The sequence below is a fragment of the Harpia harpyja genome, chromosome 8, assembly GCF_026419915.1.
Source record: "Harpia harpyja isolate bHarHar1 chromosome 8, bHarHar1 primary haplotype, whole genome shotgun sequence".
Classification (NCBI taxonomy): domain Eukaryota; kingdom Metazoa; phylum Chordata; class Aves; order Accipitriformes; family Accipitridae; genus Harpia; species Harpia harpyja.
Window position 1 is genome coordinate 3,596,506 of NC_068947.1, and position 144,179 is coordinate 3,740,684.

Consider the following 144,179-nt stretch of genomic DNA (forward strand, 5'->3'; position numbering starts at 1 on the left):
TTTATCTAAGGCATCAACAAATACCTCCTAAACTCTCCCGCCTTTCATTTATCTCTCCTAGGTCAGCAGTCTTTACGGTGTTGTGTGTCCTCACAATTAATTGCACTGCATTGCTGAAAATTTAAGATGCCTCGAGGAGTGTCACCGGGTGAATGTAATTGGTGTCCTTGTGAGTGCTGGTTGCTAAATTGTCAGCAGAGGGTCAGGAGAGGCTACGGCTCTGGGTGTCCCTACCCTGGCTGAGCTGGTACCCAGCTCTGGGGGAGACCCAACTTCAAATGCACTTTGAGAGCCCTTAGAGAGAGAAGCTGCAGTATGCTGGGTCCTGAAAATTTTTGTGACTTGCAGAGGTGTTAGCAAGACCAAGACATGACCTACTTTCTCTGTCTGGGACAAAAAGCCTTTTGAATGTCCTGTTGGGTTCTATAATCCAGATCACCCCCCGAATGCAACCCTTACACCTGAGTGAATGTAGGGAATTGGAGCTGTCCCATAACTCTGCTTTTTTAGTTACAACACTACGACAGCCTGACCTCTAGTGCAGTCCTGAAAACTAAGGCACAAATTCCTCCTCTGGTCTTCTGCCCCATGGGGTACAGCTTCCTGCGTTTGGCTTTACTGGTTACCAGCATCGCTCTACACCTAACTGCCCGCATCAGAGTTGTCCAAAGGCTGACATTTCTACCTGTCATACGGCTTGTCATACAGCTATTTCTATCTGTCTCCCAAGTCTGGGATGAGAAAGCTTTAACTTTTTTTCTTTCTTTAATGTCTACTTCAAACATTTATAAGAAATCTGATTTTTTGTCCTGTCTTCTCTTTGAACAGCCGACTGTTGGTTGTAGTGTTTCTTTCCTCTTCTTCCTCTGACACCCTAGCCCTTCTAACTCTATTTCTAGCTACACACTGTGTATCCTTCTCTAACAAACTGTAGCTTCTCCTCATGTAAATCCCTCCCAGTAACTCACTCTTTCCTGGAGGCATGTGCTATTTTAAGAACTGTGCAGTGTCACCGTATGGATTCCTCTCATGCTTGCGACATAGCTTTACAGTTTTAACTTTCATGGGGAAAACACAATGTCTGCTTTGCAGATGGGGTGGCGGGTGGCTGTAAAGAATGGGGCTGCCAGTGACTCTGGATTTTATACCATGTGTGCAATATAGGTATCTGAGTGAGTCACCCCAGGGTCTCTTTGTAGACAGTGGAGAAAATACACATTTCGATGGCACAGTCAACCTAGCCTATTTTAGAATTTTATATTTGGCATGAGGAAAACAGTACCTTGTAAGTCTTATTCCTATCTGTTGATAGTGACTGGAACCTCAGGTGACTACCTCAGGTGTATGTATTGGAGGCTGCTTTCAAATATAATGTGCTTTTGCAGGAAGGGAGTCAGCCTAGCTGCCAGGACTAACACCTGAAGAAGCAAATACAGTAGGCAATTTCCACTGAGACCTTGATACAAACACAAGAACCCTTCAGAGAGTTTTATTTCTCTCTTTTTTTTGTTATATACCTTTTTTATGCAATTGCTCGCCATCTGCTGACCTATGCCCGAGCGGTGATTCACCCCTCCTGACCAACTCCCCCCAGTTTATATCCTGAGCATGACGTTCGACGGTATGGAATATCCCTTTGGGTAGTTCGGGCCATGTGTCCTGGCCATGCTCCCTCCCAGATTCTTGTGCACCTGCTTGCTGGCAGAGCATGGGAAACCAAAAAATCCTTAACTTAATGTCATAATTTAATGACAGCAACTAAGGACCACTCAGTGGCTCACTCACCTCCCCCCCACCCAGTGGCATGGAGGAGAGAATCAGAAAGAAAAAGGTAAAACTCGTGAGTTGAGATAAGAACAGTTTAACAGAACAGAAAGGAAGAAACTAATAATGATAATAATAACAATAATAAAATGACAATAATAATAATAAAATGATGGGTATATACAAGTGATGCACAATGCAATTGCTCACCACTCGCCGACCGATGCCCAGTTAGTCCCCGAGTGGCAATTCCCCCCAGTCCAACTCCCCCCAGTTTATATACTGGACATGATGTCACACGGTATGGAATACCCCTTTGGCCAGTTTGGGTCAGCTGCCCTGCCCCTCCCAACTTCTTGTGCCCCTCCAGCCTTCTTGCTGGCTGGGCACGAGAAGCTGGAAAATCCTTGACTTAGTCTAAACACTACTTGGCAACAACTGAAAACATCAGTGTGTTATCAATATTATTCTCACACTAAATCTAAACCACACTGTGCCAGCTACTAAGAAGAAAACTAACTCTATCCCAGCCAAAAGCAGGACAGGAGTATTGCCAGAAATTAATTTTTTTTGTAGCTCTCTAGTATTTTTTGAGTAGACTCAGCATAAAAATCTGTGTTTAAGAAATTCTCTGCAAACATTTGTTCTACCTGTTATGTGATTTCCAAGGGGTTAAATGTGGAAACAAGATCAACAACGGTGGGAACCTGAATAATACGGAAATGGCTGGAAAGGCTTTATTAGACTTAGTTTTTGGAGACCACAGCAGTTCATCGTGGAGTCCTTTAGCCTGCAGAGGAGAGATCTGATCCTGGGTGAGTGGTTATGTACACTACAACTGGGAACTATAAATATACTTTGTTCACAGCTAATCAGTTCAGAGAGATGTGTGTGGTACAAAGGTTTGGTCCAATTAACACACTCTGTTGACTTTCTATATAGAGGATTTAACAAGGACTGTGATTAAGCTCACAAATACATGCCACTCGAACACTTTCTCTGCCTCAGAAGAAAAAGGCACAGGTGAACTTTGTTAATGGAGGAGGACAAATATTTTAAAACAAGATCTACCATGCCTGCTGAGATGTGTACAGGAGAAACAGGAACATTAGAGTTAGTTGCTGTCATATCCAAATCACATTTTAAATTACTCTGAGTACAGATGCATTGTTTGTTTTGCAACACATTTTATATACGCCTGTTGCTGTATAGAAATATAATAAAATTTTGGGTGTTTACTGCTAAGGGACGTATTATGATGTCTATACCAGGAAGAGGATGAAGATGCATATCCATCACTTTCATTTAGAATACTAGTAAATAATCATGTTAATAGTTCTGGAGTAATTTTAACTGTCTGTATCTAAGAATCCTTCAGTTATAAATGGAAGTCTGATATTATATGGAACCCGCTATGTTCCTATGTCATGTGAAACATTTTTCTGAAAATCTGTCATTTCACAGGATACGGAGAAGCACTTGCACTTTAAACCCATGACATCAAGGATGTTATAGGTCTGTTTCTGTCTCAGAGGGATAGAATGCCACAGGAGTTTCATAGCTAAGGCAGTATGTTTTTTCTCCTTCCAGAAACTTTGGAGCAAAATAGTGTTGAGATTGTGGGAGCACTGTTGGGTGAGAGGAGACAAAGCTGTGGACCCGTAAAGATTGGAGAAGCTTGGTGGCCTTTATGAAGTGACTCTATGGAACCTCTCTTCTGGAAGGAGACAAAATGCATAGTCCAAATTTGTAAGCGTGTTTCCATGGGGTGAACAGTACCATGCCAATCTTTATTGCAAACTCAGAACTAACGGGAAATTGAGCCTGGGGCTTCTGGGAAATGACTAAAGGGTATTTGCTTTGGGGAAAGTCAGTTTATGAGACCGATTGCTCCTGAAAGGTCAACATAGTGTTGTCTAACCTTATTTCAATTACACATTCATCCTAAAATTCATGATGTGTAATATTTTAACATGTACCCTACTGATACAGCTGATGATGTAGTTGTAAACTAATCAGTTTTTCATGTTCATCCTTAGTTATGTCAATGAAAGCAGAAGTTCTTGGGTCTCTATTTCTGTCTGCAAAATTATTTGGTCTCTTCTCATTATTCTTTTATTGTTTGGTGGCAAAAGGCTGGGGAGTAAATATTTAGATGATTTTTAGATATGCTTGAGAAATCTTTTCATTTCACATGTGAAAGGCCTTAAGTACAGAGTCATGAAGTTTTCTGATGAGCTCAGGTGAAATTGTGTTTTAAGGACAAAGATAAATTTGTCCTCAAAACTATAGGTTCCTCAGTGGCTCTAGAGACAGGCTTTATTGTTGATCAGACACAAAGTGTACTTTGGTACCTAACAATATTCCTAATATTTTTTAAAGAAATCTATTTGCTAATATAAATGTTCTCACAATGATAATTAATGCCTGGGAAATATGTCAGCAAAACTTAATTTGTTTACTCTGTGTAATTTGTTTGTTAATGAACTGTGTATGAACGGAGCACAATCTCAGCATATATGTTTTCATTATTCAGATTTATTTGTTGAAATGTGTTGTTAAGCTGGCAGAGTTTGCTGCTTTTTTGTGATTAACTTGTTATAGGAGTTCATTACTCACCATTTTTAAAATAAGTTGTTCTGCTTCATCACAAAAAGCACATTTTCTGACTGTTCCTTAAATTTTTGAGTGCCATACTTAAGCTCAGGATCTCCATTGGTGCTCTTCAGCAAAGAAATATGAAATCATTCACAGAATTAACCTGCAACACATTTTTTGAATTTTATTATTATTGGCACGCCTATTTGCTAAAATGCCCTTTAAAAAAATCTTACATGTCATTGCATAGTCACGGTGAGTTTGCTTAAAATTCTGAAAGCAACTTTATGGAGAAATTTTGCAGTGTATTTGTTTCTAGGGTTTGACCCAGCCCAGTTGTACTTGTCCTCACCCCAGCGGTGTGAGCCAAAGATGTGTTATCATCCCCCAGAAGATCTAATGACCTTGGAACACTGAAGTCTCTGGCCTTGAAGATAATAAGGTACCTACATTGATTTAAATGAAAGTTAGAATATTCCTGCACAGATAGCTGGGTATAGCCCTAAAATGCCTTGCATTTAGACAGTGTATTATGCTAATGTATACTTGGCTCAAAGTTGAATGTCAGCAAAACTGCACGTCCAGGGAAATGAACCTAATTCGCAGACCTGAGGGTGAGCACGCACCGTCACGATGCATGGGTAGGAAGGAATAAACCAATCCAGATGCAGCCCGGAGAAGTGGAAACAGGAAATACTGGCAAAATCTGTCTCCACTTACAGTTGGCAAGTGGTATCTACAAGACGAGTGATAGGAACATCTTAAATTGCCTGTCAGTTTCTTTTGACTCAACAAAGTCATTCCTGGTAGCTATTAATGGAAAGCTAAGCAGATTAGTTTAGATCATTGGTACATTTGGATGATTACACAACTTTAAACATCTAAGATGAAAAAGGCTAACATAGATTTTACTCCTCTTCCCAAATTCAACTTTCCTAGGACAGAAAGAAAAACAGACTTATATATACTTTTTCTATTCTAAGTCCAAAACCACTGAGTGCTGCCAGACAAGAAGATTCAAGAAACCTTTGTCTCTTTGTTCTGTCCAGAAAGGCAGGTGACTGCTTTACTTGTGCTGTGTTAATGAAGCGCATTGCTCTGCAAAGCCACACAAAAGGTTAAACTAGAGGGTCAACAAGGTCATAAAGAGTTATTCTGCTATCTGTATTGCCAGCTGAAGAACTCCAGCATCTCTGATTTGGAAGCCAAAAGAGATCTGTGAAGACAATGAGAAAAGATGGAGATCAAGTTTATGTTTACTGTGTTAACAGTGTGAGATTTATGATGTCTTTACTATTATTTATAGTTTAATTTGCATGTGTTGTGAGGAAAAAGCGTGTTAGGTAAATGAACTGTCCTCAGTGAACAGTCTTATCGAGTCAAGTTCTGACACACATGCAACTCAGCACCGACCCATACTTCAGCTCAGATCTCTCAAGCCTTTTTCCTTGATCTTTTGTAATCTTCTAGGATAAGAAACATTCATTAGATAATCATAATTTTCATTCTTTCTCTTGTCAGGGGCTTTGAGCTATCACTAGGGAAATGTATTTACTTTGTTATCTTAGTCACACTAACTTTACAATTCCTCTAGACCTTTGTTCTGTGCACTTTCATGTATTCTTAACTGAGTGGCATAATATATTACTTGCTCAGAATAAGAGTATAAAGTTTAAGACATCCAGGTCAGATTGTATGACCTTTTTTGGTCAGCTTTCAACATCTACTGAGAAGGCAGCAGAGATGCTAAATCTTTTATTATCTAATTTTATTATGTATTGTTAATCTACCTTTCTTTCTGAATTGATGGCTTCATATGTGCCCTTCTGATCTATGCTGTTGAAAGAGGCACTTATGGTATATATGATATCTCATTTTAATTGCATATGTAATGTATCTTATACAGCTTTAAGCTGATCTTTGTCTCCAATAAAAAAGCTACTTTAGCAATATTATTTATAAAATTTTAATTTATTAATTCAGAAGAAGTCTGGAAGGTTACATTGGATGACATAAGTTAATGTTATATAATGTAGTCTGAAGTACTTCTATATAAGAATCTTCTTACTCTATTAATAGGTGTCCTTAAAAATCCATGTGTTTGAAAAACAAGTAAGTCAGAAGGGTGCTCAGAACTTTTTCTAGGGAATTTTAAGATCTTCTCTGGAACTGTTCAAAACAATTTTAGTGTCTGGAAGACAAGCAAGATGTAAATCAAAGTAGTGGGGGAAGGTATTATGCTAACTCGTACTAATAGTCTAGTACCGGTTAATTCCCAAACCATCAAATGATAATCACAGCTAGCACAACGCAGCATTAAAATGAGAGCCGTTAGTGAGATGTGTGATTTTGTGCCTGATTTCATTTGTTTATATATTTTGCTAATGAATAAGAATTAATTTAGTCAGATGGGTAAATATATTGTTAAATTCTGCAATGAATTATATAGAAAGAGCAGTAATGGATAACAAATCACGCCTTGTCATTATGTTGACTTTGAAGAGTGAAAATAATTACCTCCACTGACATTATAGTATGCTATACACACAGGTGTGTGGGAAACGGATTTTAAAAGTGCCTGAAAGCTCAGGTCATTAGTTTGTAAAGAATACCATAAAACCTCACCTGTCCAAGAGGAAAGCCCACTGTAGGCTCCCCAAAATTGAATACTGAAAGACCTACATTTACAAAGTAAGTAAATACTTAAAACATTTACTCTCTATTTCACCTCCGTTAACATACATCTAACGCTTTGCCGCTTTAACGCATGTACCCTCACATCAGCAGCGTGCAGAAAAGACGTGGGTTTGTCTCCAAACCAGCAGAGGAACCTCAGGCTCTGCAGCCCACCAAGGTTGCCCGGCCTCAGCGGTGTGACAAAGCCTCTGCGGCTGAAACGCCGCTGATGGCTGAGTGAGGCAGTTTTGTGCTAGCTCAGATGTCTCCTCGCTCTCATGCCGTGACCTCTGTGTCCGTAGCGTGAAGGCATGCACATTCTTGACAGAGGAGGGAGTGCATATAAGCATTGCAAGGTGCACAAAAACGACCGCATCTCTCTTTCCCTCTGTCGCTTCTATATAACCTTATTTTCAATGTGAGAAACCACACAATTGCTTTTCCTTTCCTTTTCTGTTTCCATTCAGATTTTGTGCATTGCTTTCTATAACAGCACCCCGAGGTTAATTCCCCAATTATAATCGGGAATTAAAGAGACAAATTGTAGAATGAATGTCTCATGGATATCATCCGATCATTCTCCTTGTGTACTGCAATTCCTCACCTCTGTTCCCTAAGTTTTCTTTTCTTGGAGTTGCAAACACTGGGCAGGGGTTAAAAATGTTATTCTACCTGTACAATGACAACGGGGGGTTGAGAATGGAGGATTGCTCCCACTAATAAAATATTAAAAAAAAGGACATTTTACAATGCTGGCAGCCCAAAGACAGAAAAACCCCCCCCGTTGCTACTGCTGCTGATGTAGAGTGTGTAATGGACTGGAAAGGACTCTCACAGGTGTGTTAGAGGACTGGGGCACCCCTGGATTGAGAAGGCAGTTTGGAGGCGAAATGTTGCCCAGGTTCTCCTTTCACATAAACATATCTGACATATCCTATCTGGTAATGTTTTCATGAACTTAAGACTCATTTCCTTTGAGAAACCCACCAAACTGATAGTAAACAGAGTAATGCATACTTTATTTTATTTTATTTTATTTTATTTTACTGGCACCGGTTAGCTCAGTTTTTCCTTAGAAAAGCTCTAGCGTGGTGGATGTTTAGCACTTCTGACCCACAGGTAGGTCTTCAAACAAATGAGGAGCTTGGTGCCATTGCATGAGTATCTAAATTTAGTAGCCTGATGACCTGACTTCCTGTAAATGACTATGTGAAGCAGATATATGCAATTCTGCAGTTTATATTAGTCCGGTTTTGGAAAGTGGATCAAATTTCTACTTCCCTAACATAATAGGTTTTCTTATAAGGTTGTTATTTTCCCTAAGGCTCATAGCTTAGTTTGTTTTCTTTCCAAGTAGATATGGAGAAAAAACAAACAATACAGCTAAAAAAGCTTTGTTTTATTGTCTTTAAGTTTAACATTTCCTTCTCTGGTGAAAAAATTAGGCTGTAGCTATCTATAGAGAGCGCTGTGATGACAAACCTCTGATTTACAGGTCTTGAGGATAATTTGATCAAGGAGTACCTGTGGGAGAAAACGATGCATTAAAGTTCTAAAATCTGCCTTTTCTGCAATTCAAGTTTCATTTGTCTGTTGAGTTTATATGTGCCTTGTGTGTTCCTCATTAGTGAAAAAAGCACAGAAAAGGTTTGCAGTGAAGAAAAAAAATGTGTCACGTTTTGGAGGTATTTGTATTATTATGTTTAAAAAATATTTTTTTTTCTTTTTCTGAGCAGCCCTCGGATGCACTGAAGCAGGTAGGAAAGCAATGATCCTGATCAGATCTGATCTCCTCCTGCCTCGCGGTGCCCTGTGCACACCTCCTACAGCTCTGTTTTAATAAGATTCTCTGTTGAGAATTTGAGAGAGCAGACCTAGTTTCTCTTGTGCATTACAATCAAGGTTAATAAATGTGGGAAACCAGTATCTAAATAAAAGGGGTTTTTTATTTCATTTCATGCACTTCAGCTTTTTTACTCTTTGAATTATTGATTTCCCAGTCTCAGATTCTATGTGTTGGGAAATGACTTACAAATATTCATGATATTCACAGAGGCAATACCGAAAACCTTTGTAACCCATGTGACTCTTTCCTGAAATTATTACCCGTCAATATGAATTAGTCATCAGACATGACAAAACAGAATGCTCTTCTAGGAAGGTCTGAAAAAGCATAAGGCATTGTTTAAAGATGAAAACTAAGAACAGCTGGTTCAAATGAAAGGCAGGAACTTCTCAAATACTCCTTTTATAAGCTGCATACAGGCAAACAGTAAGTGCCTCTCAGCCGTTTTTCTTCTCTGACTTCTCTTCAGCCAGTTTTCCCTGGCTGCTCAGGCTGCTGATAGGTCAAGCTGTAGCAGACAAGTTCCATGAAGCCCAGGAACTGGCTTTATCCCGTTCCTAGGTCACACTGGCTCAGTGACACAGTCAGTTCACAGCCAACAACCTGCCTACATCCTCAGGGTGCCTGATTTCGGCTTTTATACGTTGTATGACTCCCTTAGTCCGCATTAGTGAGGCTGAGGCTGGTATTGGTAAGTTGACCACATCGCACATCACCCAAAGAGATGTCCTCACCTTTTTGTTTGCTATTAATTTCTCATTCTGCTTCTTTAGCTTTTCCATTTTTCAACCCTCCTGTTTCCTCCTGTATGGCCTCAGTTCAGAAACTCTGTTATGCTACGAGATGTCTTGGCTACCAACTTGAGGAAAAACAGATTCTTTTCCCCTTTTTTTTTTTTTTAGGTACAGCTGAATGGTTAGTTTTCAAAGGCAAACTGAAAGTTAAAATCAAGGAAGTGTCATCCTTCACCTGGGTCACAAAGATGTGCAATATGTAACCTTGTTATTGTGGCTTAAGTGCCATTACAATGTTGACTTAACTGCTTTGCTGATGGGGCCCTATGTTTCCTTTCATCGTTTACAGCTTCATTTGCTTTCTGAGCCTTCTATCTTTCGATTACTTTTCCATTGCATCTGCAACTAAAAATTTGTGCAATGCTATTGCTTGCTGGCATTGACTGGTTTCAGTGTGAGTTTTGGTAAGAACCATCTGTAATGAATGGAAAAGGATGAGATTTCTGTCAAGAGAGCGTCAAAACTCTTGAGTTCAATTTATTCATGTTGTTCTGTCTGTATGATCTTTGGTGTATCTCCTCGTAGACGTTGCATAAAAGGGGAAATACGGTAAGCATTGCAGAAATTTGCTGTTATAGGATTGATAAACCATAGAGTTTCTCAGTGGTAATATAGAGCTAATGAGTTAAGAGAAAAAAAAAACAACAGAAGAAAATGTTAGGAAAGGAAGGTAACAGCAGGTAAATCACTGTGTGAACATTCATCTAAAATACAGCAAGCTCCCCAACATTTTACTCCATGCAAGGGAACTTCCCAATTTATGACAGACTACTGTAAGACACCGCTTTCTCAACAGACTGTCATGGTACAAGGCGTAAAACAATCCCCGAACTGTCTCTGTTGTCAGACAGTATTGCTCTAATAGCTGGCATAATATCCTGGGACACTAGCAATCTTAGGGTGTCCTACTGCCCTGATTTAGAAATTCTCCACATGAAAGTGGGGAGGCATTGCTTACTGATAGTCATTTTCTCTGAAGTCATTATAAATTCATGCAAATAAGGTGTTTGTCTACAACATATAAAATGGAGAATAAGACTTGGAGAGTTTCTTACAAGCCCTCCCCCCCAAAAAAGAAAGCAAACCTCCCACAGTTCATCTACTTAGCCCTAAATTAAATCAGAACCACCCAATCTCACTGTCTTGATGCAGAAATCTCCTAACAGTGCCTTTAGCAGGGTGCTATCCTCCCTCAATATGTATGCCATAGGTTGCATCTCTTAATGGGACTCTCCTTGCCTCCTTGCTGCCAGAAGCTGTTTGTGTCTGTAGGTAACTTCCTTTTGTTACTGCTCCAGAGGGACCATACAAATTTGATCTTTTCTCTCAAAATTTCTTTCTTCCTATGCCTTCCTTCTCTCTCTCTCTCTCTCCCCCCTCCTTTTTTTCTTTTTACCTGCTTTCTCTCCCAAAACACCCATACTTGTAATTTACTGAGGACATAGTCTTGAGGTTTCTCAGACTGAAATACCATGTCACCTCCTTTGTCAGTTTAGGTACTATTTCCTGTACTTGATTTACTAATGAACAGCTCCTTCATTTAATGAGGGGTAAGACTGTCTCCGCAACTCCCAACCCTCACCTTACTCAACCCATTTTGGAGGCTCAATATGCACCTTTCAGCATGAAAGGTCTTCATGCACTGAGCTGTGCGTCCTTTGTCGCTTTGCAGATTGCCTGAATAATTGATGCAAACACTTAAAAAGACTGAAAGCCTGACAGCTGCTTGATGCTGGACATGAGGTTATCAAATGTTTTCAGGTAAATACAAGTTTGGGATGACTGACAGGTGTCATCTTTTCTTCCAGGGATACCATAAAATAAATAGCAGAAAGTTCTGTATAATGCAGAAAAAAACCCCCTTTGAATTTATTAAAAATTCTTAGACTATTTGTAGTCTAACTGGATTTGCTGAAGTTTCATCATCCTAAACTCACTCTAATAGGGTGCATAATCAGACCCAACAATTCTTCTTCGTATAGTCACACATTATTCTTAGACAGACACTTAGCTAAATTTTACTTAATGTTTCTAAGTGAGCCAGCATTTACACTGCAGTACAAAAGGAATGGATTTAAAAAAAAAAAAAAAATTGAAAATCAGTTAAATCTTAGAACTGCCTCGAGAATGGAGAAGAGATTTCCACTCGTTTAGTGTTAAAACAGTTGAAAAATGTCTAAACAATTTTGGATAAAGACTCTAAAAGCAGCATTAAATCTGAGCTCCATCTCCTGCAGAAAGTGGGGAGAATGAGATCCTAGTTGATGAAAGGGGGAATTGAGCACGTGTGGGTTTTCCAGGACGTGTTTGTAGACTCACAATCATAGAATCATAGAATTGTTTAGGTTGGTAAAGACCTTTTAGATCATCGAGTCCAACCATTAACCTAACACTGCCAAGTCCACCACTAAACCATGTCCCTAAGTCTCACATCTACACATCTTTTAAATACCTCCAGGGATGGTGAATCAACCACTTCCCTGGACAGCCTGTTCCAGTGCTTGACAACTCTTTTGGTGAAGAAATTGTTCCTAATATCCAACCTAAACCTCCCCTGGAGCAGCTTGGGGCCATTTCCTCTAGTCCTATCACTAGTTACTTTGGAGAAGAGACCGACCCCCACCTGGCTACACCCTCCTTTCAGGTAGTTGTAGAGAGCAATAAGGTCTCCCCTCAGCCTCCTTTTCTCCAGGCTGAACAACCCCAGTTCCCTCAGCCACTCCTCATAGGACTTGTGCTCCAGACCCTTCATCAGCTTCGTTGCCCTTCTCTGGACACGCTCCAGCACCTCAGTGTCTTTCCTGTAGTGAGGGGCCCAAAACCGAACACAGTATTTGGGGTGCAGCCTCACCAGTGCCGAGTACAGGGGGACGGTCACTGCCCTGCTCCTGCTGGCCACGTTATTTCTGGTGCAGGCCAGGATGCTCTTGGTCTTCTTGGCCACCTGGACACACTGCTGGTTCATATTCAGCACTATGACAACTGAGCTCTACGCCTCCACAGCTCTTCTGACGAATGGCGCTCTGATTTCACGTCAGGCCGGGCAGTCGACAGTCTCTGGCTGCAGTGCAGGTGTGTAACCACCCAACGCAGGCGGGAGTAGCAGATGCGCGAGCGCCCGCGTACACGCCCAAAAGCGTAAGTCACTTCTCCCCCAAGGCTGCTCGCCGCCGGTGCCGCCGCACATGGCAGGGGCCGGAGAGCCAGGGGCGATGGCGTGGCGTCACCGTGGGGCTCTGGTGCCTGTGACGGCAGAGAGGACACGTCACAGAGGGGTGACGCCAGGGGTGCCCCTCCGAGGCGCTTCCGTGCTCAGCTGCCGCCGAACCGGGCGAGAGTTCTGTGGAGAAGCGGGTTGGGGGCTCTCTTTTCACCCCCTCTGTAACTCAGGCTCCCCGCCTGCCCTCGCTCCTCCGTCAGGGGGGAAAGCTGGGTGGGAGAGGCCGGCGCTGGCACGTCACCTGCCTGCCGGGGCTCTGCCGGGCACGGCTGGGAGGAGAAAGCCCCTTCCTCCCGTGGGACCTGGTGGCATCAGCCCTGCTCTGGAAAGCTTCCGTGGCGGAGGGCACATCCACCCGCCCTGAGAGGGACGGGCTTCCTCAGGTCTGCCGGTGGAGACCCCTTTCAGTTGGCTCCCTGACCCTTTGACTTCTTCCTCTTCTCCTCTCCTTTTCCTTTGGCTGCTTGGGTTTCTGTTTTCCTCTTCCTCTTCTCCTCGTTTTGCGTTTGCGTGGCAAGGTTTTGGGAGCAGGGGGGTTACAGGGTTCACTTCTGTGAGAAGCTGCTAGAAGCAATACACCCCCTTTCTCCTCTCTCCCCTCTCCTACAGAGGTCCTCAGATTTCTGACCACCAGATCTTCACCCACAGCTGGAGGCTATCGATAGTGAGACTTCTCCCAGCTGCTTATAGAATATTTTGTCTGCCTCTTCATTCTGGTTGGGTGGTCTATAACAGACTCCCACCATGGTATCTGCCTTGTTGGCTTTTCCCCTGATTCTTAGCCATAAACACTCAACCCTATCGTCACCATCATTAAGCTCTACACAATCAAAACACTCCCTGACATCCAGGGCTACCCCACCACCTCTCCTTCCTTGCCTATCCCTTCCGATGAGTTTATAGCCATCCATTGCAGCACTCCAGTGGTGCGAGTCATCCCACCATGTTTCTGTGATGGCAGCTATGTCATAGTTTCCCAGCTGCACAGTGGCTTCCAGCTCCTCCCGTTTGTTGCCCGTGCTGCATGCGTTGGTGTAGATGCACTGCAGTTGGGCTACTGAACATGAAGATCAGTGAAGAAGTAATTTTAAGATAGAGAAAAAGATGAAATGTTTTTTTGAGAAAATCTTAAGTAAAAAACCTTTCCTCTAATTTGATTTATATTTTAAAGACATCTTTTTAGAAACTTCACTCTTTTAAACACAAATTTAAATTAATGTTCTAGCAAAAAAATTAGCAATCAAAGCAAGCACGAAACCTATCAAACCACTTACTAAGTCTGTAATGGACTGAGTAATTCTACCTATAATGTTTTTGAGAAAATCAGCTCAGCTAAATGTAAGCCAGGTCTTATGTAAGAATATATTTAATCATAGACTTTTTAAAATAGTCTTCAAGATGAATCTACAAGGAAAGCAAAACAGGCAAAGGTATTTTTGCTTTATTTGCTGATGAGAGAGTTTTGGATAAAAGAACTGTCTTATGCATATGTAGCTATTAAGAATGCATACTATGTTTGTATGGAAAACATTCAGTTTGGAGATATGGTAATCACACACGGGTGACAAAAGCTGTGGTTACATGAACATATTTACAATCCTAAGATGGGTTCATAGTAATAAGATGCAGAGTTTCACTCAGTTGTCAGGTGTGTGATTGCAGAATTTTTGCATCACAAATTATTCTGTTTTTCACAACGTACTGAAATATGAACAACATTGCTTTGTACTTGTGATGAAGAGTTGACCTACTTTTTAAGCCTACTCTGTGTTATAGTCACATATATTGAAAGAATTCAACTGTAACCTTTTATAATTAAGAACAATGCTTATGCATGAGATTCGGACTGCTTACAGGACATAAAAATCAATTAATTTCTTATTAGTTGCACTGTACTGATTAAACCTATTCAACAGAAAACAAAATAAACAGCCAAACTGAACTCTGTGAAAGAAACCCAACCCGAGCTATTAATTTTACTCCTTTCTGTCTCTGATTTAATTATATTTGATCCTATAATCCATTCTTTAAGTTGGAAATAGAGGAAAAGTTTTATTTAACCTTACCTGATGGTGTAATCAGGATAATGAAATATCTGCAGTAGTGTAAAGCTGGCTAACAACATAACTATGCTGAAGTATATTATACTTTTTAAAATTTATTATTGTATAAATATATACATAAAATAAATCACAAGAATGCTAAATTTGTGATCGGAAAAATTATCAAACTTGTATGGAAGTATAACTAAAAAATGTAATGCTGGGTTTGATCTTCTAAGTTACAAAACCCAATCATATTCATTAGAGATACTTTGCCACATAGTCATATCCCCGAGCGGCGATTCCCCGCCCCCACTTCCCCGTTCCTATACTGGATGGGACGTCCCATGGTATGGAATACCCCGTTGGCCAGTTTGGGTCAGGTGCCCTGGCTGTGTCCTGTGCCAACTTCTTGTGCCCCTCCAGCTTTCTCGCTGGCTGGGCACGAGAAGCTGAAAAATCCTTGACTTTAGTCTAAACACTACTGAGCAACAACTGAAAACATCAGTGTTATCAACATTCTTCGCATACTGAACTCAAAACATAGCACTGTACCAGCTACTAGGAAGACAGTTAACTCTATCCCAGCTGAAACCAGGACAGCAGAGTAGACAGTATATGAACAATAAGGAAATAACTTAGTTTTAATGTAATTATGAAAAAAAATTAAAACTGTATACAGCACACCTTCTGTGAGTTTATGAACATTTAAAAACCTCGTGTGCCTACATTCATTTACCAGACTGCATAATGGTGAAATTCAATTCAGAGTATATTTCCAAATACGGACTCTGAACTGCTTCTACCTTAGCCCTGGCAGCACTGCTCATGTGATTTGATCAAGGCTGAATCAGGGATGGAGGTCTATTGTCTTATTTTCACCGCATGTTGTTCAGACAGCATAGTAAGGGAATGGGTTCATAAAACAGCTTGAGAATGCATTTAATTTTGACTGTAAGAGCTATTCCATTCAAGTCATTGGCTCTGTGGTAGTACTGCTGCAGTTGCCATGTGCCATTACATTTTGCACTTTTTTACATTTATGTGCTAAAATGATCCAGTTCATTATTATATAGGCAGTATTAAACTAAACATTTCCAAATTTGCACTGAAACCAATCTCTTAATTTAAACATTTGTAGGCAGGCAGATATATAGTTCAGTGGTCTACTTTTGGGCTTAAAGACCATAGGGAAGGGCTTTGCTGCAACGGGATCTCAATGTGTCATAGTTCCAGAAGGATTAATAGCACTGGTTCAAATAATTAAAACCTTCTTATAATGCATATTCTCCCTTTCTACCAAGTTGGAAAACTTAATACTTGATGTGCAATTACAACATTGTGATTTCATATGTACTGCGTGTTCTGTTTTATATTAAAGCTTGTTTTGTTGGTGGCTGAGTTTGGAATTTCCTATGGTTATTTTGAAAAGAGCAAGATGTATCTAAGAGCTATTTTATGGAGTTAGGATTTGCATTCCTCTAGTTTGGCATGCAGAATGATGGAACACAAATAGTACAATAAAATGGAAGGTGAGGGTGCTATCCCATCTTGCTAGATGCAGCATGTGTCTTGAATTCCTCATCTTGTTCCAGTCACATAGAAAACACACATTTAAATATGGAATGGAGGTGACAAAAATTATCACTCTACCTGCCCTAAAGGCCAACTATCCAGTTATGGGCTAAGAGTTTTTTATGTCCAGAAATCTTTCATAACTCTATGACACTATCATGTTCTTTGTATCTTCCTCCTTCAATTTTTTTACAGCTTTAGGGTAGCTTTTATTTATATAGACACCTAAGTATATAGGCATAAAGATAAATATTCATATACAGGAGATGATATTCTTATGTCTGTTACTAATAGGCTTCTACTTAAATGTGGTCATAGTCTCACATTTAGTTTATGTTGCAGTTACATTGTGGAACCAGTCACTTCACTAAATGATTAAAATTTTCTGTCATTGCAAAATGACTTTTTCAGACAGTCACTTTGTGGAATGACTCAAATGTGTAGGCATTTAGTGAAATGACTGGAATAACAAGCACTTTGTTACCCGACTGGACTGCTCCACTCAGTCATTGCATGAAATGCCTAAATGTTTTGAGTATTTAATAAAATCATTCACATTAGTGAAATCTAGCATATTACAAAATGTAGCATGTAGGATGTCCTGCTGCAATACTGCTAAAGAAAGTAAAATATTCCATCAAAAAGGGTACTCAGAAGCTTCTTACAATCAGGATATTAGTTAGCAAATACAACTGTTGCACAAGAAACCTTTTATCACTTTGCTTCTCAGTTCTTTTCAGTTCTATTGGCGTTAGGATGCTGCTTCTTTTAGGGAACTTTCTTCAAAATTTTGTTTTCTATGGTCATTTCTTTTAGTCTTTTTATTGAACAGTTAAGGAAAATCTTCAGTCTTTTGGGTGGGAGTCTAATCAATTTGAGAGAACTTCAGGCCTCTGTGACACACATCTAAACTGTGGTTATGTTACTCTGGATACCTCCATCAATATTTTAACTTTAGAAACACTCTAATGTGAAAGTATGTGCACACATGCCTATAGAAGGGGTGTGCAGTATGAACTCTAATCAGGTTTTCTTAGGCTTCAGGTGGTGAAATGGCTCCTTTATCAGTGATGTTTTACAGGTCCAAGAAAGTTAAGAGAGAGTTTACACATTCAGCCATGGCTGGTCACAAAATTCTTGTTATAGTTCTCTGTCATTGGTATTTTGGGAGAATTTGTCTTTTGTAAACTACCAACTGCAGCTGAACTTAAAATGGAAAATGAAATATTTCAGCTATTTGACTTGAAAACACTCCTGAATAATGAAGCAATTGCTATTATCCTAGGTGAATAACGATATATCACATCACACTGCTGATGTGATTTCTGTGTGCTGCGTACTATACAAGAAGAGAAAACATGAAAGTATGCCAAACTTCTCTGAGCAATGTGTGACTCTCCACTTGTAACATACATGTTCTATAGGTATTCTTTTGTTTTATCCACCTTGGGCTAGAAGATGAACAATACCCAGTGTCTTTACAGTAATGTCCTCTGAAAAAGACTTCCTAAAAGTCCTGCTACATTTTCCTGGCTATTTCAATGTATCTGGCAAGCTATTCCACAGATCTTTACATTTAAGACTGTAAGATTGCTTTGCAGCAATATTGGTTCTTACTAGCAAAGTAAATTAACACAAGTGGCTTTTCAAGGTCTTGCAAAGATCCTTTCAGTACACTATTGGAATTGTATGACTACTTATTTTATGTAACTTACTTTGCAAGTTCCTTGATGCCATTAGATTTTTCCTTTCACGATTCACCTACAATGAAAATTAGAATGATTCCAACTAATTACTGATTCTCTTATCAAGAAAGTTTAAAATGGCTTCTTTTGCCAGTTTAACTTGGTACAACCTTTCTCCACCCCTTGCTAACCATTTCAAATTAGATTTGAGATTGTGTCTCCAGCTGTATGCATTGTAGGAGAGAGGTCACCGACACTAGAGGGTGGAAGTTGGGGTTTTGGTTTTCTAGAAGGGAGACTCATGACATCCACTGTTACTTACATAAAAAGAAAGCATGGGTCCATTAGGTCACTGATGGACTTAGTATTTTGGGAAAAGTCAATAAACCGTTCTTAGCACAGTGCCTTTCCTTCTAAAATGAAAAAGCTCATTCATTGAACAGGCTTGTGTTCTCACAGGAACATAAAGGAAAGTCCCCTTAATTGGACACACTGTGCTGCATTTTTGGTATCTTGCCAAACGTTTAAAAAACATCGCAAGTGGTTTTGTTGTTTGTTTTTTTTTTTTTTAAATGTACATTTCTTTATAATAACCCACACCAGTATTTATATATAGTCTATAGTTCTCTCACATTTCTGTTGCTTTGCAAGATCTACCCAATTGCATTGAATGAACTTATGCAAAGAAAAATGAGGGCACGCCTGATATAGAGAATGCTTTGTCTGTTGTGAGAGGCCAAATCCCTTGGTATAAATATCAGTTCTTTGAAAACAGAACCCAACTATTTCCTAATGGTTCTTAGAAACACAGGGGTTTTCCAGCCACTAAATCGAACAAGAAATTTGCTTCTCATTAAGAGTAATGTAGACTAGGCAGAGTGGCTACATGTTGTACCTCAATGCCACTACCTGGAACACTACTACTTTAGAATGAGTAAATAAATAATATATATATTATATATTAGAATATATATATATGTACACTAATGATTGGTCAACTGTTGAAAATCAGCTGCTATAGGGAGCAACAGTGAAAAAGGTTGCTTATTATCATAGTTTGTAAACAAATGGAATGTTCTTGAGTGTATTATATACTGCTAATGTTTAAAACATGCTTCTAGCAGCTACTCTGAAATCAGAATTGTAATACAAAGTGACCATAAAATTCCTCCCCAAACTCTAGCTAATAAGTTATTTTTCTTATTTTATTATGCCTGCACCAATAACATCATAAAATTGCTATTAAAAACATATTTTTGGCTCCAGGGAAGTATGCTTAGAGAACCTGCTTGAGACTGGAAGCAGGAATTTTGAATACCAAATCTTTTTGCAGGGTATATATTTGTTCATATGTTTACTTTTTGCATACTCTAAGCGTAGCACATACAAAGGAGGAAAATGAGGTCCCCTCACCTTGTGGAGAGCTTGAGAAAGGGAAAAGAAGATGGATCTTTCTGGATTTTTAAAAGTTTTTCTTTTATACAGTTTCTCTTAATCTCTTTTTTTTGTAAACAGAACAGCTTCAGTAGACAACATGACTCTGTTTTTTGTTGTTTCAGCTTTAAAAATCATTTTTAGAAATCCATTTTGAAAGAAAAAGGTCTGTTTCCCTTATCTACGAGGGAAGAAATCACAGAAGATCTGCACACAACCTTATTGTACAGCAGCACTGTAACTTTTCTCATTTTGATTGAAATTTCTCAAGGTTCAATGCTAGTCCTGGAACGAATCCCAGTACTGCATACATGTCACTTCATTTTGAAGGGTGGGTATGTCTTGCAGGTGTTATTTGGTTTAATTAAAGGAGTGAAGAAAATCTTGTCTCTCATTTAAAGCAATTGGATGAGTTGATCTCTGGCATCCATTTTTCCCCTGATTATTTTAGCTAGACAATTTACTCTAAATTAGCCAATATTCACAATAAAACAAATCACAACAGAAATGAAATAAATAGTCAAAATTTCAGAGTTTCTGTGGAAAAGTACCATGCAGAGTAAAAGGTTAATATGGATTTGGTTTGGTTTCAATTAATGTTGCAAAGCCTGAAAACAGGTCAGAACCTTGCTGAAAACATACTCTGTCTTTTCTTGTGGGATTCAGGTGAGCAAATAACGACCTTTAGCAAAGATCCTATAAACTGATCTCTAAAAAAACATGCTTACTGTTCCCTTCAAAAAGCCAAAGATGACATACTTGTCAGGGGTTCATCCGTCAGAGAAGGGGAAGAGCATCTTCAGTCATAGCCTTGCCAAGCTGATGAAGAGGGCTTTAAACTTCAGCTGCCAGGGGAGGGGAACCTCAAGCCATCCCACTCCTACCAGTTTGATGCCAGTGCCAGCAATAGATGCCCAGAGGCTGGAAGAGGGATCCCAGGTCAGCAGGAGAGCACCTGAAGAGCAGCACAGAGGAATTCCAGCCACTCCAGCCAGTGTTCATCAGGGCCCCAACTTAAATCCCTTTATGCAAACGCACCTAGCATGGGGAATAAATAAGAGGAGTCAGACACATGCGCAGACCTGCAGGGCTATGATCTTATTGGATAGGAGCAGCCTCACATTCACAAGCCCTGGTCCTCATGGGGGACTTCAGCCACCCCAATATCTGTTGGAGGGACAACACGGCAGGGCATAAGCAATCCAGGAGGTTCCTAGAACGCGGTGATGATAAGTTCCTTCTCTAAGTGATAGAGGAGCTAACAAGGAGACATGTTATGCTGGACCTTGTTCTCACCAACAAGGGGGAGCTGGTGGGGAACGTGCAGCTCAAGGGCAGCCTTGGCTGCAGCGACCATGAAATGGTGGAGTTCAAGATCCTTAGGGCAGTGAGGAAGGCACACAGCAAGCTCGCTACCCTGGACTTCAGGAGAGCAGGTTTCAGCCTCTTGAGGGATCTGCTTGGTAGAGTACCATGGGATACAGCCCTGGAGGGAAGAGGGGCCGAAGAAAGCTAGCTAATATTCAGTGATCACCTCCTCCAAGCTCAGGAGCGATGTATCCCAACAAAGAAGTCAGGCAAAAAAGCCAGGCGGCCTGCGTGGATAACCAAGGAGCTCCTGGACAAACTCAAACACAAAGAGGAACCCTACAGAGGGTGGAAGCAAGGACAGGCAGCCTGGGAGGAATACAGAAAAATTGTCCGAGCAGCCAGGGGACAGGTTAGAAAAGCTAAAGCCCTGATAGAATTAAATATACTACAACATCTATGATCTCTCTTGGTCATATGACATTTCAATCATACTTCTGCAATGTACACTCACAGTTTTACTAATTAGGAATTCACAATATCAGTTTTAAATTCACAAATTCTATGAGTATTCCTTGTAATAAACATGTTCAGTAAATTATTAAAGGAAAATGAACAAAAACCTGGTGTTGATTTTGTTGCATTAATCCACAATAATCCAGCTGCAAAAATAATTTTCTATTTTGCATACGTATTATGTATGCATTCTTTGCATATGTATTATGTAAGCATTACATACACCCACAGAGAGAAAATTATACATAAATATTTTTGCCAAATATTGTTTTCTGAGATGAAACATATTGGTATTTCTAATATTCCCTTAACCCTGAAAATTTACTTTCTGCTCTGAAGGAACAGATAACGGGGGTTTTTAGTTACCCATTTTGCACAAATATTCTCTTCTGCCTGATGATGAAGCCAGAAAACATGACAATTCGAATTCATGGGGGGTCCTACTGAGGTTGCTTCAGCCTGATTGTCCACAAAGCAGAAGCAGCCTCAGTCTTAGTGTTTGTCTTATCTATATTTATTCTGAGCTACCATGATAGCTCTCAGTTAAGAGATTTTAAATTTTTTAGTTTAACCAGTTATTCCGATTACACATTTTTGAGAGTTTAGCAGTGTGATGAAACTTGTAATTTATATCTCAGTAGAACAAGAGGAACTACCATTTTTTGTTACATGCCTGTTGAGTGGAGTTTAGTCTCCTTGTCATTGCATTTTACAGAGTCTTATTCTGTCATCAGTCAAAGCTTGTTCTTTATCTCATTCTATTTTCTTGCCAAATTCAAACAGTTAAAAGAATATAAATGAGTAACTCATGCTCTTTTTCTCTGTAGCAAGCTCTACTAGCTAAATTTATCAGTGATGAAAATGCTATAATTTAAGATACTCCTTCCTGAGAACGAGGCTAGAGCATGTATAAAATAGAAGAAAATATGAATATTAATTAACCACTTCATCAAGAAAAATAATGGGGAAAGCTTTTTACAATTGCTTCAAAACAGGTTGCAAAGTGCAAATAAGAAAATGACTGAAACAGTATAAAACCAGAACTCAAGACATGTAAAAACATGGTAGCAGTGCAAAGTCTTTCTATATAGCTGCAAGGCCAAACATCTCAACCTTTTGTGTAGGTACTTTGTTACTGGTTATGGAAGAGAAGATGAAGTTGCCTTCACCAATAGAGTCCCCTCTCCTTATCTGCAGTAACTTGTACCAGTTTTTAAAGAGAAAGTTAGGGGAGCATTTGAGGGCAAAACATTGAGGCAGGACTAGATCTGAGGCTTTCTACTGGACAGCAACGATGGATCAGGACCAGCTAATCTAAAATTGTTTGGATTATTTCAGACAAAATTACTCACATCCAGGTTCTTGAGAAAACACTTTGCAAATATGGATAGCATAGCTTCTCATCAAAGCTAGGAAATGCATTTCATGTATTGGGTTATTTATTTACCTTTTCTCCTGATTTTTGCCTTTATTCTCAAATATTTTCTTGTCCAGGTGATTAAGGAGGTAACACCAAGAAACTAAAGTGAAAATCAAGTTTTCTGTTGGATATCATCTAGTTTAGATTTTTCTTCTGTTTTCCCTGTCAAATTTCCACGAGTGATTGCAATTTTAATGAAGTGACATCTTCTGAAGTTTTTTTCTGATTTTCACAAGAATTCACTATTAATATCCATTGCTCCAACTGCATGCCCGATAGATAAAAAATAAATAAATTACATTAATGTTCCATCCAGCCTACTCACAAGCCACCAAGTTTCACATAGAATCTGTCTTCTTCACATCCATCATTTGCCTTATGCAACCAAGCAAGACATGAAAAATTTGAGATCCTGACACTCCTGATCTGACTGTACCAAGGTCCCTTAGAGTAAAATATATCTTCCCCTTCAGATGTTCTGTCTAAAGGCTGTTACTTGAAATTCCACAGCTGACAGTGTTCAGTACAGAGAATGAGGCTCTGTACTTGCTAACCAAGTTGAAAGACAGCAAAGATTTTGGAGAGTCACTATAATATTGAGCAGATGAAAATTTCCACTAAAATTCACAGGTAGTAACTTTATGCAACACATGAAATTTCCTTCTAATGTGTTAGCATAGTCCTGTATGTAGTGATGTGTCATAACTCAGAGAGGAGGGAACGATTAATGAGTTACTGCAAAGAGGTTTTTAAGCAATAAGTAAAGTCACAGATGGGAGAAAGAGCTGCTACAGGCAACTAGTCAACTGTTGCACTTGCAAAAGAAATACCAATTCCCTCAAGCACAGAAACTGTTGAGAACTTTTCCTCTGACTGTTTCTGCCACAGGTATTCCTTCCATTTGTAAGACAATTGAAAACAAAGATGTGGAGTTTGATATCATCCCTGTATCTTCTAATCCTACACTACGCCCACGTGGCTCTGGGACTTGTGCACAAATACAGATAAAACTATTGCCTAGTGTCACTGCTGTACCCAGTTCTCTGGTACTGACACACCTCTGATTGCTTTCTAGTCATCTTCATCCTTGTGCAAGTGGAATCCCATGGTTTTTCCCTCCTTATGTCTTGAATGATAATCCATGTACCCTCCCAGAAACTCAGCACATCTCTCCGGATCAGTCCAGTAAACATTTTTCTTTGGGCTCATGGCCAACGTTAAAAGCAGACACCTGAAATCTTCTTCAGACCCCAGCACTAGGAATGCTGTAAGGTATTAGGTCCTCACCCTATACACATGCACAAGCAAACTATACATATCTTTGTCTTACTAAAGTGTGCCACACCTGAAAGCTCAGGAAGGTCTTAAGGTTTCAAATTTCTTGAGGCCTGTGTTTCAATCACAGTGTTCTTTGGCAGATGCTTGATCTTCTTGCTGAAGTTGGGGTTGTTCAGCCTGGAGAAGAGAAGGCTCCAGAGAGACCTTATTGTGGCCTTTCAATACTTAATATTTATTAATACTTATAAGAAAGATGGGGACAGACTTTTTAATAGGGTCTGTTGTGATGGGACAAGGGGTAATGGTTTTAAACTAAAAGAGGGTAGATTCAGGCTAGATATAAAGAAGAAATTTTTTATGATGAAGATGGCGAAACACTGGCCTAGGTTGCCCAGAGAGGTGGTCGATGCCCCATCCCTGGAAACGTTCAAGGCCAGGTTGGACGGGGCTCTGAGCAACCCGATCTAGTGGAAGATGTCTCTGCTCATTGCAGGGGGTTGGACTAGATGACCTTTAAAGGTCCTTTCCAACTCAAACCATTCTGTGATTCTATGATTCTGTCAGCTGACTTAAAAGTGAGGTTCTTTTCATATGTTCATTTTCCAGAATGGAAAAACCAGACTTGTGGCTTAGAAGTACCTGCTTTGCAGCTAAATAACAGCATTATTTTTGTCCCTATTGGAAAGTTACTTATCAAAAGACATTGTGTTGCCTTTCTTCTATTTCCTGAAGCAGCTTTGCTATTGGAATATGTCAACATATACCTATAGCAGGTATTTTAATAATCCAGTCTTGCTATGCAGCAACAATTTTAACAAGGAGGGCATAAGCAGTACTCAAATTATTCCAGTTATTTCAGGTCTGCACACCTGCCTTCTCTCTCACCCCTTCCCAAGCACAATGGTACAGAAAAGGTAGGACTGAATAAAGTGCTAGTGGGAAAAATTCAATTTAATTAACTGTCTCTTAGAACTATGAGACGAGGTGAAGTACAACTCAAATTTTAGATTGTTCTGACCTAAATCTTTTTGTATCGGTAGCTATTAAATAATTTGGAGCAAATAACTCAAACATTTTCTCATTTCTTTGGTTTTTAGCTCATAGTATATGTTATATTTAATTTTGACTCTAGATTTAGAGCCGTAGTAATGACTCTGGAAGATTTCTTCATCCTTGTCACTACTATAAGGCGATTTCATACTTTCCTGACTCTCTAAGAGATATAATACTTGGAAGTGTTAATTGACCAAATCATCAGTAAGAGGGAGAGAAAAAAGGGAACATGAAGTATAATTCTGTTCATGAGTTTGACTTGGAAATGTAGGAATGGTCATTACACAACATATATTGAGAGGGAGCAAAACTTAAGCTCTTTTCCATTTCAATAAACTGCTTTTAAGTCTCAGATGGACTGCTTAGATTAAGCAATAAATATACTGGCGTTCTGTTGAAGATTACACATACACCAGGGAACCTGGTTTGGACCAGACACTGACCTTAATTTGAAGATAAGCCTTTCTTCTCTCAACCAAATGCTTGGTTAGGGAAAGTCAGGCATGGCTGTGAATACTGAATAGAAGGTTTTTTTCAAGTGTCAGGAAACTGCTACAGTTACTTTGCCTGTAAAAATCCCAGACCTCTTCCTGGGTTTGCTAAACATTGGCTTCCATCTTTCTTCCTGATGCTGGCAGAAGCTGAAGATGCCCAAGCCTTATGCAGATATATGTGCTAGTTCACAGAAGCAAGGTCTTACTGATGCATATATTTTACAAAATAAATTAAAATTAAAGAAATAAAGAAAAGAATTTACTGTCTCAGATATGAAACCGGCTGCAAAAATAAAAGGTGAAATTCTTAGCTGGTGTCACCTGATGGTCAGCACAGAAGTGTCCTGGGATACTTTATGGTGCATGTTGTTAAGTTAATGGGAATTATTAGCTCTACTTTATGGGATTGAGATTGGTCCAGCATTCTTTAATTAATTTTTACATTTGTAAAACTCACCAAGAGGCAGGAAAGTCTGCCTGTCCTGTTAGTAGAGGCAGATTGTTAAAATTATCACTGGATTTACTTCAGATCACAATCTTCAGTGTAGTTTTCATTGTTCAAGGGAGTGGAGGAAATACATATCTCAATCCTCACTTATTTTCTTTCCAGGATGCCAGAAGATCCCCTCCCTCTTCACAGACAGATGAAGTGAATCCTTTCCAGTGAAGTCTGTGTGGAGCTCAGGGGGCAAGGGCAGCAAAAGGGACACTTTAAGTAGACAGCTTGGGGCTATTCCTGTTGAATCTGGCAGGTCTCCTTCTCATCACCACTGTAAAAAAGAAAAAAAAGGTTATTCTTCACTCTGTTTAAAAGCAAACATATATCCCAATTCTTGTCCTTTTTACAATAATCTTCACTTTCCTCACTTGAAGATAATAAAAATGAAAAGACCAACAGTGATGTTAACGTCTTCCTAACAACGAGGTTGGAAATGAGAGTTATTCTTCAGTTTACATGTAATATCAGAACTTTAGGTGTATGAAGATGGGAAGAAAGAAAACAAACAGAACAGCCAGCCAATATGAACCCCCAATTCTTCTCTTAAAACATGTGTTTAATACTTTTTTCTTCTGATTCTTGCTGGATTGTCAGGAACCACACAGGGCAGCAAATACGTGGGCATAAGTGGTCTTAGTAACAACAGTGCTTACAGAAAACAAGCCCCTTTTATATGTTTTATAGGTGATCTACAGTGTGTTTCTTTTTAAAAATGTCTAAAAGGACCTAGGCTTTGCAGAAAAAAGAGGAAGTGGAACAATTAATATCACAGAGCTAAGCTTGAATAAAATTTGCATTTTACCTTTGGCTCTTGAGCTGAATCAGTGATTTGCATTCTTCCCTGACCTCTCTCCCCAAAGTGTAAAATAATACTTCAAAACTTAAAAATATGTCTCCCATAACTTTAAATGGCAGTTTATACCACCTTTTCTTGTCATAACAAACCAGGCTTATCTCCAGTGGGGGCTACGTGGTAATTTTGACTAGAACAGTGGAATTATGATGGATTATTTTTAACTTTGGTTCCAGCTATTTGAGTTTCATTCTGACTCACTTGATTGAATTGATGGGAGAATTAAAAGCAAAACTTGGCTGAAGCAACTGTTTTTTAAGGGAAAACTAGCCAAGGAAGCTCATAAAATTCTTTTACAGGCCCTGTTAAAGGTATAAAGGTCTCAGTCCAGGCATGTTCTGACCCAGCACAGGTTCATTATAAGGAAAAAAGGTGAGAGCTGATGTCAGGTATCATATATTAAGACTGACTTGGAAAGTTTCTAAAGTTTTTGACTTAGTTAGAGGTAGAGGAGCAGAGTTGAGCTTAAAATCAGTTATGTACCTCATCCTTTTCTTGCTGGAAAGCCACAAAAATACATTTAATCTAATAAGATCTTTGACACCTTTGTATGTCTAGTGGTAGTGTGGGAGATGCACAAGGTGAAAGACTGTAAAAAAAGAAGAAAAAGATGAAAGAATATACATAAGGAAAAGAAACAGAATCAGAGTAAGCTGGATAATGAACAGAGGAAAGATAACACTGAGACAGGAATACATGCTTAGGTAGTACGGATGCTTTTATCTCCACCCTTTAAACAGTGTGAAACTCTTTTCATACCTAAACGTACTTAATTGGGGGCAGAAAACAATTTCTGGTTCAGAGTTTATGAAAAAATGATCAATTAAAGTGATAAAGTAATCATTCTTCATTCAATCTCTTTTACACGGATAGCTTACCTGAAAACACAACAAGGACCTGTAATTGTACAGATAATGAATGTATCTGATCTTTTTTCCTATCTTGTCTATTTTGTCATTGTCAGCCTGTTGTGCGTCCCACTGCATCATGCACACACCTTTCTTTAAAAATCTCTTTAGAAAATCTAAACCCTTTCACAGGGGAATAGCCCCGTGTTTCCCTCCTGGAGAATCCTGGAATAGTGGTGGTGTTAAAAGTGACTGTATGTCTTTCCTCTTACTGTGAGAGAAACATTATAATAAATGCAATGAATGAGAAACCCAAAATATTAGAAAAAGAATCAGAAGAAGAAGAGAGGCAAACATTGTGTCTGCTGGGGTCAAAACACTTAGCCAGTTCTGCCCTTCAGGGTTGGCTTCAGAAGTAAAATGCATCCATGTGTTGCTAGCCATTTAAAACAGTTCATCTGAAGCTTAAATATAATCAGGCAAATAAAATTGTTTATGGTTAATTATTCTGGTTTTATTGGCTTCTCTGGCTGGAGATTAGCAAGAGAAAAACATTTCTGAGTTGGCTTAATATAATTACTTGATGGAACAGGGTTTCAGGGTGCAAAGATTGGAAGATTAACACAAGTAATTTTACTCTCATAATTAGTTTTGGGTTACAGTCTCTAATACAAAGAAATTGAAGTTGTTTTGCTTCATATTCTAGATCAGTTTAATGTGAATTTGTGTAGCCTTTTTAAAAAGGATGGTTATCAGATTCAAATGTACCTATGATCCTGCATAGCTGTGAATGCTTTTAGCATCTCTAATTTACAGTCTATGTCTTTTGTTATGTCAACATGTCATCCCTCCCTTCCAGATAAGAGTAATATAGGGTTAACTAATGATACACAAAAGGATTTTTGAAATAATAATTCAGTGCATGAAAATTCAGCCCTGCGTAGGTAGATTATATATTAACAGTGCACCAGTGCATAATTCATAATTGTCTTTGACAGCCCAATGAAAGTAAACGTTTTAAATTGGCAGTCAGGAACATGCCTGTGTTTCTGGATAAAATAAAAGAAGAATCGAAATAGACAGCACATTTTAATGTTAGAACCCATCAAAATGGGTAAAATATTTTTTTACAGAATATTTTAAATCTTGAATTACCACAGGCTGTGGCTCAGAGCTTTGATCCACCCAGGAGAAGCAGCTTGTCCTACTAACCCCCGACGAGAAGTGCCCCACTAGCATCACACACCACCCAGCATCACCTGGGCAAGGGTTTTATAAGGCACAATCACAGCAAAAGGGAACAGCTGGGAACTCCACTGCTCTCGTGGTTTTCCACAGATGGTCACTGAGTCAAGTGCTCCCACACCTCCCCCTTCTTTATTTATAATTAACACAGCCTTACTTAATCTATCAATTAATTTTTAAACACATTGCAACATACAAGGCACACAAATTAAAATTATGATCTATTTCTATAACAGCTCAACCCATTCTTCCTGCCTTCCTTATTAAAACGAGATTTACATTGATTAGCAAAATGTCAACCCTTTCTGTACTTGGGACACACCCCCGGACTTTTGGTGTGCCCTTGTTTTTCACCTTTATTTTTATTTGGACATTCACAGCATACATGTCCCTTCTTCATAGTAAATGGAGATTTTAACCCGTTTTCTTTCACAGTTCAGTACATCTCTTTGATAATAGAAAATTGCAGACCCTTCCATCGGGGCTGGCAATTGGCTTCATAGATGACTAGAAAAGCTCAGAGGTTTTGTAAAATGTCAGTGTCCCCTTCCTTAGCAGCCTGTTGTTTAATTTTTCCCCAAATATCACAGGCATCAGGAGGATATAAATCTGGTGCAGCTTCAGAATGAATAGGTCCGGAGTCAAAAGGATCATCATCCTCATGATTACCTTTTTCTGCCCCCCCAACTGCTCCTACCAACAGCGGAGCTGAAGGTTCCAGTATCGGAGTGGAAACTCCGGGGACTGCAGGACCTGGAGCTTCTGCAGCAGCAGATCTCTTGTTCCAGACCAGTCCCAACATGTTTCTTTAAGCATTCAAAAACAATTCTCCAAGCCCCTAATAGGGATTGAGCAATTTTGTCATCTCGAGTTGCTGCTTCCCAGAATTTAACTCCTATCGTGACCCACCGTTCAGGATCAAAGATAGTTACGAAATCAAGATCAGGGCACTTTGCCTTTGTCCATTTTAGATGCTCAGTTATATGAGCTTGATATTTTTGCAGGAGCTGCTGCATCTCACTATATGTGGCTTTTTCTTCCCAGGACATTTCATTCCCCATTTTTCCCAGTTGCTCACCTGTCGTTCAGCGAGAGGCAATTCGACTGCGCAGTCTTCTGCTTCCTTTCAGCAGTTTGAGAAGTTCAGCTGGGCTTGCCACCGATGCAGTCAATCCTACTATGTCTTAAGCCCTAGGATCACATCCCTGTTGGGGCACCATTTGTGGCTCAGAGCTTCAAGCCACCCAGGAGAAGCAGCTTGTCCTACTAACCCCCAACAAGAAATGCCCCACTAGCATCACACACCACCCAGCATCACCTGGGCAAGGGTTTTATAAAGCACAATCACAGCAAAAGGGAACAGCTGGGAACTCCACTGTTCTCATGGTTTTCCACAGGTGGTCACTGAGTCAAGTGCTCCCACACTCCCACAACAGGCAGCTACCCAGTTTCTGAACACTTTTTGGGGAGCTATACAACCATCACCAGCTCTATGGTATACTCTAAGGACTGTCCACAACAACCAGACAAAGAAGTCTGACAGCTCTTTGCATTTTAGGTTTTGTAAATGTGCTCACAGCCTCACGTGCACCAGATTCAGTACTTCTGTTTGCTCTCAGGTAATGGAAGAAATAAAATAAAGCTCTACAGTCAAGCAGGGGAGTGTGGATGAGTGACAGAGTGAGGAAGAGAAGATAATAGATGGCATTTTCTAGAGGACTAGGACAGACCAGTAAGGAAATAATTGCTCTTAGGAGTTCTCTTAGGGCTGAGGGCAGATGAAATGTCATATGTCAACCGTAAACACAAAACTGATAAGATTGGAAAAATTGCAAATATATCATTATGAAAACTACCTTCCACTTATTCTGGTAAAATAAAAAATCAACTTGTGCTGTATAGCCAGTAGGAGAGTATTCAGCATTCTAGGATATGATTCATGCTGAGTTGATGTAGACACCAAGAAAAGGTCAGATGAATCCCGACATATAAATATGTATTTCTTAATTTGTTAAATAACTTCTTTTCTGCCAGACATCCAAAGCTTTCCCCTTGCATTGCCCACTGCTATCTTCTTCATCTATGAAAGTCAATGTAATTTATTAGCTAGAACCATATCTGGGTTCTTGGAGTGAAATGAATAGGACTCAAAAAAAGAATTTAATTTACAGAATTGCAGATTCCCAGAATGGCTGAGGGAAGAGGGCACCTCTGGAGATCATCTAGTCCAACATGTTCAGTGAAAGCAGATTGCCTAGGGCCATGTCCAGTTGGGTTTTGAATGTTTCCAAGGATGGAGACTTTACAACCTCCCTGGGCAACTTGTTCCAGTGTTTGAATATCCTCACACTAAGAAAGTTCTTTCTTATCTTTACATGGAATTTTCTGTGTGTCAGTTTGTGCCTTCAGCCTCTTGTCCTGTCACTGGACACCACTGAGAAGTGTCTGGCTCTGCTGCCTTTACTTCCCCCCCATCAGGGTTTTATACACACGGATAAGATCCCCCTGAGCCTTCTCTTTTCCAGGCTGAGCAGTCCCAGCTCTCTCAGCCTCTCCTCATATGACAGATCCAGTTCCTTAATCATCTTCATGGCCCTGCACGGGATGTCCTCTAGTATGTCCATGTCTCTCATACTCAGGAGTCCAGAGCTGGACCCAGGATTCCAGATGTGTCTTACCAGTGCTGAGCAGAGGAGAAGGACAACCTACCCTGACCTGCTGGCAACACTTTGCCTAATGCAGTCCAGAGTACCATTGGCCGCCTTTGCCACGAGGACACATTGGTGGCTGTTGTCAAACTTGGTGTCCACCAGGATCTCCAAGTCCTTTTCTGTCAAACTTTTTTCAGCTAGTTGGCCCCCAGGCTATACTGGTTCCTGGGTTTATTTTTTCCCAGGGGCAGGACTTGAATTTTCCCTTTGTTGAGCTTCATAAGGTTCCTGTCATCCCATTTCTCCAGCCTGTTGAGGGCCCTCTAATTGGCTGCACACCCATCTGGTGTATCAGCCGCTCCTCCCTCTTTGGTATTGTCTATCCACCTCACTTTCCACTTCTCTAGACTGTACTTCATCAGCTTGTCTGTGGGGATGATATGGGAGACAAACGTCAAAAGCATTACCAAAGTAAAGACAAACAACATCCACTGCTCTCTCTTCATTCACCAGTCATCTATTTGTAGGAGGCTATCAAGTTGGTAAAACATGATTTCCCCTTCATAAATCCATGTTGAGTGGCCTCAATCACCTTATTGTCCTTCATATATTTGGAAAAGCTTTACAGGAGGATTTTCTCCATCACCTTCTTAGGGACTGAGGTGTGGTTGACCAGCCTGTAGTCCCCCAGATACTCCTTCTGTCTTCTTGAAAATAGGAGTGTGCCGCACTTTCTCCGCTGCGACAATCTAGGGCAAACCACGCATCGCCAGGGACTCGCCCTGGAGAGAAAATGGACCAACACAGATGCTGTGGATAAAACGGTTTCTCCGTTTATTAACTGCGCAACACTCGGTTATATATGTTTCTAATATCTACTCACACATAAGCCATTTGTTGATTGGTTAACATGTGCCGTTCACGCGCTTAAACAATAGTCTAATTGGATAAAGTCTTCTGATCACGCGAATAGTTCCTCCACCTGCATGCTGTCTTGCACCCTGTCTTTGGTCACATTGCCCTCCTGTTATCAGTCACGTAGGCCCGACCTTGTCCTACTTTTGTGCTTACTTCAACAAACATAACAAAGAACAGTAGTGTCTTGTGCTAGCAAACAGAGAATAACAGTTGTGCCTTACGCAGTTTCCCTCGTTCTCCCACAAGTTCTCCCACAAATTCTCCCACAGGAGTGTCATTTGCTTTCTTTCAATCCTCACAAACCTTCCCCAAACACCATGACATTTCAAAGATAATTGAGAGTGACCTTGTAGTGACATTGGCCAGCTCCCTCAGTACTTGTGGATGCATCCCATCAGGTCCCACAGACTTGTGTCCGTCTATTCTGTTTAAATGTTCCCTAACCTGATCCTGCTCTACTGAGGGCAAACCTTTACCTTTGGTCTCAGGACCCTGGGACTGCTGAAAGCCAAATGCAAAGAAAATATTCAGTACCTTGGTCTTTTCAGTGTCTTTTATCACCAGGTCTCCTGACCCATTCAGCAGCAGCCCACATTTTCCCTGGTATGACTTTTGCTGCCGATGTGTCTGCTGAAATCCTTCTTGTTGCTCTTCACATCCCTCACCAGAGTCAACTCCACATAGGCTTGGCCTTCCTAACTGTGTTCCTCCTGAACCCTCAGACAGTGCCTCTATGTTCCTCCTCTACCTCTCCCAGCTTTTTCCTCTTGCACACTTCCCCTTTACGTTTGAGCTTTGCCAGGAGTTCCTTGTTCATCCATGCAGGGCTCCTGCCACTCTTGCTTGACTTCTTGCTCACTGGGACGGACCCTTCTTGGAAAGTGACACATTTCAGTGTCAATTTTACAATTCAGCATACTTACATTTTGTTCTACTTTGGTGGCCCAAGCCTACTTTAATTGTGACCTTAATTTTTCTAGTGCATTGTTCCATCCCTAATTAGCTAAATAAAATTGTAATACTTTAGCTTGGTAATTAGCCTTCTTAAATGAATAGTTGCTTGCTCATCTATTTGAATAAAATCAATGAAGGGTATGCAGATTTGGGTTGCTCTAACAAATTATAATATGGTTCAAGAACTATGAGGGCATGGCTAGCCTCAAAGATGTCATTTCTAGACCACTCAGATCATCTTCCAAACAAATATTTAAATCTTTTTTGATTATTACCCTTAGACCAGGCTATGTGGGTTAAGAAGATCTCCCTTGACTTCACTGACGTGCAGCAATAATGGCTTGGGCCAAAAGCTGCCGCAGAGCTGTAGTGAAGGTGATCTCTGAGATGGCAGAGCACCTCGCTCTCTATTCTTTCTGTACCTTAGGCAGAACCACCTCTGCTTCTGTACGGCAATGGGGATCGCACTCGCTACTGGGACTTGCCAGAAGATCTCTGTGGTTGTAAACCATTCTTCTTCACCGTGCCATTGAGACTTTTTGACATGTATGGGTGAGAAAACTATGGAATATACACATTTGTATTGGTGAGACTAAGTTTGTCAGGCACTCTTCTTTTGAACTAATTTTTTTTATCTTCTAGTGTATCACACAGCAATAAACTACTTCTTTGGAAGGTGAGATTAGGAAGTGTAATGAAGAACTCTTGGCCGTCATAGCCGACTGCGTACTTAACACCAAGGCTTGTGTATGTGTACACCTAAATACCCTACTGGAAAGCTTGTCATGGTGGCTGCTGCTCACAAAGCATTACCAGCAGGATTTTCAAAAGGATTTAGCAATCCCAGGACACATGGACTATTAGAATCAACGGACAAACTTGAAATTATACCAGTATACTTTTGGAAATCCTTGCCCATGTGCTATGGTACAGCTGATGAGGGTATGTTATCGACATTTTTTGTCAAGATGTCAGAAAATAAATAAATACCTCAGTCCTGGCTTAATCAAATAATAAATGCTCAGAATATATTCTGGGAGCAGAGAAATGGAGAAAAAAATCAAGGTAACAAATCACCTTCATTCACAAGCATCTCACTACTTTCATTAAGTGGTAAAATACTTAAACTGCCTCAACTCAGGTTAGGACATTAATCTGGCATAAAGCCCAGGTTCTGGACCCTGACGTTTCTCTGCATAGCTTACTGCAGATCTAATCGTGCACAATTTTAATGAATACAGCTTTGGTTGTTGAATAATAGAAAAAATCTCAGTAAAAAACACCAAATATTTTAATCATAAATGAGCTATAATAAGCTGTTTGAGCAGCTGCATTGAATGGCTCTGAGCGCCATTTTCTGAAGCTGAACTGATGGGTGACATTTAGTTTACATAGTGGGTAATATAAAAGGTAAAGTAATTTTGAAATATAATTGCTAATAAAGAGAATAAATAGTCTTATAAATATATTAACAAGCCATTCTAATGATATTTAATATAGACACACTTAAAAGCAGTTAATAATCAGATATTCACATTTAACGATGTTACTGTTTAATGGTGTTTCACTGCTAGATCCCTGAAATTATGTCTCTAAATAATGTTACCAACTGTAATCACTACTGTGCTATCAATTCACATTTGAAATTGTCCAGGATGGGAAGAAAAAGGCACACATAAAATACTTGCATAATCAAAATCTATATTAATATGAAGTTACCACATAAGGAAGATATTTTTTGTATATAGATGATTTGGGTGTTGATGTTCAGCTTAGTAACTTGGTAGTTTTCAGCAGAGGATTTTAAAAATTTTCTTAGAATGATTAATTTTAAAGCTAATCATATAATGTCAGAATTTTCTGAGAGGAATGTCTAAGGAAAAGGATTTATATAATCAGTTAGCTTGCTGAAAACCCCTTCAACCTGTGAAACCGCTCAGTAAGACTGAACCAAAAGCCAATACATATAATTATTCATCATGTGTGTGGAGTCATTTTTATTGAGATAATGACTAAAGATAAATAAGATTTTTTTTTAATTTTTTTTTTTTTTTAAAGCATTATAAAGATTTCATATCACTAGAGAAAATATTCCTGAGTACCTCTGTTCTGTGAGCAAGATTTTCTCTGAATAAGGCTTTGGACAGATGCCCTCTTTTGCATATTACCGTGACAGTGGAAGAGGCACAAGTAGTGCTAGGGGACTCCTTGCCTTGACATCCTGTCAGCTTAGTCATTTTGACAATGGCTTCTGCACCTTTGTCAGTCAAAATGCACCAGATTAGCTCAAAACTGTTTAAACAGCAGATATTTGCTACCTAGCTCACTGTGAAGAGGCCAAGGGCAGTGTCAGATACGTGGCTCTGAAGAGCCGGGCAATGGGAATAGACCAGGAGTAAGTCAGGGAGTCCCTGAGGAGGAATTTTCTTCTTTTCCATCGTCACTACTGAGTCCAGAAATGAACATTTGTCCGCAGTCCGGTTGTGCAATATGGCCTTCGAGAAGGGGAATGGGGCGGATCTGCTCCATATATATATGGGAATATATATATGGTATATATAAGGGAACTCCACCCTGGAAAAACCCCCTAGTAGAGTGACTTGTCCTTCACCACTTCCACCTGATGTGCAGGCTGAGAAAGAAAAAAGGATATTCAAGGAGTGGAAAAGAGATAGTGCAGCAACCTTGTAGCAGTGATGCCAACTAGGCTAAATAGCAGGAAGGTCAAATAGTTTTCACATATGCCTATTTCCATCTACTTCCTTCTGCTCTCTTTCTCTTTCAGGGACTACCGGTGCTGAAGGTCAGAAATTCCTATTACAGGAACCTGTAGTATTTTTGTGCAGGGTGAATTTTCCAATGTCTTGGAAACAGACATCTTTAAGATTCTGGTTTGCCTGCTCTTATTTGTGGTTGCCTTTCCCTTGAGTTCAGAGTCCTTGAGTTGCTTGCTTTTGAGAATTAAGATCCTGCGTGTCACCTTCTGGCTTTTGTACAGAATTCTTTCACCGTGGAATGCTTTTATGCTGCCAGCATGGAATAAATACATGGTGTATCCAGAGCTGCTAAATGCGTTATGTGAGAGAGCTTAGAAACACGAGTTGTATTTAAAAGAAGAAGGTTACCTCACCTGTACCCCTAAGAATGATATAGCCAAGTGAGGAACAAAATGAAGACCATTTATTGCTATTTAATGTCAACAACAAAATTCCTAAGTAACGACAAAATATGCTCTGACAGGTAAAGAACAAACGTGAATCTTCGCCTGCAGTTTATATGCTTTTTCTGACATATGAGCCAAATGCAGCTACAACCTGTCAGTATCATTTAAACCGTTACTGTATTTGCCAACCTGGTATCAGCAGTATGATGGAAGAAGGCAGGCGAACACTAATTCCTGACCAATACCGTGCTACGTTGTTGTAAGTACAGTGTAGATTAAGCAGTTAGTATGAAACAGCCTGTAACTGTGTATATGTATTCAAAGCCCATTGAAATCAGTGGGAAGGAACTCAATAATTTCAAGGTTTCTGGAGGAGGGTTAGCATCTACAGAAGTGCGTAAGTCCCACTTACGTCTACCAAAGGCTGGGGAGTGCTTTAGAAGATTTTTTACAGTTCTTAAAGCTTCCTTTTCTTCCCTTGATTTCAATTTCACTTTGGCTTTAGAAGCTTTAATTTCATTTAAAAATAAGATTTTCTAATATCACTTGCTTTTAACTCTGTGGTTGATGTTTTAGCACTGCTAATTTTCTCTCTCACAGCCTTTTGTCTTTCTTTTCACATAAATGCTTACATTTTAACGGTTTTTCACACAAGGTGATCGCAATAACGTAACAAAGTGGCCTATAAATGTCTCACTTCACATAACGTGACTTTTATAAGGCTGACTTGATATTTTAGAATCCTTGAACCAGAGATGGGTTGGGTTGGGAAGGGACCGCAGGAGGTCCCAGTCCAACTGCCTGCTCAACGCTGAAGTCAGCTCAGGGTTTTCTACAGTCGGGTCTCGGAAACCTCCTAGGACAGAGATCCCACCACATTTGTGGACGCAATTTCTAGTGCTTAATTACTCTCCCAGGAAAAGTTTTCCCTTTATGTCCTTTCCTTATATATCTGTCACATAGCCCTTTGTAGGAAAAGAATGAGAGGTTGCACAAATCAGATGACGAAATTAATGCAACTAGGATATCAGGTGGCTGTCCCACAAATATTTGCAATAGTAGGAAGGGAACTTAAGTAGGTTGAATTAAAAAAGAAAAAAACTGTGGCCATAACTTTGTGTGCCTATGCCTGTCTGCATTAATTCCCCATTTTCTATTGCATCTGGAACATTTGCACTTTATTCCTCTCCTAACACTAATTTTCACATGCTGTGTTTTTACCCACAAAGCTTTTATTGATTCTTTATATTTTATTGTAAGCACCCTCAAGGTTTCTCCCAACTCACATTTAAAATAGAGGAACATATAAAAATCCACTTTTCTATTACTCCCTCAAATCCAGCTGTGCCAGGATATTTTCAGACCACTGAAGACAAATAGTGGGTTAATCAGTTTTTGTGCCATGATTTCTGATTATCACATGAATCTCTTTCTGGGTGTTCTTCTCCTCATCTTTGTGTCCATCTATTCCCTTTTGTCTTAATTTTGAATTAGAAGATTTTTGGGCTGCTGGGGTCTTCTCTTTAAATGTCTAGGCATTATGGAAAATAAGCCTCTGGTCTAAGATTGGCTTCTTTAAAGGTCACATAAATAGCACAGAAACATTCTGGAGAGTTAATTGGATATATTAGTGCACAAATGGACTTTTTAAAGCCAAATGAGAGGTTTCATAAATCTAATCCATGACAATGTCAATGCATAAAGATTTTTTTTTTTTAATATTTTGCAACCGGAAAAATAATGCCTTGGTCTTACACCTAAAAGATTACATTTTCTTACAGTGTGAAACTATAGCTTCCTGATTGTAAGAATTCCTTAAGATTATCTTTGGAGTTATAGGGAAATGTTATTTGGAAGAAGCAGAGGATGGCACTGTTGGACTGCAATTATAAGACAATACAGCCTGCAAATCTTGAATTACAACATTGCACAACCTTACAGAAATTGTATCAGATGTCTTACAAGAAGCACAAGCAGCAAAAAGGTTTACACTGGGTTTTTGATCATCAAAATTTTGCTTGAAGTCTAGCAGTAAGACAGGAAAAATAGTTCTTTTTTTTTAATGGGATGTGGCTGTAAAGTGGAGTAATGGAGAAAAGGTAGGTGAAGAAAACCAAAACCATTTTAAGTCATATATTTTGGGAAATAAATTAGTCATATAACTGTGAAGGGCCTTTCTGGCTCTGAGTCCTTAGCTGTGAAGCATCTGAGGTACTGACTATTTACAAAGACATTGGCTCTTTCATGTAGGCATTACGGCATCCACAGGCTGTTCAGATGGATTCTGCCACAAAAATTGTAATTCAAATAGGAACAGAGGGTAGACTTGCAAACAGGTAAACCACTTCAGAAAAACCAAACCTTCTTCTCAGAGATATGTCTCCATTCTGTATTTGTATAGGATGTTGCTAGCCTGTTCCTCCAGATTTCACAGGAAAACCTTTATCTTAAAAAGCTATTTAATGTAGAGAGAGGGGGAAGAATCACATTCCAGGGATGTTAAAGTAAGTGTTTAAAAATGTGTAATTAAATCATTCAGTTTTGTTATGCAAGATGCCATCGGCTGTGCTCACCTCCAAATTTTACTGGCCACGTGTCATAAATAAAACCAGCTTTCACTTTATTTGTTTCTCTGTCATCCTAGTTAAGCTTATGAAAACAAAACACAATGGCACTGTTTGATTAAAGAAATTAATTTTTACCTCTAAAATGACTGCTGCAGTGGGCTTACCCACTGGTCTAGGGAACTTTGGGAGACCAGTCCTTTTTGTGTGAGTGGTGGGAGCTACACAGCACTGTAGAATCTATCAGATACATACAAGCCATCTTGCAGTTCGACAAGATTTGTTTTCCAGGATTGCTTATGTTGTCAAGTATATTGAGATAAACTTGGAGCAACATGCTAGACTGCCAGTATAATTTGCAAGTTATTATCTGTTAAAAAGTGCAATTGTCAAAAATAAAATTAAAATAGAAGTAGAATTTAGTTGAAACCATGAATTTTGTTCTGAGAAGTTGGCATGATTATTTTACTGCAATTGCCTTGGCACTCAGAACCCAAACCAGTTCAAACTGCCCTTATAATTTTGCATTATAACTACAAACCCCAATGAAATTCCATGTTTATGCGGGAGCTTTGCAAATCCACATATACTTTTCACTAAATCTCTGAAAATACCCATGTTTTCTGTATGTCAGTACTGTGTGATTGTTACTTTATCAAAGCTCCTCTTTTTTTTTTTTTTTTTTTTAATTCAACGGGAAGAAAAGGAAATAGGATTTTTACATTCTGAATGTAATCTTTTTCATAGTAGTCATCTCAGTCATTCCCATTTTTAATAACTCCTGGTGAATGGTGAGTGTCGTGGTTTGCTCTGAATTTTTGTCAGCAGTTGTGGTTTTTGTCTTCCCACAGTGAGAAAGACTGTTGTTATTCAAGCTTTGAGGACTGTGGTTATTTTACAAATGAATATGTTTTTACTTTTTACTGGGAATAACTCCTGTAAGAAGGATTTAATTTTTAGGAATCCTTTTTAAATTCTCCTTGGCAAGTGTGCTTTAATGTTCAAAAATTAATTTACACTGGTCTAAGTGCTCCATAGTGACATGGTTTATTCCTGAAGGTATCTCAGGGATACCTGGCAACTAACTATTTGTACCAGTTTTATATTAGCATTACCCTGGTGACATTTCTGGTTTCTCATGATTTTCACTTTTCTAAGGCACTCATAAGAACTGTCAAATCAAAAACAATCAAACATAAACCCAAACATAAGAACAAACATAAAATTATTGAGAAAAATAAAGTTTGTGAGCAGCTGAGCCACAGCAGTAAGAATGCTCAGGCTTTTCCATGTGCAGTTCCAATTTTTAGACTTTCTAAATCTGTCATCTTTCCAGAAGAATCCTAGCAGATAAAATCAGCATAACAAAAGTAGTTCCTGGGGTTATGGCATCTGGACATTGTTGCCCACAGAAGGTTGTGGCAGCAGATAAGTAGTTTGATAGAGGAGTGGACAAATTCTTGGACTGTTTATCCATGAATGGATACAAAAAGAACTAAGCAGGGATGTACCTTTAGCATCCCTAAGACAAGAGTGGCTACGGAGAAGGGACCCCAGGAACTGGTCAGGCTTTAGGGCTGTCTTCAACCAGAATCTCCTCTGCCACTGTCCTAGGCAGAAACTTAGGCTTAGATGCTTGGTCAGACACAGTAGGGCATTTATTATGTTTTTACAGATTGACAAGCAGGGCAGACTTGGGTTTTCATATCATTAATTATTTCAGTGAATTATTGGATGTGTTTGTTCTAATATTCAGAGTTTGTGTAACCTTATAGTGAAGCTGTAAGAATATTCAAGATCGCTCTCAAATCTTTCCATCAGACATTTTTGTTTGAAAAATGAAGGTTTTCCATTGTTTATTTTAAATTTTTAATTGAAAGCATGAAGCATTTGTCTCAATAAATAGTAGATGCACTAGGACAACTTTGTGCAGTTGTTTATTTGTTTGTAGGTCCTAAAGTTGCTTCTTTGGGTTAAATGGGTGAGCACAAGTTTTTTACTATTTTTAAAGTGTATCAGGAAAAACGCCTCTTCTTCAGACTGTTTGTAGTAGTTTCAGACTCATTCCAGTCATTACTCTTCTAGAATGCTAATTTTAAGATCAGAAGTGTTATGTCAGAAATGTAAAATTAGATGTTCTTGAAATAACATCCTACAGTCAACACACTTTTTGATAATATTAAAAGAAAATTCGGGGAGGCATAATAGGCTAAAAGATTTGGGGTCTTTTAATTTGTGGGATTAATTGAGTTCATTCATATCTTGCATTAGAAACTTTAAAGCATAGAAGGTCAGGAGTTTGGTGCCAGAATGAAATATTCCGGATAAAATCCCAATCTTACTCTGGCCAGTGACAAAGCTTTTGTTAATTTCTGTGGAGTTCTCCCACTAAATGCACTGTCTGTACAGTATACATACTTGCTTTACTATAAATACGTATTATGTATGTATACCACATATGAAGTCATGGCTGACAAATGAAAACTTCAGAAAATTTCAGAAAAAAATCTTAAAAATTAATTTCAGAAGTTTGAAACCTTTCTAACTGAAACTGAACATTTTAAAACCTTTCTCTTGCTTTCTTACCTTTCTGTAAAAGCAGGCAGAAAATATGTGCAATGCTTGTGCGGAAATATGAGTGATGCTGAGCTTCCCACATGCACACAGAGAGCAGTGACAATCCAGTTTTTCTTATGTCTGGAGATAGTCACAAATACCGCTAAAATAAATCAGCTGAGAGGTTTTTTTTCCATTTGCCACCCATTTCTACCCCAACTACCACAAGGTTACCTTTAACCTGTTCCTTGCATCTTTCTATAATAGCTTTTGTACCCTGACTTTCAAAAATATGTACAGGCACTTACAGTAGTACTCTGGGGTAATTGGTCAGTGTAAAAGGCCATCACGGTTTATGGGGCAGCAAATTCATTTTAGAGATAATTAAAGACTATTTTTATCCCATACCATTACTTTTCTTGTTCAAATGCTTCACAGCAATAAAGTGGTCTAGGCACTGGTAATGATTTGTATAGTTGTCACCAAAGCAAAAGGAGAGGTATTTGTCTTAAACTATCTGTCTACTCTTATTTATACAGTAGCACAGTAAGCAATTACTGTATATTAAAGAGTTCATGGGAGAATACTGAGACCAACAATCATGTGCCAGGCAGTTCTGAATGCCTGCAGGGATTAATATTTTTAATCTTATTGAAATTGCCGTATTTTCTCATGTACAGCCTGCACCTCAGATAACTTTAATCCCTGTAAAAGTCTTGTCCCCATGAGGTCATTTCAGCAGCGAGTCATGAGGGGTTTGAAGGCAAACGAGCCGGCTGTGAGGGGCAGAGAAGGGAAGCTATTGGAAACAAGAAGGCTCCAAGGTAATTTTCCTCTTCGGATATATGCACGAGTATAGTCTGTACTGTTATTGAGTCACAGGTTAGGTTTTCTTGATTCCATTCCATATTTTTTCTGTTTTGGTTTTTTGTTCGCTTTGTTTTGTTATGATAGATAACCCAAAGTGATGCACAGGAATTCCTGGTAAAACGTACAAAGATAACCCTCCTAAGACATTCAGAGTAGTGTGGTTGAAGATCTACAGTGTGAAATACTTTTTGAAATGGTACATTAAAGTTTACCAATCCACCTGATAAAGTGAGCAAAATTCTCATAGCTTCTGAAAGAAGCTGAAAAGAGCACACTAATAAATTTGGCATTTTGATTGCTGTTTCTTTTTCCCTAAATTGATCAAAATTTTTACTGTGACTTTGGAATACATTACTTATTAATACAGCTGAATAGGATTTTTCCATCAATAGTACCTCTTCTTTAAAGATAAATTCAGATTCTGTTTTCTTAAAGTAAAATGTTAAACACCTATTTTTCTGAAGCTGTTTGAAAAATACCATTAGAAAACCCAAATGAAATGTTCTGTTTCTGGACAAATTCAATCCAAATCAAAGCAATCTCCATCAAGGGAAATGTTATGGTGGTTGTTGTTCTTGCTTCACATTTGCTTAATCCATTTCTTACAACCCATCATTCATATAATTTCTGGTTTTAATATTTTAAGAACATTTACCTGGCTGTATGTCTAACAGAAGTAAAAGTGATCATCTGTATGTAACATGAACAAAAAAGGAAAAAAGAGGTATTCCCATTTTCCTCCAATCTGATTTTAACTCATTACGTTTTTTGACTGGAGAGGACTTAAAATAAGAATGAGGTTTGTCTTGAATTAGAGACAAAGAGCTGTATATACTTTTTTTTTTTTTTTTTTAGGTCTGGCAGCTCTTTAGGTCTTATCAATTTATATAATGATGAGAAAGAGGCAAAAAAGACTCTCCTGGCTGCTTGGTGTTTCTTCCAACTAAGAATTTCTCAGAAACAAAATTTTAATGAATTATGTTTCCTAGCTCCCTACAAATAGTTATTTTCAGTGACTTTCTTAAAAGAAATTATTCTTCCTAGTGGTCTGCTGGGTCTTTCCTCATCACATTAACAAAGTAATTTACTGGACAAACAATAGGTACTACTTGTTGTTTGCAATGCTGTTCATCAGAATTTTCTGTCCATGCAGACGCTTCACTGCAGCTTTAATAAAATACCTGGTTACAGCAGTATTAAATCTGTATTCTGTTGGCATGACTTTGCATTCTTTGCCAAGGGCACTTCAGCTCATTTGTATGAAGATAAAGTAGGTAGGCAATTCTGCGTTCACCAAGTTGCCTTTGATCTCCTGGCAAGAATGTGGAGTTTATACATACAGAATCTCTGTTTAATGACTGACTGTGCAGGACAGATTTTTGCAGCCTTGGATAACAATATATTTTCTACTATATTGCATTCTGCCTCCGTGCCATTTACTTGAGATACAAAGTATACACCTAATTTTCCCTTTAAAGCTTGCGTTTGCAGACAAGAGAGTCTGTTTCTTTGTGAGCTATCCAACTTGCTCTTATGACTTTAATTTATTAGATGCACATGGTTGAATATCTTTAAACCTTGCTGGCACTGAATAAACTGGTGAATGCTGGAACCATTTTTCTCCTAAAAATGGAAATTGTTCCCCTTTATAGGATGCGTAAAATTTCCAATCAGCTAACTAAATTTGTTTTGCAATCTGAAATATTACTAATTTAACAAAAACATTCCATTAGATTGTTCTTGATAAACTAAACATGTAACAAATTGAGCAGAACAAATTTATTTGGACATCTTTTATGGACCTCACTAATTAAATACTTTGGAACTGTTCTTGGCATGATAACTTTCCTGAATAAACTGTATCATATCAGGTCATTGTCTTTTTCCCTTTTTTTATTATTATTCTTATTCTGCTCAACTGTGATAATTGACATTTATTTCTTACCACGCCCATCTAAGTTTGATCTGAGATTTATTATAGTGAATGTAATAATATGTGTATAGTTCAGGAGTTTCCTAACAGATCACAGCACATTCAGCTGTTTAACGGTTAAAAGCAATTATTAAAGGGATTCAGGTGTTGTATTGTGACATTTTGTGATTGTGTGTGTATTTTAAGAGTTACATCCTTACATATTTTTATATATATATATATGTAAAGTTGTATAGATATAGTTTTATGTAGTGTATGGGGTGTATACCCTGTATACTTGGTAATTACTGACGGAAGGTCTCTCCTCAGCACTATTTGTAGATAAAGCCCTGAAAACCAGCATAGCTATTTCTAATGTCTGTCTCCAGTATTATTGACACCTGAGACAAACTCCTGGTTGAAGATACTGGAGAGAAGACTAAATATTTGGCTGCAAATCCTGAAAACAATGCATATTTGTGGGACAACAGGGAAAGTTTATGGTGATGATGACAGATATCAAATAAAGAATGTTCCATTCAGCTTCAAACTCCAAAGAACCATAGCTGACAGAGGAAGGATGGAAATTGTGAAAACCAATCAGCTCTTGTTTGCTTACTGGAAAGTCAGTCAGTCCTTCAGCTTTCCCATTAGTTTTCAAGTCTTGGTGGGCTGTTGGTGTCATGCAAGGCGTGAAGCTCATCACAGGTGGATTTATGGTGGGCAGGTTCCTGTGGAAAGCTGCTTTTCTGGAAAGGAAACAGAAGAGTTCAGTAAGTTAAAGGGAGGTATATCTGCCGGTCCATTGGCTCTGCTGTCTCCTAAAGTGTGGGACTCCTCTCTTGGACCCAGACAAGGCATGAACCAGAATTGGGGTCGTGCAGGAAAGCTAAGTCCATACGTAGGCTGCAATAAGGTTTTCCTCGTAGGAGGTAGGGCCACATCAGGCGCTGTGCTTTACCGACGTAACCCTCAATGCTGCTGACACTTCAACACACTTCACTACACACTCAAAGGTTTGCTTAACCAAGCAGAAATGAGACAAGCGGACAGGAAGAATGAGTAACTTATATCTCAGACATAATACACTGGTTTGTCACGGGTAACTAGGTGAGAGCTTTGCTTGGGTTGTGGCTTACTTCTAATATGTCCCTGAACTCAGAAATATAACCCATAAACAGTTATGATCAAGGAAATATGGCTCATAAAATCAAGACTTTGAAAGAGTTAAGTGGTGAGGATTGAATGGTGTATAGTGATTTAGAAACTAAACATTTTGTGGAGCCAGAAGCTGGCTGAATGCCTTGAAAGGATCAGTAGCTAGCCAAAAAAACCCCAGGTTACCCAGAAAAAATAAACACATAAATTCCTTGAAATCTTTAAGTGAGATTACTGTGGTTGCATAAATACGTGCAGTTCATTTTGTAACCATTTGCTGAAATAGTATGATAAGAAATGGAGAAATTTGGTGTGACCCAAAACCTGCATTGTTTTGGTAACAGTCGTTTTTGTGAGGAAACCGCTGTGAAATTTCTTGTGTTTTAGGGGATGATTATAGCCTGCAGGGGGATTAGAGAGGAAATGGATGAGATACCTGTGGGTACTTGGAGATGCCTGTGGAACTGAGGCAAAGAAAAGCCAGGAAGCTTTTCTTTTGAAAGCCATGGGCTACATAACTGAAGAAGTGAGTTGAAGGCAATGGAGTGTACTCTGACCTTCCCCGTACATTGAGAGAGAAGATAACGGCAGAGTCTTCCCTGTGCTGGAAATCTGGCGTGTCACTGCAACACATTATTCTCGCAGGAAAAGCAGGCACGATGGCGGTGCTGCCCCAGCAGCGTGGATATATACGCAGTGCTTAAGGCTTGAGCATGGGAAACGTACGGAGATAACAAGTCTTCCCCGAACAAAACAGGAGAACATTGATGGAAAACCCTTTCTCTTCACCAGCTCTTTCTAAAGTTTCTCTCCAGTTTCTGGTATCGTGGCTAGAATCAACTCTGTAAGTGTCAGCGGAATCCAGCTGGATTTCCAGCAGTGTAACTAAGATTAGAATTAAGAAATTTTGTCTGTATCTATAGCTATCTATACCTATAGATCTGAAGCTTGCTGGCATTTCCTAGATAAATCTATCTCTAAATTTATCTGTAATGGGACTATGTACCTAGAATCACGACTTCTTAAGGAATCCAATGAATTGTGGTGAGTCCTAGCTGCAGTTTATTTGGCTCATTCTGTTCACTACCGGCGGCGTTTAGTCAATGGCTAAGAAAGGCTGCTTCCTCAGGTGGTGTAAATCAGCCCAGCACCACTGACGTTAATAGATCTTTGCCAATTTACATCAGATAGGAGCCTCTCTTGCTCTTTCTTCCCCAAATTTATGAGGATTATGGAAATGAGCTGTAGCCCTAGTGGCAAATGAATCATTTATATATGCCAGGTCTCATGCATAGTGTGATTGCTGTGCTCTCCAAATCTTTACAGACATTCTATGATATATGTGACGACTAAGTAGTAGAAGTCAACAGAGAGGGGAGCAGGCATGGCATATGGAATTTTTCTTTGGGTACTTTTCCCTTATCTTTTTTTCAGCTTAGGGATGAGGGTTAGAATTATACTTAATACATTATTTTATTGAGTTATTTGTATTTTAACTCATTTTTACAGCTGGGTTTCTTTCTTTTCTGCTAATATTTGCATTGTCAGACTACTTGTGTCATTTTCAAGGTCTGAACATTCTCTCCTCATAGCTTATTCATATGCTGCCTACTGAGGACTGAGGAACTAAAGGCAGTTGCTGAGCCTACATTTCACACAGAGCTGCTGACCCTGTTCTATGAAAGTTTTATATCACTGAACTGGGGTAAAAATAAAATAAAAACTAATACTAAGAAAACCAGAGCCCTGTAAATCTGGAAAGCAACATTTATTGTGGCTTTAGTAAGCTCCAAAGATGACTTCTCTGAATAAATTCAGTATTTCTTATTTAGATCTCTATGCTTTAGTATCAGAGAAATCAAATTCATGAAACAGAGACAAGGAATGAAAATAACAAATAAATACATATTTAATTTAAAAGGCCATACAGTTACCAATACCTAATTCTCTCCTTTTCCTCTGTGGCTTAAAACCAGAAAATCAGCACCTTGGTAAAAAAACCCAAAAAACATGCAGTCTGTCTCAGATTTTTGTCTTTTCCTCCTTGGTATCTTTGAGTTACTTCCTCTTAGTTTGCTATAGAGATTGAAATTTAGAATAGTTATATTTACTTACCTGTTTGCACATCATCACCAAGGATGTCAACTATGAAAGTAGCACTTGCTATCTATCTACTAACAAAGAATCAAATTTCAAATTGTACTATCCAAGTTTCTATAAGGTTGATGGCACAGATACCTTTCCTGTGACTTCTGATCAGAAGGATCTCACTTTTTAGAAGGATGTGAAGGTCTTGAGGACTTCTTGAAATGGGGGCACAGGTATCCTAAATACCAGTCTGGGGTGGGTGTCACGTCTGGGTAAATATGATGAGCATGAATGCTTCTAAATAGCTAGTTATGGCAAAGCAATGCTATATGAAATGTCAGGGAATGACATGGCAGGAGATGAAAAGATGCAGTAGTGCTGGAGTCAGCGCTGCCGTCCAGGGATGGCAAGACCCTCTTGGTACTCAAGCCCTGGTACAGCTGTACACTTGCCCACAGCTCTCTGTGGGTCAAACAGATGCTAGAAAAGGAGAACTTTAATATTACGGCAAAGAACATATTTGTCTTTTGGCAGCATTTAGCCTCAGCTGAAATCAGGCACCTCGGTGCTTTGCACTTTATCAACACATACAGAAAGAGAGTCGCCTCCTGAAGACCTTGTAAAACAAATAGGCAGTCCAGCAAAGAGTAGGAGGAAGAACTCCTCCTGAGTTGTACATGCCAGATTATATTGCTTGTTAATTACATTGAATTCTATTCTGGGGTTTGGCAATGGAAAACATCTTGCTTTGTTTCACCCAAGGTTCACCCCTCCTTCTGGAAATCAGTTCCTCCCAAAATGGCACTCAGACTTAATATGCTAAGCTGCTGAGCAACAGATGTCAATGGTAACACTGTGGGAGGGGAACAGGACTCTGTTTTGTTGATCATTAATAACAGAGACACAGGTCTGACTTTTTAATGGCCTCAATGTTACTCTCTACTCCTGTCTACATACATGCCTCCTATCTGATCTTCACTGCCATTAGTTCCACTCAGAACTCATGGTCAAGATACTTTATAATTGTATCACTGCAGATATAGGCATTTTTCTATTAAATTTTTAGCTCAATTTCCTATATGATTCCTACATGACCATGTCTGTTTACCCCACTCAACAAGTCCTAAAGCCAGTTGACAATTTCAAGAAAATTAATCAGAAGAAAAGAGGTTTTGAAAGATATTAAAAGACTGTTATTTTCATGAAAATAGGTGATGAAATAGAAATTCAGTACATACCTGTTCTGAATGAAGGGAAGGCTAATCTTATTAGACACAGAGAATTAGCATAAGAAGCTGCTATAATGAATGCCTGAGAAAAGCTCCAGGAATAGATGACTTAGACATCAAATGCAACAAGAAGGGAGGCAGACATTAGAAATGAAGTTTGTTTATTTCGGTGCTCGCAGAACTGCTTGTTCTAACTCTAGAAAAACTGGATAACCGGAATGGTGAAAGCCCATCTAAATGCAGGGCATGTTCACTTGCTAATCTCTGGTTTATTAACCAGGCTATTTGCTGATGTATCATTACTCCTTCTCTGAATGCATTTATGACTCAAGGTGTGCTCTCCAAAACCCAAGACTTTATTGGAAAATTGAACAGGTAGACTGCCGGTGGAAGCAAAGCCCTCCTGAGCTTTCCTGCGTACAGAGCAAACACACTATAATGGCAAGCACGGCTTTATTCTTTGGGCCAATGCTCCTTAATGAGGTGTAGCCAAGAAGGCCGGCACGAGACAGGTAGATGTGCCCATCGGAGTCTCAGGGTTTTACAGGCTTTAGGATCAGAGGAGACCACAAACCCTGTGCATAGTACAGGCCAGTAATGCATTCAATTTTGATATCTATGTATTAAAACCGCAAAGCAGTTGATGTCTTTTTGTAGCAGTAGTAAGCAGAAACAAGGGAGTGCCATATATCAGCCTAATTAAAGAAATTATATTATGGTTTATCCCCAGCCTAGGCTGAGGTAAGTGACATAGAAATCAAAATGTCAGAGGAGTTTTGGCAGATGCTTCAAAGTCCTAAAGAACTGCTTTGTAAAATACTTTAAAAGGAGAATATAGTGGAAGGTACATTATTTTAACAGAACAGGGATGAGTGCTCTTTCCTCTCCTGCTGAGCTTACTGTCCTTACTTACCAGCTATTCCAGAGTATGTCTCTATAGGAGATATAGAGATATATAGATACGTATATATATATGAGCACGCACACACACAGGGACACACATATATATGGATATTATAGAACTGCTGACACCAGTTATAAATGTCGGCTGGAATTTCTAAAGCTGAACTCCAGCACAGTGTTTCTTAATCTACAGGTAAAAATTTTGAATGTTCAAAATAATTCTAAGCCCTGCCTGATGTCACTTCAAACTTTACAAACTGCTCTATAACCTCTGTCATTAAAAAGGTGCGGGGTGGTTGTAAACCATTTTGGCTGTTGTTGCTACTTATTCAGACGGTAACAGATGCTCGGACACTACTGGAGCAGAACCCATGGTACAAGGTGCTGTATAAAGACGGGGCAGAAACGCAGTTTATGCCCTATTGGTGTGAAATCTTCTGGTTTATACACATCCTGTATACTTGATATACATTTTTCTTCCCTCTTTGCACCTTACCTCCAGGTTAAGGTGGGTCTGGCTTGTGTCTTACAGGGAAGCCGAGACTGTCTTCTATCTCCTGAGGCCTGAGACTTAATAAAAACCAGATAGCCTCGTGGATCTAGAAGACACTATCACGCTAACATAAATATATACTTATCAGTTCTGCTAATTAAACTTCTTGGTAACAGTGATGCTCTCAATGCAGATAAAAGTTCTTATCCTATATATACATGTGTTTCTGAAAGGGCATAAATGTTCTAGCGAGGTTTTTCTGAGAAAATAATATGGTTCATGGTTGCCTTCCTCACATAGTACATATTTTCCTTTTTCCCTCTTGTTTTTAATATTGAATTTATCTCCCCCCCTTCCCCCCCCCCCCCTATTATTAGATACTGTTAGAGAATCAGAATTTATTCCACCTGCACATTCATTGTAACAGCTGATTTCTTTCTCTGTTTTATGATGTCCTGGTTTATTTCTCTGGTAATGTTACAATAACACATATGTAATAGGCACATATAATAAATTTGAAATAGGTGAGTACTGCTGGGCACTAACTAGGGCAAATAAAATGATATTTTCATGCAGGTGTCTACAATAATGTGCATGCAATAAGATGGACAAAATTTAGAAGGGCTGCCAGCTGCCTCTGCGGCTAGACATTTTTCTGTAACACCGTATTTCTCAGATTGTCACACCCCTAAGAAAGAATTATTTAGGGGGGTAAAACCTTCCACTCCTATCCTGGTATACTGGTGAATTTATTGGAAAGTTGCAGCGTGTCTACTGGTCAGAGATGCTGGAACACAAAACCATTAAGAATGCTTTTCCCCTTTTACAACAGAACTGCCGTGACTGACCTTTCCCTGACCAGCCCTAGAGCTGTAAAAGATTAAGTTTGAAATGTGAAATTTAGCATGAAAGTACCATGGACCTCACCGAGGGGTAAGTGGATGGTCTAATCGTAATGGAAATTACCTTTGATTTGACTGCGTTAAGGGTTTTTGAAAAATCATCTTTCAAGGCAAAAATTCTTTGCAACGCTGTGGACTATGTACCTACAGATATTTTAGTTTTGCAGAAAATCGATCAGATCCCAGAGCGGAAGCTGGATTTGGGCACGGATCCATCAGGATTGGATTTTCAGTTCAGTTCCTGCGGCCAAGCAGCTCTCATTTTTAAGCAACGCACTTTCTCCTAGTCACCCTTCCCCAATTAGCCCTCTGAAGCCACAGCTTGCTTGAGGGTACCAGAGGCTTCTGCCTGCATCAGCTGCCCCACGCGTGCCTGGCGTTGGGATGCTTTAGAGGGGATGCCGCTCGTACCGTCAGAGCCCAGCACGGCATGGGAGCGTGGGACTACGGAGGAGGAGGAGGAGGAGGAGGGTGTCAGTCTTTGTTTTTGAGGGAGCAGAGGAGATGGCTTTTTTTCCACACTGCTGCTCTGGTCGAGAGAGAAGTCCTCGCAACCACTCGTTGAAATAAAAAGTGCTTCGTTTCATTCCCTTTCTACTAGTCCAACTAATGGGATAGGGAAAGGTGAGAAGAGCTTTGCCTTAATATATAAATAGAAATTTTCCTTTGAGATCTTGGTGCAACCTCATCAGAATTTCCCAGATGTACCCCACACGTAGTTCACTGAAGTAAGACATGTTACTCATTATGACTGATTGGAGAGTTAAGATACTTATCTTGAATCATTTTAGAAACAGAATAATTTGGTGTCAAGATAATGTAATGAAATCATAATGCATTTTTTTTCTGTAAACACCGTGTACCATTTGCCAGAGTCTGAAAGTTATATGCTGAATCTTAAAGACGGCCTCTCCTGAAGGTTCAAAGCAAAATACTCTATTAAGATAGATATGCCTATACACTAGATAAATAGAATAGAATTAGATAAATAAAAGACTTGTGTATCTGTTATACATGTGCCTACCTACAATGGTGTATTAAGAATAGTTTTGCATCAAATATTATGTGAAAGCAGAACTGTTTTGAAATACAAAGTTTTTCAAAGTTTTCCACAGAGAAATGAAGCTTTTTTTTTAAAGGAAGGAGGTAACAAACTGCATTGCTACAGGGAAAACATTTAAAAAAATGTCTTTATGGCACCAAAGGAATATCTACCGCACTGAATTTGTGACTTTGCCCATATTCAGCAGCCCTATAATCACTCCAGTTAAACAGTTCCCTTGACTTGTGCAATCAGTTTTTCCTGGAGGACTGCCTCATGCTTTTGTGGTTTCCTAATTAAATAGAAAAAGCTTTTGCTTACAGTTGTCTAAAGGGTCTATTCCTGCAAACTAACAAGGAAATCATGCCTATGGAGTTTACAGAATTGGGGCCATCGTTTGCTTAGGAAACAAACAAAGTTCAGTTAACAACTCTGGTCATCTACAAAACGATCCTCAGGGGACACACAAAATCTGAAGGTTTCAATAGAAAATCTTTCCTACTTTTCTCTCCTGCTTACATAAAGGGATAAAACAAGGAGCAGCAGGAAAAGATTCACAGGGATTGAACAATGAAAACCAGCCCATACTTGTCATCATGGTACAAGATAGGATGGTCCAGAAATACATATTTATTTATTTATATTTAATATCTTCTTAGTGAAATAATAAGAACATTTTTCACTGTGAATGCAAAAGAAATGAAAAATTATTCCCATACTGGGTTGGAACTTCATCTTTCCTGCACTGTCTCAGGAATTCTTCTAGTGCTCTGTCAGTAGTTTCATAGGTTTTCATTTTCTGATATACAAAGACTGATGGAGTCCCTGAAGGGGGAAAAGGAATAGAGACAGCTAATTCGATCTGTTTCTATAGTGAACTTTGGAAATCTTTGCAACACTTATCTTGTTTGTGCAAAATGTATGAGTCCAGACTGAGCTATTGCAGTTCACAGCCCGAGCTGAAATAGTTACTCCAAAAGAAAATGAGCTTTTCTGGTTAGCTTCCACACCACATCGTCTCCACTGAGAAGAGCCAATTTGAGGGTTTATACACAATTATGTCATCACTGTCTGTGGCAATTTTCTCCACATCAACATACACTGAAACCTTATTTAATGAGGTTTTATAAGGGTGTTGTGATTTCTTCTCCGTAGTTAATCACAGCTAAATTTCATGTCCAATTTCAAGTCAGGTTGTTTTGGTTCATGCCTTAATGTTCCCTGTTTTCTCCAGCTATACCTGGTAGGTATAACCTGCTAGAATTATAATGGACTTCCCGTCTCCCCACAGTAAATGGATATAATAAAGGAAAATCTGCTTGTGCTCCCTGCCCTTCAGTAGATATTCATGCTCCACTGCTAACTACTAAGAGCTGAATGCACTGATTCCATCAGCCTGGTTCACAGCCTGTGAAGAGCAAAACTAGATAATCCTGAAAAAGTGCACGAATGAGTGAAAAGCACATTTCTAAAGGAACAGAAATTAATTTCAGGCAGACTCAGGATATTTGAATGCCTGTCATCTGAACTTTTTATGAGCATTTGGAACTTGCTCATCCAAGTTTGTTTTCTGCACAACCCTTGAGAAGGCTTTGGCCTGCTGTCTATAGGAAATACATGTGTAAGTCTCGTAGGAACCGAAGTACTCATAAGAACTTTGCTTAGATATTAGGACTGAATTATGTTCTTTAGCGGCATAACAAACAATATCTCCTCTAAGTTCTCCTGAGCAGAGCGGAGGGAGCTTGGATCAAGTCAGATTAGATTTCCCTTTTCCCATTAACTTATGCAAAGTCCCCTGTACCTTCACTTCAAATCAGAGCTGCAAATACCTCTGATCAGAAAGTGTCTTTTCATTTTAATAAGGTGTTGCTCACCTACTACAAAAAAAGTAAAAATGACTTTGTAGTTATACTATCCCACTTGTGATCTTGGGGAAAAATGGAAGTTTATTTTCTGACTTTGGTTATGGAACAGTCAATTGGATTCTTTGACTTATGGCAAACATGGTGACCAAGCAGAGCAATGGGATCCTTTGTCAAGTTTTTGGAACAGATACATAACACTGAAAGTGAGCCTGAAGTGTATGTTTATTCTAAGTAATTACTATGATGACATCAGCATTGCTATTACCTTTTTAAACCCAACTTGAAACAACCCTTCCCCCAAACTATTTTTTTTCTAATTATGAACAGAAAAAAGATGCTGCTTTGCAAGTCTCCCATTATCAGAGAGAATCTTACTTGTTATTGTATAACTAATGTGAGTAGAACACATTGTGACTAGTAGACTAGTAGAAAAGGACATTGGGTTAAAAAAACAACAAAAGAAACCTGAGATGACCGCAACTCATCTCCCGATTTGCCACACAATTATTGCTCATTACTCTTTAAAGGATCGAAGTGACCAAGAAAGGGGTTCATGTGGAGTTTGTTGTGATTTCTGTCAAGTAACAGTTCTAAACCACCAGAAAAAAGAGACACCTGGTACACGTTTAAAGTAAGCTGCTCAGGCCATGGAGGCAAATGAGCTGAAATAGGATGGAAATATAATGATGTCTACATTAGCAAGTAGTGCAGATCAACAGGACTGTATCTGCAGAGAAACAGATGGCACTAAGGAGCTGACATTCACACCAGAAGCGTTTGGAAGGATTATTACTTCAGGTGGTCTCTAGACTGATCCCATGGATTCAATGCCTGGGAGCGGTTAGAGAGCATTAGAGGTACCCCGGAGTGTGTCTTCAATTTTAGATCCATCCAAAAGACCGCAGTTTGTATCCCAGAGACTGCTCTGAAATATGAATCAAAGCACATTTGGAGGGTTGGTCAGAAGATTTGCTTCAAAATCTGAGTTAGAACTGAACTAAAATGCTAATGCAGATGCACCAAATATATACGTAGCTCCTCTGAGAAAAAGAACAAAAATTAGTTTGCACTGAGATCTGCGCTGTTTTTGCTAGCAATCAGCAGTCACCTGCCATCGCACAACTCCTGTTGATGCAGAACTTTGTAGTTTTTATCAATGTACAATGCGGTTCTTGCTTAGTAGCTGAGATCTTTGGACCTTGGAGAAACTAACCTTCATACTGCAGGTTTAAAAAGTTGAAAAGATGATTAAGAGAAAAGAAAGGATGGCTGAAAAGGCTCAAATTTTTAAAATTCTAAAGTTCTATATAAATATACACCACTTATTTTATATGTGTCCACTTCTTATTTTATGTACCAGAGACAGAATCTGCACAAGGAATTCAAGTCTGTTAATTTCTTTTTTTTTTTTTTAGATATATAAATACTGTTGAAATTATTTAAACCCTACGATAACGTGTATGCAAGTTCCTAAAATTTTCAATAACAGGCAAATATTTAAAATACAGAATGAATTTGATATTAGGTGCCAGTGTAAAACTTGGGTAACTCCATTATATTCAGACATCTCTAGACCCACAGAAGCTCAGGAAGAATATATTTTAGCCCCATTTAAGTATATGTACATTAATAGGGTTAACTCTGTCTGGATAATTTCCACACATGATAACACTGTGAACTTTTAGAAAACTTTGTGTTTCAAAATGTAAAAAAGTGTTTCTTCTCTCATTTCTAACAGATGGAGGAAATTATTTTAGCTATTTCATACTTGCATTATCTGAGTCCTGGAGAGAAGAAATAATGGGGATGGAAAAAATTCTTCAGCGCATTTCCTCCACAATGATATTGCTTCACAGCGTGCGCAGAACATCATTTAATAGTTCTGCTTTTCTGAATGTCTGCCAATAGTACAGCAGTCCATTATCTGCTATCATTATCTATAAACCATTTATGCCAAAGGACCATGTTTTATCCAGGGAAATAAGAAGTTCAAAACGAATCTAGCAACATGAGACATAACTTCCACCTAGGATCAGGCATGGCTTGGAAGGATCTACTGCACTGTCCAGTGCTCAAGCAGCGAGGAAACACCTTCTTAATTCTAACTGTAGTTCAGCATCTGATCCTTACTACTGCTAGGTTCATGCTGTTAGTGAAAGCAGTAGTAGCATTACTTATAACAGTATGCGTTTAGTATTGTAGTTCAGGTGTCTGCATTGTCTGAGGACACTACTACATGACCAGGAACACTGTCGTTTTAGGGAACAAATAAAAAATGAAAAGTCCTTCTATTTTTTTTCTTCAAGGTACTTGAAATTTTAAAATACTTCTGTGCAAAGTGAACTACTAAAATTAGGGTGTGCCTCAAGTTGAATCCTGTGAATGGAAAACTCTGCATTAGAGGAAATAAATGTTGGAGGATTGTTATACACACGAACATGAAAACTCTTTTCTGTAATTAAATCTAAAATGCTTACCTTAACTCTACCTGAGTATCTTAAGTTATTAGCTGAATATTGTATAGTCAAAGTACACAGTTTAAGAGTCATTTTCCATCCATGTCATAAGCATTATAAGCAGAATTTAGTATCGTGTACCTGTAAAGAAGTTATGAATTTGAGAGTTACTTCTTTGCAAACATGGAGATAAAAAATGTGTAAAAGCAAAATTACAGAAAGCAGAAGATCTAAAGCATTTGTTTTTCCCTGAAAGATTCTAACAGAGATAAACTTCAATCTTTGACAGAACAGAGGTTTCCTAAAACAAAATAGTTGTGTAAATACTAGTATGATATAATGCAATTATTGGCAATATTAAATTGTCCAGAAAAGTACCGACATTATGCAGCCACCACTAGAACAACTGTATTAATAAGATGCCAACATACTCTAGGTATTTCTTGGTTTCTACTCTCCTACAAAACCCAGAAGTTAAAAAATTGAAAAGAAGAAAGACAATGAATTTCCCAATTAGAAGAAACCTACTATGCAAATACTTAGAATTCCCATTAAGAAATGCTTTTTCATATATAGACTGTCCTTGCAGCAGGTTAGTATAAAACCCTGAGAAGACCCTTCTCTCCCATCACCAGCCTTACAGTTTCACACAAGTGGATTCTCTCATTAGACATGCTCCAAGCTTCAGGCCTACCACAGAGCTGGTCCATTAACAAACGGTTTGTTGTTAAATATTTCATTGTTATGAGCTCATACTTAAACCTAAAGAGCAATCTGTGAAAGAATGGAGTGTTAAAGATTTTATTGCCCATAAACCAACATGAAAGTAACTTAGAATGCTGCAGAAGGGTTCTGGAAAAGGATGGCTTTCTTTGCATTTTATTGCTTCTTGGTGAATATTTTCTGTTTACTGTCTCTGTACAGTAATGCGCAGGATGACTGTTAAGTCTACTGTGCAAATAAATTGATTAGAAACTCTGAAGCTTGTTAGCCAACTGTCTCCCTTCCCTTTGGGGTGGTGCCTCTACAAATGTGAGCATAACATCACTGAAAAGATCCGGTTTGTGAACCTCAACTCAACCTTGGATTATTTATTACTCAAGAAATGAAATTTTGCACAGCTAAAATAATCCACAGCAGCCAGTGTGATAATACACTTTTATCCAGGAATCAACACAGCTCTACAGATGGATGTGTTGTCCAGGGAGCAGAAGCTAGAAAAGAGATCATGTAGTTTATTATTTTACATTATTCTCCAGCCTGGAGTGTTGGTTTCAAGCTGGTCTGTCTTAGAGGAAGCAGCTGCACTTCCATCACTTTAACACCTTCCCCTTTTGGCAAAACATGGGACATGGCCTAACTACCTTTAGCATGCTGAACTGAATATATGAATGGCTTCAGTTAATAATTTAGGATGGCTTTATTCTGCCCTATATCTGATTGCTAGTCAGCCTTTGTAAAGCTGAAACCTCTTTTTACATTCATCTGCTTCAACTTTTTACGTTGGACTTGAAAAGCAAATCTGTCGAACTATTAAATAATAGATATTAATAGATATATTATCTGCAATGAGAAGGAAACCTCTCTCGGATAGATACAGTGTTCCAAGTAAAAGAGAACAAGGTTCTATCTTATTTTGGACTGTATACTAGTAATTTTTGAGATTTTGCCTTTGGAGATGGGTATTTTCTGACCTTGCAAATACATGAAGTGGTCGAGATAAGAGTCCTCTTTTTAACTTGAGTGGATACAGTAAAAGTACATCCAAACAATTCTATTGAAAATGGCAGTATAATTTCACAAGAACTGAAGGCCTTGACAGAATCAGAGAGTAGCAACTCAATCAGGGCTTACATACACTTCACAGTCACTGTGTTGTGGTTAAAATCACCAAGTAGTGATGCAGGTAGTGCTTTCTCTCATGAAAATTGAATTTATTGTCAAGGCACTCAATTTTTTATTTTTTTTCCAGGCCATTTACACATTAGATACAGAGCTGCAGTCACAGGAACAGGATATGGTCTGCCCTTCTAGCAATTAGTGCACTCCGTCAGCACTTTCTTATGTTTCTGAGATGTGGGCACAGTAATAATAGTGCCTACCAATTTTCTGAATGTGAGCTCAACTGAGGAAAACACTGAAAGGATATAAACATTACTTGAAGATGAATAATGTTGGCAAGAGGTTCAAAAAGGAGACAGGGACAATGGTAGTACTTCAGATGGAGGTCTATTGATGTCGTCTAAGAACTACAGCAAAATGGAAACTGGTTAAAAAGCCCATAAGTAAAATAGGAAATGAATTGGCCAAAGCTTACATATTATAAATTAAGCCTAACTGTTGAATGAAATAATGTGAAGATGATTAATTCCTTTTTCCCTTTTCTTTTTTGAAAAAGTGAGCTTAGGAGTAGTGTGGAAAAGGGTTATGTTTCATTTGAAATGTGATTCTTTTTGCTTTTCTGTCTCTGTTCTCTATCTCTGTAAGCTTTTTGACAGATAGTGAGACCAACAATTCTGTACGATGTCAATATGATGAGATGAAATGGTCCATCGAGCTCTGTCCAGCTATAAGCACTGCCAAAAAGAGCTATAAAAATGCCAAATCCTTGCCAGAAGCTTACTTAGACTAACATAGGCCTATGCATTAGCATGGACCGGTGCATAGACTTTCTCATCGCTCAGCTGTGTGCTCCATAGACTCCTAAATTGCTTGTTTAGCTGATAGCTGCAGCTGTGGGGAATCTTTTTTGCTGATATATAGGATTTCAGAGGATTGTATTAGCTTGTTGAAATGAAACTGTAGTTAATATGAGTAGCTTTGATATGAAACCAGGACCTGAAAGTAGAAGGACGTCAGTGTCTTGCCAAATATACGTATTCTGATCGGGCTGCTCGTGAGATGACCATACGCATGAAGAAGATAAGGAGGGTTGATGTGTAGATAGGATGGTGCCAACACTGGAAAGGTGGTAGTCCCCTTAAGAAGAGAGAAAGAAAAACTATCCATCAAGATCCTATCTCTCACATTAAAGAACAGTGTGCCTGTCTTATGACTAGTTTGATTTGGGCAAGTCAAGGAGGGACTATTTTAATCACTGATGTGGGCTATGAAAATGCTTATAGCTTGTTACGTTCTGCTGTAGTTGTGTAAAAGTTATGCTCGCTAGCAAAGACTTCTAAAGCCCTTGTGTTTGTCTTCTATGGTCACCTTGATTCCTTAAAACAAAAGTTCTTGTTGTAATGGAAAGGAGGGACTCTGACCGCCCAGTGACATGCAATTTTCAGACTTGGGAAGACAGTCAGGATCCAGAACAAAAGCTGTTGCTACAGACTTGTCAGCTCAAAGTATCATCCCGAGTGAATGTCTTCCTCTTTTCCACCTAAGAACTGTCAGAAAAGACTGCAATTTTTCCAACTTTTATTTTCTGATGTCTTAAAGTTTGTATCAAAATCAGGAACATCCCTGCCACTTTCTTACAGATCAGTACAAATTTCAACAGGTCTAACATTCTTTATGATGAAGCAAGCTCTTGACAGAGTAAGAGACTCAAATTGGATGTAATGAGTCTGAAAAAATTTGTTTACATCTGTCCTGAAAACCTGCTCCATGTTAATTAAATCATCTTTGACTGCTTTTTTCTTCATTTATATATGTCCAATTCTTGGCATGGATTTCCTAATCTTGCAATCAAAGCCATGAAACATAGTTAACTTTGTTGTACGTGGCAAGTTCTTGTTAATGTTTTGGAAACTCTGGGCCCAATAGTTCCATTGAAATTAATGCAATGTGTCCTCTCTTAAAAAAAAAAAAAGTATTATCTGGAAGAAGAGATTCTTTGAATCTTACTGTATGGCTCAAATTCTTTCACATTTGATACCAAAATATACCTTAGAAAGTGCACTTTTCTAATTTATAGAAAAAAAAAATATCTGAAGCTTAGCAACCTTAGTGAAGGAACAAATACATTGATGTATTGACAACGCTGAGTTCTAAACAGATATACCCCAAAACAACCACTGCAAACCTCTGGGAGGTTGCCAATGACAGCCACATACCTGTGATCATGGGCAGGGTGACAGAATGACACTGTCACACCAGTCAGTATGTGTCTGTAGAGTTACCGAAGTACAATGTTAAAGACATTCTGTCCTGTTGGCATTCAGCACCCGGCTATACCATTAGAAAAGTTTATTATTCTGCATATATGTGCAAGCACAGTGGAGTTTTTCTAAGTTACACAGAGATGTCTGACTCCTCTATCATTTGTTCTTATACGTGAATAAGAGCGAGCCATAGGAAGGATCACTCAGGTTTTGGCCACTGACTGTAAGTGCTCACAGCTACATTAACCTGCTATGAATTCCAGCCACTGCTGTTTGCCATTTTTTTGTGCTGTAACAAAGATTGACCAGTGAAAGCACTATGTGAATGCCTCAGTGCAGAATTCCTCCTCAAGGCTGAAGATCTTTGAGAGATCCAGACAGACCAGTGAGACCATGGCAGTCTCCCCAGGGCCTCCTGTGTGTGTCGGTGGCCTCTTCTTGGTGAGTAGCAGAGAAAGGAGGCAGAATACTCCTTCTTTTCTGTCCTGGGAACCAGGGAATCCTTGTCCCAGGGTGACCCCGAGCGACAATGTGGCATTACAGAGCTCAGGAACATTGGGGGTCTATATGATTTCCATGCAGGGAAGCACAGAGAAAAGGAGCTCCAGAATGACATCCAAATGGGCTTTCCTGGTCTAGTTCTATGCATTAAACAGTTCATACCCCTGAAGGATAAATTTGAGTTATTTACTAAACAATTTTATTAATTGATTTCTTAATGATGCTTAATTATATACTGGGACTCCTATAAACACATACAAATCTCACCCTCCCGTCCCCTCACTGTACTTTCACATCGATGGACTGTGTAATATAAAAACAGGGAAGAAAATAAAAAGTCTATGGACTGAGAGCTGTCCTATTGACCTGGACCTACATGACGTTACAATAAAAAGCAACAGCTTGGAATCATAGGGGACCTATTTGATAATTTTAAACGTACAGATGAAGAGCTATTGTTCACAAGATAGACAGATAAACAAAATAAGGGCAGAGGTCTAAATGTGAGGAGCTGTTAATTTGAATGTATAGAAATGACCACCACTGAAGAAAGACATGAGAGTATCACTGACAGAGAGCAGAAAGATTCTTTCTGGTAGACCCAAGTGACTGTTTTGGCTGTCTGAATCCCACAGAAAATTCTGGGCTGAAGTGTCTTGGATTTTTGCTAACATTTGGAAATCATGAGATTTTTATGAAGGTCTAACATAGTTTTGTTTAATATTCAATAAAAACCAAAAAGTCACACTGAAAGACCACATCTTAAGTGTATGATGTAAATGAGTCTGTGAGGTCTAAAGAAAATCACTACAGGTGTTTCTTTTGTAAAAGACCCACAAGGATAAGGCCCAAAAAGCCAGCATATAAGTTTCTTGAAAGTAAAGCAATCACAGAGAAAAGGATCTCAGAAAGAAAAGTGCTGCACTTCTCCTCCCTTTTCAGTATAAAGAAATAAATAGAATAGAACAGAACTGAATACAACAAAAACATGGTTTATTCTAAATGAATTATGGGAGAGGCGGATAAGGTATGTCAAAACCAGTAGTATACACTGTAATACTTGCAGAGTTACTGCCAGGAAACCTTCCAGGAAAGCCTTTTCAAAACCTCAGAAATGCACTTTGCAAGAACTGAAGGGCTATGATAACATTCATGAAGATTAAGATATGGAGACTCCTGTGTTTTCAACTAATTATACCTAGGTTACTCAGCCTGTAATTTCCTACTTGCAAAAGATTATGATAATAATTGATGGTTGGTCCTAAAATATCAGGACAAAACAAAAAAGAACTGGAGGCTGAAATAGAAGGGTAACAGTAAATAGTACGGTAGAACATAGATAAATAAAGGCAAAGAACGTTGCAAGATTAATGGATAAAAAGCACAGTTCAGTGCAAATAAATATAAAAGATTGATCAGTCAGCTGAATCTCTATCACATGTCTCAGAGCATATAAACTATGGAATGGAAAAAAAGAATGTAGAGAAAGTAACTACTTGTTTCATTGGTGAGTGATGAGAAACTGCAAAGACAAAAATAAAAAAAAAAATTACTGTCTCTACAGACTAGTAATGGATCAGAATCCTTATTACATAATCTTTTGGATTTCATAAAGTAGCACAAATACAGAAAATTGGAATAATACAGTCCTGCAATTGTCCTATATAAAATCCTGCAATCCTACTTAAGTAAAAGTGAAGGAACAGAGGAATAGTGGAACCAACAACAGAGTTGTGACAATTATGAAAGAAAAATACACAAAGGGATGTGAATGTGTCCCAGACCTTTAAGCATGAATGTATCCCAAACAAAACCAGACAGCTTGCAAAGTCTGCAGTTTACCAGGATGTTGGTACGGAGAAATCACCAGAGAAAACACAATGGTACTGACATTAGAAGTCTCCTCTGATGAGAAAAAGCAGGGCAAGCTGGGTTAGGAACATAGGAGCTGCCATAGCAAATTAAATCAGTAATTCATTTGTTCTGTTATCCTGTCTTTGACAGGGAGCAGCTATCAGTGCTTCAGAGAATAGAGGAAAATATTAAAATGCATACAATTCTGGAATGACCGTCTCATTCGTGAAGTTTTTTTCTCTACCTCTATTGATTAGAGGTTGGCTTGTCATCTAGAAATTTAATCTTATGACAGCATTCAAGGGAACACTTTAAATATAATAGCAAATACTGAACTTGACTCACAGGTGTACAAAAATGCCTGTCAAAATAAAACCAGCTGCAGAGCTGGAAGGGTGAGATTGTACCCCAGGCATCAAAGTATTTTATTATGCTTTTAAGGCTGGCTGAGAAGCTGTGGTAACACTTCCCCCTTCTTCAGCCTGTTGATTTATAGGTGGAAGTTCTATGTTGGAGCAGAAATACCCACAATTTAATTAAAGTCATGTAAAATAAACAAATGTTCCTCTTTGACACTTGCTTGCTGAAGAACAATTTCAGAAATAGAATTCTAAAAACCACCCCAAACCCTTAAGCGAGTCTTAACGATTTGCTGTGATGATTGCCAGATGTAAGGACACATCGATTTTTTGCACGGCCGCCCTGCCATTTACCTCTCCAGTTTGTTTGTTCTGGGCCTTAGGGATTTTACACTTACTTACTTCCCCAAAAGCTTTAAGCAGGTATTTTTAAGCTCTGGTGACTGCTTCCATGCTGTCAGTCATTTCAAATTCACTTCCTTGCCCTTCCTAGTCCTCTTCCATCCTATATGTAAGATGGTTTTATATTTGCTATGTTCTCAGCCAGCCAAACAGAACACTCTTTTTTTTTTCAGTCCCACATACCTTGACATCTCAACACAGAACGATTCAGAGATCCCAAGTGGGTGCTGAAGGAACTGCTGATGGCATCAATATACCTGAGTCAGCCCAGGGCTGTCCTCACCTGATCGGCTACCCTGAGATGAAGGGCTGAGTAGCCTTGGAGCAACACTTCAGTAAAGCAGCCTTATTTATTCCAGAACCTGTGTAGCAACTGGGTATCATCCTTGTCTGGGCTGAGGAGCCATCCCTTGGTGGTTCAGAAAAAATGGGGCCTCAAATAGTGTAATAAGCATCAAACCAGCATACTCTGGCACAGAATATGATTGTAAAGTGCAAACCTACTCATGTATATCCTCCTATTGGTCTTGACTTACTCAAATGTACACATTCATCCTGCAGTAGATCTCAGTATATTAGACACAAACACAAACGGCATCCTGGTAGACTGTGCGGACATCAAGAAGCTAGGGAATCCTAAGAAGGAAAATGATAATGTAGCAAGGATTTTGCTTCTATGCTACCTGAGTGATGGTAGGCTCAAGACGCTTTTTGTCACCAAATGTAGGTGATTAGTCTTTGGAATTTATTCTGTATTTATTCTTTGCATTTATTCTGTAGAGAAGCCACAGTGGATTTAGGAGAATTTGCTAGAACAGATCTTGTTATGGATGTTGGTGCTTGAGAATTTTTTAAAAATGTCTTCATGTTTTCACTAAAACAATAAAAGTTCATGAGAATCATGCAAAGAAGAAACAAAGGTCTGAACAGCATGTTTTTTCTTTAAATCATGCAGCAGACCATGGACAAATATAAAGAGAAAACAGCAAAGGTAGGAAAAAGACTCTTCTAATACTGTCTGTGCCAGTATCCATCTGCTAATATCAGATGCCAAATGAAGATTACAAACCCCAAAGACGTATACAGAGATACACCTTCAGTACTCTCCTAAACATACAATCATCAGTATAGTAATCTTTTGAACCAAAGATTGTATTTAAATCACCATGATTAATAACTGTTATTATAACTGAGAATACATATATTTTACCTATTCTATTTCTTGGCTTCTACTCTCTTGTATGTTGAGTGAAAACCTGCTTGCTCTATTAGGTTTAAACTGGCTTACTATCAATTTTATTAGGTACCCTTGCTTAAGAACAGTGAGTACTTTTTTCTTTCCCTTCTGTATATTTTTACGATTTTATAGATCTTTAACATACTCTCTTTTCCACCATCTGTTTCCAAGCTGGAGAACTACACAGCTTCTTCTCAAGCAGAACCTGTTTAGTACCTCTGATTTACCATTTTATTCTTTGTATCTTTCCTAATTTTACTACATTCTTTTGGGAAAGACAACAAGAATCACCTACAATTTTAAAAAAATGAAGATTTATTTAGTAGTATGAAAGAGTTTTCATGGTGTTTTGATTTACCATGTTGATTGCAGTGAAGCATTAAGCTTGGCATTTTCAGCAAGATCTTGACAATGAGTTTCTAGATACTCTTTCCAGATAGTAACAGATATCTTGGAGCTTATTGCAGTGAAACGATAGTTAAGCTTTCTTTTCTCTCATGTGTACAGTGAAGACCCCAGCATAAAAGAAGACATTCCTCTCTGTACAAGCTTTTTTCAGAAGTCTTTTTGGTGTTCCTTACAATCCCTGGCTGTGGCTCGACACGAGTGGTCCATGCAGGGCTCTAGCAGCTCTCGAGGGTTGTGAAACCCAAAGGGTCACTGTAGCAGACTGCAAATTAGAGAAGCTCCTGCGGGAGAGTTACTTTTTTTCCGAAAATTACTGGAACCCTCAACGGTCTCTAAACAGAATACAGAAAGTGCAAAAATGCCTAGCTTTCTCTTCATAAGTCTTTGCAATGAATTTAACTCTGACAGCACTGAGGACTTAAAAATTTAGGGCAAATAAAAAAAAAAATAGAAGAAGAAAGTATACTCCACTGCAAATATTTCGGAGTCCAATTAGATGCCTCTAAGTAAAAAAAGTTTCAGTCCATTGATAATATTCCTTTTTACTTGTCTGAACTGCTTTATTCTTTGTTTTAGATTTTCTGTAATTTTATTGGACGAAGAGTTATCAGACTAAGGAAAGCTCAGATACTTCTTATATTGGTGCATTTTAAACATTACTAATGTAAATATTAAGATTTATGATTCATGGAATCTGTGCATTATGGAAAATATATTAATATTAAAAAAAAAAATCCACTAAAGGCAATTCTACCCAGCAGAGAAAGCATAAATAGTTCCTCCTACTTTTACTCACTTTTTAACTCCCCTCACTGAATACAGTACAGGGAAGCATGTAAAAGTGGAAGACTTGTCATGCAGGTGGATTTTTTATTTATATTATATTTTACACAGAAAGTCCCTTCGTTTAAATTTCTGATCTTTCAGATTCTTCCTTTTTTTATATTGGTCATGGATTACAAGAAGAATATATGTCACAGTTCAGAGCTCTCTCATATCCCAACAAATCTTGAAAGCTGTGCATTGAGTTTGGTTATTCTGGAGGAGAAACCTGTGAAACAAGACATTAGTTCACTCTTTCATGGTCATCCCTGATGAGGAAGAATATATGTATATGTTAGGATATTCTGCGTCACTGCCAACCTTCTCCAGTTCAACATATTTAATATAGCCTTTTCATGACACACAATAAATTTAGTCTGTATGTTCCTTTTTAGAGGAACTGACAAAAATTTGCTTGAAAATTGGTTTCATCTATAATTATGGGGAAAATTGCGCTTCAGTTTTTTAATGAATTATATAGCTGATTAATAAATACTTACTTCTAAAATTCCAACGATGTATAAAAAATCCTCCCCCAAAACCTAGGAAAAAAAAAAAGCAAACTCTCAATCCCTCTCTTCTCCCCCACCCGCTTTTCTCTCCCACCATCCCTCTTCTCCCACTATCCCCCCCTTCCCCTGCAAAATTGTTCAGTGGTACATCATTTGCATAAACCCATCTGCTGGGAAAAGCAATCATAGAAGAAGCCTCCTGCTGTGGGAAAAAGATAGGCAGAAGATATTTCATCTCAGAAGACCCAGCCATGGGAGAACAAATGATCATTCTGTCAAAAAAATTATAGGAACAATGTATTTTACTTTCATGTTCTATTTTCAAGTTAGAAGAGGTGTTGAGAAACCAAATATTATTTTTCAACGGCAAAATAGTTTAGAAACAAAATCCAAGAATGTATTAGCTTTCTTCTTTCATTCTCTTTTCCTGGAGGAAGTTGAAAAAACCAAGAATGGAAGGAGTTAAGAAAGGGAAGAATATAATTAATGACAGTTTCCCAAATATGAAGTTTTTCAGGGAAGTAATATTTTGGGTTTATGAATCTTCTCAGAGAACTGGAAAATATTTGTAAAACGTTTAGATTTTGTTGAGACACTACTTTTCAATGTTCTTAATTTTGTCAGACAATTGTTTTTCCCCATACTGATGACCTAATTGATTAGTCAGCTAAACTTTTATTGAATTCCTCCACCTCAGTTTTCAACATTTAGCTCTGCAGAGAAATAGCAGTGACACAAGTAAGCGACCTCATCAGTTTTACTATTTATTGTCTAGTTGCCCAGAGAGGCTGTGGATGCCCCATCCCTGGCAGTGTTCAAGGCCAGGTTGGATGGGGCTTGGAGCAACCTGGTCTAGTGGAAGGTGTCCCTGCCCATGGCAGGGGGGTTGGAACTACGTGATCTTTAAGGTCCCTTCCAACCCAACCCATTCTGTGATTCTTCCAGCTTCCACTGCAGCTGCACTTCTAGTTCCTGGAGTGTTAGTGTCTATATAAATAATATATTTTTTTAATGTCTTCACTGACAACGTCTCTGTTGTAGCCTTCTGTGAATGGAGCATATATAGCGTCTATATATTCTCTATTATATTTTTTCTTATTCTTTTTATTACTATGTTTTTATCTTATGTGCTTCCTGGAACATTTTCAGATGTTTTTAAGTGTTTCACTTGCTACTCCTTTATCCTCTTTCTTTCTTTTCCTAGCTCTACTGAGCAAAACTTAACCTTAGTATCAGTCTCATTCAAATCAGGCTTTCAAACACATCCTAGCTTCATAAAACAAGAATTAACAAAAATGAGTATTTTTCTGGGAACAAGCAAACAGACAAGAATTTTGATTAGAATTTAGATTGGGGACAGACTGTGACTGGAAAGGGGAAAAAACTCAGAATAATGTCTTATGGGGAAAAAAAAACACTCTAGGAGCTTGCTATATTTTGCCCATGGTCCTCCAACTGGGCTTTTGAGCATAAGGAGATTGTTGGTCGGTCACTTCAGGAGCAGCTGAAGCACCCATCATGAATGATCTCGGGAAGACATCAGGAGGCACTGTATGAATGGGAGAGCAAAGCTAACTGGAGTAACTGTGCAGGGAGCTACAGATGTGATTAAAGCCCTACTGCTCACAGCACAATTTCATTTTAACCATACCTGAGGTTATAGTAATACTAGAACTTCGGTAGGTTTTCAGATGTATTAGAAACAACACTGGAGAATCCAAGCATCAAATCAGTGAAGAGTATTTAATATATTTTTATTTTGCTCCAATCTGACAATAGAAGGATCAATATCCGTGTTAGTGATCACACTGCAAAGGCTTTGTAGAGTATGCAGAAAAATAAATTTCAATGTGTGCACCTTGTAATGAACAACAGTGTGTCAATGTTAACATCTCATCAGAGATGAGAATGATGGGGATGTCAAATTTTGAAATGCAGACGCAGAGGAGGAAAAACATCTCCCACAGATGGGGAACTCATCTAACGCAGTCAGAAGTTGAGAATGTTTTTCTTCTAAAAGCTTTTGAAAATGTATCCATCATCTCCGGGCTTATGGAAAAATGGGATTTCAGTCTCTCATTTTCAGGCAAAGAAGGACCCTCACCAATGACAAGAGACAGACGTTAGCTCAGTCTGCTCATGGACGGAGTGAGAACATGGTGTTTTTTACTAAGGGCTAAAAGCTTTCCTTAGCTCACAAGTGGATAAGCTTTGTGATATTTTACTCCGCCTAAGCTTTTATACAAACGTCTAGGTTCTTCTTACTATTTCCAACTTGGAAAGTTTCAGAACTGTTCTTAATGTTATACACAAAGCGCATGAACCACTGCTAAGTAGTGGGCAAAGCCACATTACTTGATTCTCTTAAGTCTGCTGGACAGACTTTCTGTTTCAAGAGCAAGATAATGCCAACGGTGGCAACTTGTTATCCATTTAAGTGTTTCTGTGATTCTACTTTTCTCTTTATGGAGAAGTTGTTTACAGATATGCCGGAATTACATGTCATTAAGGATTCTGTTAAGATGGAATAAAAAAATACATGAAACTCATGACCCAGTTTTCATTCTATTCAGCCTGCTTACACTGTTCTCATCAGAACTGGGGCTTATAAGCCTTACATACTCCTTCACAAACCTCTTCTTATTGCTGCAGAAGAGTCTAAGAGTTTATATTCAAGAGTATAGCCAGCAAGCATATCAACCTCTGGACTTTATGCAAATGTTTAATTTAAAACTTGGGTGGTTAAGAAAGGGGAAATCCTTGGGGGAAATTAGGCATTAATTAGGAAAATCTGAGGGTCCATTGCATTTGACAACAATGTGTGTAAAAGCTTCTCTGCTGCTTCTCACTACTTGTAGATTTTTGGCGTGGCTGTTAGTTATGTGGGTGTACTTTTTTCAGCAAAGAAAAATTGGCTTGGCTGTAGAGGAAAAATGACTACACAAAGTGGAGTTCAATGCACAAGTGAAAAAAAACTGAAAGTGTGGTTAAATGGTTTGTTTCTACTGGCTGCTGTCAGTAACAGCTACTACTTTTAATGGTACTAAGTGCAACATTGTTAGAATTGTAATTTTCAAGTTGAAGATAAACCCTAAACATCTTTCAAAATTGAGAAGGCCTTGTAGCCTCTTAGGCTTGCTGACAAACACAGCCACTCCAGAGGCAGTGGAAAGTCTCATGTCAGGGAGCAGTAAGCATGACTTACACCTGTAATTGAAATTTTACATCATTAGAGAAACATAGAAAAGTCCAAAGCCATTTCAGTATAATGTTACATGTCACTAACTTCACAGTTATCTAAGCCGTCTCACTAGGATGTAGATGGAAGTAATCTTCTAGCTACGGCTCTTTCAGCAGAAAATGTGCTCTGTAATCAGTTTGGATTAGATTAAATAATTTAAACATTTGGATTAAGTTGCCGGATTTTGCTTGAAGTGAATCAAGCAGGATCTACAGAAACAGCCCCCCCAGCAGATCAAATCTAGATTCTGTATATTGGGGAAGAACTGGTGGCTGCGACCTATTCTGCAAGCATGACTAGACCTGGTGTAAACTCCTTAATGTTACCTCCATTTATAAATACTACATTTTAGATTTTTTTTTTTTAAATTTCTGTTAACTTTTCAGAAATAAAATACACATATTCAGGAAAAAAAAAATCACTATATGGTACCTTTTATATTAGACTAGCTGAATTTAGGTTGTTCTATTTAAGAAACATTTACTATTCTTCCAATGCATTTCTTGTTCTCATTTCCTTTATGAAGGTTCTTTTCTTTGTATTGTCACTTAGAAGCTTCAGGAAATATTTATCCCGAAATGTAAATAAAAACCCCCAAACAAAGAATCTGTGGGCCTGGTCTTCAATTGGTGCAAATCAGGTTAACTTCACCAGAACAGAAAGAACATTAACATGAATTCCTTACATGAGTTGGATATCTCTGGGTGGTAGGAAAACTGATTTCACCCTTTTCCTCCCTTTAACCCATTTGTTTATTTTGTTCTGGATAAGCAGATCTAGGAAGACTTCCCCCCCCTCTTCTGGGATATAGTTTTTCAATCTGCTTGTTCGCACAATATATTTGCAAAAATTAATAGAAAAAATTTAGATATTTGAATAGCTACAGTCTGCAAAGAGGATGACTGTGGAACACCACCCGCTTTTAGTCAGCTTATAATAAAGAGCAATTTCTTTTTTAAAAAAAAAACAAACCCAAACTTATTCCATGTTTTCATGAAGTGGCTGCCATCTCTGGAACAGGGACCTTTATCTTTCCTCAAGATCTGTCCTGCTAACAGTTTCAGAGTCCAGTAGTAAGGTGTTTCAGCTGACTTAGAGGCAGATGATTCTAGCTGATTTCACAGTAAGTTCAAGGTTGAATTAGGGACAGGCATCTGGTCACAGCTGCAGATGAGGGATGGAGAAGGTTTTCTTCCCCTACAGCAGCTTTACAGGCTGCTTTGCTAAGAAGACAGCCTAGGCTCAAGTTTATCTTTTGTTGCTAAGCTCCTAAGAAAGCTGGAACAGGAAAGGTGAGTGTGAATGAAAGGTGTGATGACTCATCTCTAATCTCTCTGGTTTGTAATTAACAGCATTTAAAAATATGGATGAGTACAGCTACCTCTTTACAAAGTGAAGACTGGCCTTGCTCTCTACCAGTCCAGACAATGATAGCCACAAACACTGTTAAAAATAAAAAAAGGAAAGCTCTCAGTACTTGTGCATCAGGCACTTCTTTGGGAGCAAGGAGAGAGCTCATCTTCCTTTTAAGAAATGTCCTTCTGTATTTATTTTCCACTGTGTGTACGGCCTTCTTTCCTTCTTTACTAACCAACTGCAGGTAATCTGTCCTCTGTTTTTCCAGGGAAATCCACACCCTTCACCCAGCTTTGAACCCAAAACTCATTGCCCTGAAGATGCTGCCTTCCGTGTTTGGAGACTGGGATTTAAGAGTATCCTAAAAGTGTTCATGGGAGGAGAAAAGAAAATGGACATCAGGGGATGGAGAAAGTGTCCTACACCTCCGAGACCCTCCTTCTTCCTCGTTGCTATTTCTCTTTGTCCTCAGGGGGCTTTTAAGCCTCTGTTGGGAGCCCTTCCCTTCTGCCCTGCACACTTGAAGGAACTTCTGATATCTACCTAGTTCTTTTGAGACTAATACTATTTTGCTAAGTCAGCATCTGGAAAACCCTCGCGGCAGAGACCTTATCTGGAGATGAGCAGATTGACCCTTCAACAAGTCGTACATGTAGTACTTGCAAAGTATTAGGGCAAACAAGAAAAAATAACACAAGTTAATTTGTTAGCACAATAGCTAATAACAACCCCACGTACCTATTGCACATGACTGTAATACGTGTTATATAAAGAAGGTAATAATATATGGATCTCAGTAAGACCTAATCAGGCCCTGGATATGCTGATATTTCTCCCTAGATTTTACAACGTGTAAAGCAATAGCACCTCTCAGTTTACAGATACTACCAAAGGAAGGTGTGTAATATATAACCATACTCAGTTTGGATAGATTTTTTGAGAAGCCGAAACTGTAAACTCAGCATAGAGAGCTAAACATTTCAGTAAAAGTCTCTGGATGGGTCAACAAGGTATTCTTTGTAAACCTGTTTTCAGCTATTAACTTCAGCTGATGGAGAATTTCCTGCTGTTTCTATCACTGCCAAAGCTTGCTCCATAAGCAGTTTTTGCTATCGTTATCAACCCTTCAACATAGTCACATTAATGGCCCTGTGCAGGAGATATTAGTGCAATATGTGAAACGTAGCTGTTTTTTTTTGTTGGTGGTGCTTTGTGTTGAAAATATGGGAAAAATAATTGCACTGCTGAAATTGGTGGTATACAGTTATGATACTTTTAATAAAAAGGAAGAAAAAAGAGACAGACATCGGGTAATAAGATATTGTTTTCTTGCCTTTTAATGGGATTTTAAATGAAATTTTAAAAGAAAATTTTAAAATTTAAAACTGAAGCATAATGTCACTTAATAGGAATAGTCAGTCTTTCTATTAAGAAATATATTGGAAAAAAATGCCATTTTCAGATATTTTTTATTTTGTAGTACTGCAACACAATACTAGACTAGAGCCATAACAGTGATTTTACAGGAATTACAAAAGAAAAGTGGAAAAAATGTAAGTTCTCCATTCAAACCAGACATATTTACACATTTGTTCAAGCTTCAACGAGTTTACAGGTGAGCTCTATTTCCTTTGACATCGCCTTTGAACACAGGATTGCATCTGTTTTCTGGGCTTGTGTTTGTTTAATGCTTATTTCAAGAGTACGCCCAACCGTGCTGCTGAATCCAGCCCAAAGTTTTCAGCAGCTTGCCGGAGAGCACCCACACTGACAACAGAATTTGTTCCCAACAGCACCCACAGAGACAGCAAGAAAATGTCCTGTGTGAAGGGTGGCTTTTGCAACTTGCTATTTGCACCTGAAAGGCAAATAAACACACAGGACTTAGAAAAAGTGGTCTGAGTTGGATGACCTTACCCTTAATTCAGCATAATTCTTGAGCTTCGAGAAGCTTTAAGAGCTTTACCTTGATAATCAGGTTTGGCATATTGACATCGAATACCTCTTTTTTTTTTGCTTGACTGCCACCCCCTGCCCTCATAACAGACTGTCGGTAATCCAGTAGTGCATAGTGTGTATGCAAAAGCAGGGAAAAAACTGAAATGTGGGGCTACATGTAGAAAAGCTTGAGAACCAACATGTCTTAGATTGCACACGTCATTTATAAACTCTTTTAAGAGTACCAGTAATAATTCTTCTCTGGAGCATATGAGTTTCTGAAACAAAGGTAGAATGAAATTTGTTTTTTAGAATAGCCACCAGTACCTGCCTTTTTGTAAAAACTGGTAAGTCATGGGTGTGCTGTGGAAGTTATGCCTTTGGGACGAGGGTATGGAGTTTTACAATGTAAATTAGTCTGTTGAGTTCAGACAAAAAGACACTGCCCACATGTGCAGAGGAGGTTCTCCTTTAGTACTGTTGTGTGAAGACAAGCATATCCCCAGAGAGGGCCAGAAAATAAGGTATTAATTTACATGAACAACAACAACAAAAAAAGCAGCAGATGAAAATTTTTAATTAAAGGAGAGGTACATTTATGCACTTTTTGGTCTAGCTTCTGTAATTGAAAAATACCAGAAAAAAATATTTTTCTTTCCTTTTTGAAATTTAATGAGCTCTGCTCACAAGCAGAACCATTCAAATCTAATGCAGTATTTTTCAGTTTCAAAGTACTGGAAACTTATTCACATAACCATGAACGTTTGTCAAACGAGAAAGAGCAGTTTGACACAGAGAAGAAAAGAGCATTCCTCTGAGCTCTCCATAGCAAATTTGAGAGTGGAGAAACCTGGATAGCTTAGATAAGATTCAAACAGGCATCAAAACATGAAGTTCCTCCTTTCAACTGAACGCTGCTACCTCAGTTTCAGAAGTGCTTATGACATCTACAAGACTCTGTAGTGAAAGACAGAATGACAAGGAAGAAGAGGACAGCTGAAATGCTGTTTTTTTCAGTGAGGGAGAGCTGCAAAGTACAGTTCCTGAGAACAACAACAACAAAAACCCCACAGTTTTTGTTCGTGTTATAAATAAATACTAGACGTGTTCTCTACCTTCCTTTCAAGGAGTTGTCACAAGATAAACTGCTCCCACTGATGTCAGCTGAAAAGTCACTTAGTCACTTTATCTTTTGGTAAACTTTGCATTTTGGTTGAGCCAGATTCAGCATTTGATCAAGCAGACTTACCTGTTCATTTAAGAGTGTGTAGGCACATTCCTAAGATCACCATTGTTTTTCAAGTTGTCTCGATTTATTAAAATCCAACTCTGGATGAATATCAGGCAGAAGTACCTGCCACTTAAGCTCAGAGCTAGAACTATTGAATTCCACAGTGTATAAAGTGAATTATATTATTTTTTCCATTTTGGTTTGAATACATTTCTCTCAGGAAGACTGTGTCTGTTGTGTCAAATTTCTTATCTTGAAAAAAAATCCCAAACATCTATTGCAAAAGAACTTATGTAAACATTCTGCTTTGACAATTTTAAAAATTAAATTTCTTCAGTTCTACTGCGGAAGGTGTTTTAAAACATGGAAGTCTTTAAAAATCCACAAAGTGAAATACTCAATGATTGAAACAAGGTGTTTTGAATTATTGTAACATTGTTTCCTTTACATATTCTTACTTTGTGAAAACGTGAGATTTTTCTTTTTATCTTGTGCTAAAGATGTGAGAAGTACAAAACAGGAGATGTGCAAATAACAGAAATCTTGAAAATTATAACAAGATGGAAAATCACGTTTCTGTTCAGCTCTACAGAGAGAATTCAATTACTGTGAAAATTATGTCAGATTACGTGTGATGATAAAAGGACGATATACTGTTTTGATGCACCTAGTGAATTGTTTGCCATCCAGAAGTTCAACCTGATCCATAAAATAATGCAGACATCCAGACTCTATGGTGTGCGTTTCTGCTCACTGAGTGTATGAACAGACAGATCTGTAATTCATGGAATATGCCTAGAAAAGCTAGAGGACAGTGCCATTTTTGTGTCATGGGAGGAGCTGAATAAGGTAAAGCAGCATTCAGAGAATTACAGAACGCCAGGTTTGAGGTTGGAAAGGACCTTTGGAAGTCATCTGGTCCAAACCCCTGCTCAAGCAGGGCCGCCTAGAGCCGGTTGCCCAGGACCGTGTCCAGATGGTTTTTTAATATCTCCAAGGATGGAGACTCTACAACTTCCCTGGGCAACCTGTGCCAGGGCTCGGTCACCCTCACAGTAGAAAAAAACGTTTCCTAATGTTCAGAGGGATCCTTCTGTGTTTCAGTTTGTGCCTATTGCCTCTGGTGCTGTCACTGGGCACCACTGAGAAGAGCCTGGCTCTTTCCACCCTCCCTGCAGGTATTTATATGCATTAATAAGATCCCCCTGAGCCTTCTCCAGGCTGAGCAGTCCCAGCTCTCCCAGCCTTTTCTCATAGGAGAGATGCTCCAGTCCCTTCATCATCTTCGTGGCCCTTTGTTGGACTCCCTCCAGTATGTCCGTGTATCTCTTGTACTGGGGAGCCCAGACCTGGACACAGAACTCCAGGTGTGGCCTCACCAGTGCTGAGGGCAAGGATCTCCTCCCTCAACGTGCTGGCAAGACTTTGTCTAATGCAGCCCAGGATACCATTTGCCTTCTTTTCTACAGGGGCACGTTGCTGGGTCACATTCAACTTGCTGTCCACCAGGATCCACAGGTTCTTTCCAGCCAAGCTGCTTTGCATTTGGGTGCCCCCCAGCAGATACTGGTGCCTGGGGTTGTTCTTCCCCAGGTGGATTCAGATCTGTTGAAAACTTAGTAAGTCAATGACATTTCCAATATTTGACATGAAAGAAAGGGGAATTCATAATGGTTTTATTCTTTCATTCTCAGAAGTAGGCACTGTGGTTTTCTGCTGAATTTTGACTTAACCCTGGGATGTGTATCAGGCTCAAGAAGAAGAGAATATCAGTTAAAAATAACTCTACTATTCAGACAAAAAGCACTCACCAGCTGTAACTCTTTTACTTACCAGTTAGTCAGTGTGACAAAGAAATTTTTCACTCCTGTTCAGAGCTATTCCTTCCTCTTGGGTTGATGCTGACACTCGCATCCATGCTGAATATTGAGTTACTCTACACTGCTTCAGTGGGGTTGCAGGTGGAGACACTTATTTGGCTGGACTGCCACGTGTGTCATTAGGACACCCACTGGCATGGGGACTAGCCGAGGTGATGCAGGGCTAACCCTAGTTTTCCAACACATAAGCACAGACTAAGATTAAGTTTGATTTACAAACGAGTGATTTGCTAACAACATGTGAGAGTTCTGGAAAATCTGGGAATTAATCCAGATTGCTAAGGTAACCACTTTTTTTTTTCTCAGTTTTAGTGTTGCTTTACTATTGCAGTTGAAAGTGTTGCTATGTCCTTATGCTCATCTTCCTCCTTACACTTTAGAGTTCATTTTGCTGTATCTTACTTTCCTTGCATTGTACGTTAAGAAAAAGAAATCACAACATATTTTAAACGATCTAAAAATCCATTTTTCTCACTCTGAACACAGGTAAATGTGGATGAAAAACCTTTGTAACATTTCTTCTTTCCAAAAAGATTTTGTTTACAAGTGGCTTTTCACTGCTGTTTTATTTTTCAAAAGCAGATGTTGTAACTGCTTAATTCCGAGACAAATTTTCTTCCTCTTCACTGCTTTGAGGAGCTGAAACAGAAGAAGAGAGAGGAGTTCTCATGCTGTTTGGAGAAATTAAATTTGTATTAGAGGAAGGGCTATGCACAGCCCAAAATGTTATCTTACAGAGTAAGATGTGTATGGGATAGGCAACAGCCACAGTAAAAATCACACGGCCATAAAAATAATAAATTGATGACTGCTAGAACAAAGTTCTACTACGTGCTTCACACTTCTGACTAATAAAAACTTCTGAATTGGACCATCAGAAACCACTTAGCACATCAGTATGCTTTGATACAAAACACCGTCAATAAGCATTTTATGTAATCTCTGGTTATTAATTGTCAGGGCATGATTTTAATCCCCCATCCTAATATTAGCTGTAAGTATAGCCTATATTTCATTTAGATCTAGGGAGCAAGAAAATAAATGTTTGAGGGCCACTTCCCTGAATCAAATTTCCTTGTGTTTTTCCATTATGGTAGTATAATTATTTGCACTTTCTACAAAATTGGTATAAAACGCTGTCACATCTGAATTTTCCACCCCCATGCCTCAACATCCTTTTCCTCTGATTTTGGGTTTGTATGTAAAATTCAGGTAGCACCCTTCCTGACAGAGCTGTGCTCCTCTTTTTTTCCCCACGATCCAGTCTGTGTAGAGTTGTGGGACAACAAAAATCCCTTGGATTAAGAAAAAAGTTGAAAGGGTTGCTAAGGACAGGAGTGAATTCTACACACAATGCAAGGACAGGAAAGAATGAGGCTCAGCTATCAAAAGATAGTGTTTCGCCCCAAATACAGTAATGAAACTAAAGTAGTATGTCCTTGCCTTGGTGGTTTTATGCGTTGAAAAACAGGGTTGAAAACAGGGGTCTTCACCTTTTCAGTTCCCCATTAGTTGCCCAGATATTTGTTACGACCTCTCACAGTTGCGAACCTGCAGCCAGTCCTGTTGTCTCTCAACTTCCCATGTCACGTTATGACTTGACTCAAGACAATATCGACAGCTGCCACAGAAAGGGATGAGGAAAAATCATTAGGATGCGGTGAAAAGAACATGTGAACATATAACCAGGGTGAAACTATCTTCTTAAAGGGCAAAGCCCAGAGTGAAAGCAGGCGGCTTTGGGCTAGCGTATGTGATCTTAGAGTTGACAATATTCACCTCTGGTGGAAACAGTCTGCTTTTCTCAGCACAAAATGCAAGTGTTTGTCCTTAGTTCAGGTGTACAAAAAATCTGTATGCCATTGCCACCGCTGAAGACTAGGTACAGACAGCTAAATACCTATTTCTCAACCTGTTGGAAGCTTGTTACAAGAATATACAGAGAGAAGGAAAATTGTAGATAAATTGGGGAGCAGAAGGGCAGTGGATGTTCAGTCTCTGCTATCCTATGCCTGAGGTTTATTTTCTAGAAGAGCTGCGACTGCTTAGTCTTGATTAACCAGGATCAGGGAATAAGTGATAAATGGAGACTGTATTCTTGCAGTGTTAACCATTCACCTTTTGTAGAAGGTACAAGCAGTCATAAAAAATGAGTATAGGAAATTTGTGAATTACTCTGCTGCTTGCAGAAAAAGTTAAACGGGCACGCCGAGCCGTTGCTTACCTGTTGGCAGGACTCCCTTCTGAGACCAACCATTCTCTGTGGGTCCCTGCAGGTTTTTCTGGGAATATGTGTCAGCAGGCATTGATTATGGTATTTTTCATCACACCACTAGCTTTCACAGGGATAAATGGCCAGACAGAACCTACCAGCCCACTGGGACTCCTCCTGCTGCTGACACTGTTCAATACAACCTTCACTGTGAAAATGTTTTCTTCCCTCCCCCGGTGACTCCAGCTGGGAGGATCTGCAGGGATATTTGCGGAGCGGGGAGGCACGGGATGGTTCACAGCCATGGCATGGCTGCTGCGTAGCTCTGGTAGGGACCAGCATGACAGCCTCAGCTTGCAAGCAGCTCCGGAGGGACGAAGGAGCAGGTCTTGTTCACAGCTTGCTTTAGAGCAGTTCTCGTCGGCACAGGAGCCGTCCTTGGGCTCAGCCGGCTAAACTAGAAGCTGGAAGGAGCTGGAGGCTGTGGCATATACTTATAGCCTGAATTTATTCAGTTACACTTGTGGGTTCTCAAGTCAGCACTGTTTTTCAGCTTACTCAGCCCTTCTTTTTTTCCTGGTGTTTAGCTACCCCATCAGCTATATTTGTAGACAGTAATAATATTCCCAGTTGCCTTATTTTTACTAGACTGCACAGTACAGAATTTTTCAGTCTCCTTTTATACAAAGACCATCCATTTCTTGAATTTTCCTAGTAGCTGCTCTGTGTAGCTGTTACAGCATGAGGTCATTTTTTGGTGTGGGTGACTAAAATTGAACATGGTACTCCATCCTCAGTATTGTCCTCATCACACTGGAAACACATCCCTGAATTTTAGAGTTTGGAAGCAAATAGCTGTCTTTGCTGACTGTGGATCACACTAAACAGGTCACACTCAAAATCCAAATATGCTTATAGAATAGAAGAAGAAAAGTAGTTGGCACTGAGTAATGTGGAAGGTTTGCCAACTTGCTGTTCTTGTAGGATATTTATATGCTTTAATTATACAGATAGAAACAATCAGCAAGAAAGAGTTTCATAATTTGGGGTAGGTAAGTAAGTTTCACCTCTTTTCCCTCCAACTACCTCAGAGATGCAGGTATGTCTGCTTTTATTGACACAGTGTTGGGTTTGCTGCGCTGTGTTTAGCTTTAGTCGGTCTGACGGGACCATATGGAAATTGGTTTGGAAAGAACTTCCCATAATGATGTGTTATTTGAATATCCAGTGGGATAAACAAGTAGATTCCACCCATATTCTATGTAAGCAGTCATTTTCTCTATTATTCAAATGAGCCCAGTGAATTAAATAAAGCTATTTTTTTTTCTCCAAGGCATTACAGATGCTTTTCACACTGCCCATTTTCTTCAGGCTTATAATTACTATTTTCAGTATCTATATCCCAAACATTTTCTAATAAAATACAAACATCAATGTAATAGTGCATAGCAATGTGTACTATGCACATCACCATTCTTGTACTACTGCTATAATATATATACAAAATAGACAGCAATTTTTGAAAAAGCGCAGCAAGCCAAACAAATACTTCATTGTAACTATGGTACTCAAAGACGAAAACAGAGAACTAAAACATCAGCACAAGTTAATATGTTGTTGATACAGAGAGAAACCAAGAATTCAGATCAAGGCTTAACCATGTTTCAAAGGGAAAAGTAAGCAAAACTGAGTATAAAGGAAAGTCAGAAATGTCTTGTACTACTTCATCTCTGGGAGCAACACAGAGATGGAAAAAAGAAGAAAAACAAAAGAGCTGGAGCAGGTTTGAAATAGGAAGAAAGATTAAACTAGACAGAAGCAAGTGTGGAGGAGTTACAGTGGAGTGAAGGAATATGATGACACTCTATCAAAGGAAAATGGAAGTATAATCTAAAGTAACTTTTTCTTCAGAATGAAAGAGGTGATTGCTACTCTTTGCAGATAATTTACATTTCAGTTAGTCCAAACCAGTAGAGAAGTTTTATCTGAGAAAAATCAGAGGATTTTTCTTCATTATGGAGGTTCAGATTCTCTATTTTTTCATCTGTACCAGGCTAAGTCCTCTCAGTGGTGTGTGGTCATGTGCTATGCTCCTGGAAAAGAATGCATGTATTACTGATTTGTAGTTGTTCTGCTAAACAACGTTGAAAAAGAGAGAGAAGAACGGATTAAAGAGTACTTGTGTTGACTTTAAAATTATTTCATCTGGTGCAGCCTTTCTCTTTTTCATCCTGTTTGTACCACTTTTATTACTGAGCTGCAAACTGCTCTTTGGGCTACTCCAGGACAGCAATGCTTACACTTGCACAGCTAAGTGCCTAAGAGATTTTTTTTCTCTTTTATGTCTTTCTTGCTTATTTCTAGTATATTTTTTCTGTAAAGAGTTCTGAAGATTTGGGTTATGTTAAGTCAATTCTAGAAAGTAAAATAGGAATGGGTGAAGTAAGTATTACATATACCTTTTAAATAAGTGTCCAAGAGGAGTTCCTTTACATAACATACGCTTCTGCCTCCAATCTCCAGCACTAAGCCCTGCAAACCTATGCATTTATTTGATATATAGAAGAGTTAGAGAAAGATGTCACCAGAGAAAGGTGAGACTTGCCACTGCTCTTAAGAAATAAAGCGTACCACAAAGACCACTTACGTATGAGACAGCTAGCTTCTAGCAAGACAGGGCCTTTGGAGGAATTTGTTCATCATGACTACTGCAGGAACATGCTGTTTGTCACCGTGGCAAGCAACAGCAAGAAGAAATAAATTCCCTCCAAATACTGTGCCTCTTAAAAAAGTTGACTTTGTGCATGAAGGTGACGTTCCCTCACCTTTTCCTCATCTTCCTTTTGATGTCGTTACTGAAATAGTGGAGGATATTTATGATGAAGAAACGTTAGTTTCCAGATCTTCCCCTGGACAGAAGTGTGGAGGCAGGGTAACAGTCTGAAAATGGTGACACAGAAGGGATGAGTCTGGGAGACAGAAATTGCAAAATCATTGAATCTGATGGAGAGAGTGAAGAAAAATAAATGTATTGCACTGATCCGTATTATTTTGAATGCATACCATCACATTTTCATGGCGTTTGGTTTTATTCTCTGTTATTTCATTTCCTTTCAGCTAGTTGCTTAGAAGACTGAGATGCATAATTATCTTTAACCACTGAGTCCTCAAAATCCTATTTAACAGCCAACTGCCAGTAGAGATAGACTGAGGTCTGCTGACATCTCAAATGCTCTACATGTATATATACTTACAAGTCTAATTCTAAGTTTATAGAGCTCTTCTTAATCCTTGTCAGCACAGAGGGGCTAGGTATTGAATTAATACCTCTATGATATGGTTAAAATAATGGCATATCATTGCTTCGGGTTTAGACATTCACAAAACACAAGTCTGGGAATGACCATTATGACTGTCAGGCTTTCTCTGTAACTTTGATCACATTTTATGAAGTATTTTCTAATTCTGACTAAATACCTTTTGGTTGAAGTAGAAGCTGAAGAGAGTTTGATTGAAGTTAAAAGAAAATCCACCATGTAGCTTGTCCTAACAGTTCATCACTCCACTGAAAAACATTTCCTTTTTGTTTCTAGTATTAGACACCATGTCTTATTTAGATGAATTACTTAGCAAGAGCTAGGCGTAGCTCTGAAACTTGCAACATCAATTGAAGATCAAGGTTTAAAAGAAAGCAGGTTGTACACTGTAAGAAGAAAATATGAGGCTTTAAATATTGTCTATCATGAACCCATCCTGAACCTATTGTATTTGGTCTTCATGACATTTGAGAATTGTCCTAGAAGAGTATAAAGCCTGTTACAGGAAATCCCGAGTTCAGCACCATATCTGGTAGGTATCTTAAATCTGCTGCTAACTTTTCATCTACGATTAATGGGTCTGTTATTTCAAATTCGATGTGTAGTTCACACAATGTACAAGTGAGTGACTTCAGCGTGGACCAGAATATGTTTAATAAAACATAAAAGTGAGCTTCAGCTTTACAGTTCTAACTATGCTTAGCAATTTTTTTCCCCTATTGATATGGATTCTCCCTGGCTTTCAAACTTCCTTTTTTTTTCTTTCTTGTAACAAGGTCTTTTACTATCTTACAAGGCAGATTAGATCGTTAAGCTAATTTCCTTTGATATCCTTATGGGAGTCTTCTTGATTGTTAGAATAGAAGTTCCTTATAGATTTCCAGTATATATGACAGTCTAACAAGTGTTCGCCATTCTTTAGTTCTATGAATATCAGATTTCATTACATTCATTAAAAATATAAAATACAAAATTGGTATCTTTGGCAGCTTTTAATCTCTCCAGAGAAACTGTCTGCAACAATTTTACTTGCAATAAGTATAGCAACACGTTCACTAGGATTTAAGTGGGAGCCATCGATTCATTTCATAGAATCATAGAATCATAGAATAACTCAAGTTGGAAGGGACCTGTAGGGATCATCGAGTCCAAGAACATTGAAGATCAAACAAAAATAAAGGCTGATACATCTGACAAACATTTACAGGAGTGGATACTGTAGGCCCTGCCTAAGCCACCAGTTCAGAGACTTGTTCTTGCTCAGTCTCTCATCATGGCAATACCCGGCAGCTGGGACTAGGTTGAAGATGAGCCAAAAGAATAGGTAACAAAAGCTGCATACTGGCTGACCTTCCAAGAATCACAGCCAGTAGACCTAAAAGAAATTATCTCCTTCTTTTCAGCACTAGTGAAGCTGTACCTCGTTTACCGCATCCAGTTTTAGGCACGTGGTCCCAGCAGGACTGTGGGTGGAGGTGGACTGGAGCCTTGGGCACGTGGCCTGTGTGAGGCTGAGGGAGCTGGGCTTCCTCCCACTGGTGACAGAGCCTATGGGGACAGTTTAAGAAGTCCATACATCTGTTCAAAGGGGATGGAGCCAAGGATGAGAGATGGTAAAACAAGCAGCAGACACAACCTTGTCCAGTTTCTAGGTGGATGTGAGGTGAAGCCATGTCACTGGGAGGGTGGTGCGGCACTGGGACAGGTTTCCCAGGGCAGTGGTGGACTCTCTGCCCTTCGGGGTGTTCAAGACCGAGCTAGGCAAAGCCACAGTAGAACTGATCTGGTGCTGGCAGCACTCCTGCTTTGGGCAGGAGGCAGGTCTGGGTGACCACCAGACGTGCCTTCCAAGCAGCATCCCTGCGACTTTGTGACTATATGATTTTGCTGAAAGTCAGAACGGGACAGGTCAGATTAACTTGAATCTCACGGACTGGGTATTCTTTAGAAAATTGAAATATATGGACTTAGTCTCCTCAAGGAAAAGAAGAGATTTAAATTTGAGTCTCAAAACTTTGTGTGAAAAGGAGCAGCTTTACCATTTCCTGATGGGATTTGTGAAAGCCACTTTCGGTTTCACCTCCTTACTTTGTCTAAAATTTCTGAAAAGATAGATATTGCTTGGCTATGAATGAAGTGATATGCTTCTCTTTTGAAATGGATGGTGAGAGAGGAAAAGGAGGAGGATATTTTTGCCAAGATGTACTCACAGGAATGATAATTTTAGATGAATTCAAATCAAGTGTTTCTTCTGTACTTTTAAGGTTCAGCAGAGGAGAAAAAAGTAACTATTTTTTCTTCTCTATAATTTTGACAAATGCTAATAAAACTCCAAAGTACCTGATTATAAACCCCCCCTTCTTTCCTAAGTATTTCTAGTTTTGATTTTTTTTGCAACATTGTTAAAAAGATACTAGACTAGACAGAAAACCTTCATAGTGCTTTTTTCCCCATGTACTCTCATCTTCAAAAAGAGTAGGTGTGAATGACTTTTGGAAGAAGTCTCATTATTTTGAATAAACAGCAACTGCTGTGACTAAAGGTCCTGCACAAACCCATGAAAGCTAGTCACTTCAATACTATATAATTTCCTGATTTCGTATTTTCTGTTTTGAAAGCACACAAGAGCTATGGAAGGCATACAAACTTCTGCAAGCACCAAACCTCATTTCAGCTCTGTAGAGCTTGGGGGATACAGAAAAACAGTGAAGTCCAAAGTACTGGATGACTTTTTCTAATGACCATAAGGCAGTCTTGCCATGCAATGCCAGCCTATATCTTACCTCTGCATGCCTGGCAGCTGTGAGCAGAGCTTGTCCCAGACTATGTTCCTGGCCCCAGCCATATTATCATTCTTGCCGTAATGTGCTCATCGCCTCTGTGAACTGTCCTTGTATTTGCAGAGTACGACAAGAAACCAAGACTGCAGACTCTGCTACTTCAGGGCAGTAACACAAGCATCACTGAAGAGTAACACTAACCCTGACCCACGTCCCCATCCATCTCCCCCGGATCAAACCCAAACGTAGACTTTTATCTCCGTCAGCCTTTTTGTCTACCTTGTGAGCCTTTGCAGATGCAGCCAAGAAATGAGCTCTCAGTGAAATCTCATTGTTTGGCTCAGAATTAGGCCACGGTCTCTTGGGGATGCGAAAAATTTGGTTAGGGTGTAGGACTGTGAAAAGGAAGGATGAAAATGTAGGGGGTTTTTTATGAGTGGTCCCAGAAGGCCCAAAAGGTTAGCACATGGGATGTTTCTGGCTGGGTCAAATTGATGAGGTTTGGGTTTGGGGCAGATATGAATTTCTGAACTATAGTTTAAATTTAGGCGAGCAAAATCCTGAGCAAAACCTGGTTTTAAGTGCAGTCCTTCAACCCTATGATAATCTAATACTCAACTTCCCCAAGAACACTCATTAGCAGAAAGGCAAAATGTTTTTGACAGTAGATACTTTTGGATATCTTTTTGATAGCCAAAGAAATACTTACGACAATTAATATTGTTTAGAGTAAACTATATTTTTGTTGTTTATTGCTAGTGAGGCCATGATTATAACATTTCCTTTCCAGTTCTAATCATCTGAATTACTCGATTAAACCATCATAACTTGAAGTAAAATTGGCCCAAAGTAACTCTGTATAGCTCTTTAATTCAAGCAATATAAGAGACACCAGCTAATTATTTTAGAACTGTTTATGAGCTCTTAAATCCAGAAGCATTTTTCATGGATATGCATTCCTTCTGATGCTGGAGCACCTCCATGCATGGCTCGTAAAAGCTCTCAATGCCAGCCCTTACCATTGAGTAAGTTACTAAAATATCTCCTCTCCACTTCCTCATAAAATCCAGTTTACAAACAGTCAGACGACAAAAGCCAGTGGGCTGTTGAGTGAAGCAGCCTTTGCAGAGAGCAGGGCAGAAGCCAGCAGAGCAGGACTGCTTATCCCACCGCTGCACAGGGGACATAAACGACGTATGGGACGGTTGGACCCCTGAAGCTTGACTAGCGGACAGCGGTCAGCCAGGGATGACGTTCACTGAGGTTGAACACAAGACGTTCATCCAGAAGAGGCTGCGAGGAGGTGAGTTAAGCGGAGACACAGCTTTTCCTAGCAGCAAAAGAGTCTCCATATTCTCAAACACTGACTAAATTACAGAAGCCATGTCCAGGAACAAGGGCCCTCCCCTGCGACCCGGTGAGCATCTGCGGGTCTCAGTGATGGTAGACTGTCCTCCATGCTGGTGGTGAATGGCCGATAGGTTTTGACTCCTAGATGACCACTGGTGAGTGACCTGGGTGAGAAACAACCCTATATCAGTGAATGCAAATTCTACCTACCAGATGCAGCTTGGAGTAGATCTTGGATATCTTCCATGTCTTTGACTTGTGGCTTCTTCCAGATAAAGCAATGCATATGACAGGTTCTATGTTTGCTTTCCATCTGTGGTTCACCTGCTTTTTTTTCCCCACCTTTCTCTTTTTATGTTTTCTTTGCTCTTGGCTAAAACTTCTGCTGTTCTACGACTGTAATTTAATTTCTGTGTTATTATAGAACCTAGAGGTTTTCGATTTATTTACATATCTAGCAATCAAGTAGATTTACATTTTGTAAGGAATCAGCTCTAATTTATAACCTGCAGACACCTTGCCTGTTTTTTATAGTGAAAAGACAATGCTATTTAAAGGACACTTAAGAGTTCTTGTAAAGTTTCCTGGTTCAAAGGAGTTCCTTCTGCATTTATAGCACTTCCTATCTGCAGTAACATTCTTTTACAATTATACCCAACTGAAAAAATACAGGCTCTATACATGTGTTTGCATTTAAATGAATCTCCTTTCGGTGCTATTTTTATATTGCATTAATTTAATGCATTGTAACGACAAAGTTCTTGGAGAAGATATATGATTTGATATGATACGGATTACTTCCCGCACAAATATCTGTTATCAGAATCTTTTTAGACTTAAGAACAGAGCAGGCAGAGAGACTTGTGTCTGCTTGTCTTATGAAAGACATGGATTTTATTAATGCATTTGGTTTCTGACTGTCAGTGACACTTGGCTGAGCAGATAGGCACAGATGCTGGCATGAAAACTAAACAACAGATACACGGAAAATTTGGCGTGACTTGTCTCATTGGCATCTATCAATCTACAAGCAATGCAACCCACACAGTGTTTTCTTTGAAAGAGCATAAACAATCCTGGATCTCATGGAGGAAAGACACGTTCAAGACATAGGTCAGGGAAAGTCTTACCAGCCTGAGATTTGTCTCCATCCCAACTTTCATTTGTGTCAGCAAACTCTGTGTATCAAGATTGTCTCACAGTCAGAAGTGTTAAAGGGAGCTCAGATTTGGGCTTTGTAATACTAAAAATCAATCTTATTCGAGGACAAAAAATAAATCCTTTCCAAAGCAGTGAGAGTAAACCTAATAATGAAGAGTCATCCTTGGTTTTAGTCCTTTGAAATTAATGAAGTTTATCACCTTTTTTTTTTTTTGCCTCTTAACTTTGACATTTTTATTAACATTAACAGGAGTATCTCATGCTGATGTCTGGAAAACACTGAGCACTGGGGTTTGACAGCATAAACCTCCGCTGGGGAACAGCATGAAGGATCCTCTGCCTTGTCATTGACATCTGTGGGACTTCGTGTACAGGTAATATTCTCAGCTGGTGTAAAGCACAGGGTTACGGTATTTACATGACTTTGCCACCTGGAGCAGAATTGTTTCACTGGTTGTTAAAACAGGACTGGGGGTACAAGTTCTGCAGAGCACACCAGGAATGCAGTGGAGAGCACACAGTACTCAGCCCAGCTTAATGCCTCTGGAGTTCCTGGCCAAAAAATTAAGTGTTCAACTTTTTCCATATAAAGCCATCCTTTTTTTTTTTTTTTTCCCCTTTAAGCTTATCCTGAAGTTCTTGGTGTATAAGGAATAGGGCCACCTTTGTTCATTCTAAAGTGATACCACAGCGAGATTTGGTTTGAATTGCAGTGACATGGAAAGTCCTTTGAGGTCACTGAAATGATCTCCCACTGATGTCAAGGTAATTTCAACTGTGTTCTGCAGCTTGATAGAAATAGATTGTGAAAAGCCAAAAGGTGTTATTTCCAGACATGCTCTGTTGCTTATGATCGTTACATTTCTGTAAAAGAAAAAAAAAAAAGATTATTTTTTTATCATGAATGGGAAAAAGTAAAACATTCTCTTAACTATAATAAAAAAAATACTACCTTACTGCTATCAGACGAGGTTCCTCTGGGACCTTTAAACAAGATTGGTAGGATTTCAATTCCACACAAAGACTGAGTGAAAAGGGAACTATCTGTGGACTAAGATGCTGCACCAAGAAAGTAAGGATATTAGAATTTATCCAGGTCATTGTTGCTGGGGCCTTTTGATATGGATTTGTGAGCTAATCTTACAACACTCAGAATTAATCTGAGAATAATTGGGATGGGATCAAATATTAAGTAATATCAAACCAGGAACTGGGATGAAAGCTCCAGAATAATGGTCACTCAGAGGACATGTACGCTCAGTCAAACATCTCAACTATTAAGTTTTGGTGCAAGTAAGTAGTCATGTGGTTACAGCTATGAATATATGGCAGTTTACTGTGTCTCCAGGATTTCTGGGGTCCAACCCTAAAAGTTCCTCAAAAATGTATTTAAAGTAAAAAATTAACAGGGAAACACCTGTCATTTTGTTTCAACAGCAACAAATTTCAGGTAGAAATAAAAATTACTCAAATTATAACAACTTGCAACTCCTTTATGTCTTTCTGCCTTCTTCACAAGTAAGCCTGGACACAGACACATGTGCTAGATGTCAATAAATTGACTTCTGAATTAAAGTAAACTCACTACATGTCACAAAGCAACCAGCTCTGTGTCACGACCTAAAGGGTTACTCAGCCTGCAGGCGTGCAGAGATTGTGACCGTGGGTTTGTAGAATTCCATAATACACAAGGACATGGAGGCTTTATGCTCTAAATTTCTCTACTTTATTACAGATCACCATAAATACCACACAAATTACCACTAGCAAGTATAATACCATAAAATCACCACTACCAAGTATATCTATGATTAATAAAATGAGTATATATATATGTATATTTATTACAAATTACTATCAGCAATCAATAATATTGTATCAATCAATAGTATAGCAGCAGTCAATAATAGAAGCAATCATTTGCAGAGCAACAACCAATTTTATGGCAACAATTAATATAATAACAGCAATCTATTAGGTATATAAGAGATTACTAGAAATTTATACTTACTGAAGCAACTTACCAACAATATAACAGCAGATATTCTTATGGGAGATTACTTCTATGGATATCTAGTACTGGTATCAAGTGAATTACACAGATTTCAGAAGGGGCCAAACCATCCCAGCGGGGAGGACAAACAGATCCCAGAGGGGGACCCAACCATCCCAGAGGGGAGAAGGACAAACCGAACCGACCCAAAGTGTGTGCAGCATGGGAAGTTCTCGGAGAGAGGCTCCACTTTGGGTAAAAATTAAATGCTTGTTATAAAGACATAAAAGGGCATAGGACATCACCCCTTTGAACAGCCAATAGATGCTGTTAATTTTGATTTTTCACCTGTAATGATGCTGTTTTCTGTTCTTTCAGACCCATTGTATTTTCCTAGACCGTTTCCACTTTTTCAGACGATAAGTTGCCATTACAGCTCTTTGATTTTGCACTTATTGGTGGTATCTGAGGATGTCTCAGGTTTCTATGTACCCCAGCTGTACTTCAGGGAGGCCAGCTGCACCTTTCAGGGATGTTTCTAGTTCCCAGGCCTGGTTCCCACGTTCAGGGCTGGCAGGCTGGCAGGCAATTTCTGTCAGTTTTTTTCAGAGGACATTTATTCTGCTCAGTAATTTTCCCCTTCTAACCAGGCCACCTTTATGGCTGCTCATATCACTGTGTAAGGGTGATGTTCTAAATGTAAGTCTGAGTAGACACAGTGAAGGCAGCTCCACAGATTAAAATTATTGTTATGGACATTTGTTTTGTGGCAGACTTTGTCAACTACAAAGCATGTCTTAAAACTGTGATCTTAATAGCACAGGGGGAACTATTGAGTCTTCCTTAACTGTGCGGGTTTATGGTGTAATCATGGAATATTTCCCCAAATCATAATCACTTAATCACTTGGTAAATATTAAGAAGTACACATTATTCCCATGTTGGCTGTTGACTTTTAGAGCTATAAAGTAGGTAAAGCACAGTACTTCTATTTCTCATACTGAATAATAATAAGATCTTGCAGGTTAACTAAAGGATTCTGAGAGAGGACCTTAGAGAGGTAGATGCTTAATGCCCTTTGTCTTTAGTAAGAATAACCTGACCGAGCACTTTTAAATATCCCAATATATAGTCCTACTACACACCTTTACCAGTGTCAGAATGAGGTCTAAAACTCTTATTTGCTAAAAAGCATTGCCTAATTTTGGTCTTAGGCAAATATCCTTCTAACTACTTTGTATCCTCAGCCTCTGTTTTTCCTCATTTGTAAAATGAAGTCAGTACTGATTACCAGAAGAAAATGTGGAAGTATGCACAATTGGAGGTGTCTCTGTGCAGTTCTTGGAGAGATATAGGTACGTACTGATGCTTTATTATCATTTCCACGTTGTGTTTTTTCAGAAGGGTAGAGTGGTTTGTTTAGGACCTCCTAGGTTGAGGAGACTTTGGTGGTTTTAGGACATATCATTATTAGCTGTGTTACTAACGTCTTATTTGACTCTGGAGATAATCACAGACCATGACAGTTTCACAATGTGCACCACAGTACTGGTCAATGTGAACTACTATCTAAATGACCATAGTTAAGGATGGACAGGAAAAGAGTCAGAAAAGAACTCTGAAGTACTTGGTTTTTACTACCACACTTTGTCTCTACCTTTTTTAAAAAAAAAAACAACAGTAGACTGCATTCAAAAATACATGTTCTAAATATGATTGTCATGAATATGATGTTGCATATGTGACTTTTTGTACTGTTGGTGACTGCAATATAGCAAATAAATCCTTGGAAAAGAAAAACTACTGTAATTTAGGAGCAGTGTGACATGAACTGATGTAGCAAAATAGCTGTTCAATAGATGTGATCATCTCACCAAGTGTGTTCAGTACTGCTTTTTATGTCTGATTTGTTCAATGTTATGTTTTGTTACAAACTATTGTTTCAAGGGACTGGATATATTGTGTTTAAGCAAATGCATTGAGTTCTGAATCTAAATCCCTTGCCATTTAGGTACAATCCTGAGCAGTCATTACACAAAAGTATTTTTCGATCCATTGAAAATCAAGGAAGTAAAACAGCTTTGTAGGAGCAGAGCAAAAATTGTGAAGGAGCAGTAATGTGCCTGTAGGTATAAAATACATTTATATGTATACATATGCACATTTATAGTTACACATACACACAAATATAAATACATACACACAAAGTAACTTTACTATAAAAAAGGAATATATTAAGGTTTCTGCTCTCTATTGTATGAATTTTCATCACAGACAGGGAAAGGTACTCCTTTTAAAAGATGTTCAGCTAATGAATCTGCTTTTTACAGTGTGGACCAAAAGGCACGGTGGAAATTTTGCTTTAAAGTTGTCAGCATGAATGATGGAAGTAAAATCCTTTAAGATATTGTTAGGATATTCGTAAGTAGCTTGGTGAATAATGTAATGAATATTAAGTACTCAGTTTAATTACTCAGTTAAAATAATAATTGAGTGGTGGTGCAAGCTGTTTACAAAGCCACCCAGCTTGGCAGTCTAGCTATTGAAAAGGGAGCTCTGCAGGCATTTGACAGACACTTATTCTGGTTTTGAATCAAAAAACATCAAAGGAAAGCAGGAAATGCTGGGGCAACGCTGTCCTGAAATGACAAAACCTGACACTGGGTGAGTCTCCAAACTCACAGTCATTAAATTGCTCTGCTACTTTTTATTTTTTAATTCAGCAGTGCCCAGACTAAGACTATAAGCTGTATGAATAAATGTGTTTTTCTGTGGCACGATTGGCAGGATGAGTTGCATTACGGAAACTTTTACTTTATTAAATGCATTTAAAAGTCTCCTAACCAGTGTCTTTGCTGATGGATAAGAAGCTACAGAGATAAGGTGAAGTAATGCTGATATATATATATATATACACACACACATACTCTTTTAATCAGTGGATCATGAGGTCTTTAACAATTAGATCATGTTTTCATTTTACAGGTGGAAATAAGCAAAATATAGTTTGTAATGTTTTTGCTAGTTGATTAAAATAGTCTCAGGAAAAATGAGGGACCCTTCTCCCTCAAATCATGAATAGACCAGAGTGGACCAGATAAATAATTTCTGAGGATACTAAGCACTTGATCCAAAGCCCATTGAACTCAGTGGGAGACTTTCTGTCAACTTCAGCAAGCTTTGGGTGAAGCTAAAAATATTTCTCCTAGTATCTTCAAAGTAGAAGCTACAAAATTAATTAACAATAAAGGAAGGCAGTTGTACTTTGGTTCTTTCCAAAAAAACCACCTGGTTATTTCTGGATAACACACATTTTCATATATTTTTTGTGTTATACTAAAATTCTGGGCACAAATGTAGGACTATTCAGAAATTTATGTTAATTACACTTCATAAAAGCAATAAGAACATGCACCTATAAGTTAGTTCAGTGTTAACTAGCTCTGAACATGACTATTCTTATCTATTTACTGCATTCAGGCACAAAATCAACAATTTGTGCTTCCCTTTATTTTTCACAGCAGGACATCATTGTTAACATTATTTTGGTTTTGCTTTATCTAGAACAGCACTAACCAATTGCTTTCTTAATTTTTATGCTTATTCAGGCTCAGTTTGAATTAAAGGTAGTAATGTAAGGTAAAAATTGAAATTAGAGAGACCACTTTTTGGACCTTATTCCCGTTAGCTGCAGTAGGAACAGGATTAATTATCAACACCCTTGTTTCAGAAAAATTTGAGGGAAAAATAACCTTCCATATTGCCACACCATTTGACATACTGGAGTATAGTCCTTTCCCCAGGTCATTTCCTATTCTTTGACCGGGTCTGTACAATGAAGGAGTAATTCACAGGCTGGGTGCAATCCAAAGGGCGATGCTTTTGGCCAGCATCGCAGCAGAAACGAGGGGTTGCTTTGCTGCAGTCCCTTGGCACGGCAATTTGCAGAGCAGAGGGAACCGGGGACAACAGCCGCTGCCTCTCAGCTGCCTAGGAAATCATTCCGGGACCGCAGAAAAAGCTGCTGCCTGTGTACTGGAAGAAAATGGGACAGCTAGCTCGTGGCTGCCCGGCTCTCGCGCCTTTGGCTGGGAACCCCGAGTGCCTCTGCAAGAGGAGACGGGGAGCGGGGAAGGCTTAAGGCACTAAGTTTGCGGTGGAAAAAGAAACTGGGAATACTGTTTGCGTGCCTAAGTGTGTGAAGGAGAGAGAGAGAGAGAGAATGATGGTTGGGGGATAGAGGACACTGCTCCTCCTCTCCTTGTTCTGGAGATACAGTGGTGCTCAAGGCGAGGAGAGCTCATGAGTCTGCAGCTGCGTGTCTGGAAGGGGCTGACAAAATCGGAGAAAGAAGGAGCAGGGCTTATACCACTTCCCTTAACAAGTCCAAATATTAGATACCTTATCCAAGCTATCATTTGGATGTCCCTATAGTCAGTAGAGAAGCACGAGGCTCAGCTCATCCTTGGATGTTTATATAAACCATATAGGATAAAAGTGCCCATTTTCTGCAAAAAAAAGGAGTGATGGAGAGTGACACACTCTACGTTTTGAGGCAGGAGTCCTACCCGGTCTTTGGCACAGAGCTAAGCTATCAGCCTTGGTGTACACCGATGCCATAAGCTGCCCTGGCATCTGTAGCGCACCCAGGTCAAAACACCTGCCAGTTGTAGGGATTAATCTACAATGGCAATGACGAATCTCAGTTATGCTCCTAAGCCCCTCTGCAAGTTATATGCAAAGCAGGATACAGAATAAATTTTGGGCAGGGAGTTAAACTATATTTCGCCAGGACAGAGCTGCCCAGAAACTGAAATTAAGGAAACAATAAAAACAAGAGAGTACTTTTCAGCCTTGCTTCTCTAAGGTTTAAACTCCTTTTTTTAGAGCTGAATGAAGGAGTCTTCTCCTTTAAGGACACAGACATGTAATCTTCTTGGGAGAGAAAAGGCTTATCCTGAAGAAATCATAGAATCATAGAATGGTTTGGGTTGGAAGGGACCTTACAGATGATCTAGTTCCAACCCCCCTACCATGGGCAGGGACACCTTCCACTAGCCCAGCTTGCTCAAAGCCCCATCCAACCTGCCCAGGTGCCGTGTTACAGAATACCCACCAAACCATGGCGTGACAAACGTCCTTCCACTGGCAAACCTGGGTGGAAGGAAACGCATTTACTTTCAAGTAGGCATTGAGCTGCTCAGCAATAATCTCAGCTGAGGTGCTCATGCAGAATACTAGAAGCAGAACCACTGCAGAGTAGAGAACTTTACAGTAAAAAACCCCAAATGATAGCGTCCTGATTTTTGGCAAGTGGTGGTAGGACATGGGGTAATGGCTTTAAATTGAAAGAGGGTAGATTTAGATTAGATGTAAGGAAGAAGTTCTTTACTATGAGGGTGGTGAGACACTGGAAGAGGTTTCCCAGAGATGCTGTGGATGCCCCATCCCTGGCAGTGTTCCAGGCCAGGTTGGATGGGGCTTGGAGCAACCTGGTCTACTGGAAGGTGTCCCTGCCCATGGCAGGGGGGTTGGAATGAGATGATCTTTAAGGTCCCTTCCAACCCAACCCGTTCTATGATTCTATGGTCTCCAGAGGTGGAAGGCACCTGTAAGGTAGTTTTAGGATTGCAGTTTTGTGTGTGAGTACCTGACTTCCATCCACATTATTTTTTTGCATTTGATTCTCAAGTATTGGCTTAATTTTAAATGTGAACTGAAAATTAAAATCACTGAAGTCATATGTCATGCTTGAATTCAATAGAGCCTGAACACTTGTAGGATCAGCGAAAATAAGTTGTCTGAAAATGAACTAGACAAGTATTTAGTGGGAAGAAAATAAATAACGGTCTAGCACATTAATGCAATAATAAAGGGATACAGTTAAGGTTTTTTTCTTTTGAACCGTGTTAGCTCTTAACACAATATAATTCATTTAAATAAGACAGAGATAAATAGCATCTTCTTATAGGTGATAGAGAATGCTGCCCTGCTTCTAATGCAACAGCATAAGTGAACAGATTTCAAAAAACAAATTCATAAAACTGAAGATAAATATACTAACAAAGCAAATATCATACCATACAGGAAAAGAAATGGAATCATGTACAGTGCTGTTTGTGTAACACATTGTGGAAATAAACAAGAATTGATGAGCTTTTATACTGCTGAAGATAGTGATTTCCAGAAATATGGGTGAAGTTAGCCCAGAGTCTAAAAGAAAACATATTTATATATTATAATCAGAGAAAATTTTTTTTTTTTCAGTATTCAGAGTCAGTGTCTCTAATGAATCATTAAATGTGGGTAATTTACAGCCTTTCCATGAAGTCATAATTATTCCTTTTTTTTCCTCTCAGTAAAGAACTGTTAAAACGAGTTTTCAGCTGTAAAAAATGGGTACAAAATCCTGTTAATGCTACAGCAGCTGCGGCTGGAGTGGCAGTAACTGATTTACTTACAAGATGGTACCTGATTAAAAGCCTGGTGCACCTGCAATGTGGAAGGTGGGAATAATTAACCTGATTCACCCCCTTCCCTTACCCTTATATGAACAATCACAAGGGGGAAGAAAATGCCCAATTTTGTCCCATACTTGTTGAAACATTAAGTTCTAGTACTCCTATGGAAGGTATACAGGGAAGTACAAAACATACAGAATAACTTGCATGCTTCTAAACTGTTGTGTCTTTGATTCATATCCTCTCAAACCACTGTCTAGTCATTTTTCTTTAAATCGTATTACCCTTTTCTTACAGGAAATAACTTGGATGTGATTTATCATCAAGCCAGTTGTAAGTATTTTCCTGAAAAAGGCATTTACCTTGAGTGAGTAACAACGCTTTGCAAAACTTTAATTTCAGCATTATTGCCCAGTAACTCAGGAGAAAATATTATTCCTTAACAGGTGGAAATAATAATAATAATAATAAAGTCAAAAACATTTAATCTCTTCTGCTTTAGGTGTCAGTTTGACAAAGTACCATTTGGCATAGCAGAAAACTATCCCATTCCCTTTAACAACCTGTTTGAATGACATATTTTCTTTTAACTATGGTACTGTGTTTGATGCAGTTCATGACAGTGTTACTAAATAATGGTTTAATAATACTGCTTAGCCATTAAACTAGTGCACCTGATGCTAGCAAGCCTGTTCACTGTTGCTAGTGGCTATGAATTGGTGTTCACCCCAGTGCTCTTCCAGCTACCTGTCCCTTTTCCACTTCATGCTCATTCTCTGCTTTGTTGTGGCTGCTAAATGCTGTATTTTGGTTGGTGTACATTTGGATTATACAGAGGTTCAGGAAATAACAGCAGTTTTATCTCAACACAGTTATTAGTAGGGACTGAGAGTTTCAAAAAGCTGAAATGGTATTTTGTTTCCACTGGGGTGCTGGCAATTAAGCAGCTTCTAAATACGATAAGTATGACTTACACTGGAAATACTGTAAAAATGTCAGTCACATTTCAGTATGGAAAAATATATTGAAATTTAATGTGTGTTCTTTGGCCAAGTGTATTATTATTATTATTATGGCCATATACAATATCATAGTTTTCCACAGTTGTGTGTTGTCTAGAACATGACCGGTAAATCTCTGGTTTTGATATCAAAAAATGTAGTGTTGATAGACATTAGCAGTGCAGAAATCCAGCATTTGGGGAAAAGATAAAGGCATGCCGTACCTTTCCTCTCAGACACAATGATTTGAAATCCTGTGTACAAGTTCACGGTGAGAATAGCCAAGCATCGTTATAAGGTGGTGACAGCTTAGTGCCCCTCTTGAAATGATTATGGTGGGTTCAGCCCAGGCAGAGCATTCACGTCTCAATTAACTGATACTAGCAGAAATAAGATAGAATGACCTTTCTTTAAAAAGACAAATAGGTCATTTTGAATATCTAGAGCTATTTCAGAATTTAATGAGGACCTCTTTCACACACTCCCAGTGGGTAAGGGAGGATGACAGTTTGTATGGGACTGCTTCTGAAACAACGCTATTAGACGCTTGCTCAGGTCTCACGTTGTCTCCCTTTCCCTTTACACCGAAAGAAGCTTCTCACCATGAGAGATACAGGATGGACTCCAAGTCTAAAAACTGCAAACAAATGAGTAATATGTCTGAGAGCGTTTGCAAAGGCTCTTGCCCCAAAATTGCTCTTTAAGGGCAAATGTATCTCCTTAGACCCTCTCTAAGCAGCAGACTGCCAGTCAGCCAACTGAGGTGGCCTTGACGTGGGAGATGCTAGAGGGCATGCTCGTTACAGGCAAAGCTGCCTAGGAAGGAAACTTTTAGATCTAACACTAAGCCTAACCCTGCCCTCCTTTGCAGAGCTGAGGGAGGAGTCAGGCTTGGCAGGGGTGGGACTGGTGTCAAGGAAAGAGAAGTCAAAGAGAGGGTCTGCGAGCAGTGGAGGTGCTTGTGGGTCAGGCAGATAGAGCTGGGATGCCTGAGGTCAGGTGGGTTTACGTCTCTGCTAAACAGCGTGGGTAAAGGTTACATCGGTGGTTTGTGTGAAACTTTCTGAATTTCTGGTAATATAAATGTTATCTCTGTCTCACCCGGGATTTTGCTTAGTGTGGGGTGCTGCTGCTTGTAAGAAGGACAGAAGAAAAGCAGCATTCCCCATTTCCATCCTTTCCACGTTCCTGGTAGGAAACTGTGCCAGGTAGCGCTGCCAAACGCTGGAGAGCTGGCTGCTCTTTGTGCCATTGAAAGCAGGGCCATGCACTGGGGGGCTGGATGGTGCATGGCAACACAGAGGCGAGCACAGCTGCTGAGAGTACTGTTCATGTCCAGCTTTGACATCACTTGACACTGTAAACTTTATAAATGTGATGTTACCTCCAAATCATCCTATTAAACTTCATTAGCGCCATGTAATTCATTTCAGAACTAAAGGGATGACATCAAACCTGACATGTAACCATAATATATTCAACCTAAAACCTGTTCGGTAGGAGCACCCTCCCCTACCCCAGTGTTCTCACTCATCGCCCGTGAACAACAAACTTTCCTGTCCCTGCAGCACTCAGCGATGATCTCAGTTCAGATTCAGCTGTGGCACTAAAATTCATCTGAGAGAACTTTAAATCATGTCTGAGTAGGTTTCTGTCTCAACCCAAATATTTTGTTTATTAAAATCTGTAATGTAGTTGGTGATACCCACTTGTTTCTAAAGTAACACCAAAAGAAGATACTTGATGTGTTATGCATATAAATACTGGCATACTTCTTTTCTGCAAAAAACATCTTTTAAAAATGTGGCATTCATCCTTGCCTCAGGTTTGTGCTCTTGTTTGAGGACATATGTAGATTTGGGATTAACGGCCTTCTGAAAAAAAATAATATCTAAATTCCTTTAGGAAAACTAATGAAAATAAAGAGGTTTTGCCTTCTGTGTCATTTAATGCGTGACTGGATTAACAAAGCATCTAAAATTTTGCTGCTGGTCACATGCTGTTCAGCAGGTCAGCTGTGTTAACTCCTGTCCACAGAGTTCACACTTTCTCTCACCTTCTTTTAGGCTTTATCAACAGTTCCCCATTTCGTGTGAATGTCCTTTCTCTGCTCTTTTAATTCTTCTCACTTTTCTTACATTGCACTTGCCTGCGCCTTCCTCTCCTTTACCCTTTTGCCTTTTCACTTGCCTTTGAGTACTGTTTCTGGGTTGAGTGTTTTTTGCCTTTTCTTTTTTTTTTTTTTTCTCTCCTGTGGCCTTAAAATATTCCATACCCTGCAGATATGTATTTTGAATTATCTGAGAGATCATCCTACTAGTTGCACTCCAGTGCTTGCAAAAGAATTGATTTGTTTTCCATGCATTGCATCATGCTATAACACATATTATTCTTATGTGAAAATGGCTCCCAAATCCACCTAATTTCTGATTTTCATTCCCTGTTCTTTTCAAGGATGAAGGGAAAAAAAGCATAATAATAGATGGTCTTTAAAGTATGTTTTAATTTTTGTTTGATGTGCTACTTGTGATTTTTTCTTTCATAATTTTCTTACTCTCTTCTCCTTCCATTGCTCTCCTTCACCTTTTAAAATGCCAATGCCTACAGTATTTAGTATTAACACTGTTGATATTAAGGATGAGCAAGTTTAGAGCATATATTTAATCCAAACAGTCTTTTATATTGGTCAGATTAATTTTTCATAGTCTCCAAAGGAAAAATCGTTGTTTTCAAAATCACAAACACAGCTCAATAAATCAAGTTTTCAGGAGAATGCTATATGTAACACCTATATGTCACACAAATTTCCTCATTTTAGACCTTTTTTTAAATTTGTCCACTAAGATCACTACAAGCTCCTTAATTCCCCATCCTTTTTAAAACTCAGTGTCTAAAAGTGAGCACTACTTTCTAGATAAGGTCCACTTCATTTCAGACTCAAGAGAATGATTTCTCATCAGGTTTCTCACCTTGTTTTGGAGACAGATTCCTTAATTCTTTGTAAACAGTTCTGCTTTTTCTGGTAATTGGTCAGTTCTTCCTCCAAGACACTAATATCTGACCAGTTAACTGCCACTTTGTTGTTAAGATTCCTTATTTATGAGAACCACGTTAAAGGACGAGGGGAAACGGCCTCAGGTTGCGCCAGGGGAGGTTTAGATCGGATATTAGAAAAAAATTCTTTCCTGAAAGGGTTGTCAGGCGTTGGAACAGGCTGCCCAGGGAAGTGGTGGTGTCACCATCCCTGGAGGTGTTCAAAAAATGCATAGATGTGGCACTTCAGGACACGGTTTAGTGGGCATGGTGAATTGGGTTGACAGTTGGACTCGGTGATCTTAAAGACCTTTTCCAGCCTAAACGATTCTATGATTCTATGAAAGTTATCTTCTTAGTAATTCCAGTTTTGCAGCTGGAATAATGTATGATCGAAAATTTCATGCAGGTGCTGTAAATCTGATACACTTAATATACGTACTCCTTTGATTTGTTTTAACCACAAGTCTCACGTCCACCAGTGTATTCTTTAGGATTTTAACAAAAATGTGGAAGATGGACTCTGCGGTGTGCTCAGGGATCCTGGTCCCCTACTTTCTGAGGCTGAGTAGCTAGGGGAACTTTTACCTTCTCAGCTGCACTCCTTGGTTTCCCACTGGTGGAAGTGGAAGCTCGAGGAGGTGTGTGAGGGCTCAGGTAACATCCCTGGAAAGAATTAGGATATTTCTGCAGCGTGCAGTGCAACCTGCAAGCAGCAGAGAATTTAAAAATCCTAAATTTTAGAAATAGATTAGGGGATGAGGAACAGACACAAAAAATGCCAAGGAATTGTCAAGGATATTTTTCTGTGCTCTGATGTTTTTGGCTAGATTAGTGTCCGTATTATTCTACCTGTGATGCACTTCCCTTGTTCTGTTAATCTCATCTGGAGTGGTTTTGGATTAGGGCAGATGAGGATGAGAGAAGAACAAAATCAATCAGGATTTGAGAGAAAGGACAGAGAAATTTCTGAAGGCAGAGGTTGCTTAGACAGTTAGTTTTGAAAAAGAAAAAGACTTCCAAAAGGTGAAGTTCAAGCAACGGCATTGCTGGCTGTCAGCACAGCTCTCAGCCTTTGTCCGCTGCGTTTTCAGTGACCTACTGAAGGCGTAGAGCTCTATTAAGACATACCCGCGTACGGCTCTGCTGAGCTCAAACCATGTCCCTCTCATGGTACATGTCATCATAAAGTCACGGTCATGTATTACTACAAGTGCTCAGGAGGGATAGTTAATCTCACCGCTTTAACTGCTGAAGAGGCACTAATGGGAAATTGATAAGAAGCTTAATGTTATTAAACACCTGTGAGAAACCATTTAAGGCAGAAGAGAGTTCTGCACCACTGAGGCCATAATCCTGCGTCCACACTTCGTGATGCTTTTAGGGGAAAATCCAAAGCAATTAAGGGTCATATTTTAATAACTGATGTCTACTTTATTTCACCTCATAGCAATCCCAGAGAAGTACATAACAAACACATAATCATGATATAATTATGAAAGTTGATGGTCAAATGGACAAGTCCCGTGGTCTGCTTGACAACTCTATTTTGTGCATTCAAATTTACCTTTTGCTGAAGCTGAAACTTCAGGAAAGGTATCTGATGGCTAAACCAAGGGAAAGAAAATGAGGGTTCTTCTCTTCCAATGCAAACTAAGTCACTGGTTAATTGTGCAGCCTTTGGTAAATCACTTCAGGTGTGAGGGCCAGCTCCAGAGAAAGCTGCAAAATGTGGAAGGCAGACAGGCAACTGTTGAGAGCCCTCGCTTATATTTTGCATGGCAATGGCATGAGCCACGTCGTGTCTAGGAGGCACAAGGTTATGTGATGACAGAGAATTATGCCCACGCTAATGTGACCACTGGAGAGGCAAAGAATACTGTGGGCACAGTGAAATGTTGTAACCTCCCAGTGAGGTCTGGATCAAAGCTGGCTTGAAACATAGGCAGAGCTGTCAAGAATACACTGAATCATGTTTAGCCTCCAGTTTTGAGTAAGTAAATCCTTTAATGGGTCTGGTCTTGCGTGCCACTTGCTGGTAATCCCTTGATAACAATGTAACATGAACCATTTACTTGAAGGAAGGTGAATGATGTCACGTAATTTGCAATTTTGAAGAGAAACAGCTATTTAAATATTTTAAATGTTATTCAGCTTTTCTAAACATAGCCCTTTTCTTCAGAGTTTATCCCCTTGCTCATGCAATACTGCAAGAATGACGAGCAGGCACTGCCGAACTAGAGGTTTCCTGGTAGAAAAGAGAGAGAAGTGTTAACAAATTTTGTCTATGAGGTTTTCCAGACTTTGGGGACTCCTTTAGTTCAGGCCACTAACTTATAAGCATTTACTATTGCAAAATCCCTCTTTTCTTTGTATGTTCCACTGCCAGCAAGGAATGAGTAGGTAGAGTTGAGGTATTTTTGCATTTTCTGTGTTTTACTCAGTGGGATACAGAACAGCCAACGCATAAGATGATTGTAAATTGATGGAAATTAGAAAGTAAATGTTTAGCGAATAAAGCTTAATAATTATTAAATTTTTAATAATAGGTATGAATTAGTAAATTGGGAGTTTTAGAAGAAGTTGTATTTTACCAAATGCAAATACCAAATGGCAGATTTAATGCATCTTTGTACTGAAAAGCCGAAATTTATTAACAGTGAAAATGTTATTTACCAGGATAAATCACGAAACAAAGAAAGGCACCGTCTTCCCATGACCAACGCATTTGTCGATGTTTTTCTGAAAATGTCATTGTGTTAAAGGCAGTGGCTGGGCAGCAGGTTGGGGAGCTCTTGTCTCCTTTATTCGGGTGGGTGCCCCCCAGCAGCAAGGTGATGCTGCATTTCTGTCTGCGACCGCAGAGTACGTTGAGCCAGGAAGAGCAACAGGTCTGAAAAACAAGGAGGGGAAAGCGGAGGAACACCAGCACAAGCTGCGACAGTCAAATATTTTTGGGTCTACAGAGTATTTTGTTTTGAGGAATCATTTCCTGATCTTTCTCAGCCATCTCTGCTGGAGCTTTATCGGTGAATGGGTTACAGCTGGGGACTCAGACCATGCAGGACTACAGCAGAAGTTTTCTGGGGGAGAGATTTCTTCAGGTTTTGCCTCAGCCTTTACTAACCCTAAACACAGGGAAAATAAGTAGAAAACACACGGCTTTTGACACACTTTGTAGTCACAACAGTGAAAAACATCCTTACATGATAGTTGTTTTAGAGACCATAGATCTTCTGAAATTTCCTGTTGCTTATCACAACTGAGATTTTGTTTTTTTTTAAAAGGTGTGCTGTAGCTACAAAGGGGGCTGTGCTCTGCTATAACAGGGGATCCGATACGGACTACAGTGAACTTATCAATGCATGTTGCTTTTACTCTACAAAAAAATAGAAGTGATGAACAAAATAGTTTTACCAAGATCTTTCTCCTTATAAATTCTGATTCTCAGGAGAACTATTGATTTCCTGTAACCTCTTCTCCATGCCTTCTGAAACACAGAAAAAAATCACTATAAAAATTAGCAATATTTGCTGTAGGCTGCAGCTGTAATTTTCTATCATATCACTTTCCCCTCTGATACATTCCTGTTGTACAGAAAGTTCTGTAGTGAAATACAAAAGCCAGCGTTTAGGCAACTTTTCTTTTATAATATTTTTTACTGCTATCTTGAGGGGAAAAGGGCACATTGTGGATTGCGTAAAGTGAGTACTGTCATCACATGTTTTATGGACTGTTTTGATGACATGCTGTATATAGACTAGCACCGAGAGCACAAATACCATGAATCCAGCTGAGATAGCAAACTTTCAAAGCTGGGAGAGAGCTAAGGCTGAGCTGTCACTCTTATCTCCACTTTCCTCATATTCATGACTTATGAGATAGTTTCTTTTGCAGACCTAGAAGGGTATGAAGTATTAATAACATCTTTCACCACCAGAATTTGAAGGAAAGGGTATGATTTTGGCCTTTATGGAATTGTGCACATCTAGCTTTAAAAAGTGAGATTTGGACAAGAAGACATGTCTAATTCTGTTCCTATGTGCCCCGGCAGTCTTGTGGCTTATACGTGCCTGATTGTAAACTCATGTAGATAACTCTGGTATCGGACAAACCTTAAATGAAATTAGTTATTTTCTCAAAGCAAAATGAAGCTTTTCATTTTTTCCTGGTCTAAATCTGTTTGTGCTGGCACAGCTATGATGCTACATCTCCATTATACTTTGAGTCTGTTCAGTTAGTTTTGTAGAGCAAAGAAAAAAGAAACGTGAACACACACACTCTAATGCTTCTCAGATTTTCTTCAGTGACATTTTTTACTTTTCTTCCCTTGCTTCTCTCACTGAAAACTCTTGCATCTTAGAGGTGTTCAGCTTACTGTGCACATTTGAAAATATCTCTAAAAAGCAAACCATGTTTGTGAAAAGCTCAGTTAATTGAAAAGAGAATGAAACCCCTTTCCAAATCAGGAAACCAATCCCCTTAAAAAAAAAAAAATTAAAAAGAAATTAAAAAACCACCAACCAACCAACAACTAAACAACCCCCATGCCACAAAGTACTCATCACTTGTCAAAGAAACTGGCAGAATTTTGGAATTTTGATCTCTGCTCCCTGTCAGTTTTTGTGGATTTACAAGACTTGACATCTTGACTTGTTAATTTTCTTCTTTATTGTTACTTCTGAATATTACAAATTTTTTTTTTTTTTTTAATTTTTATTTGACATATACATCCTTCCACCTGTCGAAACCTGAATATATAGATAGTCTGGCATGATAAAGGCCAGAGGAAAAAGCACACCTGAAAGGTAATCATGCCATAATCTTAAACATAAGCTCTACTATAAATTTTTTTTCCTATAACTTCTGAATCATGTTTCTTCTGAGTTTTTCAACAAGAGTTTGGAAATGCTGACGGGGAGGGAGTAGGTTTAGAATTAAAATGCTCTGTGCTTGAGGATGGGCGTATGGATTTTATCAGTAGTTTTGCTGTTACTTGTTTAGTCTTCACAGAGATTTCTAAAGGACTGCAACGATGCAGATGCCAAAATTAAGTCTGCTGAAATTGGATTTTTCCTTCTCTATCTGTGGAAATGCAATTAAATAGGACAATACAAAGAAAATCCTATTCTCTAAAAGTGCTTTCATTCTGGTTTGCAGTTTTGCCTTCATTCCACAAAATCCTTTACTTTGCTGATCAATGTAGGGTCAAATGAACACAATAACAAAAACAACTCTGAAATGTGCCTTTGGCGTCATGGAAACAGAAGCGCTGCAGACTGTACTGGTTGCCTGAAGTACCGCATTCCAAAATGAAAGCATGAAGTAGAATGGGAATGGTATGCAAATTGGAAAATCAGTAGCAGTTATTCTTATGTGGTATTAAAGATAAACAAACTACCTTGTTTGTATTCTACAGCAATAGGTTTGACTGAAAACAACTTTTTTTTTTTTTTTTGGTGTGTTTCTCTGAATAAAACATTTCCTAACAACACAAGAGGCTAACCTTACAACAGAAAGCCTGTTGAATCTCAGTGTTGGATCAGATTTGGGAAACACGGAGTAAACTAAGGGCAAGAGAAGTTCTCATGGACTAGAAATGTATCTTACAGGAGGCGGCTCTTTGATAATGAATATAAATGAATTTGTATATATGAATATGTGAGGTAAAGAATTTTTAGAAAAAAGTGCAAAATAACAGTATAAATGATGATATGGCTCTTTAGGTTTTGTATCACTGAATTTACCGTGATATGGTCATAATCTAAGAATGACTGAACCTGTTTTGACCTCAATCATTGCTGTCTTTTGATACATTTATTGAATCATGCATTCAAGGAAATACTGTACATTTAAACAAATGTTTAAGCACGATTTAATTATTAGCAGAGCTACATTAAAATTTCAAGTGTTTAAAATTTTATTGCTTTGTGTCAGGAGCTAGAGAAGCAGTATATTGCTTATGGCATGAAAAGCAAACAGCGGTCCTAAATAATGGTAATTTTGTCTTGTATTGATATCTATACTCTGTTGTGGAAAAGGTTAGCAAAAAATGCAGAAAGGAAGGACTGACTGCCCCTGAAGGGCTGGTACCCTGTGGAACAAGTATGACTTCAGTGCCAGAGCTCTAGCGAGGTAAATGTTCTGAAAAGAATCAAGGATAGTGTAAGGACAGAGAGGGGTATATACGAAAAGGAATAATGGAAAGTCAAAGGTTCAAATTAAATCAGCTTTGGAAAAGAACACGTTTCTAATGCCTGTGAAATGAATTGATTTGGAGAAAGAAAAGGGCTTTGCAAGGTTGTAGAAAGTTTAGGTCAAGTTTTGTTTATTCTGACACCAGCTTTTCAAACTTGGGTGCGTACACTATAGACTTCCCATAGTTTCCTCTTTCCCTAGAAATTTCACCGGTGGTCAGAATGCTCAGTCACAAAGAGTTGTGGGGGCTTTATTGGGGGGTGTTTTGCTTTTGTCTGTTTTGTTTGGTTGGTTTTTTAATACCTCTAGTCAATTTGGTCTTAGAAGTACAAAATGATAGGTGGTTCACTTTCAGTATGTAAATAATCTCATAACTAATCACTCTTCTTATTAGAACTATATAGTGATTTCACTTAGCATTCCACATAGCATGGAGAATTGTCAGCTGTAAAACAATGATGTTGTATTCAGCATGCTATGCTCTGGAAGCCAAACTGATGAATAACGTACTGCCTTAAAAACAGAAACAAGAAAAAGTGAAACTGCACCAAATTATTGAGGATGGTTCAAACTACAGCTATAACAGCCAAATTTTTAATTGGTATATATCTGTAATTCCAATGACTGGGTGGGCTTGCCTGATTAAAGCAGCTTATGCTGTAGACTATATCGCATAGCTCTGGTGTTTTTAAAATTATAATATAAAATAAATAGGTATAGAGATACCTACATTTTTATTAATGAACAACTCTTCTGGGAAAGTTAATTCCTATTAATTTTTATGACAAGAAAGTAACTTAAAATCTCTCACTAATACCATGAAGTGGATAGTACTAAATGATTTTTAAAGTTTAAAAGCTTTAAAAATAACAAATTATATCTTCTAGCAAAAAGTGTTATTCAAGAAGCGTTATTCACTTTTTTCCCTAGGTGATTAGTGATTTGGATATTAAATTTTTCATTTTCTCACATGTAGATCTCTAATTCTTTTGAAACCCAATCGGGACAGTATATCCTAATTTTTGTTTTTGCATCATTATGACAATTCTAATTAAAAATGTAACAGTACTGATCAGTCATTTAAACATAATGTCTGATTTTTCATATTCTTGTTTGCCTTTGATAAAAACTTAATATTGACAGGAAATGTCACATTCATTATAAATGCCTTGGAATTGTATATGCAAAACTGCCTGTAAAGTAAAAAAAAAAAGACGTAAAACTATTGGAAAAATAAAATAATTATACACAAAGAGCTAATAAACCAAACATCCTTATTACAGAACTCCCTAGTGCCTTCTTCACATGCTGCAGGCTTTTTGTTATTCTTTAAAAAACTAGGGATGTTAGGAGAGTGCTTACATAATTACATTTTTAATTATGACTTTATTAGTTTAAATAAATGACGATATTTCCATATGTCCATGGCTGTGCTTCAGTTGTTTGTTAACTCACAGAATGCTAGAGTTTTGATCTATGCTAGAGCTTCGCACTATCTGGAGCAAGATAGTGGCAGTGAATGAGTGCCAATTCTGTACTGCTGTAGATTTCTTAAAATAAACAATTAAAAAAAAATTATCCAGAGGAATCAGGGGGCTGTTCATGTGCTTAACAGACTAAAGGATGAGGTCTTCATTAATTCTAGTCATGAAGGTAAAAGCCTTAGCTGGTGACCGCAAAATGAGATTTCATAAGTTATTATTTACCTTGTATAATAGAATGAAAATCAGCTATCTAAATAGTCTCATAGATTCCAGAGTCAAAATTTATGACAGAGAATATGTTCAACCTGGCTCTCCTGTGTACCCCACACAACTTTACTCTCGCTCGCTGTATCCTGTGATACAATCCAATATTTAATCCAACACAGTTTGGACGAGGTGGATCTGTTTAAGGAAGCAGGTAGGCAGACGCAAGAAACTAGATATCAGATTAAATACAGCGTCAAACTGTTATCCAGTTTTGGGCTGGAAATAGTACGAAGGGACTTGCAGTACAGCTGACAATGACCAGTGTAAAATCTGTTGCACGATCGGTGTAAAATCTTGGGCATCATAGGACACCGCTTGGTTAAATCACTCTCTGGCTTGTAACGTCAAGACCTGCCTGGCTGGATGACTCGGTGGCCGTGGGCTGGTGTGATTCATCCCCTTCATGGCGTGTTGCAGACTTCAGACTCATGAGAGAAGGCAGCCAGGGCTTCATTCTTCTGTCTGCGAACAATGCAGAGCCATGCCAGGGGCACAGCGAGCTAAAGCATTAGTTTTTCATAGAACAATGGAAATTGGAGCTAACGCAGTTCTTTCTGCTTATTTCAGTTCTCACCACTGAAAAAAGATTCATCAGGACCTCACTGATACCTTCTTAGACTCAATGTGAAACATCCTTTATTGGTCTTGTTACAGTATGTGTATCAGGAGGGCTAAAGCCTCCTGGCTCACTGTCTTCAGACTTTCTAACAGATCCCATACACTGACATTAAAAGATTACAAAACATCAGACCCAATATGGGACTGTTTTGTAAACACCTATGAATCTATAGCACCCCAATGCTCCCAGAGGCCATGGCTTCAGAACATCCTACGTACTGAACTGGTATTTGCCAATCTCAACCCTGTAATACCCATTTTGCCGCAGAAGGAATGCCAATGGCTAACTCTACCTTTCTCCTGGGTGTGGGAGCCTGCAAATATCCATTCTCAGTTTCGTCTTGTCTATCATGTTTGGTGGCTGTAGGTCAGCTGGCCTGGCTTTGAGAGCTGATAAGCACGCAGACAGCATATCTACGTACTTATTCTGGCTGGGTGGTGACTCTTTTAGCAGACTGCCGTGATGTGTCCTACCAAAGCATGAGTGCCTAGACGTATAAGAGATTCTAGTAATTAGAGGCTGTGACAGCAGGTCTTCTCAGTGGAGGCAGCCAAGAGCACATCAAAGCTAGCTGCACACAGAATCTTGATTCCAGATCAAAGTCTACCCGTGCTTGTGTAGTACTCTTGGACAAATCTGAAGATACCTGAAGGAGTCCTTGATGCTCCAGTACAAACACTCTGGCTGTGAGTTTTACACCTTCTAGCACCTTGGTGCAAGACTGTGGAATGATTTTTTTCTCATAGCTAAAGATTATCACGAAACGCAGCACTCTCTGGTCCCAGAATAAGGTACTAATCTTTGACTTTGACTTCTCTACTGTAAATACATTGCAAACTGTAGATTAAAAATTAATAGTACTTTTCCCCAGCACAAAACTTCCTAACCATCCAAGCTGTCATTCTGTACATGCTGTTGTCCCAAGAGAATAAACAAGTGTGATATGAGTTACGCAGTCTGGTGTAAGCATCTCCACCAGAAGGAGAAAGATGCAGTCACTCTCTATCATCCCCTAGCATGTCTGCCAGCCAGGCCTTGTCGCTGTCATCAGTTGACATTGAAGTGTTATCTCACTCATGAACGGAGTGCTTATAACTGTCTATATATAGAGCAAGAGCTCTTTTGGGGATGGACTTTTCTTCTGTACCAGTTCACACCATGGCCCCAGTCCTGAGATGTTCTTAACTGTCTGAGAACCTGCAGAGTTGTGGCAGCGTGGGAGAACAGGCAAGTAGTGAATGATGGAAAGATGCATCTAGTCTGTCGAACAGAAGCAAATTTGAGTTTTAGGTTCAATTACAAATGACTGGCATGCAGAACAGGCCTTACTAGCTCTCACCCGCTAAAGAAACCAAACATGGATTGTTATAAATGTCATTAGACTGACAGTCGTGCCTTACTGGTGACTGAAAGAAGCTAAATGCAGTTATAATGGGACCTGAGAAGTCTCACTTCCAAAATATGTTTTATTACGTTCTGAAATAGCTTGTATTAAACTAAACAATGAGGGACTTAATTACTTCAAAGCCTGTTGATTCATTATGAGACAACAGCTTTTTAATACGATATTTGGCAGCTGACTCATCTCAGGACTCAGCTGGTGCCTTACATAACATAATGCTGTGATTGAGACACAGCAAAAATCATGCAGCACTGAATCTCTGGGAAACATACATCCACTATTGTAAATAACAGCATGTTGCATAGAGAAAAAGTCAATATCAAACCAAGTATCAGTTTCCTATTTACATGTAATAAAACACTGCATACACAATTACTTTTTCAGTTGTTGCTCACAAATTTCCTTGCTGTTTTTCGTATCAGGATTTCTTTTCAACCCTGCCACCCCTCACAAATAAAACAGCTGTGTAGGTAGGTAGTTTTCACTTACCAAATTAGAGCTGAGCCCCTAAGATTGTTTCACCTGCTGTTATAATTAGGCCCAGGAGAAAAGAAAGACAGCTGTTTTCTTTCTCTATCATTGTGTCATCTTATTTGTATTAAAACTGAAAAAAATCTTACAGTTGCAGAGTATTGTTCTGTAGCAGAAGCTGGCAGAGTCAGGAAGGTTCAACACAGACTGACCCTCTTCCCTGCTGTGCCTTGACATTTCAGCACATATGGTATTACTCCACACTTATTATGATTTAAAATGTATGTGAAGTATGCCTCTTCTCTGCTTGAAACTAAATCCATTTGAAACGTATGGTAGGATCCCAGACTAACGGAGTTAGTTCATTTTATCTTCAATTTTTAGGTTGTGCACGATAAATGAATCTTATGCCGCAGTGTTTCTTGCACGGAGAGAGAAAGTAGAGATGAATAATTTTGCGTTTACACTTGAGGAACGCGCCATAAGAAAGCCTGAATCCCAGGCTTTACTTGCCGGACCTGTGTTTTCGTATTAGCTGTAGGCTTGGGCTTGTACTTCAGCCTAAAATCCCCGGCTATCCTCTGTTGGCTCCCGCTCCGGTGCTCGCCCGCAGCGAGCCCTGGGCAGGGAAGGCGAGGAGGTCCGGGAGGGCGAGAGGAGATCTCCTTCATATTTGACTTCTGCCCCTGCAGGCAGTGTATGCGTAACTGGACCGACCTCTTTGGCTCTATACGGTCAGACGTGTCTATTAAATAATTCATTTAGTCACCCTGCATAAAACCAGGGGTGCAGAACCTACCACAGCCTTGGGGGCAGCAAGCACCGTGCTGCTCAGCCCCGTGGACTGTGCCTAATGTAAAGGAAGCTACACGTCTCCCAAGATCTGCTATAATATAAATGCATAGCAAATTAAATAGAACAAGTGGTATTATGGCGAGCAGTTTGATACAATATCACGAATGAAATCTCTCTCATCATCTGTATTAATTTCTTCAATTGCCAATAACCTCTACCGTATTTCACTTATTTTGTCTTGCTTATGGCAAAAATCACATGGAAAATTAAGGATGCGCCGTGTTGGCTGCATCATCTTCCTTCTCTGCTTTAAAGGGACGTACATTTTCTGCTATAACCATAATGACTCATTAACAGACTGAGAGCTGCACTGATGGTGAAATCCAACACGTCCATAATGCATAAAGTTGTCAAAATTCCTCTCTCAACCACGCTATTTCTGGGACTATATTAATTGTCATTAAAATAGGTACTCCTACATTAAAAGATTTGACAAATCTACATTTGAGAGGGTTTGGTGGCTTCCCAAATTGGCGTATGAATACCTATAATTTCTGATTTGTGCCCTGAAGTTGAACAATCCCTCAAAATACTGAAGTAATAAAAACTAACTGTGGTAATTTACTGTAATCTGTGTGTTTGAAACTGTGTAGGACACAAACTTAAAAACAGCCATAAATTAATTGACTAGAACATCTTTTTACACTATATTGGCAGTAAAAATGCTCTTAAAATGAAGCAAACACTACTCTTAGTTACCTTACTGTGTTTTTACATTATCAGTACATATCAAAAGGCCACAAGGTTAACGATTCCAAATGACCCAGAAGTGTAACAAATATTATTGCTATGCTTCATTCTGGTAAGAGAGGAAAATTTTTTGTAATTTATTTTAATTGACCTAATTTTCTTATGGTGACTGTGTTTGCAAGGTAACTGTTAACTTATCAACAGGCATTGAGGCGTAGATTCAAAAATGCGGAGCACCAAAATGTCCCATTAAAGTCAATGACAAAGGCAGTTGGATTCTGCGGGAATCTCCCAACCTTGCAACTTGTTCACTGCTTTGTGCTGGTGAAAAATCCATGTGGAAAGGTATTATCTGTGGAAGCAATGCCAAATGCTCTCTGATGTAGAAGTCAACAGAGAACCAAGTTCAACAATCTCTTTTTTGGCGTATTTAAAATACGCACAGATGCGCGTAGGCTGACAGGGGTCTTTTGCAGAAGAGCCCTGACACAGAGTGCCAGAGGGAGAAGCGGGTCTGTAAGCAGCCTGAGCTCAGGCTATATTTACGGTAGTTTAGCCGTGCAGCACTAAGCTTCAGACCTTCTGTGCCCAGTGATGGGATACGTACAGCTGGCTCAGAAAATAGGATACACTTCATCTACTCCATGGCTTGTACTCCCAGGGACAGTGGGGACATAGCCTGAATCTAAATAAAAGCATGCTGTTGAGGTTAGAGAAAGTTCTTGGGAAAGAAAAGAATATATATGCTGGAAAGAGGGTTAATAGGACGTTTACAGAACCATATGTACAGGGAGGCTCACAACATGCAGTAAAGAAGTGGGACTTTGTATGCTGTGTAAGGGAAAAGGGATGCTGTGGAGAGGAAAAGGAAGACATGGTACAAGTGAGAATGCAGGAAGAATTTGTTATTTATAAAAGTGAAACAAAAATGCTAGAAGGTTTAGTGAATACATTAAGGTGTTTTGAAGAAAACTTATAATTTTGTGTAAAAAAGTGAAAACCCAGCAGCATAACTGTCTGGATGCAGGAGAAATGTCAGATTTTTAGAAAAGAAAAATGTCTTCTGCTAGGCCAACTGCTGGAAAAGACGACTGGATTTTGGAGACACGAGGTCTTCGTCAAATGGAAGTTCTGAAGTTCTTTACTATTAAATTTTTTTCTGAAGAGAACCGTTATCAATTGTTTCTCCATGTGCAATAAAAATGTATGATAAAAACCTGCTCAGTGAGCATCAAATCAAATTTAAGTCAGTTAACAGGAAAAAACAAATGTCTAATTCTTAGAGAAGAGAAGCACTGGAAGTGAAACAGTGACATTGTGAATCGCTTTCTTTTGGAGGTCTTTTAAAAATAGATTAGACAAACATATAGCCCATATACCTAAGACAGATTAGTTGGTCTTTCAAGGCCCCTTCTAGTCCTATTAGGAAATTTGCTGAGCGGTATGGTTGAGCTCTGATTTGCAAAGCCATGTTCACATGGGAGTTTCCTTATTCTCTTTTCCCCTTTTGAACGAATAGCCGCTACTTGCTGATTTCTGGGATTTTTACTGCTGTCTATCAAGAGGAAATGAAATGCTGTTTAAATGCAAGAGGAGCTGAACTGGAGGCCAGTCCAAAGACATCTCATTCTTCTGCATATATACAGATGCAATAAATCTCTTTCTTCTTGCTGTAAGGTGTTGTGTTTATCAGTCTATGGAGATAGGTTCTTTCTTTTTTTACAGGGATAAGACGATTTTAGGGTAACTAAATAATAACGTATTCTTTTTCTTCCCTCAAAACTAAAGGTGAGGGGGAAGAATTGGGTAGCTCTCATAAAATAATCAAGGAAAACTGCAAGGTACTTTTGGACTATAAGAGATCCATTCATTACCTTGCAATTCATGGACACTGTTTAATGTCATTCAGTGAGCCAGCAAACTGTGGTAATTTCTAAATAGTTTTCAGATCTGTCCTGCACAATCAGCTACACGTGCAGAGCTCAAACCATGTCTGTACACATCATTGATTTTGCAGGCTTTCAGGTCAGTTATGGGGTTTGGAAGAGCTGCATAAGGTCAAGTAGCAAGTATATGGGGACTTCGGTATTCTCACTTCAGCACATGTAGGCACAAGCTAAGTTTCTTTGGTAAATTTTTAAAGCTGTAATCTACATGCAACAATTGGAGCACTGTTAAATTATTTCAAGTTGTTCCCATAAACAAGTGAAACTTTTATAATTATGCGACAAAACCAAATCCATCCAAGTGATAGTCAGTGTTCTTGCGGGATGTGCTGATTTTCAGGTAAAAACCAGTATGTTGCAAAGGAGGGAGCGAACAGATTTGCACTACCAACTTTCCAGGATTTTAAAAAACAAGAAATGTGAGCATAATATCCTTGGGGGTGAAAATATCAACACTTTACATAAAGTGAACTAGTACAGAAGATTCCAGAAGATATATCATGGAAGAAAAGCCAAAGTAAGAGTCAAAAAGTAAACCTGGTTTATCTTCTTTCTTAGACTGAGTGCTGCTTTGCTCTCTGGGGTAGAATGAAATGCCTGAAGGGATCTCTGTTAGTGCTTGAAGAACAGCTTCTCCATTATTTCAAGATTCCACTCACCAATTTCATTTTGTTATTTTAAAATCACAGAATGTGTATCCCACACTACAGATATCCTGACTGATTATAAAAAGCAATCCCTAGTTATTGCAGAAAAAACCATCCAACGCAACAAACTGCATATATATATATATCTCTCAAAGAAAAAGAAACAACCAGAAAACTATTTTTGTACTCACAATGAAACTCTCACAAACTCCTGCCCCTCTACTGTCTTTACCAGCTCAGGCACATGAATTTTTAGGGCAGTTTGTGCTAAAGCCCAAGACTTTTGGCTACGTGTCACAATTCCAAAACTCAGAAATCTCATGGAGAAAGACTTGTCAGAATCTTTTTTCTAAATCACTGTAGCATCTCCTCTGCTGAAAGCAACACAACAGTGTTTGATGTATGGATAAGGCACAAACAAACCTAAAATGTGCCTAGCTAAATAAAGTATTATAACTTAAGTCTTAAGCACTAAACTTCACTTTAGATCAGCAGGTACCCAGGACATCACAGAAATATGTGATTGTAGCAGAATCTTTGCTTTGATTGATGTCCTTCACTCCTTCCAGCTTCAGTGCAGTACATGTTATGGGAGACCTCACTCCCGTGAGGGCATGCCAGGGGTCTAGCCTAGACACCTCAGGCACAAGCCAATGTTCAGTGAGGAAACTTTTTCTTTCCCCCACCATATGCAAATCAAATAAAGCGGACAAGATCACTGCTGATTTTTAATTGTCAAACAGGATTCTGCGATTAGGAACTGTGGTTCACACATAGGGCTAGACACACTGATCATCAAGGTGGGTGTGTTTTTAACCAACTTTTCTAAGGAGAATCAGAAAATTCATCCTAGTTTCAGTGTCAGAGTCAATTAAAGAATAGTTTTGTGTTATATACAGCCTAGCCACCCAAGATTATAATCCGATTACACCAGTTTGTATGGTACCCCATTGTTCATGGCTGATTAAAAACCCGATAGGCAGCTCGGCCACATTCATTAGATAGACTCGGTGTGTGCTTAACTTTCAGGACCCCTGCTGAGATGTGCAGGCACTGGTGTTAGACATGCCAGTCCCGATTCTTTCTTTGATGGGTGATGGCAGTATTGCTCTGGACTCTCCGCTCCTAAAGCCCACTTGTCTGAGCTGCTGGATGATAGGAAGAAGTGTAAAGTTAGAGTAGAGTCACCCAGGGTCCCTGGTGTGGAGACAGACGTCCTAGCTTTCTGCTTGCAGCTGAGGATCAAATTGGGTGGGGAGAGATAGAGAGATGGTCTATGCAATGTGATGAGCAGATGTTGTGTTGGATGTACATATCCTCCTCCACATTCCCCTACCATCATTTCTCTGGTTGCGTCCACAGAAATGAATGGTGAAAGCTCCTGTCCCAGCCACGGAATGAGATCTCATCTCTGTATAGAATAAAATTTAACTCCTCAGCATTTTACAATACCTGTAGTTTAAGAACCTGCTTTGCATATTTTGAATAACAGCATGGCAGTTTAGTGGTTTATTGTTGTTTCACGTCGTAAAGCATAATTTAAAAGTGAAATTTTATTGGGATTATTAAAACTCACCAAATTTTTCACTAGGGAAAGAGTAGATTTTAATTTCAATTAGCCATTAACACTGCTGGTGTTGGCATTTTATTCAGTGCAGGTTATTTTGTAGTTCCTTGCTTATTAGCCTGTGATTGTAATCTCTCCAAGCAAATATATTTGCTTATGTCAGATTTACTGTGATTTTTACCTTTTATGAGACAAAACAGGGTTATATCAAAGGCTATTAGGAATTCTCTTTTCTTACTCTTCAAACCCAGAGAATTTTATACTGTTCTGCAGTACTGCTAGAACAATGCTCCAGAGAGGCATGAGGTGGCTTTGAGTCAATCATGCTAATTGTTTCCGTATTTTGCTAAGATACTGCTATCTTCAGTTGCAATTAACATGACATCTGGCAAAGCACTGGGCTGGAACATTGATTATTCTAATGTTTCTCATTAGTAATCATTAATAACAAATGAATAATTCAACCAATTATCAATTAACCTCTGGCTAAGGTTTTTGACACTATTTTTCCTCTGTAGAGACTCACAGCATGTACTGCTTAACTTGCTCTGATATTCAGTTCATCTCTTTTAGAAAATCAAATTGTATTTCATTTTAATCTGAAGCAGCATAATGTGTACCCTGTGTTTCAGGAGCACAACAGTCAATGATGTGCTCTATTCATTGAGACTGCATTTGTATTCTATTTACATATAACCATTCCGTGGTTTCTCAACCCTAAGAGCTTACTCATGTAAGGATATAAAGCTGTACTTGAGTGGGCATAGGTACGTAGACCAGAAATAAGTGGAGGCAGGGTAACTGATAACTTGCAAGCAGTTATGCACCATCATCTAAGTGCTACCTCCCAGAACAAATGAAGATTAGGAAGGAACATTTATTTCTTACCTTTAACAACTTCCCTGGGTAACTCTATATCTGGTGAAACACTGCTACGGCTTTGCCCTTGGTGTGTGGCTTAGTCAAATGCATCCTGCTTAACAAAATGGCTCAGTTCCCTGTAATTTCCTGTTCTCACATGTATATAACAATTAAGACTACAGAAATATCATAGTGGTACAAACTGCTTATTTTTTAGGAGTAAAATGTAACCAGGGTACCTCTGCAAGGGCTAAATACAGTGGAAGGGGAAAAAATGGGAAAGCTTACTGTGATTTATTAACTTTTCTGCCTCTTATCACAAAATAACAGCAGCAGTAGAAGTAGAGGAATAAATAAATAAATGAGGGTGTCACCACAAACTCTTACCATCTTTGATAATAAAAGCGAGAAGCAGAGATACTCCTGATTGTTACATCTTCCATGAATTCTATGAACAACTGTGTAACCACTCACATATTTAGTCTTACAGTTTCCTGGGTAGACTTAGGAGCTTGTAATTCCTGGGGTAAAGAACAGTATTTCATAACTCGCATATGTCAAGCTGCCTACACAATCAGAGCCCAGATTTCATCTGTTTCTCGTGTTCAAGATGATCTTCAGGAAAGGTGACGGCCACCTGGGAAGACAGATGTGGAAGAGGAGAGAGCACGCACTGGACCAGTGAACACCTGGGGCCCATCAGAGCAGCTTCAAGACAGATCTGCCATCTGTCAATCTGAGGCCAATCTCCGTGAGCACAACTCTGCGGCACAAGGTAATGACCGCTATAAGCTATTGAGGTATTGAAAGAGCTCAGGGTATTCCCAAGTATACCCTTCACGTTGGTTTCAGGAAGGATTCATGACATAGGAGAAGCTTTTCTAATGTTCGTCCAGTACCCACCTATTATACCAAATGATTATCTTGCACCTAGATATTACGGCTTTTGAGCAGTTTTGAAAAGGAAGAACAAGTCTGAATCTTTATTCAGTTGAAGCTGAAAAGACAGCTGCTGGAGAGAAATACCGACTTGTTAAGCTGCTGTGACTGGCTGAGTTGAAGCGCAGGCAGTAGAAAACTGTTCCTCTTTGCCATGCATGGATGAGAGGAAGCAGTAAGCTGCTGACCTGCTACTGAGTCACGACTGCTGGGAAGATGATACAACCAGTAATGCACTTAATTTTGCCTTCGGAAGCAGTGCTGACTGCTTTACACACCAGCAGGCACTGCCCAAGGTGACTGAGCTTTAGGAAAAGGGACAAGCCATGAGATTTTTTATATCTCCTACAAAATTTCAAGGTCCTCAAAGATATTCATCAGACGACCTGCAAAACTGTGCCTCCTTAGGCTAACGAAATGCTACTGGATATGTTACATGTAGACGTGACACTTAGGGACATGGTTTAGTGGTGGCCTTGGCCGCCTTAGTTTTACAGTTGGACTTGATGATCCTAAAGGTCTTTTCCAACCGAAATGACTCTATGATTCTATGATTCAGGTGCAAGCCAGCATAAAGAAGCTGGCTTTACTTTTGCCATTTCCAAACAAACAAACAAACAAAGGGGATTTTCCCCACCATTTTCAGATCTAGTACTCCTAAGAAACATGAAGCAAACTCCTATAATTACAAACATATGCAGAGCCACAGGCTTCACTTTCTCAAAGAAAACTGAGAATCACGCTAAACCATGCACAATTCTTCAGGTTGCTAAACACCTGATGTCTGAGGCTCTTTTATGTTCTATAACACTTCTTATTGGTCAAAGAGTCAAATATAAACTCCTGCACCTATTTAACCCAAATACTTAATTTAAAAAAGATAATGTTAATGAGCTGAATTTTCTTCAAGGAAGGCATTTTTTTTCTCAGAACTTCCTCATTTCTAAATATAGCTGAATTACCATACTTTTTTTCTGGTAAATGTTAAGATCCTCCCGCATCTCTCCTTTAAAATATGAGTTGATCCAGCTTATGTAGAAGTACTTTTTCTTTAAAAGTACTCACTGACTAATATACATGAGATATTTCAGGCTATAGAACTTTTCATAGAATCATAGAATCATTTACGTTGGAAAAGACCTTTAAGATCATCAAGTCCAACAATCAACCATGCCCACTAAACCATGTTCTAAAACCATGTCCTGAAACCATGTCTTTTGTGAAGAATCTGTTAAACCTAGTACTGACATTTAATTAACCACTTGTTTTTAACAAGAATATTGGCTAATTCTGTCAATGTGACAATGGTTCTGGTCAAATATTGATGACTTTGCTGATGCAAGAAACTTTTAAATCTTTTAATGATCAAAGGGCAGAAACAAGTATATCTAAAACCCAATTAATTCCATCCTAAAGGAGGCATACAATGAGTCAAATGTGATCACATGGATCATTCTGTAAAAGATTTTATTTTCTTCATTTTATAGGAACTCTAAGACATGTACACCAAATACAGCTACAGTTAGCTGATGTTGCTGGTATGCAACTGGATAAAAATGTCTCTAATTGGGCAAACAGTGAGTCATTTTCAGTATCTGCTTTTTAACAGACTGAGTTCAGCAGGCCAGATTGACCAAATGCTATTATGTCTGCATAGAAATAACTGTGCTCCATTTTGAAATAGTGTAAACAGCTACAGAGCTTACAAAGTAAAAGATCTGGCACTCTGCTTTTATTAATATGTCTCTTCTTCTGCTCAGCCAGCTTGTAGTCATTTTGATTCATTGCTTTCAGTAAACTTCAGTATTTCAATCTTCGTAGGCACCCTAGGAATACAACTCAGATTGCCTTCAGTTATGTATTTAATGTGAAGGACTTAACGGGATGCCATGCATCATTACAATGACACGAGACCCTCCGGAAATGTAAAGTGATGTGTTTTGCTTGCAGACATGGTTAAAGAGACTATAACTGTCAGATGAAGCACAAAAAAGAGGAAGATAAGAGCAGTCACCCTGTCTGTCTCTCCAAATGATGTTTAAACAGAAAAAATATTGGTGATCTTGTGAAAGGAATTTGCTTATTTCTTTACAGCTTTGAGGAATGGGTCGAGTGACTAAAGGCTTGTATCAAGGCAGCACTGAGAACATGTTGATGGGGAACACTGAAGCAGAGGATTTCTCTTTTTCTTTTCTTACCTTCCCACCCTCCTGCCATGCACGTGCACACACACTTTCTCCTTTAACTCCCAGTCCCCAGCGTAGTTCAGTTTCTGAGAGAGACTCCTTCCTCAATTTAGGTTCTTCCTGCTATTTCACCTGCTTTATCTTCATTGTGCAGCTGAGGACAGGAAAAGGGAGAATTAGCACAGGTCCCATCAATGTAGAACTATTAAATCTGAGTTGATGCAAAAACCCACGCTCAGCAAAAAGAACAGTAAACAGCACTTCCTGCCAGAAGCTGAAATCTCAACTTTTAGCTGAAGCAGAGATAAAATAAATAAGTCCCATCCTATGACTAAGTTAAGAGCAAAACGCCTAGTACTGTTGTTCTTTTATGCAGGTGTTAGATGCAAGATACTAATAATATTCCTGAATTGGACGAGAAATAAATATCTTCTGCGTATCTTATTGTAAACATTAGGGAGTGATTTTTGAAGGAAGGTAACACTTAAGAGGTGTAGTACCAGAAAAGTCCTGTAAGAGTATCTTTCTTCCTGAGAACATTGATACAAAGCTTTAGTACTTGTATTGCAGGTTGCATACAAATACAAAAATTCAGGTAACATAAAACCTGATTAAATCATTCATCCTCACACTGATGCAGAAGGTGAAGGTACCATTTGGAGCGTCAAGTGGCCCATTGTACTGGCCCTGTGAAGGTGTAAATGTTTCAGAAATTGTGTACAAGGGTATAAAGGAAGATCACATCCTCCTTAGTAATTCCTCAGCTTCAGTGACCAGACGTTTACTTTCACCTGGGCCTTTCCAGTGGAGATAGGAAACAGGTCCAGGCTTATGTACTTGGATCTGGAGGGTGATACTCAAACTTCTTTCGCCGGTGCTCTCCCCAACAGCCCTAGTGAACCAGGAGAATCCGTAGGGTAGTAGAAAATTCATTTCTAGTCTTTGCTTTCCTACCTTCTACTTCTAGATGGCTTCGACTTATTTTGTATTCAGTGATTATACTATAAATCAGGATCTTAAATCCTCCCTGTATCTTAAGTCCAGTACATGCTGGCCTGTGTTCTGTCAAAAGGGGTAGCTAGTGCTGTCTTTAATGCTTTCTAAAAAGGTCAGCTAACATATAAATTTTCTTATTACAATGCTTTATATCAGTAATAAAGAAGAAAAAGGAATGCTTTCTTTTCCTTTTTCTCTTTGTCGCTTCAAATATTTTTGTCGTTGTTCTTTTCCAATAGCAATGACCATAGGATTACATAAATGAGTTCCCCACAATTTCAGATTTTTTAACTTTGTTCAACTGTTTCGTACAGCAGCAGAGACCTATTAACACGGTTACTATCTTGCACCTGTTCATTCCAACTGAATGAACATAGCGTGACTGCATGACATATCTTGTTTCTTCTGGACTCTACCAAGGGGTGCCCATGTGTTCAGGGATTTTCATGCACATAAAGCTAGGGGACGTGAAGAACCTCTTCTTTTCTATAGGTTCCCTTCTTTAATACTCATGGGTCTTCTGTTAAAACAACATCTAGAATAAAAGTTGCATTTTTTCAGAACACTTCACAGCATGACGTAGTTATATTTGACAAAATTACGTTGTTAATGCTATGAAGGCACACACTGCAGACAGAAGGGTTAGTCGTAGAAGAGCAATGTAAAGGAATGGTGTGTTTTCCTGAGGCGTGGCATCAGAAGTAGCATGTGAAAATAGGGAATTCAAACTCCGTTAGATCTTTTTACAGTCATGACGTAGATAATTGAAGAAATTTAAAATAGCAGACCTTATATAGCCGTATTTGATAGGAACAATCATAGGTAATTCTTACCTTCTTTTATCTAGTGCCTCCTTATACATGTAAATTCCTCACTTAGACTTGGCGGAGTAGCTCTACAGAGGACTAAATAATTGGAAGGAAAGCCAGTCTATTAATTGGGTCTAGTGACTAGCATTTAACTTCTCCTCTCCCTTCTGCCACTTCCTTTTCTCCACCCCATGAGTTTCCAAAGGGTTACGTTTTGCCATTTATAACATTGAAATGAATTTAAATGAAACTGAGCTGACAAATATCCTGTATTTCAACAGACCTTAATGTATGACCGTAAGTGCCCCACAACACAGGGTGTGCGCTATTCTTGGTACTCATTGCCATTGTAATGGCACGCAGGCAGTGCATCATCGTGCTGTGGTGGGAACTAACGAATCTATGCTACGCATCAACACCATACATCACGCTCACGGTGAATGCTCCTGGGCCATGCCTGGTCTCGTGGAGTGGCAGTCACTTATGTAGCTTTGTAAAAGGATGCTGCAAGGGAAGGCAGGTCTTGCTTCCCTGCCTCACAGTCTATATCTTTTCCCTCCCACCGAACCCTCCTATCCATGTGAATAAAATGAGAATAGGTGGTGATATGGGACTTAAGGCTATTCAGCTGCAACAATAAAATAATTAAAAAACCCCACATATTTAATTCCACTTGACAGTGGGAAAATATCAGATTTGTAAGATACCTAAAGGAAGCAAAATGTGGAAGGGAAAAATAGCATATTCCAGCTTGTTTGGCAATACATATTCGACGTTGCTTTCAGTCTCACTTTTATGAGGAACAAAATTCCGTGCAGATGACTTTCACTGCTTTTATTTCAATGAGGCAGATCTGCAGTGAGCTCAGTGCTGCAGAATCAAGTGTATGAGTAAGCAGCAAAACAATGAAATTATTACAGAGGGCAAAAGGGTCCCTCCTAGAATCTTGTCCATTAGGAGTAAAATCCACACAGATAATACTGGTAGCAATACTCCTGATTCACGACTGGGAACTGATTACAGAAGGATTTGTAGTTATTGCTTGAAATTTCCTTGTTGAATTGCTCAGTTCCATTTCCCACTGATGGCAGCTGGAATAAGGCTTATCAGGTTACTGGGATATTGGTGCCAAATATTTGTAAGGCCTTGTTGTTTGTTTCATAGCTTTATTAATATTTATATACTAACTGTACTTAAGCTTATCAGCCATATATTAACAGCAGCCAAGTGTAATCATACACTAAGGATTCTGTTAATCCTAGGAAAAAAGAAAAAAAGAAAAAAAAAGAAAACAGCAAAGGACCCATATACCTAGAGAAATATTGGCAGGAATTAGGAATAACAAAGGAAAGACGAAGAAAGAAGTCTTCCTTTGAAGCGAAAGACGAAGACTTAAGAATAGCAAAATTAAGACCTTCCCTTAAAAATCTGCAATAACTACTCAGCATTTGTCAGAAGATATTCTATTTATGCTGACAGTTTCCTGTTCTGTATGGAGCGGTAGCTATGTTATGTAAGATACTGTCAGTAAATTTATCTTTTGATGCATTAAGAGCAACCATATTTTGTGTATCCATAACATGATGAGTCATTCTAGCATAAATCAATGAAAACACTGTAATAGTTCATCACATTGACTAATCGCATGCAATGTTATGCAGAAAGTGATGCATTTTTCAATTATTTGATTCTATCAAGAGAATTATTGAAAGCTCAGAGAAACTATGTCAATCTGACAGCTTATTTGGGTATAAAAATAAGAAGAGGAAGAGTCACAGTTGATGCTGAAATTACTAGTGTTACACACAATTAAGATGGTGAAACGAGCTACTGTGCAAACAAGGTGAAGCAGACAAAAATGGAGGAATTGTATTTTTTCCAGGTTGTAGCATTAAAATATTTTGAAAATGGCAGCTACGTCCGTGTCCTGAGATGACCACGCACACAATGGAAACAGCTGTTACAGCTCAACACCCATTTGAGGCAATGAGTAGTGGAGTTGCAGCATCTCACCAAACTCTCTTGCAGGGCAAAGCATTCCCCAGGATCTGAACTTTAGAGAAAAGTCTCCAGAAACCAGTTAGTCTACTTTTTTTTGGTGCTTAATATTTAGGTAAGATGACATCCTTCCTCTTACAAAGCACTTTCTGGAAGCCATAGTGAGCGTAAATAAAGAGAATATTAATAGTAGACATTTTTGTAGTAAGCTCTATATTCCTATGTTAACTACGCTCCAAATTTGGGATGTTATCATACAAAATCTTTCAGTGTTGGAAGTTTTAAAGGATGAAATAGGTGCCTTGTCCCAAGCGAGGATAAAAAGAAAGTCAGCTCTTTGTTGAGCAGGCAGTTTCCCCCAACATCGTGAGCAAATATTGCTAGAAAAAACCTGCAGTCTCTCACTGCTACACACCCTTGTTTTTTATTCAGCTGAACAGAAAAATCGCATTCTAAAAAGTTCTCAAACAAAACCTTGACTATTGAATTTACCATATAACGCTTGTACAAACACATCTATACTAGGGAAGCGCCACTGTGGCTTAATTGGAGTAAATCTTCTGTAGTGCCTAAGGTTCATATGTGCCTCCTTCACAGCAATGTTTTTCACGCGGTAAGAACAAACATAATAAATTGAAGGAAGACCTGAGTATTTCGGGGGGGGGTGTGTGTGAAATTTTGTGATAGCGTGTGTTGCTAAGGAAACCTCATCTTTTCTCTGAGCCTGGTCAGGGAGGATGGATCTCAAATAATGTGGATTAGTACATAAAAAATATTTATCACTAAAAGCAGGAAGTGGAACAAATTTCAATAAATACATTAAGACTGATCAAATGCATTTGTGATACAGATTACAGACAATGACAATATACCAGTAAACAATATAAACCATCTTATCCATGAGACATTAATAGCAAGCTGACATCGCATTAATTATATTCTAATCCAGCTTGTTTGAAATAATGGATGTAATATGCCATAATGCAGTGCAGTGCAGATTGAATTGGCTTTGTCTTCTTTGTCCAGAATACCAAATGGAAGAATCATTATTCTGTTGCAGCGTGCCAGCTTCTATTTACGGATTGTCATTTTATTTTCCTCGCAATTCATCTAAAGATGTATCATAAGAAACCCTCTCAGATGCATACTCACTCTTTCAAAAAATGTGCTATCTTTTCCACGGTATTCTTTCAAAAGATGTGGAGTAGTCTTAAATAAGGTAACATATAAAACAATGTTATCTGATTTAAACATTTTGACCTCAACTGGTAGTCAAGCCCAGTGCTGTTGACTTCAGTGGGCACTGTTGACTTCAGTGGGCACTTAATCAGTCCTTAAAAATTCTAAATTTGTATTTCAGGTTTCATAAAGAATATATTTATATGCTAAGAATGAAATACTGTAGTTATGTTGAAATTTTAGGCTGGCTTTCATGAAAATATCTTTGCTGTATAAAATACTACAGCTTAATGATATATTGCAGCATGTGGACCATATATATTTTATAGGAAATTATCCAAAACACACCATTAAAATATACTTACAGATTTATTTTGCACATTAATTCTTATGAGAGAGTAAGAAGAGACACCCAGTACTTTAAACCCTCCTGTGTCTTTTTCAAGACTGTAATTACATATGTTCAGACCCGACTTTGCAGAAATAACTAGATGCTTCCTTCTACATACTTTGTATTTTTTACTAATTGCATACTCGATACAGTTTTAAAATCACTTGGAATATTTCATAACATGTATTCTTCTTTCACAAGAATCTCTACAGAGATAGCTGTTGCTGACAGCTTCTGAAGTAGCAAATGGGTATTTACAGATTTGAGAACAATGTATTATCCTAGCGTAATTGTATGTGGCCGGAAAATATAACACTCCCTTCCCCTGCCATTTTAAAAACAACTGAAGGCTGTTTATTTTGAATGAACTATCCTAAGAGTCAAGGATAAGTTTGCCCCACTGTGGTGACATGCTACTGACTCCAGAGGACCAGCTGGCTTCGATGCCAACGATCAGCATGGCTGGGCCTGAAGTTAGAGCTAGCCTGGATTAGAAATTAAAATTTAAGTATTATTTGGGTCAAAAATGCAACATATACTTTTAAATTTCTAAGACAGAGACATTTCCCATTCCTCTCATTCTTACGTTACAGGTTCCAGGGTTTTGGAAAAACATAGCAAGTTCAGAACTCCACTACAAAAGAGTGCACTTCAGCCATCATTTGCCTACTCTTTTTTCTTTTAATATACTTTTAGGAAATAGCTTTAAACAGCATAGTAGGTCAAATAACACGAATCAAGAAGCAGCAAGTCCCTATCTTATAAGTTATTCACCAGTGAGAAGTTTCTGACCTAAAGTAGCTTAGGTAGTATCATTTCTGTTTGATTTACTTTGTTTTTCTAAACTCGAAGCTAGTTATCTTACATGCTTTGTCACAAAACACATGACATTGCTGTCTAGCTTCCTGGCACTCTTCTCTCCAGTCTAATTGTCCATTTTGTTGGCACCAGGAACCAGCTGTGGTCTGTGGCAGAAAATGGGTACACCTCCAAGGCACGGCCTTTTCATTTCCACTGGGGTCTGAAATACACATTTTGAAGGAGTAAATTCCCCAGCCAAAACCTCTCTCTATGTCTCAGCAAAGCTGCTACACTCAACCTCTGTGGAACAGACTTCATTTCCCTTTTCTGTGGCTCATAGTTGACATACACATTAAAATAAAAGTACCCATCAAGACTTGTATTTCATACTGCGCTGTGCTCTGTCTGGCTTTGCGGTTCACTCTCTCACACGTACACACAAAAGGAGCTTTGTTCACAAAAGTAAGCTGGACTCACACCTCTAGGTCTTCTAACTCTAGACCTCTAGACCTTCTAAAGCATTTATACTTGGCCTTTTGCAGCCTGAGTAAATGCCTTTAGACATCTCCATTGAAGCTCGAGCTTTCCTCTTTTTGTGAGCTTTTACTCATAACTACTCTACGAGAGGGTCTGGTGGGAGGGAGAGGAAAAAAGAAAAGAGGGAGGAGAGCTCCTGGAATAGGAATGTGATTCGGGCTCCGTGGGGGAGGCAGGGAAGGAGGAGGTGTAATCTGGGCCGACAGAGGTTAAAACTAGGAGCCAGGAGGGAGAAGAACTCAGGAGCCTCTTTCCCTACCTTCCGAAGGCAGAAAGCTTGGCTATTGTTTTTAGTCTGCAATCAGTAAATATGTATATCTATGGCAGATAGTCTCCGGCCAGTCTGGTGTCTGATTATTTCTAAAAAAAAATCAGAACAAAGATAAACAAAACCGTGCCACAAAGTTGAAGCAAAATGTATTGGTGCAATGAAACGGAGTAAAATTAGTATAATTTATGATGTCTGTAATGCCCTAATTTAGGGCATTTTTCTGTAACATAGACTATACAAGACAATTACAGGAAAAGCTGGTAGGGTCTAACAAGAAGGCAGAAAAAAATAGAATGTTAACTAGCAGAAAAATTGCTAACATAACAAATGTTTGACAGAAAAAAAAAAATCCTTACAAAACACATTCATTAGCCATCTTAACCCCTTCATAAAATAAGCTTACCTTCCCTATGAGATGGTAATATATCCCCCAAACACCTGTGATTAAAATGGGGTGGTGGCACCTGAAGTTAATTTAAAAAAAAAAAAACAAAGTAGAAAGAAAGATTGGAGGAAGCTGTTTATAAAGAAATGCTCGGTTACAGACAGCTTAAAAAACTGAAAGAACAAAAGAAATTGTTGTTTATGTTTTTATGAGCTTGTTTATGGAAGACTAACATTGTGAGGAACATATAGATTCTCATATCAAGGTAAGAAATGAGGAATTCAAAAGGGTTTGGGGGGTGGGGATCAGGAGTGGTACTGCTTGCAGGAAACAAAAAGCAGAGGAAGACTGGAGCTTTTACTCAGGCTTTGCTTGTTGAGTAGCTCCCAATAGCACATTCCTTTATCAAAGATGTTGCTGCTTCTTTCAACTCAGACAGATTTTAAAAGAGCTAAAATCCCCCCTAGGAAATGGAAATAGGAGAAGGAGCACTTCAGACATCTTGCTGCAGCTATAAATTTGTGTTCTTTATATTTATACTATTGCGCAGTTCAGGATTAGCCTTCTGAAATTGGCACTTGAGGGATCTCTCAAGCAATTATTCTCTGAATATTGCTAAAGAGAAAGTGAGAAAGTGTTCAGGAAAAATACATCTGGCTACTCTTTAGCTCAGCGTTGTTCATGCCATCAAAAATAGTAGCAACCCATTTTGACAGAAGGGGAGGATTATCTGTATTTCTCATACAGGTAATAATAGGTAAAATCTTTTAGATCATGTGATTTGTGCATACGAGTGTCGGTAGAGCATGATTTACACAAGTTTTAGAGGCTCTTGAAAAGCCTTTATATTAAAGTAGATGCTACAGCAGGATTAGTATATTGCATCTTCTTGTCAGATTTTTTTAACTTATTCACAGAAACTGGAGTTTTCCCTCAGTGTCCCAGCAAAGAGCTGTTGTATTTGTCGATCATGTCTTGATGTGAATGGAAGATGAAAGGAAATGGCTCCCGCTGGAGATGCTGTGGGATAGATGGCTTGAGGGACAGGTTAGGGGATGAAATGTGAAACAAAAAAACCCAACAACAAAAAATTGCTGTGGAGTAGTTGATCCATAATAGCAGAAGAACTTCATTTTAAGTTTATTTAACTAAACCAAAGAAAGCTCCTGTGGTCAAGGTGTGACACTTGGTCTACTTCTTCTTGCACAAGTGCCACTTCTGATGTACTTCACCAGAATCATAGAGATAAGTATGTGCCCCTGAGAGCTCGATGGATGACGGTGGACAAGTTTGATGAGGACCTTGTTCCAGATGTGAATTTCAATGAGCTGTTAAGACCCCAGGGAAGGAAGAGAAGGAGGTAGTGTGATGTCACATCTGATGTGCAGTACCTAAATTGGTGAGGCATTGTGTGCTTTGCTGTTTTATATTTTTTGATGGAAGTAGAAAGGTAATGGTACTCTCATGTGAAGAGCAGGAATAGGCAATCTCGTGAGATGAGACTAAGCCAGAGCCAGCGTTGCTATTGCAAACTGCAAGAACGCTTCACAAAGTCTGCACACTCTTTAGCCAGTTCCAAAGGCTTCCTCCATTATAAGCATTCCATATATTTTCAGTCTAATATTACCTAGTCTAATACGAATTTTTTTCCTCTAAATTCGGTTATGCCATTGATCCATGTTGCAAATAGACTAGTGCAAGGAAGCTTGTTTTCACTGCATGTTGTATCATGTTTTTATAACCCAACATACAGACTTAGTGTACATCTGCATGTGATTTAATATTTGCTGTTAATATTATATAGAAGTTTTACTTTTATTAGAGCAACGGTATTTTTAAAACACATATTTGCATAGTTATAGCAGCTGGCAGTGTGGGTTGAGTTGTATCTGCTATGTCATACAATAATACAGTCTTCTATAGTTCATTAAAATATACTCTGTAAATTATGAGTCGTCTACTTCCTACCAAATCAAATTTGTTTTCAAAACTTGTTCCAGCATGATTATACAGGGAACAGGCATAAAATATAAAGGATGTAAGTTTCAAAAAGTAAGAGCTGCTTGTTTCACAGAGTGTTTGGCATGCTTCACTGAACCTTCTAAAAATGGCAGAAGACAAATATATTAGAAAAGCAGAATATTCTGTATTTCCCTAATTACATTTCCAGTCTAGTGTGGAACGTGCTTTCTCAGAGTCAGTGTGTATGTGACAGTTAGGGATGGGATTGATATTAATTCTGAAACTTAGTCAATTTTGATTGTCTCATCTTGACAAGGAAAGATCATGATCATGAAATAAAGTTACTCTGTTTTACTTGTGAGGCTTAGATCATATATCAAGGTGCAATAAATATGTAACACTTGAGTGAATCAATGAAAAATACTTACCTAGAAAAAAAACATAAAACAAATCCTTTTTTCTTCTATTTTTCCTGGTCTGTTGCCTTGGTTGGAAGGAGACTAGGATTCATGACTAGGATTCATAGAAGGTACTATTAGAAATTTAAGTTTTAAATACAACATCAATCATTTTAAGTAGTTGCACAGCTCTCTGATTTCCTTTCCTCAAGGAATGTCTGTAGATATTAGGCTCTCATGGGCACTAATCCAATTGGATCCCAGCCTGGCTTTAGCCAGGACACTGGTACAGCCCGTATAAAAACTTCCCAATTTTATTAGATGACCTACCTCTTTCCCTGAGAATTTAGGCAGATACAGATATTCTATTTTTTTTTCTTTGGGGGGGTGTGTGTGTCGGGGGGAAGTAATAGTGTTTTTTAATGAGTTTCCTGTTATGTATCCAAACCTTTTTTGCAGAAAGTAGAAAAAAATGTTTTGATACTGTAGATGAACTTTAGTCTGACCTTAAGGGCTCAGACAGCACTGTACAAGCCCCTGAAGCTGCACAAGAACAACTTCTCTTTTTTGAACTATGCTGAAAGGCACATGGGAATCTCCAAACCTTTGGCACAACTGTCCATAGTAAATACAAGGTTATTGCTGATGGGCCAGAAGTGGTATTTGAAATCATGGTAGAGACTCCATAAAAGGGAATTCAGAGCTCCATGACATTAGTCAGCTCATGAAATCCCTTTGTCAGACATAGTTTTGAGCAAAGTAAATCCATTAAATATGAATAATGGTAACACGTACAAAAGAAAGGCCTTCAATTTCTTTTTGCTTTCAGAAAGAAGAGTCTGAACAAAAGAAGGGAAAATCCTCTCAAAATTACTCAGACTTTCACAGATCAATAAGTTTATTATAAATACTTCTGTGGATGTTACGGATCATAATGCTTCAAACATGACTACATGCATTCTTGAGTACAAAGACAGCTGCTCAGAAAGCAAAGGTGCATTCTTGCCAAAGATGAATCCAAGGATAAAAACTTGGTTGTAGCACCTGCATTATCTAGGGCATATTTAACAGAAGACAAGAATAAGAAGAAATGGGACATGGACATCATAGAATCACAGAAAGATTTGGGTTGGAAGAGACCTTCAGAGATCATCTAGTCCAACCCCCCTGCCATGGGCAGGGACACCTTTCACTAGATCAGGTTGCTCTAAGCCCCATCCAACCTGACCTTGAACACTTCCGATAATGGGACATCCACTACTTCTCTGGGCAACCTGTTCCAGTATCTCTGGATAAAAAATTTCTTCTTTATATCCAATCTAAATCCACCCTTTTTCCATTTAAAACCATTGCCCTTGTCCTGGTAAAAAGTCTTTCTCCATCTTTCTTATAAGCCCTCTCTGTATATTGAAAGGCCGCAATAAGGTCTCCCTTAGCCTTCTCTTCTCCAGGTTGAACAACCCCAACTCTCTCAGCCTTTCTTCATAGGAGAGGTGTTCCAGCCCTCTGACCATTTTTGTAGCCTCCTCTGGACTCGCTCCAACAGGTCCATGTCTTTCTTGTGCTGGGACCCCCAGAGCTGGACACAGTACTGCAGGTGGGGTCTCATGAGAGCAGAGTAGAGGGGACATATCACCTCCTTCAACCTGCTGGCCATGCTTCTTTTTATGCAGCCCAGGGTACAAATGGTTTTCTGGGCTGCAAGCACACATGGCTGGCTCATATCCAATTTTTCATCCACCAGTATCCCCAAGTCCTTCTCTGCAAGGCTGCTCTCAATCAATTAAGCACCCAGTCAGTACTAATACTGGGGGCTGCTGCGACTTAGGTGCTGGACCTTGCACTTGGCCTTGTTGAACTTCATGATGTTCACATGGGCCCACTTCTTGAGCTTGTCAAGTTCCCTCTGGATGACATTCCGTCCCTCAAGCATATCAGCTGTACCGCTCAGCTTGGTGTCATCCAGAAACTTGCTGAGCGTGCACTCAATTCTGCTATGTCATTAATGAAGATATTAAATAGTACTGGACCCAGTACAGACCCTTGAGGGACACCACTCATTACTGGTTTCCATTTGGATATTGAGCTGTTGACTATAACTCTTTGGACATGGCCATCCAGCTAATTCCTTATCCATCTAATAGTCCATCCATCAAATTCATATCTCTCCAATTTCAAGGCAAGAATGCTGGGGAGGGGGAAGAGGGGTGGGACATGTATCAAAGGCCTTACAGAACCATAGAATCATAGAATGGTTTGGGTTGGAAGGGGCATTTAAAAGTCCTCTATTCCAACCCCCCTGCCATGGGCAGCAACATCTTTCACCTGGATCAGAAGTCCCAGTAGATGATGTGTTTAACAAGATTCTGAAACCATTGATTAATATAAAGATGGTACAGAACTCTTCTGAAAATGCAGATTAGCACTTGCTCAGCTCATGATATTTGAGAGGTCCACAAGTGTGGCTTCATTTGTAATTAACAGTTGCTTCTAATCAATATAGAAAGAAATGCATTGCCCTTTATTTAAATACTTCATTGACTTCTACTACTACAATGTTGAAATGTCAGGTATATAAACTGCAGAAAATCTAGAATCCAGAAAAAATACTTAATCTTCAGTATATTTGGATACATAAATATGAAAGAATTGGGAATATTGATTGAAAGATTTCTTTTTCATTTTCTGCTCATAGTGAAGACTCCATGTAGCTGAGATATTCATAAAGCTTTGAGACCCTTAAAGCTAATTTTGGGAGGACTAAAAATATCTGTTTGCCAATCATTATCAATTCCAGTACTTTGTAAAATTTAGTGTTATAAAGTATTATCATATAACATTTATAACTCTAAACTTCTAGTCATTTTCTATTCATTTGCACCCAAAGTATCTGAGGTTATATGAGCTAAGAAAATGATGACTCATCATTTGATGATGAGTCATCATATGATGACTAAGAAAATTATTTCCCCCCGCATTTCTTCTCCTTTGGGTAAACTTGTACATGGAAACACACCTCAGGATTTGGCCATGGTCCCTGTAAAATCATCTAACACGAAGATCAGAAAACCTGGATTCTATCCTTCTTTTCTTGTACAACCCAAAATGAAAGAAAGAAGCATTCTTCTTTTAAAGATACTAAGTCCATTTGGCAATGTACTGTACAAATTTCCACCCTGAATGAATTTTAGTGATCTAGAAATGAGAGTTATCTAATAATGATACCTTTCCATCTCAAATATGTGTTAATTATCACCCATGGCAATTTCAAAAGTTCTTCTGTATCCTTTGATTAATGCTGACTCACAACATAGTTGAATTAGAAGGTGGTTTGTTAAAAGTTAGCTATTTTTGAAAAGTATTCTTTTTGATAAGCTGATTGTTCTGTTATTATATTCTTCCTCTGCCTCCTAGTTAAGTCTCTTGTGACTGTTGATTTACATCAAAGATTTGCTGACAGTTCAGCATTCTCAGCTTATCCTTATGACTGGGAGAAGAAATGCCATGTAGCTTAGATCATTCATGAGAGGGAGAGATGAAATTCCTTTGGATGAGGAACAGAACAATAAAGTAGTACTATACTGCAGTTCTTATAGTGGTACATCATTATGACACCCAGACCTACAGGACATGACAGATGACTGAAGGCAGCTGTGTTAGCTCATTGGGTGTGGGTGTCTGTGTACAGAAAATTTCGTTTTTAATATTAAATACATTAATTGCTCAGTGCAGTCCTTTTAAATGCTTTACACAAAGGAAACAGTTGTTTTGATACGATCAGTTGCTAATGACAAATGAACTGTTCATAGCTGATATGATTTATGGTGTCTGGCAGATCAAAACTTATATCTGTTGTTGAATACAGTTTTGTCCTTGCCTTTTCAGCAGCATAAACTGAGAATGCTTAAATGTCAACTTACACTTAAATATTAGTATGAAAATTTACAGTCTTCTTGTTTCACACTTATTTTGCTTGGGAACAAATTCTTTGCTGTGAAACTTGAGCAATGATCTGACAATACATAGAAACTTTTTATAAACTGGGTATAAAAAATTAGCTTTGGAATAGGAATAAACTTTTGGGCTTTTAAATAAGGTTATACTTAAAGAAGGAGTTGTCAGCAGGGCCTTCAAGTCAATGATCATTGAGTCTCCTTGTAGGAGCACACAGAGTTTGTTCAAGCATTTGTAATTCCAAACTGAGATCACAATAATTAAACTTGATTGATAATGTTACTGCTGACCTTTTATATCAAAATATTCTATGGAGGAAGACAATGTAAACAACATAAGGTGCATGGAGCCCCCTTAAAAGGCTGGACAAAACTGAAATGACCCGTCCCAGATTTTGCTGTTAAAGAAACTAGAGTAGGAGGACAAAAAATGCTCTTTTGTTTTCTTGACTGGCAAGAGCCAAGTTCACTTTCATTGTGGTGATGGATCTGTGGCAGAGCGGTGAGCAGACCATGGGGACTATGAGTGGAGATGTCTCTCTGTGTCTTAAACTCTATAGACTTCCCACTCTAAGAACTTCATTTCTTTTCCTAGTCCTCCAAAGCACAGGACTTTCCGTAAACACCACCCAGGAGAACTGGACTTGTTTCCCCCACTCCCCAGGTGGGTGATGGACTTGCAGCCAGCAGAAAGGAGAGAGGCGAGGAAGGTTGAGTAAAGCTGGGTGTTCAAATGCCAGCAGCAGCTAAGGTTGCCCCGGGACTCTGGCTGCCTTAGCTGCCCATGCCCACCACCGCTTCTACCCACACGTCCACGGGTGTGTGTAAATACATGTTCGTGTGTGAGTAGCATTAACTACTTCTACAATATGCCCCGGTTCAGAAGACTGAAGTAAGAACTAGCAGCTATACAAGTTGCTTCTAATCTTTTTTTCCTGTTATTTATTTTTTTATTTGTTTATTTATCTATCTGAAGTGTAAAAAAGGACACCTCTATTTTTGTATTAAGCCTCTTATTCATGAATCTTTTAGTAAGAATTTTCCTTAGAGAAGATCTAAATTTGGTCTTTGACAAGTGGCAGATCATGCTCACTGACAGTTCTGAAACAGCTGAACCAAATATCTTCTTTAAAATCCCCATCCAGAAGATAACAGGCAAACTGTTATTCCTCCTAAAGGTATTGAATTTACTGAATGAAAAATACAGGGAAGGTACCAAAGGGTGAAGAGTGGCACTAAAAATAAATAAAGATTCTCAGACTTAGGTTAAGGTCAGGAATAATCCTTTCAAGGGATTCTGTCCTATTCGGCTGCTTTTCTTAAACTTTTTAGTCATCCGAGGCAGGGATCTGATGGAGGAGAGTGGAAAATTTGGACTGATGTTGAAAAGGTCACCTTTCAGCAGAAGGCTGTGGATTTATCTTTCTAAATGATTATTTTAGTATTTTTGTATATGCTTAAGAAATTGGAAAGTGTAGGTTTTAAAACAGTCAACTGATAACAAATTCAAATAAGCACTGATTCTCATTCAGATGAACTCGGATCTGAAGATTTTCTAGAGATAAATCCCAAACGAAGGGTCTTGGATGGACTGGGAAGATTATCCACTTGCTAGAAATTTGAGGCAAGACAGGCCTTGTTAGGAAGGGTAACACAATAAAAAGGCGCTAGCTGGCTTACTAAGGCAGAACTACCGAAACAGTACTTTCAAATATACCAGAGTATATTTAGTAGTGCTTAATATTTTCAAGTTTGTGATTTATTGGATGAACCATAGTCAATGGCATTTGTGCAGCTCAATAGCTGTTCAAATAATGGAAAGAATAGCAGCAGTTTTGTCTAGTAATTCAATGATAAATTCATTCTGGTGTTGAAGCAGCTTTAAGGCTGAGCAATAATGGAAGGGGCATGGGAGAACCTAGAATAGCTCTTAAAGAGGCAGTGATATTAGAGATATAACATTGGATTTGACTGCAATATCATGTAGAAAGATTACCCTGGAGGACTGGTAATCTATAAAAAAGGCAACTGCAGACATAAAAATCATGCGTAGGTTGTATTAGTGCAAATATATTTTAAAGCTTTCTTTGATGTAGAAACATTTTTAGAAAGATGGATGGATAAAGAGCAGAGTGTTCAGCCCTGATAGGAATGCCACTGGTGCTTGCTTATTGCAGAGGCAAATTTGGAAATGTTGCCCCTAAAGAGAATTACATGTAAATGTAACATGTTCTCGGCTAACTTTAATTTTACAAATCAGAACTGGGTTTCTGTGCTAGATTACATACTTTGAAGTTTCTTTTCCCCAAAACCACTTACTTAGTTTTTAGCTATTAGAAACATCTCTCTCTCTCTCCCCCCCCCGCAAAGAAGCGAAGACATTGCAGCACCTGAGACTGTCTCTAATTAAAATTTTAATTATTCAAAAAATTCTAATTAGCTACATAGAAGAATCGTGACACCTTTTCTTCTAGTTATCAACTGACGGTTTCATGAAGGAAGGGATGTCAATTTTAGGAGTGGAACTTTGAATAACTAGACAGCAATGACAATGTCAAAAATAGCCACATTAACTAGCCTGAAAACAGTAGCAACCCAGGTGCGGCACAGCTCGTGTAGAGGTTTGGTGGCAGTCATAATTTTGCCATACAGTCCACACAGACTGACCCCCCACCGATCTTCTCTGTGGCACACCAGTTTTAATGTGCCTCTAGAGTTTTTGTTTGCTGATCTCCAGAGGTTGGGAGACTTTCTCCATATACAATTCTGAGCCAGGGAGTTGGGTAGTATAATGATTCCCTAGTGCATGCAGTAGGAAAAAACAAGGGACATTGTTTTCAGCGAGCTCATTAGGAATGAACTCCTGACATTGCATATCCTTCTGATTCCTGGCAGTGAAATTCAAAGCTTGGTTTTCAGGTCTGTAGAAGTAAGTACAATGCCACTGCAATTCATGGCAGATTTGTAGTGTCGGGGACACTCCCCTTCAGGGCAAAAAGTTGTTCTAAACTGCGTGCAGCCACGAGGCAGAAAGATGACAGAGGATTTGACCCAAATTAATAGCAATGACACATTTTTTTGCTTAAGCTGCTTAACTGAGGTAGGAAAATGACAGAAGTGAAGACTGACCTGTCCTGAAGGCTGTTATAGAGAATCAAACAGCGCACAGTGGCTATCTGGGAACAGAAGTGACTCAGATGAAGTGGACTGCCCTGTGGTCTGTTACTGGAAAAATTTTAATTTTTTTTTTTTTACCCCTTGGTCTGCAGGAACATTGACTAACAAGGTAAAAATGTCCTGGACATAAGTGAATTGAACAACCGAACAAAATTAAAAATGATGATCCCTATCCCAGACAGCTGAGGCTCATTGGTATAAAGGTAATTTGATTCTGTTGTTTTCTCCTTGTGATGCATAGGTCCTACGTCTTCCCGCTGTTGTCTCCTCAACAACTAACAGCAACTGTTGACTTCTGTCCAGCCCTGCTCCTTCCAAACATGACATTCCGCCTCTTGCAGCACCGTGTCTCCGGTAGCTGCTGCTCCTGCTCTCTTCTGTCCCCCTACCAGCCAGTTTCCCCTCACAGAGGCTTTTTTACTGCTGAATCTTTTATTAGGTGCATATCGGGCTATGGAGCAATACGGTACTACCCAATGAGCTATCAAATTCGTTGAGGTAATTCCACTTCCCTTGGTGGGACAGTATTCCAGTTTTCCTTGGGTTTAAAATAGAAGAAACTGTGGACCGATGATTTTAATAAAGCTTTTCTGACACCAAGACCTTGACTTATGTAATTTGAAAAATAAGATTTGTCCATTAATGGTGTTCAGTAGTGGCAATTCTCAAATAAGTGTGAAGCCTTGCTTGCAGTTCAGCAGGACCAAATGAAATGCATTGGGGTGGAGCTTTCTGAGAACACTGCACAGTAAAACCACTTAAATTATTTGTGTTTATAACCTTCTTCACTACTGTTCCTCTGAGATAAAATGCCTCTTGTTCCCAGGCTAATGAGCTGTCAAAGAAAATACAAGAGTGATTCTGTGGTGAGGACTTAACTGAAAGTCTCTTGTTGGAGGGCTTGGAAAGGCAGGCACTTCTAGCTCCTTCCTTTTGGGGCAGTTCCTTCTGTGTAAGGGATTTTTCCCTTTTCTTTGGGGTCTTTTTTTGCTAGAGGTGTCTAGAAAAGTGTCCTTTATAGACGCAGCTCCCTTTAAATTCTTTGTGCCTTCATCTTGTCAAGAGTAAGTATCCAGGCCATAAAGTACGTGTAGTTTAAGTAGAAGGTAAGTGGTGTGTATTTAATGGTTTGAAGAATGGGTTTCCCCCCCAGAGCACTGTGGTCTTCGAGGAAAGCCTAAGGCTAAAACTGACTTGCTGTTTCCTGAAGAGAGGAAGAGAGAAATCTGGATGTGGCCTTACATACAGACTCAGTTCATCCACGCAAGCCAGATTTGAACTAAAACGTAGTTGTGTGTTTGTGCTGTGTTTGTTATTCTGTGCCTGAAAACTCTGTGATACCTCTGACTCATGATAACTTCTTGGATGTACTTGTGCGATCGGGCTGTCTCGTTTGCAGTCTCGTGTCCTACACTTTATACTCAATAATTCGAGTCCCAAAGCCCCAGGGTTTCTGTGTGGGAAGCTTACTGCCTCCGAAGCAGACTTGGGGCTATGCTTGTGAGTCAAATATATGCTCACCTGGGACCACGCTGAGCATTTTGCTTAATCAGTAGCAGTAGTTGTAGTCTCGCTTTTGCTCCTGGAGATATGTAAGGGATTTAGTGCATTTTCTTCAAAATATGGAAAGTTGCAAGAAGAGGATCTTAAGATACTCTAAAAGCATAGAGAAATTATGTGTAATTTTGATAGGAATATATAATTATTGCATATACTTGTATTATATAATTACTGACAGCAACATTAAAAGGAAGGGTTATGTTCCTGTTCAAGGACATACACGGGGCAAGAAAGGTTGAATTGATACTCAATTATAATGTAAAAAAAAAAAAAAAAAAAGAAAAACTTCTGAGAGGTGATGAACTGTATTCAGACCAAAAGAGTACACCTTAAAGTTTTGAAGCATTGAAAAAGTGTTTTTTTAATAAGTTTCATTCCACCCTTTGTTGTTATTACTATTATTATATTATGTTATTACTATCACTGCTGCTACATTAAAACATGCATGAAAGAAAAAAAAAACAGAGAGAAATTATTTAAGAAAAAAAGTATGTGTTGTTTATAGGAATGTTATCTGAGCCTTCTAGTACAGCTTATCATCTTGTAGCTTTTAGAAACTAGTACTGAGTGACAAAAAGCCAAACAAATCTGATAAGATTTGTCCTTTACTACTCTGTGAAGTTACATGAAGTAATTTCCCATAACTTCCAATAGTTGAATTGGCTTCCTCCCTTTCTCTCCCAAAATGTTGTTAGACTAATATATCAAAGAGACTGATAACATCTTTGCTGCACTTACGGTCCTCTTGGACTTTCCTTTGTTAGGCACTTCCAATGCATTTCTATCTAATCTATGATTCATGATGGAGAAAACCTAGGCGTAAGCTTAACTTCACTCCTACAATACCTCCATTGAGATCAGGGGGAGTCTTAAAGTACCTAAAAATCTGCTGCACCAGATCATAAAAAGTCAAATAAAGCTTCAAACTACTGTGGATGCTGGTTTGCCTGCCCTAATTTTTAAGGCAGATCCTGCTTTGTATTAAATAAGCAAATGCAACCCCAAAAGATATACTGTAGTTAGCTAATATATAGTCACAGTATTTTAAAATGAATCTGTTGTATCAAATTTTTGTGCGTTCCATGTTACGGTTGTTCATAAATAAAATATTATATGCCTGGATCGTCAAGCCAAGCTTTTCAATAAAAATGCCACAGACTACAAGAAGGTAAGGGTAAAAATTAATAGCAGGAGACTGGAACACTTGCTCCAGGAAAATACATTATTGAAAAAAATTATCTGGATCAGATCTTAAAGTGAGCTGGAAATGCCCTCCACAAACAATTTTATTCCTTATTGACTATTTAAATCTCCATGTAGCATTTTAGCATTCACTAAAACTATTAATCCGTAGCAGTAATGTTAATGTGTACTCACTGTGTGGCATACTATATACCATAAAAGGTCTCCTAAAGCTATATTTTCTTTCTCTTTTTCTTTTTCTCTTTTTTTTCTTTTTCTCTTTTTTTTCTTTTTCTCTTTTTTTTCTTTTTCTCTTTTTTTTCTTTTTCTCTTTTTTTCTTTTTCTCTTTTTTCTTTTTCTCTTTTTTTTCTTTTTCTCTTTTTTTTCTTTTTCTCTTTTTTTTCTTTTTCTCTTTTTTTTCTTTTTCTCTTTTTTTTCTTTTTCTCTTTTTTTTCTTTTTCTCTTTTTTTTCTTTTTCTCTTTTTTTTCTTTTTCTCTTTTTTTTCTTTTTCTCTTTTTTTTCTTTTTCTCTTTTTTTTCTTTTTCTCTTTCAAGGAATTTATCTTGTGGTACCAGATTTTGTCATTCATAGTTAGATTTGTTATTCTGCTGGCTATTGTATAGTTAATTCTTGAAGGCTATACCAAATGCTTTCCATCAGATCACGATTTTTTAGTTTGTATATGATATATTATCATTATGGATATTGCTCAAATTCACTGAATCAAATGACCTGGACATTTTTTTTTTTTTCTTGTCACGTCCCTGAAGATTTTAAAGCTGCAGATCCAAGTTTTCAAAATCGAACTTTTAAAAAGGCAATCAGTAAACCACAATCACTTAGTTTAGGAAACACCTGAAATACTGATGGTACCTAATGTAAGTAGCGGGGTTTGTGACAGAGCATTAAAACTGGAAGAAAAAGTCATATATTACAGTTGAGGTAGTACATAGTTGTTTCTGCAGTACTCATTATTTTTTGAAAATTAAACAGTGGTGTCTATGATTCCCTATGTTTATATGTTGTCATGATGTGCAGCTTTGTCATTGTAGCTGCAAAGGTTAGTTTTATAGTCTATGGTCACTTAGAACAAGGAACTATATTCCAATTATACTGGAAAAAAACCGAGGACACTAGCTTTTCCCAAAACTTTTACAATTTAGAAACAATATTTTGTTTTATTCTGAATACTGAACTTCCAACAGGGGAAAATACTCAACAAAATATTTCACGGTAAGAATACATTCTTTTTGTTGGAATCACAAATTAATAGTTTCCGAAAATTAGCACTCAACAAGGCATATTCAGCAAATGCTGACTTACAGCAGAATATTTTTAATTGTGTTATGTGTGCTATATTCATATTAATTTCCAATTACATTAGTACCATATAATGAAAATCAAAGTAATTAATTAATATTAGACATTTAGAGTATTATTTTTTGCCATAAACTTTAATTCAAGTTGATATTTTCTGGACTTGGGTCATTTGACAAAGTATTTTTCTGAAAAATTTAGCAGGCACCCTTCTGTTTTCTTTTCTTTCTTTCTTCTTCCTCTCCTCCTGCTCCATATAGCATAATTATTCAGGCCTCTTCCACATTCACAGAATATTGCAGTGATTACTGCAAAGACAGGGAGCCAGGAGAACTGTTACATCTCATGTGATTGAAGGTGAATTCTGGCACATTTTAAGAACCTACACAACTGTATTGACCTGTTTTGTCCCATTAACTGGGAAAAAAGGGAAGATAATTTAAAAAATACTAATTCTACTGATATATGACTGTTCCATTTGTAGAAGGCATTCTCTGTAAAGTATGCGAACTCCCCTTTCCCATGAAACATTAATTCAGGAGCCGCAAAAAATAGGAACTGTTATTAAAATATTGATAGTTACACACTCACCTGAGCAGCAGTGTCGTATAGCCTCTCAGAGATGAACCTTGACCCCGCCAGATGCAAGGTTATTTTATACGTGAATAGGACAGGATTTAGGTAATAACCCTGTGCATCTACAAAAGGCAGATTTGCTACATACAGGCTACTTTATTAACAATGAACTTGAGGCAATAGGAATGGTGAATGTTCAGAAAATCAAAATAGCACATACATGCCAGACTAAAAAAAAAATCTAACCACTGTGAAGTAGGAGTAGATGAAAGGTGACTTTTAAAGAAAATTGATCAAATGGGTTTCCTTTGACAGTGCTGTTTGCCTGCCGCACTATGATGTTCACTTTATTTCTTATCTTTTATGAAAGAATGATCTTTTCATGCTGCTTGTTACAGCTAGAAAATGACGTAGCTACTTGAAGTAGTTTTAATTTTATCTGAAACAAGAATAATTAGTGCTCTGGAATCAACTACCCATGTTTCATCAAAGCTTCTTTTCTCCATATTTGAAGTTAATACTCTGCAATTGCTTATGTTCCTTCTACTGCACGGCTTTTCACTTAATGTCATGCGACATAGTCCTCAATAAAAGCAGTCAGCAGAAGAAATAAGTTGAGATAACCTTTGGCATAGAAGTATAACCTTAATAAAAGTCGGGTAAGTAACAGCAGAATGGTAATCATCCTTGCCTAGTTAAACCAGGCAGAAAAATAATGTTTGACTAGATAGGTCCCCAAACCCGATTCAGGCTGACTTCAGGCAAGTAAAGGCCTCTTCCCCCAATAGACAATTTTGTAGTTAAAAGCTCCCTATGAACAGAGAACCCCATAGATTTAACGTGACTTTCTGCACCGCCTATCAAGCATTTTTGTCTTCTTCTGTGGTTTGGAGAGTTTCTACAAACAACAGGTCATAATATTTAAAGATGTTTTAATTTACCTTTTTTTTGAACTTGGTTTTCTATTTTTCCTTAAACAGCCTGCTTCGGCAGGAGGCCCACGGGCTAGCCCAAGCCCAGGGGATGCTCTCCTTCAGCCCACCGTTGGCTCCTTGGGAAGCTACACTGGGCAGGAATACTGCGCTGAAATTCCTCAGCTGTAAACATACTACTCGTGCTGCTTTTATTTAATAAAGCTGTTTTCTCCTGAGGCAATGTCAGCTCTTTACTTGTTTTCTTGCCTATGCTCTGTAGAGATGTTGAGTCATCGTCGCTTTTATATAAAAGTGATAGCTGTCCTGTGGACAAGGGAGGACTCTGCTTACCTGTATGGAAATCTGAGCATGAATAGAGAGAGTCTTGATGATTTCCAAAAATTGCAAAACTTTTAGATTTTGCAATTGCAAATAGTTCTAAATATATATTACAAACATTATGAAATTAAACAGCGACTCACAATGATGAAGCAGGAAAAGGTCAAGAAAGTGAAAATTCACTTCCACTTCAACAAAGATCCTCAATCCAGGCATATTGCTTTCTGTGAAAAATGCTTTGAACTTTGTCTTCTCTCCAGAAATCCTAAAACAATCTTGCTCCCCTCAGTAGATTGGTTTAGTTTTCACTTTTGTTGAATCATTGTGCCATAATATATTAAATTTTAGAGTAGCTGCAATTACTTTTGCTCTTTGCATTTTCTTTCTAGGTTTGAGCAATGTGATTTTGTTAATTTTCCATACAAACTTCTCTGAGAAACAATGCTCAGTTTTTTCTATATCACCATTGCCCTTTCTATACTGAACCCCCATCACATCTAGTTACTATCTTCCTCCTATTTGTAGTAAAGGGAAGGTCAAGGAGGCTGTGACTCTCATGGCTGTTCATAATCATCAGGCTGAGAATCCATATAACAGAGTCATTTAGAAAGAGAATATTATCTCCGTGGTTTCTGGTATGAAACATTTACATAAGTGGCCCCAAAGTGGCTTCTCTGGCAGCCACGGTGCATTGCAAACTGATGCCTAATTTTTTGTCCAATGTCATTCCTAGGTCCCCTTGAATCTGGCAGCTTTCAAAATTTCTAAATCCAAAGTATTTAAGATTATTTTGTGTAGTATGCATAGATCAGCAGTTTCTGTGCCGTGGTACGATATATTGCTGTTCCCTTCATATCTGCTATAAATATAACAATAGAGTAACATCGGTGGAAAATACTCACATCACAGTGAGGTAGCTCACATTTAGCCAAAGACAGTATAATTCAAAAAAAGAATAATGTACTTAGTTTCGGTAACATCTACTTCTCTGTTTGTCAGTTTTCATTGCCTTTTGCAACTCCTGCTAATTTAGTGCCGTTTGAAATTTCACTAATGTGAAGTTAAATCTTTCTAGTGCTTTACTTTTACTTTCTGGTTCTCCCCTGGGAGAACAATAAGACTGTAAAACATAATGGGTAACTACATTTTTAACTAAGACTTCGCCTGAGGAATTTTGCCATTTGACTAAAGAAAAGAGACTTCGGTGAAACGTTATGTGATTTACCCCTTGTAATTTGTTACAGTTGCAAAACATTTGCAGGAAAGACAG